The 140,911-nt window shown below is 53.9% G+C and overlaps 3 protein-coding genes across 5 annotated transcripts; 2 read left to right on the top strand and 1 right to left on the bottom strand.

Annotated features, from left to right (window-relative positions):
- Positions 1-13,007: 13,007 nt before the first annotated feature.
- Positions 13,008-24,436, top strand: LOC308341844 (neuroblastoma suppressor of tumorigenicity 1; the record flags this gene model as incomplete). 2 transcript variants are annotated; one of them, XM_080801883.1, is made up of 4 exons in its annotated part: positions 13,008-13,199; positions 21,174-21,368; positions 21,470-21,581; positions 22,956-24,436. In XM_080801883.1, the coding sequence occupies 3 exons, from the start codon at positions 21,202-21,204 to the stop codon at positions 23,202-23,204; spliced, it is 528 nt and encodes a 175-aa protein (XP_080658009.1). In that variant the 3' UTR covers positions 23,205-24,436. The 2 variants fall into 2 exon arrangements, with proteins under 2 accessions (XP_080658009.1, XP_080658008.1); XM_080801882.1 differs by lacking the exon at positions 13,008-13,199 and having other exon boundaries at positions 21,166-21,368.
- A 5,777-nt stretch (positions 24,437-30,213) lies between these two features.
- HTR6 (5-hydroxytryptamine receptor 6) lies at positions 30,214-43,375 on the top strand (the record flags this gene model as incomplete). The annotated part of the gene is given in 6 exon segments (XM_080801736.1): positions 30,214-30,927; positions 40,033-40,191; positions 40,392-40,730; positions 40,732-40,858; positions 41,778-41,905; positions 43,238-43,375. Coding segments are annotated over 6 exon segments (1,605 nt in total).
- On the bottom strand, positions 42,549-129,104 carry TMCO4 (transmembrane and coiled-coil domains 4). 2 transcript variants are annotated; one of them, XM_080802052.1, is made up of 16 exons: positions 129,031-129,104; positions 124,706-124,813; positions 121,814-121,962; positions 116,051-116,228; positions 110,840-111,014; positions 110,165-110,192; positions 96,455-96,587; positions 89,715-89,812; positions 89,283-89,426; positions 88,507-88,626; positions 84,295-84,459; positions 83,298-83,434; positions 80,463-80,547; positions 55,945-56,062; positions 49,638-49,755; positions 42,549-44,018 (listed from the first exon to the last, which is right to left on the bottom strand). In XM_080802052.1, the coding sequence occupies exons 4-16, from the start codon at positions 116,218-116,220 to the stop codon at positions 43,641-43,643; spliced, it is 1,869 nt and encodes a 622-aa protein (XP_080658178.1). In that variant the 5' UTR covers positions 116,221-116,228; positions 121,814-121,962; positions 124,706-124,813; positions 129,031-129,104; the 3' UTR covers positions 42,549-43,640. The 2 variants fall into 2 exon arrangements, with proteins under 2 accessions (XP_080658178.1, XP_080658179.1); XM_080802053.1 differs by lacking the exon at positions 121,814-121,962 and having other exon boundaries at positions 129,031-129,078.
- Between the last annotated feature and the right edge of the window lie 11,807 nt (positions 129,105-140,911).

The following is a 140,911-nucleotide window of genomic DNA, read 5'->3' as shown; positions in this document are numbered from 1 at the left end:
CGTTGGCAAAGGCACACGTTCTGTTCTACTTTAGGTTTCATTAGACATTCAAGTCCTCTGGGGCTCTTTTCCCTTGTGGGGCTGTGAAGCTTTGACTTTGCTTCTTGTCTGCCCTTCTGGAACCAAATACAAGGAAATTCATGGGTTCGGGGAGAGAGTGATGGGAACCCAACTGGGCACAGGATACTTGCATAAGGCTGTGGCGCCCTAAAAGTGGCCTGCTCTGCCAACATATATAAATTCATACAGTCTGAGCTTGACACTGTATAATTTGGCTCAGAACAACATGTATTTTGAACTCATTTAGGTGAATGACTTTGGCATTCCAAGTACCCACTGGGGGAAGCCTTTATCAGGCTGCTTTGGCCTTAGGCAGAAGTGGGCCTTTGTTCTGAGAAATGGCCTCAAACACACTGTTGCTTAGCTGTTTCCTTAAGGGGTGTCATCCCCTCTCATCCATTTCAAAAGATTCCAGGACTCCGTCTTGAAATCATGCCTATAGGAAACCCTGAGACTGGGAACGGAAGGAGAGATCTATATAGATTTGCTTTTAGCTTTCCCAAGCCTCACTGTTTACTTTTTTTTTTTTTATTGTAACCAAGCCATAATTACATTTTCCTTGTCATGGTTCAGTCTGATTGTATTGTTGAGGGACTATTTTTGAACATGTCCAAATAAAGTCTGCGAAGTATTTCCACAAGGATGCAGTCCGTGGGGCTGGGGCGGCCTTCCTCCGGAGCGGTCGGGAGACTCGAACACGCTCCCTGCTGCACGCTTTCTAATTACAGAAATGCGAAGCTGTGGAACGGAGAAAGTGGAAATTCTAAGTACCAAAAGGAATGTTAAGTTTAGAATAACAAGCTCATCTGGAAGCTATCACGACTTTTTTTTTATAAAGTGTGCTGCAAGCACCACTTCGCCTGGGACAGCAAAGGATGAGGTCGGGGGGAACACCGACCTGGGCAGGAGCAGGGCGGAGGCTCCGTGTTCACGGAGCAGCCTCCGAGTGGAGCCAGTGTGAGCGTCCGCGATCGCTGTTAGAGCCGGGAAGTGCCTTGAAGGGAAGAGGACAGGTGGGGGGGGGGAGGAAGTGGCGGGAGGACTATATGGGAAGGAGCATAGGATTTGGAGCCAAGGAGCTGGGTCCGAGTTCCCATTCCACCACTCACTCCCCGAGTGACTCCCTTCTCTGTAAAGGGAGCAGAAAATAATTCCTACGTTCCAGGCTCTGAGAGGTAAATAGGTGCTAACACAAGAACTAAAAAGAGGCGGTTGCTCTTTGAGTCAGAAGGGAGCACATGGTATTAAGGGTGGGAAGGGGACAGTTGCAGAACAGAAAGGGCATCATCTCTGGGCTCAAGGAGTCCAGTTCTTAGAGTCTAAATGAGCAAGATGTGAGAAAGAAGATGATGTCTCCAATGAGTTTCTCGTAATCAAATAAACTCAAAGTAGTTAGAAAACACTGCATCTTCATGAGTAAGTTTTAATGTCATGTGATTTCACTCTGCCCCACGACTGTGGCATCTCCCCTTCCGACACCAACCGAGCTAAAAGTTACTCGCTGTGAGCACCCAGTACGCAGCAGGGGCAGGGGGACAGGACACGGAGGAAGGAGAAGGGGAACTTGAGACCTCAAGGAGCTTCGGGGCTGGTAGGAAACAGCATGGGGACTGAGCATTCGTATTCAGGATAATTGGCTTCAATTGTGTGACCCTCACTTTGGAGCCCAGAGCCAGGAGATGTAAGTGGGGGAAGGCGGTGTCGAGAATTCTTGGAGGAATTCGGGAGTGGGCAGAAGAGGAGCCTTTAATAGGGAAGAAACGAGGACTAGAAAAAGGAGCTCATTATCAACTGTCAGCCAAGTCCTCTTTCCCTCTTCCTGGTCCAGCCAGTCTGAGCCAGACAGAACTTAATTTGATCACTTCGGGTGAATATATAATGGTATTTATGGGGCACGGGCTTGGTGCCGCTTACTGTTCTCAGGCTTTACATACGTCACGATGCTTCATTTTTATAACTCTATAAGAGGAGTACTCTTATCCTCATTTTATAGATGAAGAAACAGATTTGGAAAGGATAAATTAATGCCCAAGGACTAAGAGCTAAGAAGTGATACAGGCAGGGTTTTTATCTGATTCCAGAACCCAGGCTCTGAACTGCGCAGTAGAAGACTTGAAACTGGGAAGAGTCATTCAAAGGGGCTTGATCCAGTTTGAGTCCGATTTGAGACACTTGAACTGGTTGAAACCGGATCAGTTTCGTTGAGTTTAAACTGTTAAGTTGATTCAATTTCAAATCAGCTGTATTTATTTATAAAAATAATTCCTATGTTTATTAATCAGAAACATAATTGTCAATCAGAACTTCAGGTCGGTGTTACTGATGAGTTTTGCTAAATCCTTGCAAATGTGGTAAGTAAAGCATCATGACATTTTATTGACCTATGCATACCCTTTTCAATTAGGTTTTTTTTTAAAAGACATAATTTACAAATCGTAAAATGCACCCATCACCTGGTTCAAAAATGATAGAATGTACATCGTATACCTTTATTTTATAATGTATATCTTTGTATTTTACTTGTAAGAGGGTAAATATTTTTGTAACTTGATTTAATTTTACAGAAAAGTTGTGAAAAGAAGGGGCTCCTTCGTACCTTTACCCATGCCCACCAGTCATTCACACTTTTCCTCATCTACTGTACCACTCTTCGTGTGTGTATAGTATATTTTGAGCCATATGAGGGTAAGATGGAGACATCATGTCCACTGACACACAAATATTTCAGCATACGTTTTCTAAGAATAGGAACATTCTAGATAACCACAGCATGATTATCTAAATCAGAGAATGAATGGGTGCCTGGCTGGCTCTGTCAGTAGAGCCTGCGACTCGATGTCGGAGTTGTGAGTTGGAGCCCCATGTTGGTTGTAGAGATGATTTAAAAATAAAATCTTTAAAAACAAAAAGCCACCTGGGTGGCTCAGTCGGTTCAGCATCTGACTCTTGATTTCAGCTCAGGTTGTGATCTCAGAGTGTGAGATAGAGCCCTGTGTGGGGCTCCGTGCTGAGCATGGAGTCTGCTTAAGATTCTCTCCCTCTCAAAAAAAAAAAAGAAAAAGAAAAAGATTATCTCCCTTCTCTCCCTCTGCCCCTCTGCTTGAGCACTGTTCTCTCTCAAATAAATGAATACAATCTTAAATAACAACAATAAATCAGGTAATTGACATTGATACAATAGTATCCTGTAATCCACAGTACATGTTCAAATTCTATACATTGTTGCGACAGTACCCTGTCCTGCACTTTGCCCAGGCCAGGATCACGCATGCTCGGTATCTGGTTGTCAGGTTTCTTTCTTTAATCCAGAACCCTGCATCAGCCTTACTGCTTGCTGTGGACATCTTTGAAGAGTACAAGCCAATTATTTTGCAGAGCGTTTCTCACTTTGGGTTTGTCTGGTGTGTGCACTCAGAATAGAGCCAGGCTTTGCAGTTTGGGCAGATGTGTCTGCCAGTGCGTGGGATGTCCACGTGTCCTAACAGTAGTGGTGTGAACTTTGGTTACTTGGTGTAAGTGCTGCCTCCCTGGTTTCTCCAGTGTCCATTGACTATTTTTCTTTCTAATTAGTAAACAAATTGTGGGGAGATACTTTTGAGACCGTAAATATCCTTTTCCATATCAAGCCATGGTGAGTTTTAGCGTCCAGTGCGATTTTCAGAATCCATTATTCCTTACGACCTGGTGGTGCTATGAGGGAGAACTTTCCCTTCCTCCCACTTGATTTGTTCGTTTATTTCTATCATTATGGACTCATGCATTCTCATTAAATTGATTATAATCTGTGATTGTCAATATTCTAAGGATTTTATTTGACAGAGCAAGGAGAGAGAGATCACAAGTAGGGAGAGAAGCAGGCAGAGAGAGAGGGGAAAGCAGGCTCCCTGCTGAGCTGAGAGCCTGATGCGGGGCTCGAGCCCAGGACCCTGGGATCATGACCTCAGCTGAAGGCAGAGATTTTAACCCAGTGAGCCAGCCAGGCGCCCCTGATTGTCAATATTTATTACTCATTTTGTCCAGATGCCTGTTGGGAGCTCTTCCCAGCTGCCACCTGTTCCTTTAGATGACCCACTCCATTCTCAGGACAAGGTAGTCCAGACCCTTCCAGTATTTTCTTCACCCCAGCCTTGGAATCCTGCCATTTCTCCGGGGAGCCCTAGTTCCTTTTAGAAGGGAGCGGTAGTCTGAAACCAAGATCCACAGGTGCTCCCTTTGCTGTCTGTGTGCCATCGTTCAGCAGAGCTAGGAAATAGGTGTGTGCGTGCGTGTGCATGTGTGTGCGCGTGCATGCACACGTGTCTGTAACCTTGAGTTCGTCCTGATAAGCGAAGTCCAAAACCAAGGGTTTTGTCTGGCCTTAGTGCGTCCCAGTTTGTGACTCCCTTATCAGCGAGAATCCTGGCTTTGGGGGCGTAATTTCTAGAGAGCTGTAGCATCAGTGAGATCCACTTGGCTCCTGTGTGTAGGTGTAGAGACGAGTGGAAATACGCTGGGATTCTCTGGGAGGGAGTCAGGGTGTGAGTGCCCTCTGGGCTCTTGGCGTGTCTTCCATTTCTCTTTCCTTACCTTCTCCTCCTTCTGCTGTCTACCCCTTTGGAGGCCATCAAGGCCCAGGGCTCATTTTTCTTGGCGTGCTGTTTATGAAGCAGTTTTACCCTTACTGGCTTGCAGTTAGGTCGTAGAGTATAATGTTTCGTATATTTTCAGAACCCCTAAATTAACTTGCTTTTTAAGTGGGTGGCCCTGACTAATCATTTGTATGGGTCAGTGACTTTCAATGCGAAGAAAGGCTTCCCCAAATTCTCACTATAGGGCATCCTCTGTTCTCTTCCGAGCTGCTTCCCTGGGTCACTGTGTCATCATGAGAAAGTCACTCGATCTCTCTGGGCCTCATTGTAAGACGGTTGTGATGCTCCCTTCCTGCCACACTGAACGAATATGAGGTCGTGCGTCCTGTTATTTTGGAGAAAAGTCAAACAGCCAGCCGAAGATTATTTAATGATATAATCAACTGTGTAACCAATTATGATCAAATGACTCATTTTCACAGTTAAAATGGGGGTCTATCAATTGTGACGTCACACGACAGACTCTTAAAACGCAGAAAGGAAAGGCCCGCCCCTGTTGCAGACTTGACTTCCTCTTCTCTCTGTGGGGGACTCCATGCATAAAGCTCAAAGTTCCAGTTGGTTTACCAGGAAAAGTCCTCCTGTTGAGGACTATAAGGTAATTACCGGTTTTTCCTCAAACCCTTTAGATACCCTTCTTAAAGACCAGGAGATAGAGCCGTAGAAGGTGAACGTCACAACACGGTTGTCCGTAGCCACATCCCTCCAGGTTTCTTTCCTTCCTTTCTTTCTTTCTTTTTTAAAAATTTTATTTATTTATTTGAGAGAGATAATGAGAGAGAGAGCATGAGAGGGGAGAAGTCGGAGAAGCAGACTCCCCGCTGAGCAGGGAGCCCATGTGGGACTTGATCCTGGGACTCCAGGATCATGACCTGAGCCAAAGGCAGTTGCTGAACCGCCTGAGCCAACTAGGTGCCCTCCCTCCAGCTTTCTTGACTCCTCTCCTTGGGCCCCAGAAACCAGCCATAAAGCTGCTTTTTTGGCCCAAACCTGTTACCTGTAAAGCCTTGTTCAATCAAGGCAGGGGAGTCTTGGGGATTTCTTTTACCTCCCCAGAATCTCTGTAAGACTTCCCATGGCCTCTCAGCCTCCAGCCGTCCCCCTTCCCCCCAGGTCTTTAGTTTTTTGTTTGTTTGTTTGTTTAAGATTTTATTTTTAAGTAATCTCTACACCCAACATGGGGTTCAAACTTACAACCCCGAGGAGGTGCCTGGCTGGCTCAGTTGGAAGAGCATTGCCACTCTCGACCTCAGGGCTGTGAGTTCAAGCCCCACGTTGAGTGTAGAGATAACTTGAAAATAGAGTCTTGGGGTGCCTGGGTGGCTCTGTCGGTTGAGCAGCTGCTTCTCCTTCTCCCTCTGCCTGCTTCTCTGCCTACTTGTGATCTCTATCCCTCTGTCAAATAAGTAAATCTTAAAAAAAAAAAAAAAAAAAAGAAAGAAAGAAAGAAAATAGAGTCTTAGAACAACAAAAACTTACAACCCCAAGATCGAGAGTCACGTGCTCCGCTGATGAAGCCAGCCAGGCGCCCCCTCTCCATCAGTTTTAACACCGTTTTATATCCGTTTTTTCAGTTCATAAATTTTTAGTGGTTCCCCACTAACGCACAGAATATCGGTCCAAATCTCTTAGCTTAGCATTCAAGGCCGTCATCCACCAACCGGCTCCTACCTCGGCCTCCTACTCTGCCCACTGCTCTCTCCACAGAGGAAGTTACAGGCTAAGAGCAGGAGCCCTTAGTGGGGGTGGGGGGTTGGATTCCAGTGGAGTCCGGGAAGTTACTTATTCTGTCCATGCCTCGCTTTCCTTGTCTGTAAATGGGAATAAAGATGATTTCTTCAAAAGGTTTTTATGAGAAAAATGCGTCCACATATGTCTTCATTACTGTAAGAGAAGCCTTGATCTATAGTAACATTGGATTATATCATCACCCCCCCCCCTTTATTCTCCGCACAGCAGCCAGTGTTAAAGCATAAATTTGATTATGTCAGTCACCTGCCCCAAACCTTCCAGGGGCCTTTCATCCCATTTGGAGAAAAAGCCCAAGTCGATCCAGCGGACTCCAAAGACCTTGCAATTTCCGGCCCTCCCAGTGCCTGTCTGCCCTTGACTCTTCCCACCCTCTCCCCGGCTCCTCTGCTCCAGTCCTTCCGTTCTCGCTGTGCCTGAACTCACTGCCGCGCTCCCACCTTGGGGCCCGGAGACTGGCTGTACTCGGGCTGTGGTCTCTGACCTCTCCGCGCCCAGGTACCCCCAAAGCTCATGCCGTCTTCTCTTGCCAGTCTCTCCTTGATGTCTCATGCTCAGTGAGATCTCCCCTGACCACTTACTTCGGTCTTTCTAACCCTACACACACTCTAACCTCCCCGCTTTTTCTCCGGCCTTTCCCCCAGTCTCCCACGGTCTGTGTCTTTACCTACATTTATTGGTTGGTTGTCTGTCTCCTCTTACTAGAATGTAAGCTCCCTGAGGGCAGGGATTGGAACTTGTTTCTCAATAAATACTTGCTGAGTAAGTGAACAGTAGTCTATTAACTCTGTTTCGATCAAACTAGTTATTTATTCCTGAGACACAGTTTCCTGTGGGTGGTACATTCATTCAACCAAGCTTCATCTCACAAGCCAAATGTATCCATTTGGCGGTGACTTGTAGAGGAGCTGTGTTCAGGGCTCTGGGGCAGTGTCTGGGCCCATGCAGATGTGTTTTGTTACTTTTGTCCACTGCAGCGCTGTAGAGGCCCACGGGCCACGTGTTGGTTAAATACCCCTCTCCCTGGCTTTTTCTTTCTTAGTATGGACAGCTTTCCCGGCCTGCTCGAATCTTGCTCTTATCTCAAGCCCCTGTTCTAATCCCGCCACCTCTAGTGAGCCTTTCCTGGGCCCATCAGCCCCTTGGGACTTTGCTGCTTTTCGCTGTGTGTCTGCCCTTTTCCTGACGGGGCAGGCTTTCGGCTTTTTGCTGTCTCTAATACCTGCCGCTGTGCCAGACACTTAGGAGCTGGTCACAGAAAGACATTGTTTCAATCAGACTTTTGGGGGGGAGGTGAATGATAAACTGCAAATTAGCTTTACTCAGAGATTCCAAGGACAGGTGAATGTCAAGGATGTACAAGAACCAAGCCCTCGAGGGCTTCTTCAGGAACCCAGAGTTCTCTAGAATGCCCCCTGGCCCCGATTCAGCTGCCCAGCGCGGCTCCTGGGCCTTACAGTTCAGAATCTTTGGAGAGAATTCGATCGGCACAGCCTCACCCCACTGTCCACTCTGGTCCCACCGCTCTGGCCAGGAGGGCAGGTTCTAGGAGAACCACTGACCGCGAGAGAACCCTGTTTATTTTTTTTTTAAAGATTTTATTTATTTATTTGACAGAGAGGGAGCACAAGCAGGATGAGTGGTAGGCAGAGGGAGAAGCAGGCTCCCCGCTGAGCAGGGAGACCAATGTGGGACTCGATCCCAGGACCCTGGGATCATGACCCGAGCCAAAGGCAAACGCTTAACTGACTGAGCCACCAAGGCTCCCCAGGAACGCTGGTTATTTGTAGATACAGTCGGAGGCCGTCGCCCTAGTGGAGGGCTGGACAGGCACCCAGATGATACTCTCTTGTGCCTTCTTTTTCTCCCCCAATCCCCACATTCCTAAAAAGGGGATTTTTCAATGAATTTATCTGGAGCACAAAAACCTTAAGAAAAAAAAGCTGTTCTGTAGGATATTAAATACGCATCAACTGTTGAGGAGGGAGAGAAGCTCTGTTCTCTGTGGGTTTGTGTGGCCGCTGGGAACCGAGCAGTGGAAGAAACGCTGTAAGGGAACAATGGACAAATGACACAGTCGAGGAGAGGACGCGCCCTGTGTGGGCCCCGCCATGGCAACCTTGTTTAGTGCTTACCACGAGCAGCAGGGTGAGACGCTCGTGCCCGTTTCGGACAGCCCGGCTCTTTTGCTGCCACACGGAGGTGGCGGTTTGGAGAGAGGGTGAAGGGAGGGAGAAAGCAAACAAATGAGGGAAAGGGGGTGGTTGGGGATAGCCCCTGGCACCCCATCCCTGGCAATACCAGGGTGTTCACTGTTGCAGCGGAGTGAACAGCCACGACCACCGTGCCAGGCTGCCCCTCGAGTGGAAAGCGGCAACCACTGGGGTCAGAGGGACTTGGGCTGAAATTTCTACTCAAAAATTCCCAGAATTCAGTTCTTTTTTTTTTTTTTAAGATGTTATTTATTTGACAGACAGAGATCACAAGTCGGCAGAGAGGCAGGCAGAGAGAGAGAGAGAAGGAAGCAGGCTCCCTGCCAAGCAGAGAGCCCGATGCGGGACTCGATCCCAGGACCCTGGGATCATGACCCGAGCCGAAGGCAGAGGCTTTAACCCACTGAGCCACCCAGGCGCCCCAGCACTTGATCCCTCTTTTTGGTTCTTGTCCTCCCACCCCTTTCGAATTTGTCCACGGGGCTGAGGGCTCTCCCCCCGGGGCCTCATTCATACTCTCCCATCCAGCCAAGGACACACCTCTGCACCAGACTCTGCAGTGCATCGCCACCTTCTAGTCCTCCCGCCTTCTCTGACCGAAAGATGGGGCCCCCAGAGCCCTCCTGAGCCTCCAGAGACAGGGGAAGGAAGAGGCTAGGGGACACAGCCCAGGGGGCAAGCTCAGAGTCAGAATATCTGATTCTGCGCCTGCACCTGATCCTGACTCGCAGAGCAGACGTAGGCAAATCCTTTTCCTCCAGGGGAGGGGTGAATACACGAGCCACTCCCCCTTCCTGAGAGGGGAGCCCGTGCCAGGCTCTGGGCTTCGTGTGCGTGGCTCTCGGTAAGCCTGCAGCTGGGCACTGTTAAAATTCCTATTTCACAGATGAAGAAACTGAGGCTCAGGAAGTGTATCAGTTGAGTCAGAGGAGGAAGCTTTATGCTGCAGCCCGGCTGTGGCCCAGGGACACTGACCCCCGCCTCCCCTCTGCTCTACATGAGCCTTCCTAAGATAGCTTTCAGTTTCTGGAGCACACGCTGTTTTCCAGAAACGGTACCAAGCACTTTGCATCCATTCATCTCCTGGAGTCCTGGCTCCTTATCACAACCTCACCTTAAACGTCACCTCTGAGCCCCTCCTGCGGCTTCTCTCAGCCCATCACCCCCTCTGGCTTCCTTCCTCCCTTCAGAGCACTCGATGAGAAACCCATTCATCTGTTCCCTCGGACTCTGCTCCCTGTGCAGAACACATGCACCTCGAGGCTGGGACCTTATGGTCTAGTGCGCTGTCGTGTCTTCCACACGGTGTGCCACGTAGTAGTCACGCTATGTATCTGTTACATAATGAATGAGTGCTGACCAACGACCCTGTGGAGTACCATGACCAGCTGCACTTTGCAGGGAAGGAAACCGAGGCCCAGGCAGGAAACAGCTTGCACGGAGTCCCAGAGTCAGCGGGTGATGGAGCAAGGATTCCGACCCAAGCAGGAAGATTCCAGAACCTTCTGTGATGAGTCCTGGCGGCCCCTCCCAGCTGCGAACGTGGATGTGTGGAAATGCTTGGTCTTTATCTCATCGAAGAGGGAGGGACTGTGCTGCTCTCCGGGCGGAGGGGGGACCCATCACCCATCCTCTGACTGAGTGGGCCGCACTGGGAAGGAAGGCCTTCTGCTTGTTTTCACTCTCCAGGAGAGTGCAGAGGTTTGCACCCCTGTCCAGGCCAGGCTGACGGGATTAGAGGAAACAGCTGGCCCGAGCCCGTGCCCTGCGGGAGGGAGCTCACATTCCCGGGACTCAGGGAGGGAGCAGCTCCCCACAGCCCAGCCACATTCCAGGTCGGTCATTTTCTTGAGCCCAGATGTTTGCTAATGAGCTGGGGAGAGAGGCTTTCAGCCCTCTACCCCGGCTCTGGGCCCCACATTACTCGGCCCCCAGAGGCTGGCCGGGGGCCAGCAGGCTCTGGCTTCGGGCCCGTGCCCTGTGCCAGCCAGGCCTGTCGGGGCAACTGGCGGGCTGCTGACGACCAGGTGCAGCTCCGTGAGCTCGGGGACTCTGGCGTGACAGGTTCTGCCTTTCCTGCAGGGGCCCCGTCACCCCGGCTCCCGGGGGTATAGTCTCCTCACCGCAGCCTGATGGGGAAAGGCTCTGAGGCAGCCAAGAGGGTGTGGCGGGCGAAGGAGCACAGGCTTTGGACTTGTCGGGTCTGGGTTCAAGTTCGACTCTCACTAGTGGTGTGATCTTGGGCGGGTCACTCAACTTTCTGAGGACTTGACTTTTCTCACCTCTAAACCAGGGATAATGTGGAGACTGTGGTAAGGATTCGATACAATAAAGCGGGCAGAGTGTTTGGCATGATACCGGCCACGTAACGGTAGCTGTTGGTATTATCGACAAGTCACCTTCCAGACCGCCTGAGCACATTGTGGTCCTTCTGTGATGACCAGTCTTCCCCAGGCAGGGGTGACTCAACACCAAGCCCCGTGTCCTTGATTAGGTGGTTGGGATCGTTCTTGAACCTCCCTGGGTTTGGGAGAGTCATGTCTAAACTGTCAAGGACTATACTCCCTGCTCTCTGCGCCATCCGACAAGCTCATGAGGTGACACAATTATCTTCCTGCAGTGTTGGAGTGGCTTCCTTCAACACAGAGACCCACAGCCCACCCTACCCAGAGTCCGCACTGAGAACGGTGCCGGTAAGCACAACGGTAAATATTTCCTGGGTGCCTACTGAGCTCCAGGCAGCGAGGCTGGGCTGGGCAGGTCATGGTCATCCAACAGACAGTAGCTGGCCTCATCTCCTGCTGTGTGACTTTAGGTCAGTTACTTAACCTCTCTCTAGGTTTTGCTCCTTTCACTGATAAAATGGGGATAACGATAATGTTTAACTTACAGAGTTATTGTACGGGTGGCAAGTGCCTAGAATGGGAGCAGGCACCCACTCTGGGGCTCAGTATGTGTGAGCTCTTGTGATTATTATTATACATACAAATACCCATCATAAGTAAGATGCACATTCTGTATGGTAGGATTGTTATTCTTGTCATTCTCCTGGGAACAATCCTCAATGGCGGTTAATAATTACTTCCATTCAGCCAAATACATTGGGGACACGTCCTTAGGCACTGGGGACACTGAAATAAACCAGCCATCACTGCCCTCAAGGTGCCTGCAGTCTAATGGAGGAAAGAGATGTGCCCAGCCAGCTAGAAATTGCCAGTCTGGGAAATTGCCAGACTTCTATTCCATGCCGAGGATCACACCTGAGGAAGGAGAGGTTTAGGCTATCCGCGGGTCTTGGGAAGTCTTTCCAGTCTGGTGCTCAAAGAATGCCTTTGCCAGGAGAGGAAAGGAGAAAGGAACTGCAGGCAGAGGGAACAGCATAAGCGGGAGCTAGGAGGCACGGGGATGCGTCTGGGTTTGGAACCACCGGAGCACACCGTGGAGTTACCAGCAGGCCGCCGGGAGCCACCCGGGATGCTCGGTCACCCGTGACAACGATCGGTCTGGGGTAAAACAGAAGGACACGCACAACTCTGATAGTAAGGAAAATGTGCAGGTCCCCCGAGAGCACACGGAACAGAGGGGGCACAGCCGCCACCCACCCAAGTGCGGGTGATGAGTTGGACCGCCGAGGCGACGCTGGGCGCCGGGCCTGCGCCCTGCCCTTCCCGGGAGCCGGAGAAGCGAGTCCGTTGGTCGGCGCTCTCGTTCCGTAGAGTCCTTCCGGGGCTCTCACCCCCTTCTCCGGATGCCCACACCGGTGCCTGAGCTGAGAGGAGGCTGGGCGGAGGGCGAGGGGCAGCGGGGTCCCCAGAGGCGGACCTGACCTGCCCGAGAGCCGATAGGTGGGGCGACCCGCGGGGACTGCAGAGCCGGGACGGTCGCCCGGTGCCGCGACTCGGTGGACTGGAGCGCCACAGCCTCGGAGCAAGACCGCAACGCCCGGGTCCCCGCAAAAAGGAAGACCTCCATCTTTGTCACCCCGAGGCCTGGCCAGGGTCGGGAAAAGTTAGGCGGAGGGAAGTTGGGCGCGCAGAGAAAGCCGGCGCAGGGCGCTTGAGAAGGGGTCGTGGCGCCGGGCTCTCTGCCCGCTGCCCGGGGGCGCCGGCCGGGGCGGCCCCGAAGCTCCGCCGCGCCGTCGGATCGCCGCGCAGGCCGGCCCGAGGCTCGCAGGCGGGGAGAAGGGCCGGGCCGGGCGGCCGGGGCGCCCCCTCCCGCGAGCCCGGAGGGAGCGGCCGTGCGCGCCCGCCCGCTCTTTCTTTTCGCGTCCCTCCCTCCGCTGCCCCCGCCCTCGCTCCCTATTTGGAGCGGAGACACCCCTGACGTCGGAGCCGCTCCGCTCGCCGCTCCCCCGCACCGCGCGCCCGCCCGGGGCCGCAGACGGCGCGCAGCGCAGCCCAGCCGAGCCTCGCGGGGCCGCCGCCAGCCCTGCCGGCCGCCTCCCGAGCCTCCCGGGGGCGCCGGGCCTGCCGCCCCCCGCGGCCCGCAGACAACTCCGCGGGAACCGGCGGGCGCGCCGCGCTCCCCGCCGCCGCCGCCGCCGCACTTGGTAAGTCCCGCCCGGGCCGGCACGCGGGCGCCCGGCTTCCAGAGGCTCCGGCCGCAGGGGCAGCGCCGCGCCCCCGGCCCACCCGGCGGCCCCGGGACATGGTGCGGAGGCGCCTCCGGACGCCGGGGCTGGGGACGTGGGCGCGGCTCGGGGTGGCTGGGGCACCGCTGCGCTCCGAGCCCGTCCCCGGACTCGCCGGGGGTTTCCATCGCTTGGTGAGAGTTTCGGCGGCCGGGAGAGGAAGGAAGGGAGGTGCGTGGCGAGCGCACGCCGGGCGGGTCGAGGGCGGGTCGGGCCGCGCGGGCGCCGGGGCAGCGGCCGGAGCTCGGCCGCGGGGCTCGCGCGTCTCCCCGGCTCTGCCCGGGCCTCGCCGCGCCGCGAGCCGCTCCGCTCCGGTACGTTTCTGCCTCCTTTTTGTCTCGCTGCCTGTCTTTCTGTCTCCCCATCCGACTGCCCGCGTCTCTCGTCTCTCTGTTTCCGTCCCCCTCTCTGTTCGGTCCCTTTCTTTCTGTTTCTTCTCCCCTTCTGCCTCCGTGTTCAGCCTCCCTGGGTTTATGCCTGTATGTTCTGTCTCCGTTCTGCCCCTCTGGGAGGGGGTACCTTTGTGTCTGTGCATCCCCCTGACCCCCCACCCTCAAATTCAGACAGTCCCCCAGTGTCAGAGGCACCAGCCCCCCCAGTGGGGTTCATGAATAGTTTCCTAGACCCGGTAAAAGACGCGAAACCCTCCCCCTACCTTCCGCCTGCCCCCGGGGCCTGGCCTGGGTCATCCCCCTGGAATTGAGTCTGGGGCAGAGGGAGCCAGCCTTTCCGGGGGCTCAGGGGGCTCAGTTTTCTTAAGAATTCCACCCCCGCGAGGCGGCCCGGACAGCAGGGCCCCGCTGCCGGCCACCTGCCCGCCCCGCTCCCTGGGCGGGGCGATTCTGATCTTTTACAAGCCGCTGTAAAGGGGGCAGCTGCCCGCCTTGGCCTGGCCAGGGGGTTGGCAGACATCAGGGGAGAAGGGCACATTTTCAGGCTTTCTGAGGCCCTCGCCCAGCTGGAGGACACCAGCCTGTAACTGCGGGAACCCCAGGAAAACAGAGGTCAGGGCTGGAGGCCAAAGGCTGGGCGCTGGCTGGGGAGGGGAGTGGGGAAGCAATTTGTCAACAAGCAGCCCCTCACCCTTTGTTACAGTGGAAACCCCCAGCCTCCAGAAGCTCCCCCAGATGCTGGGGCTGCTTGGGTGTGGTTTGCCTTTAGATGGGGCCAAAGAAAAGGCAAGACTGGAGCATTTCCTTGGTGACCCTTGCCCCTCTCCCCCCCCCCCACCCCTGCAAGCTGTACCTCTTTCTCCTGGGCCTGCGCCGGGGAGGGGTGGCTGGGGGGAGTAGGTGGTCTGCATTAGCCACGGGTATATCCTCATTCTTTTCAAGTGAGATTTCAGACTGAGTTTGGCTCTTTCTCCCCACCCCCAGCCCCAAGGGTCGGAGGCTGCAGAGTGGGCAGGGATGCCGGTGAGGTCTGCAGTGGGACTTCTGCTGAGCAGATGTGCAGCGGGCCCTGCAGCAGCTCATTAGCATAGATTTGTTTTGGAGACAATTTTGGGTCTGTGGGCAGGAGGGTCTGCAGGTGGGAGAGCCGTGGCCTGGGGCGGGGGGGGCGCTGGGGAGGTGGTTTGCTGTGGCCTGGAAGCGGGACTTGCCTGGCAGAGGCCTTGGGGGCATGGGCCTGGCTCTGGGCGTGCACCCCCCCCCCCCCCGCCCCCGGACAGTTAGTTCATGCTCTGCCAGCGCCTAGGGCTGAGGGGAGGAAGGAAGCCACCCCGCGGTGAGACTGGGGTCACGGAATCACAGTGGCCTAAAGCAACATGCCGGAGCCAGACTGCACTTGAGGGAATCTGCTTAAATGGACCTTCCCAGGCCATGCTCGCTCTTCTGGAGGGGGACGATGTGGGGCTTGGGGAGGCAACGCAAATGTTCAGCGGCTCTGTCTGTAACGCTTAGACTTTACCGCACCCGGGGACACAGTGAGTCAATGGATGGGCTTGGGCCTGAACTTGCCCTTGGACCCCAGAGCAGGCCCAGTAGAGCCTACTGAGAGGAGCGGGGCTGGGGTCTGACGTCTCTTGGCCGGCGTCCCAGAGCGACCTTTCCAGCTGCACCATTCAAGGAAGTCCCTGCGCTCCTTCCAAGACCTGCAGGGACTGCCCCACCCTGGCTGAGCCCAAGCCTGGGGCTGCGGCCACAGAGGCCACGCCCTCCGCACCCGCTGTGGGGACAGCCTGGCAGCCAGGCCCAGCCTGTTTTCTCCAGGGTGGGTCCGAGGGGGCTGATCTCTCCAAGACCCTGTCCCTTCAGTCAGTGGCCCCAGAGTGAGAGTCGGAGGGGTTCTTCCTCTCGGCTCCCACCCGGGCCAGTCTGTGTGGGAGGCGGCACTCAACAGTTTATAAAACCCTTTCTGAGCCATCGTCTCCTATGGTTGAGTTTCCCCTAAATCCACTCTCATCAGGGCAGCTGCAGCCCCGGATTTGGTTATTTCAGGACCCGCCCAGGATCTGGTGGGAGGAGGTGAGGGAGAGGGGAGGGCGAAAGGCATCCTGTAGGAGGCGGGGAGAGGGTGGGAGCAAAGTTCGGGGACCCCAGGCTAGCCCTAGGGGTGACATTACTGAGGCTTTATCCTGTGGCCGCTGCCCTCTGCAGACCTTTCCGCGCACTCTGTGTGCCCACCTTACAGATGAGGAAATGGAGGCACAGAAAGTTTAAGTTGGTGGAGGTAGGATGTGAACCGGGGTCTGTGGCCGTCCGTGGCAGGGGACCCAGGGCGTGCCCTGTGCGTATGTGGACAGGGAAAGTGGGAGGGGGTGGGCTGGGGTCATCTGTTCTGATCACTTCGAGAGCAACACACCATACACACCACGGGCTTGCTGTGTCTATCACCGTGTCACCCGGATGCTGGGCCCACAGGCAGAAGCCTCCGTCCGACTCAGGTGGGTCTGTGGGTGGGAAGGGTGCCCAGGAGAGGTTATGGAAGCGGGAGTTGAAGTTGGGGAGATCCTTGCCACCAAGGATTTGCCAGCCCTGGCCTCACCTGCTTCCACACCAGGCTGGTTGCTGCGAATGGTGACACCAGGGGCCTGTGTGTGTATGTGACTGGTGGGGAGTGGACCTTTCTAGCAAGAAAATCCTGGCATATGTGGCCTGAATATTCAGATTTGCCCTAAAGAGGAAACGGGCAGCGACGTTCACTTCTGACACAATATAGGCTTTGCGAAGGGGTTCACGGTGGGTGTGGGTGGGCTGGAGGGCTCCATGGAAATCTGGGTCCCTCCAGTGACTTCAACACTTCGTTCCAGGCCCTGGAATCCAGGCAGCAGGGTGGGTTGGCTCCTGTCAGCAGTGCTGTTATGGGGGTCCCTGCCCTGGGTAGTTTGGGGGGCCATAGCTCCCGACCTGGCTGAGCCTCAGAATCATGTGGGAGTGTCGTCGATGATGCCCGGACCACAGCCTGGACCTGTGGGGTCAAAATACGCAGCGCTGGGGCCTGGGGAATGTGGGCTTTGGCAAGCATCTCTGAGAAGATGCTGGGTTCTGGGCCGTGCGGAAACAGAGAGGGAGGACCCTGAAGGCCCAACCACAGAACATGTTCTTGCTGCCCCACCCCCAGCCCCTCCCCGGGGACCTTTTGAATGAAGGATCCTGAGAAAGCCCCCCACCGGCTCTGCTGTTTTTGTCCACTGCCCTCTTCTCTGGAATGAGAAATCTGGACACTCACCTCCTTGGTCTGTGCCTCAGTTTCCATGGCACTGGCCGGGGTCAGCCAGTGACCCCTCCTCCCCCACCAGGGAATTTTCTGTGTTGTTGGCAGCCTGGGGATGTGTCTGGTGTTTGCATAAGGCCTCTGAGGATCTGGGGGGTTTGGATTTAGGTGTGGCAGGGGGGCTGGTGAGAAGGCACCCACCCCCCACTGAAATCTTGCCATGACTCGGAGGCGGGGCTGTATCAGACCTTTCCCGAGGCTCCAAGGACCCAGGGGTCGGCCCTGGCTGCACTGTTGTCAGTGGTGGTGTGTGGGGGTGGGGTGGGGTATGGGTGTGTGGGGGGCGGTCTCATGGGCTGTAGAGTCAGGAGTGGAACTTGAACTCTGCTCCCATAGTACGAATAAGGATAAGAGACACAGCCTGCTGGGGCAGGGAGCCCCAGGCCTCTTGCCAACTCCGGACCCTTCCCTGGATGCCTCGTCCTGTCTCTGGATTTATCCTCTGGGAGCCTTCCTGTCTGCAAAGGTAGCTGGTGCTTATCTTGCTACTGTCCATGTTCAAGTCTTGGTGTTGGTATCTTGTAAGCTTGAGCAAATCTCTTAACCTCTCCATGCCTCAGTTTCCTCCTCTATAGAACGGGGGAGCTAGTAGTAGCTATCTCATGGCTGGTTGTAAGGACTGCATAAATGCATACATGTTAAAAGCACCCAGAACAGTGTCTGGCCCAGTTATTACCAACTCTTGCTCTGAGACAGGGGGGGCATGGGCTGGGCTCTTAGCAATAAAGCCCCCTCTCATTGCTTTTGCGAGTGCGGTCCCCTCAGCTAGGAGCTCCCTCCTCTCCCCACCATTGGTAACTCACCACAAATCCTGAATTAAATCCAGAATTAGTGGGGTGCCTGGGTGGCTCAGTTGGTTAAGCATCTGCCTTTGGCTCCGGTCATGATCTCAGGGTCCTGGGATCAAGCCCTGCCTCGGGCTCCCTGCTCAGTGGGGAGTCTGCTTCTCCCTCTCCCTCTGCCTCTTCCCCCTGCTTGTGTTCTCTCACTCTCTCTCTCTCTCTCTCTCTCTCAAATAAATTCTTTAAAATAAATAAATCCAGAATTAAGAATCTCTCCTTCCCTGCACTCCAGCCATCTCTGACTTCCCATCTGAACAACTGCTTCCGTGAAACCCCATTTCCTTCAACCTCCCCCTCTAGGCTCTGAGCGGGCATAGGGTCTGGGCCCCCAGCTCCCCTGCCCTCCCCTTGGCCTCTGTCTCCCCCACCACCTAGGAAGTGCTCAGTGGACTGAGCGTTAAACTGTGGGGAACTTCATGCTTCACGGGAAGGGCACTGCTTGGCCCGACTTGCTGGGGGACCTTGGGGAATGACCCTTTTGCAAAGCAAGGGGGCGGGGGGTTGTTGGCCCGGGGGAATCCCTCTGCCCACCCTGGCATTCTAGGAGTCCCATGACCTGCGGCGTGACCTTCAGGAAGGGAGGAAGAGATGAGAATCTGTGGGTGGGGTTCTTGTCTGAGGAAGGAAGGTCCCACTGCTGTCTAGAAAAATGAGCTGAGCATAAACCAAAAATAAAGAAAACCTGCGAGCGGTGTGAGGCCTGCCCATCTTCCCTGCGCTCTCCCAGGGGATGGGGACCCGACTGAGCTGGGGGCCCACTGACTGCCTCCTCCTAGTCCTTCTCCCCAGCGGTGCTGTACTCCCATCTTAGGGTAGGGGCAAGTAGGTGCAGAGAGGTGAGCTTTATTTCTGCAAGTCACACAGCTCCTAGGTGGGAAGGCCAGACTTGAACCAGGGGACTCCGGGGGCCATGCTTGGGGTGGGAGCAGGGCTGCCAGTCTGGGTAAGCAGATGGTGGCTCCAGCTTGCTCTGAGGTCCTGGGTCCTGGCAGGTTGACTTACGGAACCCCGCACTCTTCCCCCCTGGGCCCTGCTGGATTAGCTCTGGGCTGTGTCCTGGAGAGCAAGATTCCCCTTTCGCTATAACCTGAACCTAATAACCAGTCCCCGTGCTCCAGGCCCGTGACTCCCCTAAAACCTCACCACTACCCTGTCTCTCAATAAGGCTTGTTATTAACCTCACCCCTGTCTCAGCTCTGCCCGCCTTTAGCCTGATCTGGGCCCATGGCTGCCATTCCAAAACCGCCCCCCCCCCAAATCACCTGCAAAGCAGATCCACGGGGCTCAGGGCTACTTCCACACCATCCCAGCCTCAACTCCCAGTCACCTCCTGCCCGGCCCAATCTTCCTGAGGAATCGTCACAGGGTCAGGGAGAGGACAAAGTGCCCAGACCTGCCTGAGGTCTTTGAGGGAGCCTCGGGGTGGGGGGTCCCTGCGGGGCTCCTTGTGGTGTGCTGTGGTCAGACCCCGACTCCAAGCCTGATTCCCCAGGCACAGAAGAGGACCCGGTGGAGTCAGGGAGCCTCCTGGATGCCCCGCTGGTTGAAAAATTAGTTGGGTTGCCAGTTAGGAACGAGTCTGTTCTATTTTGTTAGGATGTGGTTGTACTGAAAATACAGGTTCGCTGTCAGTCTTGTGAGTGAGACCGGAAATATGTGGGTGAGAGCCAGGGTCATGACACAAACGCAATTGGGACTGGGCAGGCTGTCCCGACTCACCTCCTACTGCTCTCCCTGCTTCACCCCTCCCTGCTGGCTGGAAGCAGGGGTCACCCAGGCGTTGGGGTCCAGTGAGATGGGACTCGGCTCTGCTTCTGGAGACCTCCTGCAGGGAGAAGGGGCTGAGCAGGAGTTTCTGGGTGGAGGGAACACGGGGCTGTGGAGGTGGTCCCAGCCCTGCAGGGGGCCCGGGCCCTCTCCTAGAGCCCAGCTGAGCCAGCACACCTAGGTCTTCCCTGGAGTAACAGGCAAGACCCCCAACTCCACCCCCTTTCTGGATGCTTCACCAAGGAGGCTGGCTGAGGGTAGGATGGTTCAGAAAGGGAATGTTCCCACTCTAGTGCTGGGCGTCTGTGGGACAGCACCTGGCCCCTGATCCCGACTCGGCCATGCCCGGACCCCACTTGGGACTGTCCCAAGGCATGGCATCCTGGACTGACTGAGCTGGACCAGTTCTCGAGCCTGGCTCCGTGTCAGAGGCACCTTGGAAGCTTGCTAGAAAATTCGCAGCCCCACTCGGCCCTAGAACTTCACTCCACAAGTCCCTAGGGAACTCGGGATTCTCGTGATCTGCCGACTTTGGAAACCAGTGTCCAGGGCATCTCACTCATTTTAGAGGTGGGGACACTGAGGCCTGGGTGTCCAGGGTCGTACAGCAGGTGCGGACTCCCGGATCCCCATTCAACACCCTTTCCCATGTCCTGTCCCCAGAGCACCCCCTTGCAGGCCTGGCCGTCATTTCCAAGTCGCTCTGAAGCCTCCCTCTTCCATACGTTTGGAGGTGGGGGAGAGGGCAAAGCCTAAGGAGGCTGAAATCGGGGAACACTGGGCGAGCCCCCTCTGAGAGCAGTCCTTCGGACACATGCTGCCTTGCAGCGCCATCTTCCGGCCATTTCTGGTATTACCGTCTCCTTCCATCCCGTCAGGCGCTGGTCTTGCCTTGGATTTTGGGACGGTACTGGGGATAAAGAAAGATGTATGTATAGATTCAGGGCTTATGGCTCTGGTGGGGGATCCGAAAAAGAAATAGCCTGGTCCGGGGTTAGCTTTTTTACCTGACGCCCAGCCAGCCAAGGTGGCCCAAGAACTCACAGTGCTGGACAGAGGAGGTTAGCTTTCCGGGTAGCTGACATGCAGGCGGTGTGCCCAGGAGATGCGCTGGGTGGCCAGTCCCTCAAGGGCAGGCACTGTGTTTCCTGGGCAAGCTTGTGTGTTTGCCAGAGGCCCTGAAGCATCACAGTCCTCTGCCATCCCGTCTCGCCATCCCCATTTCTTGGATGAAGAAACCGAGGCACAGACATAGAAAGGAACTTGCTCAAAGCTGCACAGTAGGGTAGCAGAGTAGCACCCGCAGAGCGGGCATCATGGGCTAATCTCACCGCTGGGGGCTCTCGTAACTTCCTCGGCGCCCATGGCACGTGCATATGTTAGTGGTTCCGCTGTCGAGGTTCAGAGAGGACAAATAACAGGTCCAAGGTTGTGCTTGGCTGGTAAGCGGTAGAGCTAGGGCTCGAACCCAGGCAGTCGGTGTCAGAGCCCGTGCTTGTCATGCTGCCGTTTCCTCTATCCATGGGGCCTCTGGGCCCCACCGGCCTCACCTGCAGTCTATGCTCAGTCCTAGGGCCCTAGAGGCCACGGGCACGATGCTTCGGGTCCTGGTGGGGGCCGTCCTCCCCGCAATGCTGCTGGCCGCTCCGCCGCCCATCAACAAGCTGGCACTGTTCCCGGACAAGAGCGCCTGGTGTGAGGCCAAGAACATCACCCAGATCGTGGGCCACAGCGGCTGCGAGGCCAAGTCCATCCAGAACAGGTGCGGGGCAGGGGCAGTGGGGGGAGGGGCAGAAGACGGGGCAGCCCATCCCCGCTGCCGCCGCCGCGGTGTCACGGGCACAGTGACCTCTCCTCTTGCAGGGCGTGCCTAGGACAGTGCTTCAGTTACAGCGTTCCCAACACCTTCCCGCAGTCTACGGAGTCCCTGGTTCACTGCGACTCCTGCATGCCAGCCCAGTCCATGTGGGAGATCGTGAGTACTGCTGCCTGCCCCTGTCTGTCTGGGCCTCAGCCTCAGGGCCTACCGGTCAGGCCCTGCCATGTGGAGGGGTCGAGAACTGTGCTCGGGCTCCAGACGTGGCCTTTGCCACGGGATGGCTTATGTGTCTGACACCAATATGTACTGGACAAGAGCTCTTCCTACAGCTCCATTCTGATGTCAGTCCCACGATGAAATTCTTTCAGTGGTTTCCTACTCTTTTAAGATGAGACCCAATCCTCGCCATGTCCCAGAGTGCCCAGCGTGGCCTGACTTCCCAGTCTCTGGAGCTTTGTCTCGCCTCGCTCATCTTTTTTACTTGCTTGACACTTGACATCAGTGTGCTTTCTTTCAATCTCTCATACCTGCTCTGCGTGGTACGACCACAGGGCCTTTGGACGTGCTCTTTCCCCTGTTTGGAATACCTCTCTTCTCCTTACTCAGTTAACATCTATTCATTCTCCTGCTCTTGGCTCGGCAGCATTTTTAGGGCCCTTTCTCGTCCCCCTGAGCACGGTGTGCGTCTGCTTTGACATCTGTCCCCTCACAGTTTTCCATCTGCATTTGGGTGATTGTGACAAGGCTGCTTCCCTCGTTAGACTCTGAATTCTTTGCAGGACCGTGCCTATCCTTGTGTCCCCAGCACTGGCAGGGAGTAGGTGCCTTGTGGAAGGAAGGAGGGAGAAGAGGAGAAGAAAGATGGAAAAAGGAAGAGCTGTTGGAAAAGTGTGAATTAGGAGAAAAGCAAGACCCTGCAGGGTGCAGTAGGGCAGACCTAGGCTGGGCTGCGGCTTTGAGATGGGGCTCTTTGAGGGTGTGATGTTGGAGCGCCACCCCAAAGGTTAAGTGGAAGTCGAGTGGGCGATTTGGGGGCAGGTGGTCTGGGGTGGGTTAGGTGAGGAACTTCCAGGCGGAGGGAACAGCATGTGCAAAGTCTCGGGCCGATCAGGCAGCTCAGACTTGGTGGGAGAGACACGAGGTCAGGGATGGAGAGGTCAGCCGGAGGCCGCCTAAAGGTCCTGGGGAGTGGCCTGGTGAGGAGTCTGGACTTTTCTTCAAGTGCAGTGGGGTGCACTGAGGTAGATTGTGGACAGGGTCAGGCCCCGTTGGATTTCTCCTCTCAGGCTGCCGTGAGGGATGGGTAGGGAGGTGGCAGGACTGGTCGTGAGGAGACAAGTCGGGGGGCTCCTGCGGCGGCTTGCCCTCCTCCCTGTAGAGGGACCCCTCCAGGCAGGGGTACCCCCTGGGGTACCCCCCCCAGGCAGGCTCAGGCATCCTGGGGTCTCTGGGACTGTCGGTCCCCTGCGGAGTGTTGTTGCCCGCGGGGCCTCTGGAAACATGTCTTCCCTTCTCCGCTGTCCTCTGCAGGTGACCTTGGAGTGCCCCGGCCACGAGGAGGTGCCCCGGGTGGACAAGCTGGTGGAGAAGATCGTGCACTGTAGCTGCCAAGCATGTGGCAAGGAGCCCAGCCACGGGCTGAGCGTCTACGTGCAGGGCGAGGACGCGCCGGGCTCCCAGCCGGGCACCCGTCCCCACCCCCACCCAGGCGGGCAGACCCCCGAGCCCGAGGATCCCCCCGGGGCCCCCCACGTGGAGGAAGAGGGGGCTGAGGACTGAGGCCCCAACTCCTCCTCCCTCTCGTCCCCTGTGGAATGTTGGGTCTCACCCTTGGGGGAGCAGTGGGGAGAAAGGCCGGAGCCCCCCTTTGGCACTGGATGGACTTGGATTCAGACTTGGACTTGGAACGCTTTCCGGTTGCCGTGGAGATCTGAAGGGAGGGGTTGGGGCCAAGCTGCACAATTTAATATATTCAAGAGTGAGGGGAGGTGGCGGAGGTCTTCAGGGTTCTTTTTTTTGGGGGGGGGGTGGTTCTCTTCCTTTCTGCCTCCTAGAGATATGCCTTTGGGAGCAGGAAGAGGTTGGCTAAGCTGCTGAGGTGGGTGTAAGGTCCTCACCACCCTGGTGGGGCCGGGCCCCTGGGGTACAGATGGTGGAGCGGGGACCCTGGACCGAGGGTCGGTGCCTTGCCAGCAGTAGCCTTGAGGAAGGGGCTGGGTCCAGGCTAGGAAGACCACTGGCAGAAGCTCGAGCCCCATAGGTTTCCCCAAAGGTCTCTCGTCCCCAGGAGAGCGTCTCCCCATTGGCACCAAAATGGCCCTCCCTCGATGGTGTGCTTGGGAGTCAGGTCTGGGCAGGACCCTGCTGACTCATGGCCCTGGAGCTGGGAGGCCTCTCTGGCTTCCTTGGCTTTCCAGGGGGTGGAGGAAGGCAAGGGAGGAGCCTACCTGGGCCAGGGGGAGGGGAGGACTCCCGGACCATCACTGGAGTGTCCCTCACCCTCCCTCTCCGAGACGGTAGGACCTCCCACTGCCCCCCCCCCAAGTTTTGGGCAGAAAACTGATGGAGCTAGCCTTCCCCTCCTGGGGAGCTCTTTCTAAATCTGACGGTGGCAGGCCGGGGGTGGGGGGGTGGGGGCTCCAAGGAGGGATCTGGGTGGGACGGACTCTGGCTGAGCCTCAAGAAGCCAGGAAGAGGAGGAGGGGAGGGCTCATGGCGGCCAGTGTCCCCACAGCTCTCCAGCACCCAGTTCTACCCATCACCTCCCTCCCAGCTGCACTTTAACCCAGAGGGCAGTGGGGTCCTGGGGACAGGGCAAGCGGGCGGGCAGTGAAGAACGTCTCTCGGTACCCACACCGGCCTGCGTCTGCCCTTCTGTCCCCAGGGCGGCGGTCAGCTCCCCCGGCCCCCCGGACCCCCCCCCCCCCGGCTGTTCCGACAAGGGCTTCTGGAGCTTGTAACCAGCAGATTGTTTCCCTGAGTTTCCTCATGAATAAATTTCCTTCAGTGCTTGTGTTCTCTTCCTCACTGGGTGCCTCTGCTGACCCAGGGTCCCCAAAGGGGCCCTCCGCAAGGCCTGGGGGAGGGGGTCAGGCTGCGCGGTGAGGAGCCCCTAGTGGCCCTCCCACTTTGCTGCCTTGTGGTGTGCCTGTGGCTGCTGCCTCCTTGGCTCCCACCTCTCTCCTTGGGCGCCCATGTCTGGCCTCGGATATACCTTGGGTGGGCCTCCAGACCAGGCGCTTTTCATCTTGACCCCTGGGCCCTTCGGGCTTAGCTCATGCCATCTGTTCCCCCTCCCAGGGACCCAGCATCAGCCCTTTCCTGGACCCCCGTCTAGTCTAGCCCGGTAGAAGGGGAAAGAGACAAAGCCAGTGGTTATAAAGGAATATACAAGTTGGGGTGCTGTGCTAAGTACTCTACACAAAGTCACTCGCTTAATCCTCAGCACCAGCCTGTGATGCAGATATTGGCCCGCACTGTACAGAGGAGGCGGCCAAAGTGGGGAGGGATTGCGTCATCTGTCGAGGGCAGCATGGTTGAAAGACGGCAGCCACAGGACTCGAGCCCAGGCCTGATCCTGCTCTCAGCGTAATCTCAGCGGTTGTTATTTGTACGTATCCTGCTGTGTGCCAGGTGGGTGCCTGACCTCCTCACAGGGACCCGGCGGATTTGGGATCATTACCCCCAGGCCATTCTGTCCTCCCAGTTCTCCATCATTGAGACACAGCAGGGCTGGCGGGGTGAGTGAGGGCCCAGACCCTTTGTTCCTCACCCATATTGCATACCAGGCAATTCACATATATTACTACTAATCCACAGAAAATCCACTTTTTGGAATCGAGTGCTCTTATGCCCTGGGAGTGCCGTGCACCGGCAGGTAAGCAGGGGCGCCCAGAGTCTGATCTTGCGCCCTCTAGCGACAACGGTGCTGTACCACACGCGCAATTTCCTCAGCGGACACTGCCTTCCCAGAGCACGGCTGCTCTGGGCTGTTGTGCAGGTTGTGTACTTCCCAGCTCCGGAATGGCGTTTCTTGCAGTTGTGCGGACGTAGCCATCCACCGGGGCCCCACGTCCCTGACGTGGAGTTGGATTGGAGAGAAGTAGACCTGCATGCAGACTCAGTGACTCCTAGTCTGGTAGGGACAAGCCCTGGTCATATTAACAGCCATTCTGTACGGCTGGAGGTGAGGCCTGGCCCAAGGAGAAGATGATGCGGGGCTTCCAAGGACTCAGAGACCAGGTCCAAACGCAGGGCTTCCTGGGACCTTGGACGCGGTGCTGGAGCTCAGAACCAAGCACCGTGCTGGCAGGCTGAATCTTGGTCAGGAGCTGCCTCCTGTGTATGGAACCAGGCAGGGTAGACATATAAAGAAATTAAGAGGCTCATTGGAAAGAAAGCAGGAAGGTGGGTTGGCGTGGCTGGTGGCAGGTCTGCAATGCTAGCCAGAGTTCAGACTTTATTCTCCTTGCAGTAAGAGCCCCGGAGGGCTCTGCACAGAGCTGGGTTTCCCAGAGAGTGGAGACGGACGGTGGTGACTGCAATGGTCCGGGCAGGAGACAGAGACCAGAGACCACAGAGACCAGAATTGGGTGGGGGCTTGAGGAGGAGGGCCAGGTTGGAGAGGAGCCGCTGATTGGATGTGGAAGCAGCAAATGGGAGGAGCCAGATTTGAATGCTGACGTCGCTTGTGCCAGCCTGCCATTGGGCATGGGATGGGAAGTAGTGACTTCGCTTTTCCTTGCCAACCTCAAGCTGAACCACCAAGAGAGCACAGAAAAAAACATTTCAGGTCCTCCTCTGCCCTTCGCTCCCTCCCTTGCTCTCCACCCCACAGCAATGGTGGAAAGATCTTAGAATCTCTACAAGGGATTAACACCGAAAGCACAGGCTCCTCTTGGCCAGGGCGGGGAAGTAATTAGCAGCAGCTTCCCCTCCTTGTGTGCCTACATGGAGCCTACAACTCCCAGCTCGTTTTCCTCCCGGGCTCCAAGCCTCTGGGAATATCCAGTCAGCCTGGGTTTAAATTCAGGCTGGGCTGCTTCCTAGCTGTGTAATCTTGAGCAGATCAAACTTCCCAGGCTCAGTTTGCCCATCTGCAAAATGGGGACTAATGATCACACCTCCTTTAACTCCCAGGGTCATGGTGAGCTTTACCTAAACGAATGTGCGAGTGGAGTTTGAAACAGTGCCAGTCCTAGTAAGGACGCATGGCTTGCTCAGTCCACAGGGCATGTGACTCTTGATCTCAGGGTCCTGAGTTCAAGCCCCATGCTGGGTGCAGAGCTTTCATTACAGAATAAAACCCACACACACACACACGAGCAAAATGCCGGCTGTTCCTCTAATTATTGGGAACGAAAGATTGGGTCCCAACTGCTGGTGGCTGGGCTGATAGTTTCGCTCATTCATTCATTGAACAGATGCTTATTGAGAGCCCATTATGTGCTGAGGACAGAGCAGTGAACAATCCCCGGCGTCACGGAGTTTAGCCAGTTAATCTGCGAGGGCAGCCTTGAGCAGGCTTCACGGTCTCCCGGGCTCTCGGTTTCTCCATCTCCCTAATGCGGAGCTCCGGTGGGCGTGGAGGTCCAGGCCAGAGGCCTTCTGATGAGTCAGCTGTTCCACTGTGACACCAGCCTTCTCCTCCACAGAGGGAACTCCCCGTGGCTAGAAGTAATCAAGCAAAGGCTGAGGATCCCTGGAGGCCCCACTCTACCCTGAAAGGTTAAGGAAGTCTGGGGCTTTATTATTCCACAACAGAAACAATAAACTTAGGAGTACACACACGGAACTTTTGAGAAGTTCTTCAAGATAATAGTGTGGCCACAAGGTGGCGCTACCACCCAGGCCCAATCGTGGAAACAAAAAAAAAAAATAAAAAAAGAAAATGATAAGTTAAGGGGCGCCTGTGTGGCCCAGTGGGTTAAGCATCTCATGCTTAGTGCTCTCAGGGTCATGAGATTGAGCCCCCGTTGGGGCTCCATGCTCAGCAGGGAGTCTGCTTGAGGCTCTCTCTCTGCCCCTCCCTCCCAAACCCGTGTGCACGCTCTCTCTCAAATAAATAAATGACTCTTTTAAAAAATTATAGTTAAGCACAGATCACAATATAACAAACGTCTGTGAACCTGTCACCCAGAATGAACAAATATTGACAAATTTGTTATGTTTTCTTTAGGGCTTTAAAAAAAATAAGTGCGGTCCCTGAGTCCACAGAGCTGGTAAGCAACAGCAGTGGGATCCCAAGTCTGGTCGTTATGATTCTCAGCCTGGTGCCTGGTATCCTGTCCTTCGGGGCATGGCAGAAATTGTCACAGGGGTGTCACATGGGAGGGAGGACAGGTCTCCCTTTCCTACTGCCTAGACCCATCTGTAGACCCCACGACTGGGACTCTGGGCCCCAAACAGTGGCTTGGGGGCGGGTGGGGCACTGCAGGGTCGTGAGGTTTTTGTCTTGGGTGTTGGGCAATCCTGAGTTTCAGTTCCACTTGGTCTCTTGCTCCTGGCGGACCTTGGGTGAGGCCCTTGGACTCTCTGAGCCCCTGTTTAACACCTACCTATCCGCACTATTGTAGTGGTAGGAATAAGAGAAAAAAGCCCTTGGAACATAGCAGGAATCTTATACATGGGGCTGTGACTTTTCTCTCTCTGTGGAGGGAAAAAGGCCCCCTTCCCCTTCAGATTCCCTTTATGTCGCTCTTCATTTTCTTTCTTTTTAAAAAGATTTTATTTATTTATTTGACAGAGAGAAACACAGCGAGAGAGGAAACACAGGCAGGGGGCAGAGGGAGAGTGAGAAGCAGGCTTCCTGCTGAACAGGGAGCCCCATGTGGGGCTCGATCCCAGGACCCTGGGATCATGACCTCCGCTGAGGGCAGACGCTTAATGACTGAGCCATCCAGGCGCCCCCCCCCTTTTTTTTCTATTGCTGTGATCCCTTTAGGATGACTTTACAAGTCCTGTTATGCTTATTGTTTATTGTCTGTCTCCTTCCACTAGAACGAAACTCCGTGAAGCGGATCTTAGTAGTAGTGCCCTGACTGGCCAGAACACGCCCAATATCTAATAGGTGCTCCATAAATGTTTGTTGAATGAATGAATGGAATCCACAGTACTGATCTGTGAAGCGTCTGGTAGAGACTTTTTTTTTTTTTTTTTAAAGATCTTATTTATTTATGACAGAGAGAGCGAGAGAAGGAACATAAGCAGGGGGAGTGGGAGAGGGAGAAGCAGGCTTCCTGCTGAGCAGGGAGCCGGATGCGGGGCTCCATCTCAGGACCCTGGGATCATGACCCCAGTGGAAGGCAGACGCTTAATGAGTGAGCCACCCAGGCGCCCCCGGTAGAGACTCGTCTTCGCTAGGGGGTAGAGAGCACGTTCAGGGGGTGCTCCACCTCTACCTGCAGTGCCTCTACCCCATCTGGCCTAGGGATTCCCAGATCTGTTCACACTCTGAGTTAGACTAGGAGGACCAACCCATCAGACTTCACCCTTTGGGCCTGGTGCTGTCGGGGAGTGCTAGGTTTCTGCTCAAAGGACCTCGAGGAGGAGGTAACCTGCTGTTTAAAGGTTTGAAGGAAGCTATATGGGTTGTTATATATTATGTATACTACGTACATATGTGTATGTATGTGTGTGTGTACACATCTGGGTGTCAAGCGAGCTCCCCGGTAGCTCCCGATGGGCTGCGGACGGGCAGCTCCCCCACTGGGGAGCAGTCCTAGATAAAGGCGACCACAGCCCCTCCTCTGAGTTCCTCCTGCGCCGCTGCCACGTCAGGTGGGAGAGGGGTGTGCGGGGGCGCAGGGGCGGTGGAGGCTGCGACCCGGAGGTGGGAGGACTCCGCGCGCGGCGGGGCGGGGGCTCGGTTCTCCCCGCCCACCGCGGGGCGGGGCGCAGGCTCCGCGGCTCGGGGACCGCGCGCTCCTGGAAGCGCCACCCGCTCCTCCGCGGCGCGGGCCCCTAGCGGTGCCTCCCGGGTTTCCTGGGCGCCTGCCCGGCCCGCGGCCGCCTCCTCCTTCCCCAGCCCTGCGGGGCCTGCCGCAGTCGCAGGCAGCGGAGCAGCGCCGAGCGCCCAGGTACCAAGCGCGGGCGGGAGCGGGGCCGGGGACCCGGCGGCCGCGCGGCCGCTGCTGCTGCTCCTGTCCCGGCGGGCCGGCCGGGCATCCTCCCGCACGCCGCAGGGGACCGTAGTCGCCCAAGTCCGGGCTGCCTCTGCGTCGGTTCGGAGACCTGCTTTCTCCACCGAGGGCTTCGCTGTGGCTGGCCGGCCCCCGCCCTGCCACCCCTAGTGACCGCGGCTCCCAACCTAGCGCCCCGGTACAGCCACCGGCCGCGGAGGGGGCTGCCTCCTGCTGAGCGCGCTCGTTCGTCCCGGCTCCCGGCTCCTCAGGTCCCCGCCCCAGGCACGCGTCCCCGCCCCTCCCATCCCGCCCTCCCCTCTAGGGGGCTCTGTCCCCTCCCGTTCAACCTCCCAGTCACCGGCCGTCCCTGACTTCCCGCCCGCTCCCTCTCGGGACTCTGCACCTCATCAGGTACCCGCTTCCAAACCCCTACCGTTTGCTCCGTGTCCCCTCCTCGCACCATATAACCCCTTTCCATCTTCCTTGGCTCGTTGCCCCTGTCCCTCTCTTCCCACCTGACCCCTGGTGGCGGTCCGTTCTCACCGACGACGCCCACCCAGCCTCTGCTCAGGCCCCTCCCTCAGGCCTCCCGCCCATCCCACCTCGTCCTCCGGACCCCCCTCGGGCCTGGCGTCCTCGCCCTCCGCCCCCCGCCCCCCGTCCCCATGGTCCCCGAGCCCGGCCCCGCCAACCACAGCACCCCGGACTGGGGGTCGGGGCCGCCGTCGCACCCCGCGGGCAGCGGCTGGGTGGCGGCCGCGCTGTGCGTGGTCATCGTGCTGACGGCGGCGGCCAACTCGCTGCTCATCGCGCTCATCTGCACGCAGCCGGCGCTGCGCAACACGTCCAACTTCTTCCTGGTGTCGCTCTTCACGTCGGACCTGATGGTGGGGCTGGTGGTGATGCCGCCCGCCATGCTGAACGCGCTGTACGGGCGCTGGGTGCTGGCGCGCGGCCTCTGCCTGCTCTGGGCCGCCTTCGACGTGATGTGCTGCAGCGCCTCCATCCTCAACCTCTGCCTCATCAGCCTGGACCGCTACCTGCTCATCCTCTCGCCGCTGAGCTACAAGCTGCGCATGACGCCGCCGCGCGCCCTGGGGCTCGTCCTGGGCGCCTGGAGCCTGGCCGCGCTCGCTTCCTTCCTGCCCCTGCTGCTGGGCTGGCACCAGCTGGGTCGCGCGCGGGCCCCTGCCCCGGGCCAGTGCCGCCTGCTGGCCAGCCTGCCCTTTGTCCTCGTGGCGTCGGGCCTCACCTTCTTCCTGCCCTCGGGCGCCATCTGCTACACCTACTGCAGGATCCTGCTGGCGGCGCGCAAGCAGGCGGTCCAGGTGGCCTCACTCACGACCGGTGCCGCCGGCCAGGCCTTGGAGACGCTGCAGGTACCTGGGACGCGCAGGGAGACCCGGGCTTGGGGGATGGAGAGCAATGAGCAGCCGCTGGGTGCCCACAGGGCATCCATCACTTAATATATACACTTGCTGGTGACCTCCAAGTGGCCATTTCCAACACACACGACTCTACTGCCCTCTAGACTCAGTGCTGACTGTCCCCAGGACAGCTCCGCCAGCATGCGGGGCTGGCTTCGAGAAGGTAACATGGGCCAAGGGAATTCTGGGTGTCCCCCCCCTCCCCACCTGCTCCTCCCCCTGTCTTTCCCATCATGGCAAATGGCACCATCAGGGCATCACCCCGCAGAAACTTAGGAATAATTTCTCGCCCTCATGCTCATGGGGTTCATTATCAAGGCCTGTTGGTGCTGTCCTCCCGAACACGCCCCACCTCCAAGGCCACCCCCCTCCAGCAGCCCACCATTGCTTCTTTCCTGGAAGCCGTCACTAGTCTCCTCCCGGCTTCCCCTGCTTCCACTCTAGACTCACTCCGGTCTGCTCTCTGCCCGGGAGCCAGCGCTTGACAAAACAGAAGTGGTCCTGTCTCTCTTAAGATAAAAGCGGAGACCCCTGTCGGCATCTGGCCTGGGAGTGTGCCCCTGCCAAACTTTCCAGCTTCACCTCCTCCCCTTGCCCTCTCTTCCTCTGCACCAGCCCTTCTGATGTTTCTGGAAGGCACCAGACTGCCGTCGGTGTCCAGGACTTGGCATCGCTGTTCCCTCTGCCTGGCCGGCTCTTCCCCCCGGGGGGTGTCCTGCCTGCCTCCTTTTCAGCTCACAGGTCCCCTCTTCCTAGCGTCTGTCCCTGACCACCCTGTCTGCAGACCGTCTAAGCTCCCTCACCCTGTTATTCTCTACTCCAACCGCAGGTTTGTGTGTTGACTTGGTCATTGTCTACCTCCCCCACGAGAGTGTAAGCCGGGTGCATCTGGGGTGGTTTTGATCCCCACTGTACATCCTGGCTGCTCACTAATGACTTGTGAATGCTAAGGCCCTGCGGTGTCTGGAGTGGGGTTGTCTGCTCTTGTCACTCGGGCCATATGGCACCCGAGTCTTACTGTCCATTGTTCTAAGCCCCCAAGGAATGGGGCTTTAGCTTGACCAGGCCTGAGGCGCAGAGAATTAGGCGGCAGGCCCCGAGGAACGTCCTGAGGGCCTCTCCGGTCCTGATGTAGTCCCAGGGGGAGGAGCCTCCTGCAGGATGGGGGTACCTGGGGTTTGCGTGGACGGGGGCTGAAAGGCAGGCCCTGGGAGCAGCTTGCCTGACCCCCCCAGGCCCTGCGGCCTGGAGTTGCACCTGCCCTATCAACCAGGGAGAAACGCCTTCAGTGGACTGGAGGTCATGGCTGCAGTCCTGCTCCCTCCCTCCGTCTGTGCGCACTGGAGAACATTCCTGAATCCCAGCAGGTGGCTGTGACTCTCACTTGGTTCTCAAGCAGTAGGAAGGCCGCGCTGGGCCGTGCACCCTCTCTCCCTGGGTTCTTGTAAAGGAGCGTTTCAAACTGGAGGCATCTGGAACCACGTGGGACTTTGTGCATTCTCTCCACCCACCCACGCGCCTCAGGCAGCTCCCTTCTTCTGTATTTTGCATATTTCTCTCCACGACCTCACTTATCTTTTTCCTTCCATGCCTTTGTTTAGAAAGGACCCTTCTTATCTCTTCCGGAAATGGAAACTCGGTACCTTGGCCATAAACAGAAGGTGGTCGTAAAGACAGCAGCCGCGTAGCGGTCAGGAACCCCAGCTGTGTTGCTGGAGTTCGGAGGGGAGGTCCGAGGGGCCCAGCCCCGTGCCCGCTTTCTCTTTGGTGCTAGCGGGTTGTTAAAGACTGAGCGGCGTCAACACCCACTTTCTCTTGACACAACCAGAAAAGGAGCTGGGAGAGTGCTGGAAAAGTCTCATGTTCTCGCTCTGTCACTGAGTTCTGTTACGGGTCATCTTATGCTCCCGTGCCTCGGGGAGCTCTGCGCGAGTAACCAAGGATGTGAGGAGGTAGCTGTTCTTGGTGAGGTTGGGGTGGGACGGGTCTGGATTCTCCGTGCCAGTGGTACCCGCGACACAATTTCTGTCCCTGAGGCTAACTGGCTGGTGCCAGGTTTGGACCTGAGACTGTGGCCCGGAGCCCCAGGGTGCTGACTGCCGCAGTCCCACAGTTTCTCTGTGCCTGCCGTGTGCTGACACCGGGCTAAGCTTGTCCCCCAAACACCCACCATCATCCCCATGGGGCAGATGGCGAGACTGGGGTTCCGAGAGAGGGGAGGGGTCTGACCCCACCACTTCCCAACCACTCAGCTTCTTAGCCAGCCTCCTGTACGCCTGCTTTCTTTATTGTCTGCTCAACTGCCTGCATTTTGGGATTTTGTTTCTGGAACATGGCCTCTACTCCATTTTCCTGGGTCACGACCCCTTTCCTCCCACCCAAGCTGGCCTGTCCCAGAGTCTAGGCTTCCAGCTGGGCAGTGGGAGGCTCCAGTGCCTGGACTAAAGGAACCGGTGAAAATGAACAAAACTTGGGGTGCATTGGACCCCTTTCCTCCAGTCCTCAGCCCTACTTAGCCCTGAGCTCCCTTCCCCAGTCCGGCTGCTAGCTTCTCCGCAGGGGAGGGGTGGGGGCACATGGGTTTCTGAAGCCCCAGCTCCTCTGGGTTTGAGGACATGGTAACTGAGCAGGCTCGAGTATTTTCATCTCTCCTCCCACCCCCCACATCGGCCTAGTTGTGTGAACCGGCTTTTCAGAAGCCACTGGTTAGCTCAGCGGTCTCAGCCAGGCCTTCCTGGCCCTGCGGCTGTGAGGTAGGGGTCTCACTGCCAGCTGAGCAGAGGCTGGGCTGGGATGAAAAGCAGGGCATGGGGAGAGTGGTTGCAGAGTGAGTGAGATGCTGCCAGTGTAGGGGGGAGAGGGAGAGAGAGACATGCAGAGATCTGTGCCGGGGCGGGACGCTGCTCGTCCTCGGGAGGGACCAGTGTGGGAGGTCAGCGATGGAGAGAGCAGCAGGGGAGAAGGAGGTCTGCCGGGTGTTTGCCTCCCCAGCCTCTTTGTCTCTGTGTCAGGACCTGTGCCTTTGGTCTGGAGCCCTTTACCCGCTGCCTTCCTCTGCACATCATCTTCCTCCCCTTCTCCCACCCTTCTCCCCTCCAGGGCCCCCTCGCCTTCTTCTCCGCCTTCTACGTCCTCCCATCTGCCTCTCCCCCTTCTCTCCATCAGTTTCTCCCCCTCTCCTCCTCCGCCAGCCTTTTCCACCCTCCCTCACCCAACTCCACATCACTTTGTCTTAGCGATCTGTCTTCCCTTCCATCGCTGTCCTTCCTCCTCCTCAGAGGAGGCTGTGATCACAGAAATATCTCAGAGGGGGAGGAGGGGGCTGAGCTGGGGAGAGGCCGACAGAGGAGCAAGGCTGAGCATGGCAGACTTGGCTGCTGATGGGAACAAGGGGGCCCGGGGCAGCCAGAGCTGGCTGTAGGAGCTTGGGCATCCGGCTGGTCAGGGGTTCAAATCCTGCTTCCAGCACTGCTGATGACTTTGGACAAGCCACTCAGCTCCCGCGACCCCAGGGGCAATGCCACTTATGACTTGGGGCTGTTTGAAGAACCGGTGAGATAACGTATGTCAGCCTGGCACACACTAGGTGCTTGGCATGTGTTTGTTCCTCCCCTTTCCTCTTGGTGGTGAGATATGTGGTTCTGGAGAAATCATCCCTCTGAGTCTCTTTAGGGAAAAAAAAAAAAAAAAAAACCTCCGTTGCTGCCAATAACAGCATCATCACCAGAATCAAAGAGCTGAGCTGGACTCTAACAACAGAAATGCTGGCTGACACTTCCAAGGGGCTTACTGTGTGCCAGGCTCCAATCAGCTGACTCTGTGCATGCTACTTTCGCTAGTCCTTACTACAACCCTGTGGGGCGGATGCCCCTGTGATGGCCATTTTACAGATGAGAAAGCTGAGGCACAGAGAGGTGAAACTCCTTACCTGGGGTCACACAGCCAGTTAGTAACAGAGCCAGGATTTGAAACCAGACCGTCTGGCTCCAGAGTCTGTCTTAGAACCCTCACACTACAAGTAGGTGATTATAAAAATTTTGAACTATACAGGGGAATACATAAATACACTTTAAAATAAAAATTCACAGGGTGCCTGGCTGGCTCAGTTGATAGACCATGTGGCTCTTGATCTTGGGGTCGTGGGTTCAAGCCCCATGTTGAGTGTAGAACCTACTTAAAAAAATAGATAAAAAATTTTAAAAATATCCAGCTATAGAGATAAAGTGAAAGACCCTCCCAAGTCCCACCCAGTCACCTTCGATTCCTAGGGACATTCTTACTGATTTAGATTAAAAAAAATTGTTTTTTTAAATTTATTTATTTGTTAGAGAGAGAGAGAGCGAGCGAGCACAGGCAGACAGAGTGGTAGGCAGAGGCAGAGGGAGAAGCAGGCTCCCCGCCGAGCAAGAAGCCCGATGGGGGACTCGATCCCAGGACGCTGGGATCATGACCTGAGCCGAAGGCTGCCACTTAACCAACTGAGCCACCCAGGCGTCCCTCTTACTGATTTAGGATGTGTCTTTCCACTCCTTTGTGTGTGTGTGTTTTTCCATGTTTGTTTATGCTTAGTGCTTTGTGTATTTTTTTTTATTTTTTTACTTAAAAATATTTTTTAAAGATTTTATTTATTTATTTATTTGAGAGAGAGCGAGCGAGAGCTTGCAGGCGTACAAGCTGGGGAGAGGGAGAAGCAGGCTCCCCGCTGAGCACGGACCCTGACACGGGGCTTGATCCCATGATTCTGGGATCATGACCCGAGCTGAAGGCAGATGCTTAACCGACTGAGCCACCCAGGCGCCCCTGTTTTGGGTATTTTTAAAGTAAATGGAGCCCTGTTGTACCTGTTATTTTGCAACTTGCCATTACCACTTAATATTGATATTGTGTCTTGGAGGTCTTGTCATTTGACTGATTATGTTCTTGGAAACATCTGTGTGTCATCTATAATGGGAAGGTACCATGGTTTATTTAACCGCCATCTTTCTGTGCACATTTTGGCTGTTTCCAGTTTTTTCCAGGAATAGTGTTGCCATACACATGTCCGTGTATGCTGAGCGTACAGATGTACTTGGGTATTTATTGCATGGGGAACCTGTCTGTGGGACTGCCTCCTGGGGAGGCACTGCCAGCCTGTCACCCAGGCGGCTGCCCTCAGCAGTGGTAGGGGTGTGCAAACAACAGCACATGGCCGCGAGGGCAGAGAGAAGTGGGCAGTTGCAGCTGGCATGAGCTAGACCTCAGGGTGAGGCCAGCGGCTGCCACTGGCCTCTGCTCCATGAGGGCCTCTGTGACCGTGCTGGAGTTTCTGTAACCCTCCGTGTGCAAGCAATTTCTGGAGCTAGGAATGCAATTTCTGGAGCTAGGAATGACTTTGAATCCCAACTCAACCCTTATCTGCTGTGTGGCTGCTGGAAGTTCTTTTGCCTCTCTGAACCTTATCGGCAAAATGGGGATACTAATACCTACCTCATGTCAAGGCTGAATGGCATGATGGAGATCCGATGCTGACACACAGTAGTGCTCCCTAAATGCAGACAAAGTGCTGATTGGGGTCACTTGGGGTGCTTTGCTTTGAGACCTTGTGCTGGGACAGTGTGACCTGGGGAAGGTCCCCTATCCTCTCTGAGCCTTGGTTTCCTTCTCTCTTCCCTTCTGCCTGTGTTCTTGGGTCAAGTCTTTGGGGAGAAGAGAAAGAAAAACCCAGGTTTTTCCCAGGAAGATTCCTAGAGAGGGAACGTGAGGCCATCTTTAATTCCTTCTCTGGAGCTCCCTTCCCAGTGATTGCCTCCCACCCAGATATCTCTCCAGTGTCTCAGTTCCCCAGTGCCCTAGAGCTCTGACAAGATCAGGGCTGTCTCTTGCCCCAACCAGGTTGCCAGAGGTCAGGGTGTACCGGCATGAGTGGCTGCTCTGGAGATGGTGGCTCCTTCTTTTCCTATCATCTGTCCCCATCGATGGCAGCAATGTGAGAGCATGGCAGATCTTTGGGGGAAGCAGGAAGCTCTCCAGGCTGACCATGGTGGGGCCACAGGAGCCATACAGAGTCTACCCTGGGAGGGAGAAAAGGAGACAATGAAAGAGAAGAGCAGAGCCTTTTCCCCTCCCTAGTTACAGCATGGTGAGTCAGAGCGTTTGTCCTGACATCTGTGCTGCTTTGGGGAGCCTGAACTGCTAGCAGAAGGATGGGGCTCCTGAGGGTGCTCAAAATTCCCCCAGCTTCCAACACACAGCACTGAACCGACCTCAGGGCTGCTGTGTATGTAGCACTTAACTCTGTGTCAGGCACTGTGCATGCATTTATTATCCAAAGCCTCGCAACGACTCCACAAGCTGAGTATTGTTTTTCCCATTTTACAGATGTGGAAACAGAGACTGTCTCAAGATCACAGAGCGAGTAAGTGGTAGAGGCATGACTTGAAGCCAGATCACTTGTCTTACAAGTCCAGCTCTTGCCTCCGCACAAGGCGGCCCCACCAAGACGGAGGGGAGAAATCAAAGGCTTCTCTTAGGCTGTGCTTTGTGAATTTGTCCTCGGTATTCATATAACCAGATTTCACCTGGATAAACATACTGAGAGGTGGGAGTTGCAATGTGCTTCATCTCCCCCCTCCTGCCCACCGCCCTTCTAGACTCCTTGATCTTAAAGATAGATAGCATCTACCTGGGCTTTCAGCACCATGGACAGGACACCAAAGTCTGGACGCCCTGGGGAGGCAGGGAGAGATGGGCAGAGCTGAAAGGGGGCCTCTCTGCGCCAGAGCCGGGTGGGGGTTTGGCTTTGGTGCTCCCAGGACTAACACATCTTCTTGGCTTTGCCTCCTCCACCCCCTTTGCATCTGCGAGGGTTGCCTGGAAATCTGGTTCCCTTCCTGCCTCCTTCTGACTTTTTCAATTACTCTGTACTCAGCCCACCTCTGGCTCCCTCAAGAGCTAAGCTGGGCTCTCCTACAGTTTAGGAAATGTTGGAGGAGGGACACCTGGCTGGCTCAGTTGGAGGAGCTTGCAACTGTGAGTTTGGGGCTGTGAGTTTGAGTTCCACGTTGGGTGTAGAGATTACTTAAAAATCTTTTTTGTTTAAGATTTTACTTATTTATTTGACAGAGAGAGAGAGAGAGAGAGAGAGAGAGAGATCATAAGTAGGCAGAGAGGCAGGCAGAGAGAGAGGGGTAAAGCAGGCTCCCTGCTGAGCAGAGAGCTTGATGTGGGGCTCGATCCCAGGACCCTGAGATCATGACCTGAGCCAAAGGCAGAGGCTTAACCCACTGAGCCACCCAGATGCCCCAAGATTACTTAAAAATCTTAGAAAGAAAGAAAGAGAAAAGAAAAGAAAGAAGGAAGGGTAAGAAAGAAAGGAAAAGAAAGGAAAGGAAGGAAGGAAGGAGAAAGAAAGAAAAAGAGTAGAGGAATCCCTTGCTTCTGAAGGCCAGGCATGGTCCCAGGCTACACACACGACCTTTACATAGTTCAATGAACTGTGCATACCTTGGCATACTGGTATTTACTTAAATTATAAATGTAAGTTGGTCTCACTTTGTATAAAACTGGTTTATGAAAATCCAAATTGATTACAACATGCACTTTAGAGGGGGGCTTCTATGTCCCAGCTTTCATGGGCATTGGGGGTTTCGTGGCTGGGCCTCAAGGTGGTCTCTGAGCCCACTGGAATTATGGGATGTTTCTTCCTTCTCTGTGTGTGCATGTGTAACAATTTATATGTTTTTGTTTTCTGGGGAAATGTTTTGTAGATTGCATTGGATTCTCAGTGAGCTCAGGAGGTCGAAAAATTTGAGGCAAGAGCTGGTGAGAAGGATCGTCTAGTTCAGAGCTTTTTAGTGTTTTGGGATTGCTGGTCACCAGTCTGAAAACTCAAATTCTTTTTTTCTTTTATAAGTGTCTTTTTTTTTAAAAAAGATTTTATTTATTTATTTGACAGACAGAGATCACAAGTAGGCAGAGAGGCAGGCAGAGAGAGAGAGGAGAAATCAGGCTCCCTGCCGAGCAGAGAGCCCGATGTGGGGCTCCATCCCAGGACCCCGGGATCATGACCTGAGCCGAAGGCAGAGGCTTTAACCCACGGAGCCACCCAGGCGCCCCAGCAAACTCAAATTCTAACCTCCTCATGCCTGCGTCCCCTTCGACGGCTGCTGGGGGAAGCTCCTTTCTCCTTCTTTTCTTCCCCGTGCTCTAGCTCTTGAGGTCAACGTTTGGGAATGAAGATGTCTGTCAGTTCACAGTGTAATTTGAGTTGTACAATGCCAAGGTCACTAGCACCCCTAGGAGTCTAAAATGGATTTATTGCAAACATTTACTCTGTGCATGTGTTTTCAGAAAAGAACCGTATTCTGTGTCATGTAAGGGTAATGGTGCAGGCAAAATCGTTACTCCCGTATATGAGGGCAATCTATGAAGAGATTGCCATGCCCTGGGCAGTGGCATGGCCTCTTTTGTCAAGTACGGTTTAATTGCAACTAGTTGTTGAAGGGTCAAATGCTTTGTGTGGTGCTGGGGCTCGTGGCCACATGTGTTGACTTGTACTGAGTGTTGTCCTTGGCGTGGTGGGCAGGGGCTCCCCTGAACTGATAGTGTTGGCTTTGTCCTACTATCCTTCCTAAAGCTCCTCCTGTCAGGGTTAGGGCTCAGTGCACGGCCAGGGTCAGGGCTCAGTCTTTTGCTGAACTCAAGCCACAGTCTGGGCTAAGGTTGGGATCAGTGCTCTCTAGGGTCGTGGCTCCGTTTGAGACCTTGGTTACATAGGTCTCAATCTATGGCAACTATCCGGGCCCAGTCTGGGACCCTGAGCAGGGCTTGGTTTCTTGCTGATGTCGGTGTGTGGTTTAGAGCCAGGATCAAGGTTTGCTCTGGAGTCAAGTTCAGTTCTGCTGTTGGGGAGCCTAGGGCTATATAGCTGGGCCTCCGTCAAGGATCAGAAGGGCTCAGTTTATTGCTGGCACTAAGGCTCAGTCTAGAATTAGGATTGAGGCTTAGTCTGTGGCTGGGATCAAGATCAGACTGGGGCTCTTCCTCAGGTAACTTATGGATGTGGCCTTCCTTCCACAGGTACCCAGGACCCCACGCCCGGGGATGGAGTCAGCTGATAGCAGACGTCTGGCCACCAAGCACAGCAGGAAGGCCTTGAAGGCCAGCCTGACACTGGGCATCCTGTTGGGCATGTTCTTTGTGACCTGGCTGCCCTTCTTTGTGGCCAACATAGCCCAGGTAATGCCACCACAGGGGGCAGGTGGGCCCAGGCCTCGCTGGGGAGGCCCCAACCTGCACCCCAGCCCAGACATGGGGATAATAGGAGGGTGGGCTGCCTCTCAGGGCATATGTGTTTGTGGTGCCTCTCCCATCCATGCTGGCTGGGGTGGTCTGTGACCCTGTTCCGGGACCAAGCATGACGTACACCATCTCTCCAGGCTGTGTGCGACTGCATCTCCCCAGAACTCTTCGATGTTCTCACGTGGCTGGGTTACTGTAACAGCACCATGAACCCCATCATCTACCCACTCTTCATGCGGGACTTCAAGCGGGCCCTGGGCAGGTTCCTGCCATGTTCCCGCTGCCTTGGGGAGCGCCACGCCAGCCTCGCCTCGCCCTCTATGCGAACCTCTCACAGCGGCCCCCGGCCGGGCCTGAGCCTGCAGCACGTGCTGCCCCTGCCCCAGCCACCTGACTCCAATTCTGACTCGGGCTCAGCTTCTGGTGGCTCCTCTGGCCTGCAAAGCACGGCCCAGCCCCTGCTGCCTAGAGAGGCCCCGCCGGGAGCCCCCAGCCTTGGCCAGGGCTGCCGCGGTGGTCAGTTTCTTCAACATCGATCCCGTGGAGTCCCAGCTGCAGCTCCGTCCACTTGGGGCTCCCACGAACCGACCTGGGCTTGGAGCTGGTCGGTGGGGAGCTGTACTGGATAGAACTAAGTCCCCAAGGCCTTGGACCAGCTCTTGGCTAAGGCTGGGAGGCTGCAGGTATCCTGGGAGCCCTCAGAGGGTCAGTGGGGGCACTAAGCCAGCCCCCACTCCCCCCCGGGGGGAGAACAGCTGGTTCAGACGGTTTTCTCCAGGATGCCCCACTGCTGAGTAAAACCTGTGCGTGTGTGTGGAGGTGTCTGGGGGACTCTGGCAGAGGGGAAAAGGACTTCTCGGTTCAACTTAGGGTGAAGACAATCATCTTTGACATTTCATGAGAGTGCAGGGGAGGGATGCCTCTGTCTGCAGAGGTGGATGAGGGCTGGGCTGGCTCCCCCATTCCTCAAAGTGTAGTCCTCGGGCCACCAGCATTTGTGTCACCTCCCTGGAGTTTGTAACAAATGCACACCCTTGCCCCCCAAGAGCTGCTGCGTCAGAACTTTTATGTTAGCCGGAGCCCCCCGTGAACTGTGTGCACAGTGTAGTTTGAGACGTGCAGGCTTGGATGATCTTTAACTGTGAGGATGATCTGTGTTTAGTCGGGACAGTGTCTCGGGGCGGGGTGGGTGGGTTGTGCGTGGTGCCGCACAGAACCTGACCTGGAAGTCAGGAAAACAGAAATTTGAATCTCCGCTCCAGTACTCACCAGCTCTTGCACAGGTCCCTTAACCTTTCTGAGCCTGGTGTTCCATGTACAAAGTGGGGGTAACAATGCCTGATCATAGGGTGTCACGAGAATTAGGAGAGCACGTACAGACTACCCAGCTCCCACAAGTAGTGCTGTAGGTGGTACCTGCCATTGTCACAACTCCCGGACATCCAGCCCCCGTGGCCTCTCGCTGTGGGCCAGAATGGGCTGTTTGTTCCCACTGTTTTTCCCATTTCCCTCCTCCTCTTCAGGCCTGGCCCAGATCCCACCACCTGACTGCCTGTGGCTCCCCAGCTTCTTGCTCTGGATGCTGGGCGGGACTCCCATCCCCACTCCCAGGCTGCTGCACCGTCTCTCCTGGAGGGCAAAGCGGGAGCTGGTAGTTTCTTGCTCAGCACCAGGAATAGGTCTCCCTCCATCCTGGACTTCCTTGGGCCCGGAAGGGAACCAGCTGATGGGGATACATCAGTCCAGGGCCCCACCTCCTCCTGGCATTGCCTGGGTCAGTCAGGGAAACAGGACTGGAGCCTGCTCAGGAACGCAGAGTGGAGTGCAAGAAGTTGGTGTGGGTTGCTGCCCTCAGGCACGTTGGTGAACCCTAGCATAGGGACCTGGGTCGCTTTTGAGGGGGACTCTTGGTTCCCACAGTTTACCTGCCATAAGGTCCTTTTCAGTCTGAGGCCCCCCAGATCCATCACCCCAAACTCCCAGGGAGCCCTCCACCGTGGCCTGGTGCTCTCCTTGGTGCTGATTAGATTCAACTCTGGCCCCAGTCACTGGCCACAGAGGGGCCGTGGTGCTTGTTGGGGCTTCCCCTCTGCCCCAGGCCTGCCTGTGTGGACTCTTAATAAACACTAGCTGAGGCAGTGACCGTGGTGTGGACTGGATTTGCCTGAGGGGCCCCGGGGTTGGAGAAGCAGCTGGTGAAATGGGATGAGACCCTGGGCAACATGAGCTGTCTGGACTGGCAGAAGCAGTTCTATAAATATTTGTTGAATGAACAAGCAAACACACACACACGTGGGGACCCATTCAGCTCTAATATTCTAGTTCCTTCTGCAGTCCTCCACCAAGCTGCCTCCCCCGCCCTGCTCGGAGCTTGTCAATACTTCCTCTGCCTGGGCCCTGGCTTCCCCGTCTGCACAATGGAAGAGGACCATCTCTGGCCTCTCATTCAAGGACAGTGGAAGGAACCCAGGAAGAGGCTCCCGGGGATACAGATACAGTGGCTGAGAGCCGGGCTCTGGAGTCTGAGACTGACCAGCTGTGTGACCTTGAGCAGGTTAACTAACGTCTCTGGGTCTTAAGAACCTTCAGTAACACGAAGATAATAGCAGCGCCTCATCAGGTTATTGGTAGGGTCAGCTGAGACAGTCCATATAAGCACTCTGTCCTAAATTCTCAATTATTATTTATTATAAGCATTATCTCCCCTTCCTGCTTCAGAAAATCCTTCCCCTGTGTAATTTATCCTTGTCACTGGGCCCACTTCCCACCCATAGTGCATGCTGACTCAGCATATATTCACCATGCTGTGACACTTACATCCAGGGTGCCACATAGCACAACTGGGAAGACCCTTCACATCACATCCATGTGGTCCATGCTCCTGGGGTTCTGCAGTGCACAGCCTGCACGACTGTACAGGCCATCTGATTGCACATCCTTAGAGCAGTCAGCTGCTGGCTCCCCACCTGCACCTGCTCTGTAGGTGTATCAGTGGTGCTTGTGGGCTGGCGGGCAGCCCTGGCATGTGGATGGAGGAACAGGCATCTACCTGGATTTACTGGGGCTGGGGGAGCCCCCTGGGCCCCCAGATGGCTGGCCAGCCCCCACAGCTGTGGCCTGAAATACAGGAAGCCCAAGGCTGATAGAGTCCTAGGGCTCTAAACTGTGCTGGTTGTCTCTGCAGGGCTCTGGCCTTGCTTCCTTGGGGAGGGAAAGCTGTCTATTTTTAACTCCCCTCCTTCCAGTTCCTTTCTTTTAGGTCCCAGAGCCTTCAGCTTGGGAAAGGCACTGGTGGGAATTCCAAGCCCACGTGGGGCAGCTGGTGGAGGGGTAAGGGAGTGCTACATGGAGGAACCTGGGAAGGCAGCTCAAGTCCCCTTCCATGGTCAGTCCAGCCCTGAGCAAGGCCCCTGGGTCTCGCTGGCACAATCGGGGCAGCCCAGTGGGTTGGGGCCCATGCCGTGGTTGCACATCTTGGGGCTCTCAGCCGGGCTGGCAGCGGCAGGAAGGGAGGTTCCTTCACACTGGTCCAGCCCCGTTGGTGCCTGGGCTTGGCTAGGGTCGGTAGATATGGCCAGTTTGGGGTTGTCTCCGGGTGTGGTCTTGTCTGATGAGGCGGCGGCTGCTGCCTGGTGATGCTGCCCTTGGGGCAGATTGCTGGGAGCCAGCAGGAGCCCTGTTTCATCCCAGCCTGGCTTGGTGGGGATGCCCACAGTCTTCAGGATGACGTCCATCTGCTTGGCATAGTCCAAGTGGCCGCTGACCTGCAGGAGGACAGTGAGTGAGGGCCTGTGGGGTGGTGGTCAGAGCCCTGCCCTCCCCAGAGACCCCAGCTGAGTTCTCGGGCCTCACGCTCTCCCTCAGCAGCCTCAGCCACCCGGTCACCAACGCCAGGACTCCAGCTCTCAGCGACTCTCAAATCGAGTGGGGTGGGAAGCCTCTGGGCTCTGGGCCACTCCAGAGTTCATTAAATAAAGGTGAAGGATGTTTCTCTATAAAATCTGGGTCCTTTGGGGGCAGGAATCATCATTAAGACAAAGTTGAGAACTCAGAAAGGCCTACCTTCTTCCTCAAAGAATAGAGATACCCCATTTTGTGCTGGGATGTGTCAGTGGGTGAAAAGTAGGGGAGACTGAGAACGTCCGATGCCTCATGGTGATCATGGACAATGCCCCACGCGTAGTATGTCCTTAATACCTTGTAGATGAATTTATTGGATACAGTCTGTTGACAGGTATTAGCTGCTGACTAGAGCTGAAGGAATCGAGCCTTGGAGAGGTTAAGGTCATATAGCTAGGTTGCCTGAGGTCAAATAGCTAGGACGCGTCAGAGTTGGGTTTTAAATCTGGGCCTGTTCTCTTCGCAGAAATGAGCTGGGGAGGGGAGCTTTGAAAACCACTGCCAGTTTACCAAAGAGGAAAGCCATGTCCAGAGAGGGACGGTGGTTTGCTTAATGACACGACACGTGAAGAGCAAAGCCACATGGGGCTCGGGCGTGAGATGACGCCTGGACGGTCTGCTCAGCTCAGATCTGCTCCCTAAATGCAGCCAAGAGCTCCCGCCACCAACGCGCCCCCCCCCCCAACACTCAGTCCACAGGGTCTGCTTTAGTGCCAGAGGCAAGTGCAAGACAGAACATTCCTTTTTGTTTAGAAAGAAGGGTGGGGGGGAAACACTGGGGACACTTAGGGAACCACACAAAGGCTCAGTTGATAACATCTGCATTTCCATTTGAATCACAAATCACACTGAGCTATTCAAATGAGTTTTCAAGAACGCAAAAAGACAATTCCCTGTACGGTTTTGTTACTTTCTCATAACCAGAGCCTGCTGACTTCTCCTTTCTTCCTTTTTTTTTTTTTTTAAGATTTATTTATTTGAGAGAGAGAGAAAGAGACAACCCAAGCAGGAGGGGCAGAGGAGGAAGAGGGAGAGAGAACCTCAAGCAGACTCCATGCCGAGTGCAAAGCCTGACACGGGGCGCAATCTCACGACCCTGAGATCTTGACCTGAGCCGAAACCAAGAGTCGGACACTCAACCGCCAGTGCCAGCCAGGCGCCCCACGTTCTTTTCTTCACAAATGCTCTTAAACAGTGTTCAGTGAACACAGACACGTACACACGCATGTGAGGGACTTTTTAGATCCTTGGGTTCAGGGTGGAGGTCAAGGGGGGCAGTGTCTTCCCACAGAGGGTGGACATTACTGGCTGCAAGGCACTAGAAAGAACTTAAGCTTGGCATCAGAGAAACAGGGGCTCCAGCCTCAGCTTTCTCTTACTAGTAACTGGATGAGTCCTTACAATGTCCTGAACTCCAGCTTCTCCATCTGTAAAATGAATCAGGACACCTACCTTGAAAGTCTACTACAAGAGTTCAAGGGCCCAGCACTTTGAGGGATCAGCATATGTGACTTCTAACTATTATGTTCTATATATGGCCCAAAACACTTTCATAGGCAAGTTACCCAATTAGAATTAGTCATACTTACCTCATGGGGTGGGTGGGAAGAAATAATACATACAAACCATGAGGCATAGCACCTGGTACATTGCCAGTGCTGCATAAACATGAGCTCCCTTGCCTCAGTGTCCTTGAAAGGGGCGACGGGGGACAAAGGGCAGGGCCTCAGCAGGGCTGATCCATTTGGGAACCCAAAATGGCTGCTGAAGCTCTAGTCATCACATCTCAATTCCTGCCAGCAGAAACCTAGACCCACAGGGACAGACAAGAACTCTTGAAGGGCTGGTGCTGGGCTGGGTGGAGGCAGACAGGCGGAAGGGAGATATTCTCGGGCACCGGCTGTAAACCTGATTCTAGGTAGAAATCCCACGAGGCAGCTCTTCTAGAATGCACAGGTCTGGCCTTCCTTGGCTCCACGTTGGCCCAGGTCTCAGCCAACCCTAGGCTCTGACCTGCCACTCTGCGAAGACGCAGGGGAACCACTCGTTGGCAGAGTTCCAGTTTTACAGTTAGCCAAAGGGATGGGAGAGCCCAGGTGAGGCCAACTCATGAGTGGGAACAGAATCTCTTCTCGGTGGCGGGAAGGTCCGCTGTGGCTTATGTAGGACCATCTCCCCGGCTGTGTGGATGGAAATGGGCCACCCATCTGGATTCACACTGGGTGTCACTGGTGCTGAGAAGCCCTCCCTGACCTTCCCACGCTGGCTAGGGACTGTCCCTGGGGCTCCCCGGTGAAAGTGTTTGCCGTACCCCATCGTCGTCTTCTGCTCATGCAAACGAGGGAGCGCAGGGGCCACTTCTGACTCCCTTAGTGCCCACGACTGGCCCTGAGCAGCGCCACCTGTTGGCTGCCTTGCAAGGCACCGCAGGACTTGCCCAAACTGGGGCTGCTGTCCCCGCCTCCGCCTGCCACCAATGCCTTCCAAGCCTATCAGGCCCCTTCGGGGTTCTTTCCCTTCTGGGCCTCTGTGTCCCCATCTGTAAAACGGGGCCAGTGAAGGCACCTGCACTGCATGTGCGGGGGTGAGGAGTCAGGGAGCTGACACATGGGGCAGACTCCGTGACCCAGAGCTGGAGGTCACTGACGGCACACGTGAGCACTATAGCAACGAGCTCAGGCTCTGGTAGGCTCCCTGGGATCCAGGACTCACAGGCCGCCTCGGTTTGCACACCTCTACCGCAGAGCCGCTGTCCCTCCTTCACCGGATGCCGTGCGGGCAGACATGAGATCTCTAATGCAGGGGTGCAGTACCTGACACGTGCTGGCTTTGTTATCATGAGTCCCTGCCCCACCTTGGGCTAAGTTCTAGAAGTCAGATGACATTTCCTTTGGGATATGAGGAGTCTGGAGACCCCCGTGCTGGCTCTCCAGCCCTCCAGAAACCTCATGAGTTGGCCCCGAGGGTGGCGGCATCCCCCACCCGCTGCACCCCTGTCCCCGCCAGGGGGGAGGCCGAAAGGCAGGTGGGTCTGCTCCTTTCACCCCCTCAGGAGATGGCCCCCCGCCTGGCCACAACAGGGCCAGCCCCTCAATCCCTGCCGGCTCAGGCTTGTCTGAAGCCAGGAGCCACTGCAGATCACCTCTGTGACCACATCCGACCACGTCTGGGTCGGTGGCTGATGCGGGGCTGGTTCACGAAGGCTCGGCCCGTGTCGGTCCAGCAGGGAGAAGGCGACTGTGCAGGCCTCGGCTCTGAGCTCCGGGCAGCTGGTGTGCACCCCACAGCAGTAACTAAGGGCAACTCTCTTGCCAGGGGCCCCTCCTCCAGGAAGACTTCTCAAGAAAAACAGGAGGGCAGCACAAAGGCAATGCTAATTACCTCCAATTACCCAGAAGAGCAAGGCACTGCTTTTTGTGCTGTGCGCTCCTGATGTGTGATAAAGGGCTATGATCAGGTAAGAGCCCGGAAGCCGCCTCAACACAGTCTGAGGGGTCTCGGGGCAAAAGGGGGTGGCAGGGGCAGGAGAGGAGGGAACTAGTGTTGAAATGAAGGCCTCTTAGGGGCCATGCATCTTATAGGCGCTGCTCTGGAAGGTGATTCCCTCCATTTCATAGATGAGAGAACTGAGGCACAGAGAGGTTAAGTCAGCGGCCTGAGGTCACCCAGCCAGCACGCCAGCAGCAGAGCCTGACTTCTCTGGGGCCAAAGCCTGTGCTCTTGCCACCGCAGCCCACTCAGGGGCTTCCCGGGGCAGAATATGGGTCTTGTCCAGGGCTCTGTGGTGTTTAAAGGGAATTTCATTTATGAGCGTTTCTTCTGATCCTTTTCACTTTTGATTCAGTAGGACAGCGACCCCGGGACACAGGTCGGGAGGCCTTGCTCTGGTCCTGTGGTGTCGCGGTCTGGTCACTCATCTTACGTCACCCCACAGGGAAGTGGACAGCCCTGGGCCTGGTGGCAGGCTGTGCTGGGGGCGGGGTCCAGGTGCATGGCTCCACCCACCATCAAGGTGTGGGGCTTGGGCCAGGGGTGGGGGTCACTGGCGCAGGCTGCTTAGGAGCCTGGGGGATGGGGGGGTGAAGCCTGAGTCCTCCAGAGTGCCCCTCTTGGGGGGTTTCAGATGCCCATGGAGGGGTCTGGTCTGTCTGCTCTCAGGCAGGGGGGTGCCTTGTGTGGAACCTGGGGGAACGGGGATGGGCTGGGAAGGGCTTGGCACCTGAGTGCTGGCTGGCAGCCAACAATGTAGTAACTAGAAGCCCACCGTTTCTCGCTCTCATGGGCCGCTCACATTGCAAGCATTTGCAGTGGCCCAAGTCTGCCTGGGGATGCGACTACAGCTGAGTGCCCTCACCCTCCGGGTGGCTCACCGCTCTCCCACTGCCGGCCATATCTCCCCGAGCAGGAGCGATGCCCACTGGCCTCAGGCCTGGGCTTGGGTCCTGCTTGGCTATGTGCCCACTGTGTGACCCTGGGCAAGTCCCTTTGCATCTCTGAGCCTCAGTGTCCTCATCTGTACAATGGGGACGCTGGTGCCTGCAAAGGCTCAGGGCAGAGCTGGACATGGAGACCGTCCCACATGAAGCTCTCAGCTCCCTGGGACAGGCGAGTGCAGGAGGACGAGGGTCCGCTGAGCCCAAGAGATGGCTCTAGAACCTCAAGTTCAGTGCATCCCACCCCATCCCCAGCAAGAATTCTTTTGAACCCTCTATACTCCCCGACCTAAGCCTAGTGTTCAATGTCTAGGACTGCTGGGGGGTAGTGGGGGCCGGTTCGATAGCAGGTGGCAGGCTCTGCTCCCAGAGACCAATCTAAAGGTCTGTGCGTGGGGCCCTGGGGTCTGCATTTTATTCATTTATATATTTACATTATTATTTTTTCCCGATGTCCCTGGGAAGAGGGGGCATCCTGCATTTCAGTTAAACCCCCAAATGACTCCAAGATGGGGGTTCCTGGAACACCCTCCCTGCTCTGCATTCCACAGTGTCACAGCCCGGCCGTCAGGGGCTTCCGGGGTCCAGCCCCAGTCCTTCCACCTGTGTCCTCTGGGGGCTCTTGGGACTTCTGGGGGAACTGGACCATCCTGACGAGTAACAGGGTGGGGAGGGCACCCTGTAGGTCCAGAGCAGCGGCTCTGGAGGTGCACATTCGGGCTGCTGATGGCCACGTGTGTGACAGGAATGTTCCTAAACCTCAGTTTCCTAGTCTGTGAAATGGGCACAATCACGGCCACCCCAGGGGCTGGGTGCGGAATGGAGACAATGTGTGTGATGGATGTGGTGACAAAGCGCCGGCAAAGAGACATAGACAGGAGTTACCTCCTCTCTCCCGCCCTCACCCCCCTGCCCCCAGCAAATTCTCACAACCTCCCTCCTCCGGGGTGAAATGGGCCAGTGTCCCTGGGGCCAGGGTTGGCTGGACTGGAGTCACGAAGCAGGCCCGCTGGCCAGTGCAGAGCCTGAGAGGGGACAGGCGGTACTCACGACAGATGACAGATCCACGTTCTCCACCCTCCTGTCCCGCAGCTGCACGGGCTGCAGGCCGGCCACGCGGAGCTGCACAGAGGACGTGCGGTACACGAAGCTCAGCAGCCAGTCCCCCCTGCAGGCAGAGAGGGGAGTGGTGTCAGCCCCGGGAACCCAAACTGGCCCTGGGAAGCCCCGTTGGCCCCGTGCACCTGCAGGCAGCCAGGGCCCTGGCTGCTCCATGGAGCAGGACAGTGGAAAGTGGCTGCCTCTTTCGGGGTGCTGCCTGGGCCACGGCAGCCCCAGAAGGCTGTCCGTTTCGTCCCTGTTGGGCCGCCAGAGCTGAGAACAGTGCCCGGTACGCAACGGGAGAGCGCCTGGTGGATGCAGGCATGGGGACCCTGGACCACGTCCTCACGAGTCAGCACGTGGCTTTGGAGGGGTTTCCAGTCCCCAGGGTGACGGGTGACTGCTCTAGGGCTCCGTGGGAAGGGCAAGGCGGCAGAGGTCCTCCGGGGGGAAGCGGACCGTGGCGGCTGGGAGCTGCCGTGCTCTGGGGGACAGAACCCAGGGCTTTGGGTTCCTGTCTGTGAGCTGGGGGGCCCAGCTCGCCCTCGGAGTCAGGTCCCGCCCAGCCATCTTGGAGGCGGAGAGGCTGGCCGCCCGGGCAGGTCGTGGCCTGGGAACACCCTTCAGGTGTATGCAGGTGTGGTGAAGCCCGTTCCGGAACCCTCCCCAGCCAGCCACACCCCTACAGCATCGAGAGAAAATAACCCTGGATCCCATGCTCCCTGATTCTTCGGGTACCGTGAGCACTATCCACAGACGACACGGTCGGCGGGGCCCACGAGACAGCCTTCCCCCTCGAACCCTTGACGTTGTCTGGCTGAAGCCAACCCAGCCGAGAGCCGTGCACTTGGCCTCACTGCCCAGCAGGTCTGTGCAAGGGGACACACCTCGTCTCCTCTCTGCAGCTGGGACTATCCCACTTAGCACATCTGGTTGTCTTACTGAGACCGATTCCAACTCTGGTTTGCATGGCCACATGAGACCATGACTTCAGGACGCGCGTGTGGAAGAATGTGAGCCAAGAAGGGGCTCAGAGTCAGGGGCCCTGGCCTGTCTCTGTGACTGCTCTCCGGGGCCCGGGGTGTGGGGTCGCTCTCCAGGCCCCCCTGCAGGTGGTCTCTGACCACAAGGGTGCTCCTGTGCTTACACCCCAGAAACCCCCGGAAGGGCTGGGGCGCAGAGTTGAGGGGCCTCTGTAGACCCTCCTGTGTGTCCCACACTGAGCTGGCCAGCCCTTACTCCCTCTCCACTGTCACCTGCCCAGTCCCCCGGGCAGACACTGGTGGGGCGATGTCAGGCCCCCTTTTCCCCAACGGCCAGCCCACCCCAGTGGTGATTATCACCAGCACGCATACAGGTCCCTTTGGCCCCAGCCCTGAGATCAGACCATCCAGCCCCACAGACCAGTGCAACGGCCTCCTGCCTGCTCTCCCTGCTCCTGGCTTCACCTCCCACACGCCACCATTGCTTTCCCGAAACACCCAGCTGACCACAGCCCTTCTCTCTTAGAAGCTGACCGTGCCTCCCCATTGCCTGTAGGCGTTCTCTTCTAGAAAATTCCTTTACTCTCTCCAGAGAGCGATGCTTGCAAGTCCCAGGGATTATCTTAGCATTGAGGGCCCAAGAAGCACCATCTCTAAGCACGGATGGCTGAGGGGAGAGGAAGGATTCGCTCGTGTTGTTTTACTGCGCTAACCGTGACCTCTGTGCGTCACACACTGGGTATGAGGGTGGTCCGTCCACATTTCTGACACAGACAGTTAGAAATGAGCCAAGTCAGCCTCATCCCTTCCACATTGTTTCTGTCTTCATCATGACAACACTCTACTTAAAATGTTAATTGCTTCTGGCCTGCAATGTTTTCTGCTAAAAAAAAAAAAGTTAATTGCACTTCCTTGTGTACATTTAGGGACAGAACAGGAACATATGTTAGAAGGTTCCATATCCTCTAAACTGTGCTGAGCAAACCACAGGGTCTTCCCTGGCACTCGAGACCCCTCTCCATCTGGCATCTGTCTCTCTCGCCCGAGGTGGGCCACCATCCCACGCGTGGGACCACACAGAGCCAGGCTCAAGTCCTGCCTTGTCAGTTACTAGCTGTGTGAGCTTGGGCGAGTTGCTTGGCCCCTCTGGGCCTCAGTCTCCTCACTGCATCTTGCCGGCCGGGGTAGGCAGGTGGCACACCATGGACACAGTGCTCACGCACGTGAATATTCAAGAAGCATCAGGTCCGATTATGCCTCTCACTCTCAGAACCCCTTGCTTGGCCTAGTCTTCCTGTGTCTGATGGGCTCTTACCCATCCTTTCAAAATTCAGCTTGGACACCACCTCCCCCAGTGAGTGTCCCTGAGCCCCTCAACCTGATACTATTAATCCTTTGTCCCTCATGTGCCTGGAGTATATGCTCCTTTGGGGACATGAGTCCAATGTCCTCTGTGTGTCCATTCTTTTTCTTCTTCTTCTTTTTTTTTTTTTTTTAAGATTTTATTTATTTGAGAGAGAGAGTGAGAGAGAGCATGAGAGGGGAGAGGTCAGAGGGAGAAGCAGACTCCCCGCAGAGCCGGGAGCCCGATGCGGGACTCGATCCCAGGACTCCGGGATCATGACCTGAGCAGAAGGCAGTTGCTTAACCCACTGAGCTACCCAGGCGCCCTGTGTGTCCATTCTTGAGTCTTTCTCCTTCTCTAGGCAGAGAACTTCCTGAAGGCAGGGCTGTGCCTTAGTCCCGTGTCCCGTATCCCGAGCTGAAACAGCGCTCCCTGGTGGGGACCCAGCAAGCCAGGCTCCCATAGCCCTCAGGCTTTAGGGATGCACCGGCCACAAGGGATCTCTTGATTTGCCACCACGTGGCCTGTGGAAAGGCTGCCTTGGTTACTCATAGGCCTGGAGAGGACGTGCAAGCAGGAGTCATCCCCTCCCCACAGGGTACTTGGAGCAGTGATCGCAGGAGTGCCCCAGGAGGCTCCCAATGACAAGCTCTCCCCATGGAGGGAGATGGGCCTGCCTCCGTTCCCATCCTGGCTGTGCTGTGTGACCCTGGCAAGGCCCCTGACCCTCTCTGAGTATGACAGAGAGCAGTACCACTTGCCCTGGCTAACTTCCAGGGGCTTCATGGAAACCCAAGTAAGGAGATGGATTTGCAAAGAGCTTTATTAATGTATATTATACATTTATAAATGTGTAATTTGGGGAAGTTTTGGGCTGAAGCTCCCCCATCCCCCACCCCCCCATGTTTAAGGAGTTTTGAAGCAAGTAAAACACCTTGGGGGCCCAGACGATGAAATCCTGCTTGGTGCTTAGTTTGACCAAGAAACTAGAGTTATTGTTGGTCTGTGTTCCTTCCCCTACTCTTCCTGCTTCCCCCTCCTCTCTCTCTCTCTCGAGATGGCTCAGGATCTCACAAAATCATTGAAAACGAAGCTTATTAGCCTCAGGTTTGCAGCAGAACAGATGGGTTTAATAAGTTTTTGCTGCTTTCATATTGCACCCATGCAATTTTAATTCTTTCCCTTTGCTGTTTATGAAAAGCACCAGAAAATCATGCACTATGCGAACGGGCCCAGTTATCAAAACTGCTGGAGTTTAATGGGCACCTACTAAGTGTCTGCCCTTTTCCTAAATAAGATCATTTACTCTCCCCAGAAGCCCTGTGCAAGAGGAACTATTATTCAGTAAGTGACAGGCAGAGCCAAGATTTTAACTGAAGACTTTTTTTTTTTTTTTTTGAGAGAGAGTAAGAGCATGAGGGGAGGTTGGGAGGATGGGGAGGGGCAGAGGGAGAGGAAGAAAGAGAATCTCAAGCAGATCCCCCACTAAGTGCGGAGCCTGACCCCGGGGCTCGCCCTCACGACCCTGAGATCATGACCTGAGCTGAAACCAAGAGTCGGAGGCTTCGCGGACTGAGCCCCCCAGGCGCCCCAACTGAGGACTGTTTCACATTAAAGCTGCAGTGACTCCCTTTGAGCACGTGTGTATCTAGTCCAGCAGGGTCGCAGAAATCAGAAGGTGCGGCATCAGAAAACTGGCATACTAACAATTTTGGTGGATATGGCCACTTGTTCTGCAGAAAGCAGTTACTAAATTCAGCTTCACCAACAGTGTATGGCCATGCCCAATTCTCCACATCTTCACCAACACTGAGTGTTATTCCCATTTCAGATGTTTGATAATCTGATGGGCAATAAATATTATCTTACTGATTTTAATCTGCATTTATTTCACTCGTGATGAGGTTGGGCATCTTTTAAAAAAATTATTGACTGTGGGGCACCTGGGTGGCTCAGTTGGATAAGCATCTGACTTGATTTTGGCTCAGGTCATGATATTGGGGCCGAGAGACTGAGCCTGCACTGGCCTTCAAGCTCAGTGGGCAGTCTCCCTCTCCCTGTCTTCCCCCATCCTCTAAAAAAACCAAACAAATCTTTAAAAAAGCTGATTGACTGTATTTATTCGGTGAGTTTATGTGTAAATATCCTTTGAACATTTTCTTACTAGATTTTTAAAATTGATTTTCATGGGCTCTTTATATATTATGGCTCTTTGTTTCTTTGTTCTTCCTACCATATCCTAATTCAGAACTCAGCTTAGAGTGTAAGTGAGAGAGCCAAACCGATGGTCAGAACTCCTGTGTCCTGGATAATGTCCTCTGTCTGTGGCTAAAAATCATCTTTCTCTTTAGCTCTGAACTGTACAGCTGTTGCTGTGGGCTAAAGCATCAAATGATAAAGACTTTCCAAATCTGTTCCATTTAATTTTGGGTCCTACTTAGGGTGGTTTGGCTTAGGTAAAAATTAAATTTAACTGGCCTCAGTTTTCTCATTTGTATATAGGGATTAAAGTACTAAGACCACAAGGTTTAGGGGAGGTTAAGGGAGATCATAATCACAAAGACAGGGGCAGGCCATAAGAGCCTAATACTCCTCATGTCCCTCCCCTCACATTGGGGCCCAGTTGCGTCTTTAGTTTTGACTTTTTAATGATTGTCTATTTCCGTATGTGTCCTTTCCACTAGCCTTGAGCCGCTCTCATTGTGCCCATCTTCGCATTCGTGTGCCCAGCTATGGTACTGGGCACAGAATGCTGGATGAACCCGTGTCACACCCAACCTTGGCTTGGAACCTCTTCCTCTCTGCAAACCCCAAACATATTCTCTAGACTTGGGAGGCCAGCACTTTGCTCTTTCTCTCTGCTTTGCCTTTCCAGTGCTCTCCCCTGCTCCTTGGTTGCAGCGGAAGCTGGGGACCCCACTGGCCCTCACTCCAGCTCCGGCTTCTCGGAGCTCTAGTGCCGCGCGTCCAGCCGGTTGGGGGAAGCATCATGTTGGTGACCCAGGGGATCAGCTGCTTCCCCGAGTCCTACCTCCTCGTTTTCTAAGTTGTCATATTTTAAGTTGTGTTCTTGGCGCCCACAACGAGTCAGCCAACCCTCCCGTTTTCTAAACTCCAAACAACCTGTTCCTTGGATCTGGGCTTAGAATGTCACCTTCTCGTCCATACCCTGTGCTTTGTGTCACAACCATAAAACGTGGGTCCCTTATCTAAAATCTGGGAGGCTGACTGTGTTTCAGAATTCAGACCCAGGCTGTGCGATTCTAAATCACTGCTCTCAACATGGTCACGCCACTGTGGCCTCCTGTGCGAGCTGAGGGGTCGAGCCCCTTCCAAGGCTGCCCTCTTGTGGTCTCAGTGGCAGGCTTCCTCTTTTCTTCCCCAAAGTCTGGGGCATGGCCTTGGCCAAAGCTCCTGAGTCCCCCTTCTCCGAGTCCAAACAAAGGGTGCCTCCCTTCTAGCCTCACAGGCCCCCCACATCTGGCCAAGGGGCAGTGCCGGGTGTGGGTCCTGGCTCCTCCATCGTTGGCTGACTGTTCTGTCACCCCGTCTGAAAGGGTGCTCTGAGAGCTCAGCCCGCACACCCACCCACCCCTCCCCGCACTGCCAGGTGGCACCCCCAGGAGCTCCGCAGCCGGCGTTCACAGAACTCCCCCTGGGACCCACATCCCCTTCCCCAGCCATAGTGACCAGCCCGGCCTCTCCTGTCACCCGGTAGGCTGGCCTCCGACCTGACCCAGGAGCCCCTTTTCCTTCATCCTATGGGGACAGAGGCCTCTCCAGTCAGAACATGTTGCCCCTAATAGGCCAGAGCCCCACTGGTCCCTGGGGTCCTCCAAGACCGGGGCTAGGCCTTGGACATCTGCCTGCTAAGTGCTCAGTGAGCACCGCCCCCCCCTCCCCCCCCCCGCACAAGGCTGGGACAGACCTGCTGTAGCCGTTAACAATCCTCCCAGACACCACCTTCCGGAAAGGCTCCCAGTGCTTGGCTTCTCCTTCCACGGGCGCGCCCAGCAGGACGACATCCTCAATGATCCCCTGGCAATCTGGGAAAAGAACCCAGAAAAGGCGGTCAGTGTCGCTGGCCACAGCGGGTCCTGGAAGGGACGCTCCAACAGTGGGGGAGGAGATGGCTGTCACACGCCTATGTGCTTACACACACACACACATACACACACGTGCTCACACGCACACGTGCTCATGCAGTAGTGGGGGCTTCCACACACTGAGTCGCAGACCAGGGGACTGATCTCTTCCTGCAAAGCACCATCATCCCTAATTCAGAATTAAGGAAAACCACTGACATGGTCAAGGTCACATGGCTCGGAAGTGACACAGCCTGAGATGGGACCCGGATCGATTCTCAGAATCCGTGAAGCTCACAATCAGCCATGGGCTCGGAGGGAACATCTTTAGAAGGGACCAATGCACACCGGGAGGGAGATGCCCAGCCCAGGAGCTCCCTGGAGCCCCGGCGGTGTGGTGGGAAGGTGGGAGGGCAGGGAAGGTGGGGGCGCCCAGGTTCCAGGGCAGGGGTACACTCATCAGCTGCAGAGACCAAATGGTTCAGATATATTTTAGGCAGGGTTACTCAAAGTACGATTCGACAGACCAGGGCGGGCCCACAGATGGTTCGTCCTGTGAAGACAGAAAGAGGGCAGCTACATTTCTTCTCCCTCGTGGCAGACTAGAATGCAAGAGTTGTTAGACGGGGGTGAGCACATCTTGAGAAGCCCTGCTCCTGACCGAGGAGGGGGCACACACGTCCCTCCTCCCTCCCCATCACTCTCTGTCCTCTCCTCTGCTGTGTTTTCTTCTTGTCCTGACCGCTTGTTTCTGTCTGTCCAGGTGCAGGGAGGGCGGTGCTCTGGCTGTCTCCATCCCAGCTCTATGGCCAGGTCTAGAACAGTGCCTGGCCTGTGCCGGGAGCTCAGGAAAGATCTGAATGAATGAACGAAGAGGAAGCCAAGTGCCGTCCCTCAGGGAAGCCAGTATATGGACTTTGCAAAGCCTTTGTAAAGCCGTGGCTTCAAATAACTTCTGAGTCGGGGACTGAACTTCTCTGAGTCCACAAGGGGGTGATGACACTGGCCTCGAGGGTCTGTATGAGAATCAAGTCACAGCGTGGGAACCACCCAGCACAGGGGAAGCACAGCCGAAGTGAGTGTGGCCTCCCTCTGCTCTGCGCCCCCGCCTCCCCAAAGGTGGCCCTTTCTTATGCTTCTGAGTGTCTGCATGTCCCAGGAAGTGGCATGCTCAGGGTCACTCCTGGGGGATGTGCCCAAGAGGGACCACTCTGCCCTGTCTGCCACTCTTCTCTTGTTGAGGGTCGCAGGCCTGGTGGCTTCCTCTCTCTGGGCTCCCGTTTCCCACCAGAGTGCTTCTAACTGTTCTCCGTCTGGGATTCCAGCTCAGCGCTGGTCTGAGTAAAGGGCTCCAGGCTAACGGGTGTCCAGGAACCCCTACCGTATCACATGTTCTAAATGCTCCCCCGTCTCTGATCTCGAGAGATGCCCTGGCACAGAATTCTGATTTCACTCTTTTTGCTTCCGGGGAGACGATAACCCGGCAGAAGGACTTGAAACTTTAGGAAGCCGGCGGTGTGTGCTGAACAGCAAGGACGACTCAGGGGACCCTTGAGAGAAGGGCTATTTCCGGTGCTTCTGCGGCTGCCAAGGCTGTCGAGAATGGGATTTTATCCTAACCCTGTCTCTTGGCAGGTGAGGAAACTGGTTCTTAGAGGGTGATGGGAGAAGTCCCAGGTCACCCAGGTAGTGGGAATGAAGCTGAGCCCAGAGCCCAGACTGCTTGGACAGAAGTGGCTGGGTCCTTGGGTCCATGCTCTCTGCTGTTTGCACTAACAACACGAAGCACCGGGGTCACGTGTGGGTCATCACTGTTCCCAGAGTGCCAAATGGTGGTTGACCCCGTGAGTCAGCTGAGCTCATCAGCTCTCCCTGGGGGCCGGCGGCTCAAGGCACCTGCTCAAGGCCCCACAGAGTCTCGCCTTCTCTGGAGGGCGAGGACCCCTTGTGGCCAGCGGTGGTAACGCAGCATTCTGGATGGGTTGGATCCTGGCTGTTAGGAAAAGCCAAAGAAGGTAGTTGCCGGTGACCCTGAGCTGACACCAGCAGCTGAACCTCACAAAACAGTCCAGAACGCAGCCAAATCGAGTGAGGGTGGGCAGTGAGCTGGAAACACACGTACCCATCAACAACGCCTGGCTGGCCCTGGGTCCTCAGGCCAAGGTCTACCACGCTCAGACACGTGCCTTAAAGAGGGTTTGCTGTCTGCGAGGGTGCAAACCCGGACACAAGCCACGTGCCAGGCTTTCAGGAACGCACAGGCGTTAGCTGAGGGAAGTCGGCGAGAATTACTTTAGACCCACCCAAGGTAGACTCCTCTACCGTAGGTCATGGCCACCTGCCCAGGCCTGGGAATAGGATGGTCCAGGAGGGAAATCTGGGGTCAGGAGAAAGAGGACGCTGGCTGCCGTAGTAGACGCCGGAAAGGAACAAATGTCAAATTTTACTGTTTGTTCCCAAACCTCATAATACCCGAAGATTTCATTCTTCTGGGTAAAAGAGAGAAAACTATCACTCCGGTCCTGCTTTAGTGTCAAACGGTGTCCCCGCTGCCTTTTTGCTTCAGGGACAATGCATGTTTGCTGAAACACGCTTGGATTTGGATTTATTCCTGTTGCTACCATCAACTTTTCTTCTTGTGAATTCTTCTTCTTCTTCTTCTTTTTTTTTTTTTAGATTTTACTTATTTACTCAACAGACAAAGATCACAAGTAGGCAGAGAGGCAGGCAGAGAGAGAAGGGAGGAAGCAGGCTCCCTGCTGAGCAGAGAGCCCGATGTGGGCTCGATCCCAGGACCCTGAGATCATGACCTGAGCCGAAGGCAGCGGCTTTAACCCACTGAGCCACCCAGGCGCCCCTCTTTTTTTTTTTTTTTAAAGAGAGAGAATGTGCGCATCTGTGGGGCAGGGGAGGGGCAAAGGGAGAGGGAGAGAATCTTAAGCAGAGCCCGACACGGGGCTTGATTTCACGACCCTGAGATCGTGACCTGAGCGAAAATTAAGAGTCAGATGCTTAAAAGACTGAGCCACTCAGGTGCCCCTCTTTTTATGAATTTTTAAGGTATGAAGATAGTTCTGTAGCTTTACAAATAGACTTCTGATGTAAAGGGAGGCAGGGATCCAACATAGGTTCGGTCGCCTTCAAGTCAGGAGACATGGCCTTTGAGGCTTGGATGTCTTATTTAAAAAAAAAAAAAAAAGAATTTGTTTATTTACTTTAGAGAGAACGAATGAGCGAGGGGAGGGGCAGAGGGAGCGGGGGAGAGAGAGTCCTAAGCAGACTCCGTGCAAAGCATGGAGACTGACACGGGGCTCGATCTCACAACCGCGAGATGAGGACCTGAGCCGTCAAGTGCTGGACACTCAGCTGACCGAGCCACCCAGGCGCCCCAGATTCCTCACTTTTTGAAACAATTCTCTGTATGTTATTAATATCCTACTTTGCGGGGCACCTGGGTGGCTCCGTCAGCTAAGCGACTGACTCCTGGTTTCAGCTCAGGTCATGGTCTCAGGGCTGTGAGATTGAGCCCCACACTGGGCTCTGTGCTGAGTGCGGAGTCTGCTTGGGACTCTCTCTTTCTCTCCTTCTGCCCTCCTCCCCCCTGCTCTCTCTCTAATAAAAATAAATGGTTTTTTTTTTTTAATGAAAGGTTTTTATTTATTTATTTGTCAGACAGAGATAGCACAAGTGGCGGGTGGGAACGGGTGGAGGCAGAAGCAGACTCCCCGCTGAGCAGGGAGCCCGATTAGGGAATCGATCCCAGGATCCCAGGGTGGACGGATGCACCCCACCACGTGCCTCACCTCCCTTCCCTGATTTTTCTCCATTGCCCTTAAGACTACCTGACTTCCTGTCTGCTTTTAAAAGCCTCAGTTATAGTCTGTCTCCTACTAGCATGCAGGCTCCCCAGGGGCTGCTCTCCAGTGCCTGGAACAGCGCCTGGCACAGACGCTGCACTCCCCAGCTACGTGGAATGAATGAATGAATGAAATGGTTGCAGCATGAATGAAAGCGAGCAACGCAACTGAGCGGTAGGAACCCTTCATGGTGAGGATACATGAAAAGAGGTTCTTTCTTTTCTTTTCTTTTTTTCCCTCCTGGCCCATCTTCTTCCCAGCAGCTACAGCCGGGGATCTCCGAAGACTGGCTTAAAGTAGAAGAAAAGCGCTACCCCAGCTGAGAGTAAGCGGACGCATCTTTCACCGCGGTTCTCAGCTCTCCAGGTGCTCGTTTCCAGAGCTCTGTTCCGGGGGGATGGACGCTACTGCACAGGACGGTGCTCTGCAGTGGGCGGAAGAGTGAGTGGTCCCTCTGAGGCTACCACTGGCCTCGTCTCCTCCCCTGGCCTCAGAGAATGTGATCCAAAGGCTCAGGCTAACTCTCCCGAGAAGCATCTGACGTCGGCTGTATTTTTAGACTCCCTTGCGTCCAGCCTACCTAAGGAGACTCAGGGTTGCCAGCCCCTTCCGGAGATCCACAGTGCCACTCCGGGGTGCCCTGTCTCTGGGGAGCAAAGATCCAGAGCGACTCTGGGAGCTTAAGAAACTGCACAAGCACCAGTTGCTGTCGGTCCACCCAATGCCTCCAAGGACTCACACATCAGGTGTCAGGATTTCAAGACCATGGGGGTGCCGTGGTGACTAACACGATTCTGGGTCAAGGTCGCTTTGGGTCATTACGTATCTTCTCAACCAGGAGACTCTGCAAATGGGACTGCTGCCCGGGGCAGGTCTGCGAAGACATTTGCCATTAGAAAGGGCCCACGTGCTCGAGAAGGCTGGGAATCAGGGGTCCGGGGAAAGCGGCCTGGCCTGCCGCATAAGAGACACCTGGGTTCGAATCCCGACGTTGCCGTGTTCTGAACGGAGGTCAGTTATTCAATAATGTGGATTCTCAGCTCTAAACTGGGGTTCAACACTTCCCCACTTACTTTTCTTTAAACAGAATTTTAAATTGTGGTAAAAGGTACATAATGTAAAATTTACCATCGAACCATCTTTAAGTGTGCAGTTCAGTCGAATTAAGAATGCTCCCATCGTCGAGTCACGGACCCTCACGTCTATCAAGCGGAATCTAGATAAACCGGGGTATGTCTTGTCTCGCATACTTCTTACACTTCCTGGAGTTCCCACCGTATGCCTGACAGGACATTTTTACCACTGGACCCTCTGAAGATGGTCTTAGCTTTACAAGAAAAAATCAAGAGCTGGGGACACCTGGGTGGCTCAGTCGGTGATGTGTCTGACTCTTTTTTTATTTTTTAAAGATTTAATTTATTTGTTTGACAGACAGACACAGCAAGAGAGGGAACACAAGCAGGGGGAGTAAGAGAGGGAGAAGCAGGCTTCCCTCTGAGCAGGGAGCCTGATCCCTGGGATCCGGGACTTGATCCCAGGACCCTGGGATCATGACCTGAACTGAAGGCAGATGCTAAATGACTGAGCCACCCAGGTGCCCCCGAAGTGTCTGACTCTTGATTTTGGCTCAGGTCATGGTCTCAGGGTCATGAGATCAAGCCCCACTTTGGGATCCACACTGGGTGAGGAGTCTGCTTGAGATTGTCTCTTTCCCACTCCCTCTGCCCCTCCCTCCCCCTGTTTGTAATGAAATTCAAGAGCTGAGAACAGACAGCTTCTGTATGACAGCAAACTTCTGTTTACACTGTAACGCTGGTCTTGAAAATTGTATACAAATTAAGTTTTTGTGAAACTAACCATTCTTACAACATACCGAGTAGGGTCTGTTCTTCCAGAGAGCCCCGTGGAGAATCTTTATGTATAGTGAGGGGTCCCTGTGTCACTGGGAAGGACCCTCCTAGCTTTCCCTTTGTCATTTTGTCTTGTCCGTACAGTGGGCTTCCTTCCAGTGAGGCAGGCCTGGGCAGCGCTTTCCAGGTATTTCCAAACAAACCCCTCTAGGAGTTCACAGAAATCTCATCAAACGGCTGGAATGGTGACATGACAGCCTCCCACACGCCTGTCACATTGTCCGTAATGAGATTCTCCTGGCTTGCAAAGAAACCTTGCAAAGGACCTCAAACTTGAGAAGCAAAAAAAAGCAGCATTTTTCTCCTGCCTGGCAGGGGGTCATGTGTGCGCGGAGTGATAAGGCGGGAAATGACGGAGGAAATTACTGCCTGACTGAAAACAAACCTTGAAGGAAATGATATGAACCGCATCTAAAACAAACAAAATCCATGCCAAAGGTACATGCGTGTGCACACACACATACACACACATGCACATGCTAAACACACGGACAGAAGTGGCCAGAGAAGGAAGGAGGCTAGTGGCCGGGCAGGAGAAACGGAGGCTCTGACTGTCTGCCTGTCCCCCACCCTCCAGGAAATGATGTTCACATTGGAAAGAATCCCCTTGGGGAGCCTGTCTGGACAGACTCTAAGAATCTGGGATGAATTCTTTAGGGAACGAGGAAGGCTTTATCCGCTTCCCGCCCCCAACCCCCGGCTCGGTTCCCGTCTCTTTGATTTGGTCGTGCACAGTGGTTAAGGCTGTCACCAGCATCCTGGGACCCTGGAAGTCTATCTGCAAGCCTGACTTCTCCTCGCTCTTATGGGGCAGGGTGGGGGGGAAGCCTGGTCTGTCTGAGGACAAGGGAACTGGTGAGCGCGGTGCCACGTGAGGGAAATAAATCACATCAAATATGAGGTCTGCTATCATGGACATGAAAGGGCCAGATGACCACCCGGCTGTCTGGCCTACATGTCAGCTGGTATCTTGTGACAGCTCAGAAATTGTTTTCAGCCAAGCGGGAGCTTAGCGATTCAAGGGCCAGGAGGCTGAAATGATTCTGTATGAGCCTACTCACGAGCTCTTTTGCCTTGGTGTATCTTGCAGACATCAGGGGCAGTAATGTGGGTCCAACGTCTTAGGGGCTGGGAATGAAACTGGAGAGAGAGATCTCGTGGCAAAGGTTCTTTCTTTTTTTCTCATAAACAAAATTCTAGAATTTGATTTTATAATCCCCCTTCTTCATTTCTTTATCGTCAGAATTGTCATCACAGCTTACTTTGGGCGAAATAACATTCACGCACGTTATTTCATTCCCCTCCATCAGGATCCCAGGAGGTTAGCAGGACTACTCCCATTCTAGGATGGGAAAAGCTTGCCTCAGAGACACTGAGCAGTTTGTCCCAGCTCACACAGTACGTGGCATCATGGCATCTTTCCTACACGTTCTCTCCTACTCTCCGTCCCTTTTCCCTTGGCTATCAAATATAACCTTGAACCCAAACCCATGTTTATGGATAACCACGACATCTTCCAAAATTGTGTATTAAATATAGAATGCATGCAACCTACTAAGACGAACATTTCCAATGTGACTGATTCAGGAGACACATTAGTGTGTTAAAGTTTGTTAAAAGATTAATTTCCTGATGGGTGCACCAGGCTAAGGGTATGTGACCTTTTGTTTTGGGAATCTCTGGTACATCTGCCAAACCAAGTGGGTGAACAGATACTGCTAAGAGAGAGAAAGCACAGTCCTGGGTTCTGGGCATGCCCTAGATGTTCTCTTTGTACTGAGGACCTATTTCCTCCAGACCAGTCTGGTGCCGATTATTTGACTTGGGGATTCCTGGATCCGACAGGTGGATATGTCTGAACCCTAGATCCAAGTGAAGCATGGTCCTGTGTCTCTGGATTCCCCCAATTCAGTCAAAGAGACATTTTCCCCCTCCCTCCAGCCAAGGAACATGCTCACAGCTCTCATTTTCTGCTTTCTCCTTGTTTCTCATCTTGGAACTATTTCCTTTAATTTGGGGAGTGCTGCTTTACAACCCTTTATTCCACTCGAAACAGACGGCGCAGAGATCCCTGGCGAGGGACGGCCAGGGCAGAGAGCACGGACCAACCTGCTGCTGGTAATAAGTCTGTAGGACAAACTCTGCCATCTCTTTGCATGAGCCGCCCCGCCAAACGGTAGACCCTGAGATTGTGAGACGGCCGAGATCCAGCCGCAGCCAGCATCTCTGAGTGTCCCTGTGAGCATGAGTGTGCCTCTGTGGACCTCGGAGCCTACGCCCAGGTCACCGGTGACACATCATGAACTTGGCCATTGCTCTTCCATCTCTCTGCCAATGACTTTGTCCACCTGGGTCCCTCACCACGGCAGGCGCCTCCCGGTGTCCTCTGGGATGCTGTGGAATTCTCAAAGACAACCTCACCTGAGATCCCCTTCATTTTTAAAACGTGCCACACCATCCTGCTTTCGTCAAGTTTTGGTCATTTTCAAAAAAAGGTGGCTTGTCACCGATGGGATCCAATTTTTCTTCGTATTTTCTTATAAGAAATTCTTTATCAGACCATTTCCTCCTGATTTTCATCTGCAAAAATGTGCGGTCCCTGAAATGGCAGCAAACTTTGGGCAGTCGTGCTTGGATGGGCAGCACTTTGGCTCAGAGAACGTGTATGCGGGGGTCTGAGACCGGCCCTGCGCCGCCTCGCTGGGGGAGCCGGGACCAGAGGGAACCTCTCCGTGTCCTCGTCTGGAAAGTGGACCAAGAATCCCTAACTCGAGGGGCTGTTGGGAAGGTTCCACAGGATGAGGTCTGGAAACCCCTGTTACAGCGGTGGGGGGGGGGGGAGTATCAGTTCCTTCCCCTCTCTGTATCTTTGGTGCCTAATAAATTCAAACAAGGAGGCCACAGCTGGGTGCCTGGGAACTTCTCAGGAAGCAGGAGCAGCTGCTGGGCTCCTCGGTGAGGACAGTCTGTAGACCCTCCCCAGTCAGCCCTTGCTGGAAACCTGATGCGCTGGGCTTGGAGGAACGCTTTCCCACCACAAGGTGGTGCTGTGGCGACCACAAACGCTCCAGCTGTCTCCAGCACCGGACGGTGGTGGTGGTGGGGGGGGGGTCCCACCGGAGGGGCTTCCTGGAATGCCATTCAGGTTAGACAGGGTGGGGGCACCCCGCCAGGGGGTGGGCTGACCACATTGCTGAACACCTGTTTCCCCCGGGATCCCTGAGAGGAGCCATAAGAAGAGGGGTCTGGCCCTGGGCCCTCGGGGCCTGTTGGGTAAACACTCAGCTAAAAAATTAAAGGGAGGGGCGCTTGGGTGGCTCCTGGTTTGGGCTCGGATCATGATCCATGGGTTGTGACATGGAGCCCCCAATCGGGTTCCGCGCTTGAAGATTCTCTCTCTCTGCCCCTGCCCCCATTCACGCTTCCTCTCTCTCAATAAATAGATCTTTAACAATGAGAGGGACAAGTCGAGGGTCCCTGTGGGCGGTACGGAGAGGCCGGCTGTGGGAGTCTTCGCTTGCATCTGTGTCACTGTGGACAAGCTCCCTGGGCTCTCTGAGCCTGTTCTCTTGAGCAGCAGGGATGGCCTGGCCCTCCCTCCCCCGCTGGCTGTGACTGCTGATGACATGAGCATGACATGAGCGGGAAGGGCAGTTGTCCTCGTGTGCTGTGTGGCTTATCCAGCCTCAGCCCTGGGGAAGCGGAGTGAGAAAAGAGGCCTCCAGGTCACCCTGATGGGCGGGTGGGCGCAGCTGCAGGGGGTTGCGAAAGGACGTGGAGGGAGTGTGGCTGGTAGGGAGGTCCCATCCCAGCTGAGATGCCCCTAGGTGGGGCTGGAGTCTGGTCGACCTCTGTGCCCTGAGCCCTGAGCAGTTACTGCCACAGGGGCGGTCTTCTCAGCAGGACTCTGCTGACCGATGGATAAAGAAACACAGTAGGGAAAGAGCTGCTAAGATCAAAGACTCGAGGCTGTGCCTGCATCCGGGTCTCTGCGTTCCATCTGGTAGGTCAGGCTCCTGAGTTCTGGGCGCTGCTCACCTCTCCAGCCTGACTTCTCCCAGCTTCCCAGAGAAACCTGGACTCTGGCTGCCTGCCCTCCCTAGACCGTCCACCTTCCTCCCTCTGGATCTTTGCTATTGCCAGTCCTGGGCTCGGAGGCATCCTGTCTTCCTCCCAGCTTGTCAAGGCTCACCTTTTCTTCCAGGCCTGCCTCCTCCCTGAAGCCATCCCTGCCTTCTGGAAGGAAAGCCTCTCTCCTTTGAACTGCTTAACGTCTAGGTCCATGCGATGTAGTATTTGGTACTTCTTTTTTTTTTTTAATGGTATCTATTCTCGTCCCTAGATTATAGGCATCTTGAGGGCAGCAAGCTTGTCATGAGATGCAGCATAAGAAGGGTTCACAGGAAATGGTTTGGAGTCAGACGCACCAGCGTTAGTATCCCAGGTGGGGCTGTGTGTCATCCCAGATTACTAGCTGTGTGTCCTTGGGCAAGTTGCTAACCTCTCTGGGCTTCTGGCCCATCAGTAAAAATGGAAATTCAACACCTGCTTCCAGGTGTAATAATGCCCACACCTTCCAAGATCGAGAGTGGTCCTGTTCTGGCCAGCACACGGGGCAGGTGCTCCGCAAAGATCAGCTCCCATCCCCACGCTCCACCTTGGAAAGAGGGTTTCTTGTTTTGGAGGTGAGCAGTTGTTCTCTGTCAAACTTCAGGAGAGCGTGGGAGGGCGAACTAAAAACCATGCTTTCCACGGTTGTCTGAGCCTGGGATCCAGGCTCAACCACCGTCCCCGAAGCCTCAATCTCCAGCAACCGCTAAACGACAAAATGTAAAATCACCCAAATGGAAATGCAACTGGAGACTTGTCACCTAATTAGCAGTCTCCCAAACACCTGGCTGCTCGTGACAGCTCGAGAGATCATCGTCTCCCTCTGAGTTTCCAAAGAAGCCCCTGCGCAGGCCTCCCTGATAACAGCGAGGCACCCTGGGAAGATCATTCCCAACCACAACAACGTCCTCGTAGCCATTCCAGACCTTTCCAGAGCGCTCAGCTCCTAAAAAGCGAGGGCGCGCTTGGACAGAGTACGTCAGGGGGAAACGGAGCGTCTGGCTCCTCGTGGAGCAGGCGTCTCCACGCCCCCTCCTGGAAGTAAGAAACCCGCAGTCGTGGCTGGCCCCGACTTTGCTGGGAAGCTAATAGCGAAAATTCCCAGCTCAGTTATAGCAACTGGGTAATAACAGGAGGACAGAGAGTAAGAGGGACAGCGACAAGCCTCGTGGGTGCCGAATGCCGACTACGTGCCAGCCGTTCTGCTGAGTGCTTACGTATATTATCCCCCTTGCCCAGCCTCTGAAGAAAGACCCATTTCACAGGCGAGGAGACTGAGGCACAGGGACTAAGGGCCTGTGCCTGTTTGTGGAGCGAGTGAGCGGCAGAGCTGGAATTCGGATCCAGGCCAGGCTGCGGGGTCCGAGCTCCTTCTGCCCCAGGCCCTGCTCCCCTGTGTCTGAGTTTCCCGACCAGCTCAGGCCTCTACTCACACGAACATCCTTTCCACTCCGGATGTTTACATTTATCCGTAAGTTGTTGGATAAATGCTGCACACAGCACTGGAGGCTATCTGCCCTGAGAAGCCCTGCAAGTCCTTTGAGGAAGGAGATGGGGCTTTGCAAAGTTTAGTAGATGGGCATTCGAGAAAATGAGCGAACAAAAGATGGAAGAAGTAAACAATAATGAAGACTATTCTAGAGACCGGAAAGGTCAGAGTTCACGAGGGGACATCCTGTGCTGGGACGGCAGGGACAGGGGCTCCAAATCTCAGACCCTTCATTAAAATGTCAAGGACGGGACACACTGACTCACAGGGGAGAACGTTTTTCTCTTCTGCTGTAAAACAGGCCAGGCCAGGTTCTACAAGAAGGCAGCTTGCCAGTGCTGGCTAAGTAGGCCTGATGATCATGGGCGTCTTAGCTACAAGGAAAAACCCCAACAGTTTCCGTTCCAGAATGCTGTGAACTGAGATGGTTAATTAATATGTAAATCAGTGGGACTTGAGGTGTTTTCTTCCCTGGTTGGAATCCACCTAATCCCCATGGGAGCGTGTCTGCTTTCACTGCAGAACGTCTGGGTTCTTCCACGCCTATCAACCGGGGCTCACACAGAGCACCTACTTACACAAAATTCTGAGTGAGGGGAGGCCCGGGAGGGAAGGAAACTGACAACGGCCATGAGAGGTGGGATCTGTCCATGAGACTGGGGGTGGGGGGCATTTACCAGCGCTGACCATGGCCAGGAAAAGGAACACTCTTTGAGACCATCCCCTCCCTAGCTCTGTGCTTACCACGGAAATTCTGGCAGATAATCTGTTTCCCCAGGAGCCTGGGCAGTGAGCACGGACATCTGCTCCATTTGCTGTCATCAGAGGGTGACAATTATTGGTGACCTAATGAATCAGCATTCAGTTCCCAGTACTGTGTCTTGTGAGTTTGTTTGATGGGACTCTGATCAGCTCTGGGTGCAAAAGAGATAGAATCAGGTTTCTGAAAATCCCAGAAGCAGACCTGGGGATGTGCGGGCCGCCCAGGTGCTGTAGGGCTTGGGGCGCTCTGTTGCTGTGCCAGTGGTCCCCCTGGACAGCATTTGAATGTGAGCAGCCTCAGCAGATACCCTGGACAGAGCCTGCCATCCCCCAGGCCACAAGCCATTGATGCTCAGATGAAACAGACCCGTTCCTGAATTCCTAACCATGCTGAGTAGTAAGCCTCCTGTCACTGGAAGCAATTAAGCAGAGGCTGGTAGACACCTCTGACGGATGAGGCCAAAGGGGTCCTGTATGCATGGAGGTCTGAACCAGAGGATTCCGAGTAACCCCTCGGAACCCGGATAGAGGAGTCTGTACTTCCCGGGGTTCACGGGATGGGAGGAGGCACTGAGGCCCTTGCTGACCGACCCCAAGGATATCGTAAAATTCTCCTGGATCACCAAACTGATTAGACTGAGTGGTGAGTGGCCGTTCCAATGTTGTAATACTTTCAACACGCAAACCACCTCCTGTATCATAGCCAGTGATCAAGCATTTCCTACGTGTCAGGCTGGTGCAAGGCACCTACTATGTGCTGTTTTCTTTATCCTCATGGTATCTCCACGAGGTGGGTATCATTAGGCCTATTTTACTCGAGAGGAAGGCTTGAAGAAATTCTGTAGCCTGCACAGGGTCACAAGGTTAGTAGTGGAACCAGGATTTGAGCCCAGAGTTCTCTGACCCTGAGCCCATGATTTTAACCCTGGTGCATTAAGAACTGTGACCTCTGGGTAGTTATTGGAAGATTCTTCTACAACTTCTCATAGAGCTAACCCCCTTTTTTCTTCAAAGATTTTATTTATTTATTTGACAGAGAGAGACAGCAGGAGCGGGAACACAAGCTGGGGGAGTAGGAGAGGGAGAAGCAGGCTTCCCTCCGAACAGGGAGCCCGATGTGGGCCTCAATCCAGGACCCTGGGATCATGACCTGACCCGAAAGCAGACGCCTAACAACTGAGCCACCCAGGCATCCTAGAGTTAACCCTCTAACATTATGGTTAGGAGGAAGAAGCACGTCTACAAATGGCTAGACGGGGTGGTAGGAAAGACACCAGGGAGAGAGGCTGATTTCTAGAGGTAGGTGGGCTCATCTAGTAGGTGCTGGGGGCTGGGGGCGTGGGCTGACGGTGGAGCAGAGAGGCCAGCCCCAGAGGCCAGGCAAGACAAGCCCACCAATCCTTCCCTTCTTCCTACAACCGTGACAACTCAGGTACCCCGTGTGAGTAAATGTGTTTCAGCCGGTGGCAACGGCCAAAGTCAAGGGTGTCTGCACCCCCAAGAGAATGCAAGCACCTTTCCAAGGGAGTCAGCGGCCTAATCTGCAGCCAAGCCTGGCCGAAAGACCCCGTTAGTTTAGACGAAAACAGCAAATGGATCCCATGTTCTGATGAATCATTCCTGTTCTGGGAGCCGCCATCGGAAGATGATCCTGTCTTACGGCAAGCTCAGACCAGTGTGTGTTACAGCCTTGGAGAGAGCCACCTGGATGAGCAAACGGAGAAGGGACAAAGGCATTCTTGTGTACTGAGGTCCTCTGCGTGGGAAGCACTGTGTTGTCACATCTGCTACATGGAAAGGCCAGCAGAGCGCTAGAGTTGAAGCCCACGCCCACCATATGTACATGATCGCACCTCTGCCCTGGCCCAGGTCCCGTCCCAGGGGCTGGTGACACAGGGGAGAAGGGAATGCTGGAGTCCCTGCCTTCAACCTCTTCACAGACAGAACAGGAGTGTCAATACCTAGACCTTAGCACTGTCTGTACATTAAGCAAAGTGCTTAGCTCCGTGCCTGGTCCGTGGTAAGTGTTCGATAAACAGAAGTTACCAAAGCCCAGAACCAGCCCGAGAGGCGTCAGTATCCCTATTTACCAACTAGGCCGAAGCTCAGAGGTGGGGTGACTTGCTTGCGGAGCCCCCAGAGAGTTAACAGAGTAGCGGAGCCTGGATTTGAACTCTGGTTTCTACACTCCAGATCCTGGATTTGAACTCGGTTTCCACACTCCAGATCCCGGATTTGAACTCGGTTTCTACACTCCAGATCCCGGATTTGAACTCGGTTTCTACACTCCAGATCCTGGATTTGAACTCGGTTTCTACACTCCAGATCCAGTGTTCCTTGATGTCATCTGGCTTGGCGGCCACAGTCCCTTGCATCTTGAAGATACAGGAAAAGCAATCCAGTGGCACCAGCTTACAGATGGAGCAGGGACTGGGGGGCGGCCAGGACCCACTTAATGAATGCACCCCAGGGCCCGGAGTGCAGCACGCCCGGCCGCCTTTTATCTGTGGAATGAATACGCCAACAGGAGGGCTGGCGCATCTCAGATGTCTTGCTGACTATGTGGACAGGGCCACGGGGCAGGGACAATATGTAATGTCTCTAATTAATTCCCCTCAAATCCTTTTGGAACGAAGAGAATAAATGCGTCAATGAACTGAAACGGAACCGATTTTTTGGTTCACGCGGCCATTTCCCGGCTCAGCCTGCTACCATGAGTCAGCCTGAGCTGGGCTCGCTTTCCAACTACTTAATTCTTGAAAGCTTTTAGAGCAAACACATAGAGAAATGAGCAATCCGTTACGATCGGGGGCCCAGAGCCTCTCAGCAAGTGCTTGGATGGTGGCTCTTCCTGGCACCAGGTGCTGCTCCCCCACCCCTGCCACCTGCTGACGCCAGAAATACCCTTGGTTGGCGGGTCTGTCACTCCCCGAGCCCATTCATCCCGTCGGCTGGCAGACGGGCCATTGGAAGGCGCCGTTCGTCTCTGGGAATTCTGGCTCTATGCATTTCCTGCCCAAGGGCACAAACGTTTGTTGGCAGGTGCACATTCTGTCTCAGTTGGGAGTGGGTAGGATCATGGCGTGGGGTGTGCACCTGCTGGGTGGTCTGGAAGCAGAGGGGCCCGGGTGCCCTGGGTCACTGGGAGGCGGGGCCAGGTTGCGCGGGGCTGTGTGCTGTCCTCTGCAGGCAGCGCTCATGGTGAATGTCATGGCTGCATTCCTGGGCTTCCATGAATCAACTACTAACCCATACCGGCACCTGCTATAGGCCAAGTCCTGGGAAAGAGCTGAACCCAACAGGCAGGTCCTCCGTGAGGCTGACCACCCTCCTGCGGGTCGGGGAGGGAGACCTGCAGGCTGTCCAAGCAGAATGGCCCCCACGGAGGGCCTGGGTACTGGGCAGGAACCCCAGCTCGGCCACCTCCCCGGCTCTGCCTTTGGGCAAATCCCTTCAGCTCTCTGGGTCTCTGCCTCCTTCTCCGCCATTCTGGAAAACGGGACAAGGACTGCCCGTCTCGTGATGCTGTCGTGAGGCTCGGTGAATAACACTGCTCCACGAGGGCCTAAGCACCACGTCCCACCCTGTCACGGCCAACACCCCACATGGAAGCAAGCCCATGCTGTGTCCGTGTCCTCTGAGAGAAAGCAACAACAAGAGGGTCACCACGTCAGTGCTTGTTCCTAAAGCGTGTGTGTGTGCGTGTGTGTGTGCATGTGTGTGGACGTGTGTGTGTGTTCGGCATGGCCTTTTCAAGTTTGACTACTTTACACCTTTCTGCAAGAAACACCCATTTTCTTTCTTTTTTCTTTTTCTTTTTTTTTTTTTTTTAAGATTTGTTTACTTATTTGAGAGAGAGAGAGAGTGCATGGGTGGGGAGGGGCAGAGGGAGAATCCCAAGGAGACTCCCACTGTGTGTGGAACCCAATGCGGGGCTCGATCCCATAACCCCGAAATCACAACCTGAGCCGAAATCAAGAGTCGGATGCTTAACCGACTGAGCCACCCAGGCGCCCCCCAAAATACGTTTTCCTTTCTAATTGCTCCAGAGACTTCCTTCCACGAGGATATTGTGTGCACAATCTTGAAATGATGCTGTTTTTTATCCATGCTCCAAGCAACATCTTCTTTTCCTTAGAATATAAGTGTTTTATCTTATGTGGATAAGACTACTAAAAGCCGTTTGTTGAACTCCTCAGAACAACACAGTGTTTAAACCACTTGTCAAGGGGGGTTTGAGAGCTGCCACATCTTCAAAAGGTTGTGTCTGAGCTCGTGTGGGGTTGGGGGCCTTGGGGTTGGGAGAAGGCCGAGAACCTTCTGGGCGACAAGACAGGGACCCAGCCCAGGAGGCTCTGACCAAGCAGATAGGAGTTACCCTGAACTTGCAGTTTTCTTTCTCGGGCACGGGGCAGCTCTGCGGGAAGGACAGCTGATGGGGGTCTAAGGCCAAAACATCCTAATGGACGCACCTGGAAATATCACTTGGCCTCACACGGAACCTTTGCTGCAAAAGGGAGATAATTATCCTGACCTTAGGTTGTTGTAAGGATCGGTGGCCAAAGTCATGAGTCAGAGCATGGGCCAGCCGCGGTGGACGCGAGTTCCCGCTGTATCATTACCAGCCCTGTAGCCTAGGCTAGGTGCTTTATCTCTGTAAGCCTCCATTCCTTCATCTGTAAAATGGGGATAGGTAGACTCTCACAGGATTATCGTGTGGATCGAATAAAATATGGTGTGCACTGTATTTAGCTGTGCCTGGCGCATCGTAGTGCCCATTGTCAGCTGGTGAGAGGACCAGGAGGAGGAGGACAGGTCTGGGGGTGGGAGAGGGGGCTGGATTCTTGTGTTTCCTTCTGTTTCCTAAGCCCAGTGCTAATGGGAGCCCGTGGTCTCCCCTAAGGGCAGGACACTCAGGTTAAGGATGTCAGCCCCCACCAGGTGGCTGCCCTAGAAGCTGGTAGCACAGGACAGTAAGAACACCCCATACCGAGCTGTGTGCTCGTATGTGCTCGTATGTGTGCTAGGTGCTTTCCAGATGACTGACGCACGTCATTGCCGACCCTGCAAGACCCCAGCTCATGTCTCAGACAGCGGGTTATTTCCGAAGATCGGAATCTAAGCTCCTTGCCGGGAGGGGCTGTCTTGGCTTACTCACTGCGGCCTCCCCAGGGCCCTGCACAGTGCCCAGCACACACCAGGTGCTGAATGCGTAGGAGCTGATGGGGTGAATTTTATTTAGAGGACTGCCGCATGGCAGGTGTGAGCTGAGCTGTGAAAGGGGCAGAGAGAGTCTGATGCAGACTCCGTGCTGAGTGCGGAGCCCGATGTGGGGTTCCATCTCACGACCCTGAGATCACGGCCTGCGCCAAAATCACAAGTCAAAGGCTTCACTGACTGCGTGCCCAGAGACACTCCCATTTCCCCCCGTGTTTCATATACATCAGGGCAATGGAGACGGCTCAGGTGACGGGCAGAGTGCTGGGTCAGGGACTCCAAGCGGACACTCTAACTCCAGAGCCCACCGCTCACAGCTCCTAACCAGGCAGCTTCGCGGTGGGGAAGGGCTGAGCCGCCCGTCACCGGGTGGCTGCCCAGCCCTGTGTCTTGTCCCCTCCTTCCTGCTGTGCCCTGTCTGCTGGGTGGGGGGACCGGATGGCCGGCTGTGGAGTCCCGGGGGCCAGTGGCTTGCCGCATTGCTAGTAAGCGGGTGCGTGCAGCTGGGCTCTGCAGGCTTCCCTGGAGGGCGTCCATGTAAACATACACGGGTGTGAGCAGGTGTGCATTTTTGTGAGCACGTGTGTGTCCGTGTTTCTATTTGTTTTACTGTCTGGTGTGGGTTAAACAAGTGTGGCCACAAGGCGCTGCTCGAGTCCCGCCTGCGCCCTCGGCCTGCCCCGCCCCCCAACCCCAAATGTCGGGGAGTCACAGTCCTGGGATTCAGGACCTCTCGGCTCCCCTCCGCAGGTGGGTGTTTCGTTTTCCGCTTCCCATTTCTGGGCACCATCAGGAGTTCCCTCACTTACTCTCCGAAAGAGAAAGGGAAATGGGGGATGGGAGTGCTTAGAAACGGCTCTGAGGCCCAGCTTTGGAGAGGTCGCCCCCCCCACCATGGAGTCTCTGAGAAGGCCAAGGGCGTGAAGCGGCTACACACCCTGGGCCTGGGAGGGGCCATCTGGCCTAGACTGCCAGGCCACTGAGGTGTGCACAGCTGCTGCTCCGCTGGGAATAAGCCGGGGCTAACTAAGGGACAGACCCCTGGAGTATCCACGACCAAGGTCAAGGAAGAGGGTTACCAGAGCCCTCTTGCCTCCTGTCCAGATACAGGGTGGGATGGGACATTACTAACAGGGGGGACAAGATCAGAACAATCAAGAATAAAGACTTTCTCAGGGGTGCCTGGGTGGCTCAGTCAGTTAAGCCTCTGCCTTTGGTTCAGGTCACGATGCAGGGGTGCTGGGATGGAGCCCAGCGTGTCTCGGGCTCCCTGCTCAGCAGGGAGTCTGCTTCTCCTTCTTCCTCTGTCCCTATTAAATGTAAATGAGCTATGCTACCAACATAAAAAGGCCTCCCCTTTTCCTGCAAAAACTTACAAGCGTCTGTGCTCGGCACGAAGCTGAGCAGGACATGGTTCCTCCCTGCAAGGAGCTTTGAGAGTGGGGGAGGCTGACAGGCGGACCCCCGCCCCTGATGCGCAGTGGGGCTCATTCCTCCACTTGGTTCACTCTCACGGGTCCATCGAGTACCTAGTACATGCGGGCAGGTGACAGGCTCAGGGAGCAGGGATGAGAAAGAGAAGCAGCACCCCGGCGCCCGTCTGTGTTGCGGTTCCTGGCTGGGGCGCATGCCACAGCTGCCCAGCGGTGATAGACCCCTTCGGCGGGGAGCCCCGGCATATCGGTTTTGGGAAAAGAATTGCTAAGGAAGTTCTGCTGTGCACTCCAAGGTTACAGTTAGTGGGCCGGCGGTTCTTGACAGTGACGCCAGTGCTGGAAAAGATGCTCAGGCAAGAGCGGAACGGTGGCTTGGAGAGACGGTCTGGCACTGGGGTAGAGATCACACAGCTCCTAGCCGGACTGCCTGCTCTGCTACCTGCCAGCCGTGTGATTTGGGCAAGTTACCTACCGGCCATACTTCAGTTTGCTCATCTGTACAATGGGCACGACACCAGCATCAACCCGATGGGGCTGCTGGAGAGGGTTATGGGAGATGACGGGGTGAAGAGGGTCAGACTGCACGTGCGACACACAGGCTCCTCGGCACAGACCCTTCACGGTACCTGCTCAGCTACTCATTTCTTCCGTGATTCAGAGGCTGAGCATCTAACCAGTCAGGTCCAGCTGCTTAGCCCAGCATTCAAGACCTTATACCAGGCTCCTGTCCTAACCATCTCCTGCTGTCCCACCTCAGTCTCCTTTCAAGGCTAAAAAAATGCCTTGAAAGGAATCCCTCCTTTGCTGTGCCAACCTGACTCTCTGCAATGCCCTTCCTTCTAGCCCCACTGGATGACCCCTGTCCACCGTTCAAGGTCAAGTTCCTCTGCAAAGTACAGCAGAGGGGTTGAGAGTGAGGCTTCTGGAGCCAGGTGCCCTGGGGTCGAAGCTTGTCTCCAGCACTTGGGATTTGTGTAGCTTACCCTGGAGGCCTATGTTTTCTTGTTCCCGAAGCATGGAGTATGGCTACCTCCCAGGGTCGCTATTGGACTGAATGAGATCCTGCACGTAAGTGCTTTCTGTGTGGCGGGGCGCACAGTGGGTCTGCACGCAGCGCATGCGCCCATCACGTGCTTGAGTCCCTGCCCCAAATCAAGTTCCTCCATCTTCCTGAGCACTCAGTGTGTGTCAGGCACAGACGGGGATGGGGGGTTGGGAGGTGGGGGGGGTGGAGGGAGGCTCAGACAGACCCTATCCACCTGGAGTTCCTGGTCTCATGTAGGGGTGGGGAAATGGACACAGAATGACAAGCTCCTTTATCTACACCGCACTCACTAACGTTCCCTGTGCAGAATAGATCTTTTGATCAGAGTTCAGAAGCAGAAACACTCCGAGTGTCCCCAGATCACAGCATCTCCTCCACATACATCATCTCATTGTCTCCCGAGTAGCCTTCAAGGTAACGGGTATCGAGCTCCATATTCAGATGAGCACTCTGGGGTTCAGAGAGGTTAAGTGATTTGTCCAAGGTCCCACAGCTGGTCAGCAAAGAAGCTGGGACCCAAATCTAGGTCTGCCTAATACAGAAGCCCCAGTTCTTATGGGCAGGCCATGAAGACGCGGGGGACGGAGCAGCGAGCAGGAAGGAAGTGGCCTTGGGAACCAGCCCCCAAAAGGCTGAGGTGCAGGGACATCTCAGTGTCTCAGCCCCTCCTGCCACCGAGGGGCCAATTGCCTCCCTCCAGGCAGTTCCCTGCCTCACACGCAGCTGATGGGTGACCTCACTTCTGACTATCACAGCCAAATGGACGATAGTAATTAATTCAATCTGTTCAGCAAGGAAATTGAAGACTTGGCTTATATTACTGATCTGACATTAACATGTAACTTATGCTAATTGGGGCCACAGACATGCCTTTCTCCTCTGAACTGAGAATGCGTCCTAAAGAAGACCATGTCCCTCCAGCTAATGAGGAGCCTGGCAGGTGGTAAGCTGCTTGGGTTGAGGGAGAGATGGCAAGGGACGAGCAAGATGATGTCAGCACAGAGGATGACAATTCTTCCAGAACTCCCAGGGAGAAGCAGATTCAGAGAAGTTGGGGGTAGTCTGCAGCCAGCCCTGGACCGGTAGGGGCCCCCGCAGCCTGAGTGAGATGCTAGAGGACATGTTCACCAGGACCCAGCGTGGGGCTGGGTGCCTGACCTCCATGTTCTCCAGCCTTTGCCACTGCCCGCAGGCGACATTAGCCTCTTGCTGCAGATGTATGGACGTCCAAGGAGGCTGTGTCCTTCCCCAGCCCCAGCGACCCAGCCGAGCAGAGTCAGGACTCAGATTCACGTCTCCGTGGGCTGCAAAGCCAAGTTTTCCTCTACCCTGGCACAGAGTCTGGATTGCCCTTTGGCAATTTGCTCCTCTCCCCACCATGGTGGGTAGAACATGCTGCCCCACCCCGACTATCCAGGGCTTGGCCATCGCTTTCTTTGGCCAACAGAATGTGCAGAAGATTAAAAATTGCCAAAAACACTGCCACTCCTCGCATCCGGGGAAAGCATTTCCCCTCTGGCCCCTTGAATCTGGTCTGGCCTGTGACTTGTTCTGACCCACAGCATGTGGCGGAAGTGATACGTTCTGGAACCTGGCCTTCCGAGGTCTTGCCCCGTTCACTCCTGCCTTCTTGAAACGCTGTCCAGAGAGAACCCATGAGGACATCACGTGAGCCTGCTGGAGGATTCACGGTCTGCCGGGAAGGACTGAGGCATTCTGGGGACCCCCAGCCAGCGGCCAGGCAGTGAAGGAGGCCGGCTCCCATGTTCCAAGCATTCCAGCTCTGGCTGCAACCATGCCAGCGAGCCTAGGCGCGAGGAGGAGAGGAACTTCCTAGTCAACCCACAGGACTATAAGAAATACCCAGTTATTTGTGTTTTAAGCCACTAAGTTTGGAGAGGTTGTCTGCAGCAATGAACAGCTGATGCAGAATGGTGGTAAAGACGGCAACGACCAGAGGTCTAGAATGTGCACGTGCGGTTTGCCTTGGCTCTGGCCCTCGAGTGCTCTGCCCTGAGAGGAACATGCCCTGGGGGGCTGCTGCCCCTTCCGCTCCACCGTGACAGACGCACATGGGGCAGATGTGAGCGCAGCCTGCAGCCTGGGGCCAAGCCTGTCCCCACGGCCAGAAAGAGAGCCTGTTCTAGAACAAGCAAACCACAGCAGATCCTGGAACATGGCAAGGGTGTGGTGTAACCCTGTGAGTTTGGGGGTTAGCTTGTTACCCAGCATCACCCCGGCAGAAGCTGACCAGTACACCCATCCTGCCTCTCTCTAACCCACACATTTTTAGCAAGTGTCCTGTGTCCTGCATGAGAAATGGCAGCCCCCTAATTTTCCCAAGAGATTCTGACAGCCCCGTTATTATTTGCACAAAGTTGTAGGAGCAGAACATGACATGATGTTGGGGACGTCAGTGGTGCGGCTGTGGTTCCAACAAAGGCCTTTCCTGCAGGGGGTCAAAGAGCTGAAGGCGGGGAGACACGTGGGCCTCCAGGGGGTTCCTCCCAGCTGGCCAGAAGGTCCCAGGCGGATTATCTGTACTAGGAAGAGCTGCAAAGGCAGGGAATTGATGACTTTTTGACTTGCTCTGCTCTGGTGATGTCTAGTTAGGGGAAGAAGTTACAGAGAATGTATGATGTTCTCTATGCTGGAAGTGGAAAGTCACCGGTACCAGAGCCCCAGATTCAGCCCTGCTTCCTCGGTGGTTTCTGCCTGACCTCTGACCCCAGCCTGAATTTTCCTGGTGCAGACAGCTCCAAGTTGACTCCCCAAGCCCTTCTGGATGGTGGTCCGAGGTTACCCAAAGCTACTGGAAATAGGACAGAGGCGTCTCCCCATTGCTTAGTGATGCAGACAAAACCAAGTGACAAGGGGGCTGTTGAAAGCTACGAGGGAGTGGGGTGCGGTGCGGGGGGTCCTCCAAAATGACAGAAGATGAAGCCTCTTCTGCAGGGCTCACCCACAGGGGCTTGGCCCTTCCATGGTCAATGCCAAGGACAGCACACCTGCCTTACTTGTGTGACCAGGAAAATAGCTCTGGTCTCCAGTCCAAGGTGGGGAGACATTTTAGCAAAACAGAAAGAACAGGAATGAAGCAGGCCCCTTAGCCCCAGGGTCTGTCTCATGCCCTCTGGGGATGCCAAGGCTGAAGATAACACCAGTCAGGCCGGTCTGGCTCCCTCAGATCCAGCCAACTGCGAACATTCCCGCCCCTCCTCACTTGCTGGCAATGGGTCAGCAGTTGGGTCACACGCTCAGGGGGAGTGGCCTGGGGCCATCTTCAGGGCTGCCCTCAGGCTGGCAGCGGCTCTGAGAGCAAAAGCTGCAAACAGACATTCCGGAGCGCAGTTTGGTCAACAAGGGAGGGCTTTATAAGGTGTGAAAATGCTCTGTGTGGGGTCCCTGGAAGCAAGCACGCAGGCCGGGTATTATAACTCCATTTTATGAGTGGGGAAGCCAAGGCCCAGAGAGGCGTTCCCAGAAAATCCCCAGGGAGACCGCCGGGTGAACCCCTCTCTGCCGCCCACACTCTGCTCCCAGGCCGGGGTCATTACCAGCTCCTTCTCTTGCCTCAGGGGCCTGCTGCTGCTGTGCTCCACCAGGAGAGGGATGAGTCTGGGTTCCCGCAGACTGTGGGCCATTCCAAGAGCCCCGAGCTCTACACCTCCCTCCCCCAGCTGTCCCCCGCTGACAGACCTGCCTGAAACTCGTGCTTCATCCTGGGACCCCTCCCACCCAAGGTCCAGAGCAACGGCACTCAAGCTTCCCACTGTCCCAGCACTCAAAGTGTGTCATTGGACAGCATGAACACACACCCAGAGGTGGTCTAGTGGCTGGAATGATGGCTTCCCCAGAAGGCACATCCACCCGGAACCTGTGGATGAGAACTTCTTAGGAAACTGTATCTTCAGATGTAACTGAATTATGCAAATGTTAAAAGGTAAGGACCCTGAGATGAGATCATGCTGGCTTTGGTGGGGCGGGGGGAGAGTGGGGGTGGCTAAACCCAACGACACTGTCCTTACAAGAGAAGAGAAAACAGGAAGGAGAAGATGACAGGAGGACAGAGGCAGAGAACAGAGGGAGGCTTCTACAAGCCAAGGAGGGCCAGGGACTGCCAGCCACACCCAGGAGCTGGAAGAGACAAGGAAGGATCGTCCCCTAGAACCATCAGAGGGAATGTGGTCTTGCCGACACCTCTCCGTTTCAGACTTCTCATCTAACTCTCTTCCCTCCCACTCAAGCACGCACGTGACAACACCAAGGCCAACGTCATTATTATAGGACCATAAAATCATTACTCTAAGACCATTATTACAGGACCAGCCCCTCAAATTTACGTACAGAAAAAAATAAAACCAATTGCCAAATGATTTAACAGTTTTGCCTATTTTCAAACTACTTTTAACTTCTTCCTAGTATCACCAAGAACTGGGAACACCTTCACAAGGCTCGTGATCCCTAGCCTGGAACCTTCTGCCTGGGGATGAACTCGGGAGGGGTTTTCATCTGCGACAATAAGCCAGACTTACCCTTCTCCTGAGCCATCTCTTGCAGACAGAAGTAGATGACCCTGGCTCCCAGGCTGAAGCCAATCAAGGTGACAGGTCTCCGGCCCTGTGGGAGACAGGACACAGGTGTCGGGGGGGGGGGGAGAACACTTGCCAGTTCACGTGAGGATGTCTTGTACCCTCCTCAGTGCTTGCCTCACGATTAATGAATCACGCCTCTGCTACCCCCAACCCCGATGGTCCCGGAGCTCTGATGTCTTAATCGGGACAGACAGGGCCCTCATTCCTGCAAGAATCCACCTGCTGCTGGAACCGCCCCCTCCTGGGCTAACAGGCAGCCTCTGGCTGGGTTAATTCCCTTTCATCTCGAACCATTACCCAGCCACTGTCCGTCTCTTCCTCCCCAGGGGACAGGACGCATCTATCGGGTGGCAGACGACGACCGTGAAGTGGGACGCCAGGGAGAGGAGGCGGAAGGTTCCCCAGGCTGTGACGATGGGTACATGGGCAGGGACAAGTGGGGGAAAACTGGTCTGTTTCCAGAGGGGAACACGGGACTGAAATATTGGCTTTACATAAGAGAAGGTAGTAAGATAGACACAGAGAGGGATTTTCTAGCTAAAGAGCTTGTAGGAAAGGCGACTGCTAAGAGGAAGAAAGTTATGGGGGATATCGGTGCCAGTTCTACATGGAAGGAGGGGACAGGAGCAGAGGAGCTCCAGAGGTCTGGTCTGGTCCCACCAGTCTCTTCCTTTTCTTTGGTTTTGTGCCAATACGTGTATATCAACCTTCCCCCTGCGCCACCGCCCCACCCCCCGCCGCCATCTACGAGGACAGGAAACCCTTGATCAAAGAGTAGCCAATTCTGCCAGAACCGTGGCAATGGCTGCTCATCACCCCCCAACACCTGCTCACCCCTCAAAGTCCCTGCTAACAGAACTCCTGAGTTTTGCTGGTGCATAGCCCTCCAGCTGGGGACAAAGTCCCTCCGACTCCCTTATAGCTAGGGAGGCCCAAGGATGAGAAGCGAAGCAACAGTGTGACTTCCATGCCCCTCACTCCACTTTCCTGCCTCTGACTCTCTGGGATGGGGAGGTCGTGCCAGCAGATCTGTCTCGGACCAAAAGAGAGATTGAATGCAGAGGACACGTGGCCCTGACATTGAAGGAGTCGGGGCTCCTGTACTGCAAGGCCGTCCACGTGGGAGGCAGAGTCACAGCCCGCCGAGGATGGCCCCATCCGCATCCCGGGGCCCCGTGAGTGCTGTCTTAGAGGACAGAGAGGGAGGCAGGAGGGTCAGAGTGAGAGAGGTGACTTGCTGGCAGAAGCAAGAGACAGAGAAGCAGATTTGCAGATGCTGCACTGCGGGCTCGGAGCTGGAGGAAGGGCGCAACTGGCCAAAGAAGGTCGGTGGCCTTTGGCAGCTGGAAAAGGCCGGGCTGTGGGTGCTCCCTGGAGCCGCTGTCAGGGACCCGACGCTGCAGACCCACCGGAGACTCCTGAGCTCAGAGCTGTAAGATAATACACGTGGGTTGTTCTAAGCCCGTGGTCATGCGTCATGGCAGCGAGAAGAAAGGAAGACACACGCGTCGTCCTGCAGGCTGACAGCCGGCTGTTCCACGGGAGACAAACGCCCGCCTTGTTGAAGCCAATACCACTCTGGTCTTTGCCTTACAGCCAAACCTGGCGCAGGACCGCTCCGTTTCTTCTCGCAAAGACACAGCAACCGGAGGGAGGGTCTATTCCTCAGTTTACCCACCGCGGCAGAAGCTGCTCGTTGTCCCTCAGTGTCCATCCTCCTCTTTTCCTGTAGCTGGACGTCAGCTAGGTTCACGGACACACAGAAGACAGACGACCTTTCCCTGCTTGTGCACCTGTAGGGGTGGTCCTAGGACCAGGGTCTGGCCGATGAGACGTCAGTGGAAATGCTACCAACCAGGCCTTTGCCCTTTCTTCTTGGGCCCTTCCTTTCCCCTGCTGGCTGGGGCTGAGGCTGACATCTGGGACCACGAGGTTAAGACTACGGATAGCAGAGCAACACGCCAGAAGGCAAGTGGGTCTCTTCACCACGGCAAGCGCTCCCGTGTAAGACGGCCTCCGTCAGCTTTTCCTTGAGAAATGGACTTCCGCCTGCTGGAAGCCACTGTTGCGGTTCCAATAATCCTAACCTCACAGTCATCTCTGAAATGCTTCTCCGAACTTTGGTCTCCATTTACTCAAGTTCATCTCGAAGGGGACAGTTTCATTTCCCTGGTAAGTACTGGATTCAGATTTGGATGTTTTCTAATTTAAGATTTATTTATTTATTTTAGAGAGAGAGAGCGAGCGAGCATTAGAGCACCAGGGGGTGTGGAGCCGAGGAAGAGGGAGAGAGAGTCCTCAAGTAGATGCCCAGCTGAGTGCACAGCCTGACGGGCTGACCCTGGGACCCTGAGATCATGACATGAGCTGAGACGAAGAGCCGGACGCTTAAGTGACTGAGCCACCCAGGTGCCCCTAAATTTAAAAGTCTGATAATTATTTATCTTCCTGACCATCGTACATGGTATTTGACTGAAGATCCGCTCAGATGCCCGCAGGAAGGAGCACCGGGCCTTGTCCATGCCCGCAGATGTCCGCTTTTCAGTGCTTACCTAACCACCTGCTAGAAATGCACAATCTCAGATTCTCCTCTCACTGGTTCTTCCTGGGATACTTCTGGGACTTGAACTAAGGGGCAGTGAAGACCGTCCACCCCCGCAAAGCCACTAGACTATCTCCAAGTGGCTTTTCTCTAGGGCTGACGTCTGTGCACAGGTCAGCTCGCTCACTTCCCTTCTTGCCCCTGCCCCATGCCCCATAGCCAGTCCCAGGTACCTGCTGCCGGGAGAGTAGGATGTGGGCCAGGTGCTTGCCAACCTCTGCTGACCGGTGGAGACATACACCCCAGGGGTTGTCGATGACGTTGGCCACAGCGAGGAGTGAGGCTGGCCAGGTCAGGGCAGCCACGATGCCTGGGGAGGTGGGATATCAGTGAAGAAAGCAGTGAGGGGAGGCCTTTCCAGGGAAGTGATGGGCTGGTTAATGGAGGCCCAAGTGAACGCATGCAGAACCTTGAACTTGGAACCTGTAAGTTTCCTAAGGGCTGCCAAACTGCTAAGTAGCAACGAAGCAAATTGCAGCTTGTGCGGGATTCCTGGACTAGATTCCCTCTGTTCAAGCCTCTGTCATGATTGGGATTCCAAAGATGGCCTGGATTTGTCACTCCACCCTGTGTCCTCCCACTTTGTGCTACGCTCTGCAGTGCCCAGCCCCTGCCGTGCCAGCCACACAAGGCTCCGCCGTGGGACCTGCTTTGGCCAGCGAGACCTCAGTCGATGTGAGACTTGAGATGGTTTTGGGCAGCCTCTTGTGTGCTTCTACAGCCGGTGTGGGCTAGCCGGCTGACCCCAGGGGAGGGTGACAGACGTGTGGCGCAGAGCCGAGTTGCCCTTGTTGCCCCCGACAAGGCCAGCCTAGATCACTGGCTGGTCGGCTGATCCACAGCCGCATAAGCAGGTCCTGCTAAGATCAGTCAAATGAAGCCTCACGACTTCTCTGCTGTTGTGAGAAATGACTGCTATCGTAAGCTACCGGGTTTGGGGGTTGCTTGTTATGCAGCAATAGCTACCTGCTTCGCTGTGTGATGATGTGGTTGGCTGTTTGCCTGCCCCCTCCCCACAGAGACCACAAACTTCACAGACAGGAATGCAGCCTCGACTTCTCTGTATTCCTAAAGCCCGGCACAGTGCCCGGCTCACTGGGAGCCTCGGGTGTGCACAGATTCGGCAGCAGTGGGCACGCTGCTGGCAGTGGGGCAGGGTGGGGGGCTTACCGGACAACACCGTGTACTTCAGGGCCTCCTGGGCCACCATGTTGGCAAGACCGCTGAGGATGGTCTCCAGGGCATTGCCGAGCTCCATCAGGTATTTGGCCTCCCAGGCCAGGCAGTACTGTTCGCGGCTGCGGGCCAGGGCCGCCCACGGGGCGCTGAAGGTGCCTAGGGGAGAACACAGGTAGGTGGGGGTCTCTCCTGTCTGCGGCAGAGGGTGCCCCAGTCCAGCTTCCCAGACAGCCAGTGACAGCGGACCACGTGCCCTGGTGGGGAGACAGAGGCCCACCCCTGCTGAGGAGTGGCAGCTGTTTGTGAAGCAGATGGAGCACTGGGCGGAGCAGAGCGCCACGCCGGGAGTCAGCAGGCTGGGGTTCGGGTCCCAGCTCTGCGTTCATTAGTAGCGGGGTGACCCTGCACACCACTGTCCCACCCTGAGCCTTGCTGTGCTTATCTGCGCAGTGGGGAGATGAACATGGAGCTCCCTTGACAGCAGTCGTCGGAATGAAGTGTTGGAAGTTGTGTGTGTGAAGTGCTACTGCTTCTCACCCTGCAGTCCTTCTGGCATCAGGTGCTGAGGGTGGATGATAGGAATGCGCACTGCACCAAACAGCTGGCTCTGGGAATCAGCGGGAAGTCATTCTACAAACTCAGGCTGGGAGATGGTCTGGAAGTTTGGGGCAGAGGCACCCAAGCCCAGCTCTGCCAAGACCTCACTGGGTCACCCAATGCCCCCGAGCTTCAGCGTTCTCACTTAGGGACTAGAAATGGGGGATGAGGACAGCATCACTACAGTGACTAACGTCAGACAGAAGTCCAACCCCGACTGTGTCACCTCCCCGGCATGATACCGAGGCCCTTGGTGAGCTGGCCCCTGCCTCCTCCTTCCCAGCCCCATCGCTCCCCAATTTCTCACTTATACTCTGCCCCCCAGAAACACACTGCATCTTCTCATAGCCTCTGAAACAGGGTGCCACTACTGGCCCCGCTTTGTAGCTGAGGAAACTGAGCCACGTAGCCCCCCGTCGGCAGGGGCAGGGACGTACACACATCACAGTCACTCTATTCTGTGAGCACAACAAGGGGGCACAGCAGGACGCCGAATCTGGACCTCCCCTGCCACGTGCCTTCCTGCCTGTTGGCATCACAGCGTGCAATCACATGGTCTGTTTGCCACGGACCAGGCTCCCGAAGCCCAGGGATGGGACATGTAATAAACACTCATCAAAATATGATCACGAGTGAACACCTGGCACCCCCTTCCCGAGGCTTCGGGTTCTGGACATTAGCTCCCTGCCCGACTCAAAGGCCCCATCCGTACCGGAGGGTGCCGGGCCAACACAAGCACCACCCTGGGGCCGCCCCCCACTCCCCGCAGGGACCCAGCCACGGCTCTGCAACAACTCAGGGTGGAAAGCAGGGGCTGGGGTGTCGGGGGAGAGTAAGGGTGAGGGTGTGTCCTGGCCCGGCAGCTCCCTGGTTACTTGGCTCTCGGCCAGGCATGCCCCCTCAGGTCCTCATCTGTAAGAATGGAACGATAACATCTGACTTCGGAGTATCGTGGGGATCACATGAGAGGTTGCATGCACTGCGTTGTATAAACTGTAGAGCACTGTATCGCCCGAGGCCCCGAACAGGGGCCATCGAGCCAGACAGAGTGGTGGTGAGTCCTGCCCCAGTCCCTGGCTAAGTCCTTATGAACCTCAGTTTCCTTATCTGTAAAACGGGGGCAACCAGGATGCCCACCTCCCCGGCCCGGAGCAAGGGACTCAGTGAGCAAGGCTCCTGAGATGCTTGGAGTAGTGCCTGGTTAACGCAAAGCTGTTGTCATTATTGTGCACAATCCTGTTTAACCGGGGAGTGGGCTGCCGAGAATCCAACTGTTCCTATCACGCAGAGCAAGTGTGTGATGTCACGGTGGCTTCTCTCTCAGCAGAGAGGGGAAAAGGTGCCGTATCTCCCTCCTGAACTTAATCTAGTTTGCTCTGGTTTTTACCGCCCCCCCCACACACCCCCCCCCCCCCCCCCGGCCTCCACTTGCCCAGAAGGCAGGCCCCACCAGCCTGCCGGAGGAAAACGTCGAAGTCAGTTTCCTCCCGCGCGACACTGAATCTGGGCTTTGACCTGGGGCCAAGGGAGCAAATGAGGGGGGTAAAACAAGGAGAAGGACTTTGCTTTCCAGATTGGTCAGAATCGCAAATCCCTCAGCTTAGATGCTTGCTCTTGCTCCTTCCCTCCTGTGTCAGTCCTGCCTGCAGCGTGGTGGCGCGGAAAGGAGTGAAGATAGACACCCATGAACTTTGGGTCGGAGTCATGGGTTCGAATCCTCCATCTCCCTGACCTCCCGCAACCCCACTGGGCTTCCTCTTCTGCTAGATCAGGACAGAAACAGCCCCCATCTTGGTGGGGGGTGCGGTGGATGTGAGGATTGGGTGATACGACACATATTGAGTCCCCATTGCGTGGGTGAGATGCCTGACTCGCGGTAGGCACGGACTAGGTGCTCAGTCCACATTAGAGGCCTACTGTGTGGGGACGGGGACTGGCGGTCCCATGCCAATAAGGCTTTGGCACCTGGTCATGCCTCTATACAAAGCCTGGACATTTTCTTGCTTGCTTTCTTCTGTGTTGTTTAGAAGAGCTGTGGCTTCTACCCTTAGATCCCAGAGATCCGGAAATTCAGGAGGCTGTTAGCATGTGTCTGGCTGGGGTGTTCTGGATTCCCTGGCCCACCCTGCTTGCTCTCTCTCTCTCTCTCAGTGATGAACTGTTTGCTGAGCCTCACACTGGGCACTTGCAACAGGGAGCCAGGCAGTGGGTGGACCGCGGTCTTATTCCTTGATGCCACCCCGGTGAGAACTGCCTCGAAACGCACATTCAAATGAGAGGCGCAAAGGGGACGCGTGTTAGTGGAATGTCCACGAGAAACCGGGTGCCTTTCATGTGTTAGCTTGTTTAATTTAAACGGTGCAAGCATCTCGAGAGGCAAGGATCATTTGTTCTACTTTACAAATGAAGCACCTGAGGCACAGAGAGGTTAAGTAATTTGTTTGAGATCACACGGTCAAGATGTACTGATCTCTCACCTACTTCAAGTCCTTTCAACTTTAAGCAACATGCTGAAAGTCCTTTGGTCTCTCCCACTTTCTCTGAGGATAAATTCAAGCTCCTTGTCACACCTTACATGCTCCAGCATGATCTGACCCTGTCAACACCCCTGCCTTCTAGCCCCCCATTATGGCCATCCTGTGCTTCTTTTGCACCCCTGGGCCTTGGTACACGCTGCTTCTTTGCTTGGTTTATACTTCTTGCTCCTTCTTTACCCAGTTAACTCCCGGTCGTTAGCCTAAATGTTACTTTCTCCAGGTACCTCATTCCCTCATTCCCCAGAAACACTCTGTTGGTTCCTGTACTGTGCCATCCATAAACCTTCCATGGAATTATTGCTCCATTTTCTGTCTTCTGTCTTGGACCACGTGTCCCAGGGGAGCCGAGGCCATGACGGTGCTCTCATCACTGAATCCCTAGGCTCAATGTCTGGCATGTGCTGTGTATGATATTCTAGAAACACTGCTCGGTGGCTAAATTAATAGGTAAGTGGGTGGGTGAATGAATGGTGAATGGAGGGATGGGTAGATGGATGGTTGGGTGGAGATGTAGAGATGGATGCATGCATCAACGAGTGAATGAGTGGGTGGATGGGTGGCTGAATGGACAGGTAGTTGGATGATAGGTAATGGATGGATGGGTGCACAGATGGATGGATATGCAGACGAGTGGGTGGATAGATGAATGAGTGGATAGGTGAGTGGGTGGATGGTGATGGATGGGTAGATGGAAGGGTGGATTGATGGTTGGGTGGGTGGATGGATAGTTGGATGGATGATGGATGACAGGTATGGGGATGGACTGGTGGACAGGTGGATGGGTAGGTGGATGGATGGCTGATGGGTGGGTGTGTGGATGATGGATGGATGGATGGATGAGTGGATGCGTGGACAGACTGATGGAGAGGTGAAAGGTGGATGGGTATGGGATGAAGTCATCTCACCTTGAGCCTCAGTTTCCTCCTCTGCAAAACTGGGTCCCTCTCCCACCCCTCCAGAGGTATACATAGGCAAGAGCCTAGGCCAGGGTTTGGCCCATAACAGCAGTCCCAGCTCGGTCAACACTTCCCCTACCATCCCCCCACCTCTGCTCTGCCCCGGTCCTCACGGTATTTGCCGGACGCCAGCCATCCTGTGATGGCAATGGTGATATGCAGCTGCCTGCCTTCCGTTAGAGGCAGAAACGTGAACTCTTCAATGGCCCCGACACGCTTCTTCATCTTGTATCCTAAAGACCCAGACACAAGAATGAGGGTGGAGATGACCAGGGACAACAGGAGTGTTAGTCAGAGTGACTCTCCGTGCTCACACACTCACAGTGAGTGCCAACTGTGTGCCTTCTCCCTCGACAAAATGTCTCATTTTTAAAGTCATTTAAGTTAGGTGCCTTTATTGTCCCCAGTTACAGCCAAGGCTAAGAGGCTTCCGAAGGCCGGCTGGCTCCTGGCGGCAGAGCTGGGGTTGGAACTCACTGCTCCATCCTGACTCCATTGGTTCTAGATCTTTTCTTCCCACGAACATCATGGGAGTAACACATTCCTCTCAAAAAAGTGGGTCAAAGTGACCATGATTCTCCATGTGGGGAGGGATGGACCCCACCTGGGGAGTGGAACAGGGATCTGTGTGTGGGACTGGGAGGCTGCTGGTCTATGATTTAGACCCCCCCATTTACCAGTATCGCCCCCTGTGCCCCCCCCCCCAATAATACTGGTAAATGCAGGAAGCCTGCAGCCAGTTCCCGCAGGGCTGGGACCCAGCATGAAAAGAGCTGTGTTTTCCTCTGTCCCCTGGGGAGCCATGATGGGTGAGAATCTGGGCCTGTCTGTGAGAGTCTCCCCCACCCCCCCCACCCCCCGCTGGCCCAACACTCCTCTGCAACCTTACCTGTCAGGCCAGCTCCAGCCGCCCCGAACAGCGAGGTCATGACGGCGATGCCCGCCACCGAGCCCAGAGCCGCTGCCCCAGCACTGCCAATGATGGTGGCAGCGCCAGCGGCCACGAGGGGGGCAGCCAGACCCCCGGTCACGCCTGCGAGGAGAGCAGTCCATGGTAGGTAAAGGGGGGAAGATGCGGCCTACCCGGTTCTCCCCTCATTGGCCGCCCACCGCCTTCCATGGATGCTTCTACGAACGTGAATGAACGCACTTCTGCTGACGGAGCACCTGGTGAGCGCCTCGGCCACCTCCCAGCTGACCCCCCTACCCTCTCCTCGCTAGCTTCGAGCCTGGCGTGTATTCTGCACCGAGCCTGGCGTGTATTCTGCACCGCCCCGGCGCATGCGCCCCCCACACCCCGGCCAACCTGGGCGGTCCTTACCGATCACGGTCCCGCCCCCGACCGTTGCCAGGCCAATCAGGAGATAGTGCTTCCATTTCCTCCGGTTTTCTTTCTTCTTCCGGGATGCCTCAGCCGTTCTGGGGGGAAAGAGATCGGTCTTTAGAGTTGGCGGTGCCTGGCACCCCCTGAGACCACCCCGCCTCACCGAGCCCCCAAACTAGGATCAAGGCCGGGGACGCTGCCATGCAGAGCGGGGTACCAGAGTCACCCTGGGCCCATCGATGGTTTAAAAGGCTGGAAAGTTTCTAAAACCCAGCTGGGAAAACCCAGTGTGTGGGATGTGCTACTTACCTAATGGGTCCGTCCTAACAGGGTTGCAATTTGAATAATAAAAAGACAAAAATAACAGTAATAATAGCAAAAGCAGCACAAAAAATATCTTGGAACAGATGGACCCAGACCAAGTACAAATATGATCACAGACTCCATTGCCCCTGTCTGCCCTTCCCTTCCCTGCTCCCTACCCTCTGATCCCGTCTCCCGCTGTAAATGTCCGCCATTGGAGACCTTGGCCTCGGGGCACTAGCTAGAACCGGCCAGATTTGACCTTTAAAAGCTATAAAATCGAGCAGAAGGGAAGCATTTGGGGTGAACAGGGACAGGTGAGGCAGAGGATGGCGGCCGCGAGCGCGTAGAGAGTCACCAAGCCCAGCCCCGGTGTCAGGTGGGCAGCCCCCTCACTGTGGGGCAATCAGGAGCACGATGGGGGACCCAGGGCAGGTCGGTGCCGTCCTCACGAGAGCGAACTCTGAGCTGAAGTTGGAGTTTGGACAACTCAGTGTGTAGCATGACAGTGTGACGATCAAGAGGGAAAATGGTTAATATTTAGTGAGGAATACCTTCTCGCTGGCCGCCCTGCTTTGCACTTCACATGGCTTCTCTTACCCAGGAAGCAGTTTTATTATTGTGCTCAAATGACAGACCAGTTAAGGGACAGCAGCAGCCACCTCCTGAGGGGTTGTGGGTGTGGAGGAAGAGAATGTCCGTCAAGCGTTTAACACGACGGCACTCGGCAAGGGGTGACCAAAACGGCGGGTGTTATTATCATGCAACTACGTGGGTTTCCCTGAGCCTCAACTTCCTCTTCTGTAAAATGGGACTAACAACAGGTAGCAAGTCAGGTGGCAGGTTGTGAAGATGAAACCCGTTCTTTCTTCATCCATCCAGCCAACAGCCTGTCACGGAGGGCGGGCTTCGTGCTGGTCATTCTGCATGTCATGTATCTGGGAGCAGAACCACACGGCCCTTGACCAAGACTTGTTTCTTGCCCATCTCGTTCCTCCTGAACTGCACGTTGTATGGAGAAGTAGCTCATCCATCGAAGAGGAGTGGGAGTTGAGTTGAGCATTCAGGAGCTGCGATGCCGTTTGGTTCTCTGCCGGCTTACTTCTACGAATTCTCTTCCTACGCACCCCCTCCCGGGCGTGGAGTACGGCCCTTCGCAGCTCCTTCACTGAAGGGAAGGGGAAACTCAACATAAACATCCCCACGCACGCCACAATTCATGCTATCGGATATGGGATGAGGCTGAACTGTGTGCATCGAGCCTAGAAGGCAGGATGGTGACAGGGCATGGGTTCTGACGTCAGGACTGACCCTGTGAACTTGACCTTGACCCCTGCTGTGTGGTACTGGAACACCATCCACCTGGTTTGGCTATCCCTCCCTGTACTAGTCCTCCCTGCATAAGCCTTACACACCTCTGCCCTTGGAAATGAGGGGCCCTATGACCCACTGTCACCAAAGGTCGCTGGAAGGGGTGTGTGTCATTTCTGGAGCAATCTCGAAGCGTCACTGCAGGGTTCTGATGAGCCTCCTGCTCTGCCAGGAACCAGCAACATTTCAGATAGGGATCACTCTGTCCCCCTGGGACCCGGGACCAAGACAGTGCAGTGGGGACTAAGGCCACCGCCAGTCTGCAACGGACACATACTGTGAACAAGAAATGCTCCTTCGTCGCGTAAACCGCTGAGATTCGGAGGTCACCTGTCACTGCCGCAAAAGCCAGTCTATCCCATTGCTTGAGCTCCTTGCTGTGACCAAGCAGCGATGATCTGACCCATCTGACCTGCCTCACCCTCCAAGTTGGGATAATAATAGCACTTCCTCCCGGGGGGCACTGTGAGGGCACACGAGATAATCCACGCGCGGCGAGCGGCATACTGTGATCAGCCAGTATGTTTGCGGCTATATCGGCCCTCTCGTTACTACGGTAACTCCCCCCTCCACTCGGGCTGCAGATAAACTCTGGCCCTTGATCCCTAGCATCATTCTGGGTAAACAGGAAGGCTGGAAATGAGTTTCTCTGGGCAGAGTTCAAGGTCTGAGGAAAAGACTCGCGCCACTGAGGACGTGTAACAGGATCGTGCACGGCGGCGAGCGGCAGCCTCTGAATCAGCGGCGTCCCATTTCACAGACTCAGGCTGGGAGACAGTGTGGGAATTTGGGGCAGAGGCATCCGAGCCCGGCTCTGCTGTGATCTCCTGCATCACCCAGTGCTCCTAAGTATCATTTTCTCATGTAGGGACTGGAAATGGGGGGATGAGGTCAGCTCCCACCATAGTGATAGATAGTATAACCCTGATCATCTGCTTCCCTCCCTCCCAGCCTTTGTGTCCCCTCCCTCTGCCCTGAGTGACGATAGTGTCCCCTCTCCAGCATGACACTGAGGCCCCCGGTGGCCTGGCCCCTGCCTCCTTTCCAGCCATTATTTCCTCACTCACAGTCCGCCCTTCAGAAACACTGCGCTGCCCCGAGGCACACTGCCTGGGCCTCGGTCCCTGTGCTCCCACTGGACCTCAGCTGTCAAGGACCTTCTGACCTTCCTCTGGGCTGGCTACACATTCGTCATCATTCAAGAGTCACCTCCTCCAGGAAGCCTGTGTGAGCCCCAGGGATGCCTGAATGCGGGACTCTGGGGCCCTTCACCCTCTGTCCTCAGCATGGAATTCTGGACCACTGGTTTTCAAATGAGGGGACTTTGTATTAATTGCATTACAAGCTCCCAGGGTAGCTGTTAAAATCACAGCTTCCTGGACCAGAAGCTCTGGGCACGAGGGTCAGGGAGCTGTGCCTGTGGCAAGCCCTCCAGGGCCCCGCTGTTTCTTAAGTTGAACAACTGCCCAGACAGGACCTTTCCTGCTCTCTACCCTCAGCAGCTTGTCCTGGGCTTGGGACCTGGACGGTGCTCAGAAAACGTTCTTTGAGCAGAACCTAATCATTCCAACAAGGACTGGCCATGCACATGTTTCTACAGTATTTACTCTCCCATGCACTGCCCAGATCTGTAAAGCCAGCGGGGCATTTTGGCTAAATAAAATATTTAGCCACAGAACGGGCCAATCACCACCAAGAGTAAAACTTCTGAGATACTAGGACCCGTCTGGGATCTTGTAAAATTTTATAAATTTCTGCTTCTAGATTCTTCCTGCAGCGACATCTGTGCAACCATGATAGGAGATAATCTTCCCTTTTAGCGGAGTTTATGCAGAGTGGGGGGGAGCTCATACCCTTAAGGGAATAAAATACGTAATCAGGAAATACGGTCCTTGAAGCTGTTTTACTTCAATGTATGAATCCTAGTGTATCGAATCCATGTAACAAAGATTAGATGGGCGATATACTCTAATCACTCGTTATTATTTAAATGTTTATAAAAATTTGCTGAACCAAAGAGAATACAATATTCCCCTCCCCGCCAAGTTATTTAGATAAGGACCTCTCTCTCAGTGTTAACCCAAACTGATTGCCTTACTTTTATTTAAGTACCCGAACGTTCTTAATAACCGTTTTGTACATGAAACGAAGGGCTTTGCCAACCGTCATTAACACACACAGCATTTTACTCCTGCGATTAATTCCATTGTCTGGCTGAATTTCAACATCTGAAGCACCGCAGGAGAGGCTGGCTGGGAGACAGGGCTATAATGCTTCCCATATTTGGAAGTGGGAATTCAGAGCACGATGCTATAACCAAATGGAGCCCCATTCCCATCACTGACTGCGCACCGGTCGGATACCACGGCAATCTCTGCCATCATCCAGTCCTGGCCACACTCATGCTCTGGGATGCCAGAAATGACCTTGAGTTGGCGTTACATGTCAGCCTTCCAAGGACAGAGGCCGAAGCCACGGATACATAGTGAAGAGAAAGACACCTACGTTGCCCGTGTCACGGATCCACAAATAAACGTCACCCCTGCCACCTCATCTCCCATGAGAGGGTGTTTCTTATCCTCATCACCAAGGGAGAGTATATTTCTGGGAGTTCTAGAGACACTTCCTAAATAAAAGTGCAGAAAGCCCCATTAAGAATGATCTTTACTGGAGCACCGGGGTGGCTCAGTCGGTGAAGCTTCTGACTCTTGATTTCGGCTCAGGTCTTGATCTCAGGGTTGTGAGTTCAAGCCCCCTGCTGGGCTCAACACTGGGCGTGGTGGTTGCTTAAAAAAAAAGAAGTATCTTTACTGCTTTCTTCAGAATTAAGGAAGGAACCAGGGCATGTCCACTGTGCCCTGAGGGAGGCACTGAGTGCCGTGATCAGATGGGTGCGTTGGTTGAAACTGGTGGTGCCACTGGCCAGCGGTGTGACCTTGGCTGAGGTATGTCACCCCTCTGACCTTCTGTTTCTTCCTCTGCAGAACCGTCAAGGGACTGTCTGAGAAGGCATCTCCCGAGCACTCAGGGACAGCTATGTGTTGACCATGTCATTCTGATGTCATCAGTGTCAAGCGCCAGTAGGACATTCGCTAACATTTATGGGCACCTACTATGTGCTAGGTGCTGGTCCAAGCTTCTGACCGGCATCCATTCATTTAATCCTCCCAATAGCCCTGTGACGGAGATATTACCATCATCCCACTGTTGGACGTTTAGGAGTGGAGGCACAGGGAAGTGAAGTCACTGAACACGCGGGAGAAGCTCGCAAGGCCTCCGGGCTCAGGGGTGGGGGTCGGGGTGGGGGATCCAAGAACAGAAATGTCCTACATCATCCTCTGAACCCCAGCTGTAAAGGATCGCCTCAGGGTGTTGAGTGATCAGCTCATCTTGCAGAAACACAAACCGTGGAACTAAAAGAAATTCAATCCTCTACTTGTCTGGGTGAAAAAAACGGGTGCGGTTGCCCAGAGAGGGAAAGCAACGTGTCCAGGGCCACACAGACATTCAGTAGCAGAATCACACTGAGAACTAGGTCTCCTGGCCCAATAGTCTCTAGGCCTCCCCTGGGTCTCAGATCCTTCCAGAGGCCACGGGAAGAACCTGAGAGGTCTCCAGAGTCCCTAAAGCGGAATCTAAAAATTACACATGTGGAGTATTTTTCTGAGGAAAGGGCCCGTACGTAGGCATGTCAACAATGATGATCGTACTACAGCAAATGATGGTATTTTTCAGCCAGTGACTCTGCAAGGCCTGCTCGAAGCACTTCACATGTATGAACTCATCTGGGCCCTCCCAGGGACCCTAGGAGGAGGGTGCTGTTTTTGTCCCATTTTGCAGATGAGGAAAACGGAAGCCCAGGGGGGTTAAATAACTTCCCCAAGATCACACGCTGAGCCGGGCTGTCCTAGAACTTTCTTTTGCATCGTCCCTGATTTGGCATTACGAGTATCAGCAGAACATGTTTTTTCTTCTGATACTAAGATTTCCAAACAAACAGCTAGGATTGTCCTTCATTTCCAAGCACACACACATGTGTGTGTGTGGCTGTGTGCCACAGGGCTTGGGGCCGAGCTCCTGAGTATGGTCATGGGCCTGGATCCAGGGGTGTCTGCGCTGACACAGCTCTGGGAATCAACACAAGCCTGTTTTCGGGTTATTTCAACTGATCAAGGTGCTTCCTTTCTCCAGGAAACAGCCCATTCCTTTGCCCGGCTAACCGGGGCCGGAGGGTAGCTCCCGTTTGAAGCCGGCTTCAAAGCTACATTCCCAGCCGGGTGGAACTGGCACAAACCGGCTGCTCCGAGAGAGCCGTCAGGCGGGACCAAGAGGAGGCCGGGAGACGTGCCTGGTGCGGAGAGCCTGCGATTAGGCTGTGACCGGGACTGATTGATTGCTCTGGTATCAGATCTCATGTAAGGTGTTTCCGGGCTCTAGCCACGTGACCAGGATAATTTCTCTCTATACACACTTGACCCTGCAGAGAGAGCAAAGCCGCTCTGGGGGCTCTGGGGGCCTGCCGGAGAAGGGAGGGACTCCTATCTTCTGCGTACCTGGGCCCCGGGCCAAGCCCTCTACCCCACTGCATTCGTTTTTCACAGTGCCCCTGGGAAGACTATCCTTATTCCCATTTAACAGATAAGAATATTGTGGTTTAGGGAAGGGGGGGCCCTGTCCAAGGTCAACAAGTAGATGGTTGTCACAGATAGGATTTTGATCCAGGCCACTCTGGCCCACAGACAAAGGGTCACAAGAGTGGAGCCGGGTGTCAGGGTCACGGACTGTTCAAGTCACAGACTCATGCCCCCCAGCCATAATCCATTCAATTCCCACTTTGTACAACCGAGGACTGGGGCCTAGAGAGGGGAAGTGACTTGCTAAGACCAGGCCACACAGTGAGGCAGGGCTGCACTGGGACTCTCGGGCCGGTGCTCCTTCCATCTCCCTGCATCAGCTGTTAACGGCGGGGAGGGAAGAGGGGAGCACGTGTTAGCGGAACAGGGCACTCAAGTGGAAATCCTCAATTCCTGGCAGGCAGGGCTGGGGTCACAGGGTTCCCTTACTCAGACTCCTCCTCTTTGGTTTCCTTCAGGCTCTCAAGGAACGTCTCTTCAAGGAGATCCAGCTCCCCCAAGGGCACTCGGAAGACGGAGGTCATGTGGCAAATGAGGACACGGGCCCGCGCATCATAGCGCCCTGGAAAGAGAGAAACAAGGGCAGAGAATCAGTTTAGCTTTTAAAGAGCAGTGTAAGGGGGGTGCCTGGGTGGCTCAGTGGGTTAAAGCCTCTGCCTTCGGCTCAGGTCATGATCTCAGGGTCCTGGGATCGAGCCCCACATCGGGCTCTCTGCTCAGAAGGGAGCCTGCTTCCCCCTCCCCATCTGCCTGCCTCTCTGCCTGCTTGTGATCTCTGTCTGTCAAATAAATAAAAATTAAAAAAAAAAAAAAGAGCAGCATAAGGGATACAGCCCCAGGCCTGGAAACGGCCTCCATGCACCACCCCACAGAGGCGGTCAGCTAACCCGTGGGTCAGCCTCCTGGATGGGATATCGTGCAGCACTGAAGACCACTGATCAGAGACAAGGTGGTATTTTCATGAGATTAGCAAAGGTCAATTTTTTTTAACCCCAAAGCTGTTAAGGAGGTGTTGAAAACAGGTGTGTGCTTGAGGACCTCACTGGTGGGAGTGCGTATTGATTTAAATCACCCGGAGGGCCATTTGATAGTATGGACCAAAACCTGAGAATAGTGTGTATCCCCCAAATCATAGAGTCACAAAGCAGAACAGTGACTGAGGGCTGGGGAAGGGGTAAGGAGGGAGTCAGTTTTAGGGGGACAGAGTTTCAGTTTTGCAGGATGAAAAGAGCTCTGCAGGGGTGCCTGGGGGGGCTCAGTTGGTGGAGGGGCTGACTCTGGGTTTCTGCTCAGGTCAGGTCTTGGGGTTGTGGGGTCGAGCCCTGTGTGGGGTTCTGCACTCAGCAGGAAGTCGGCTTGAGATTCCCTCTCTCCCCTCCGCCCCTCCCCCAACTCATGCTCGCTCTTTCTCTAAAATAAATAAATAAATCTTAAAAAAAAAAAAAGAAAACAAAAGAGCTCTGGAGATGGACAGTGGTGGTGGCAGACACAGTGAATGTGCTTAATGCCGCTGAACGGTACACGTAAAAATGCCTAAAGTGCCATATTTTGTTATGTGTATTTTACCCCAATGAAAAAAAAAGAGGGGAAAGATGTGCATCCCCCGCTGGCCCAGGAACTCCATCTCTGAAATGCTAATCTCGAGAAAACAATCCTGAAGGTGGGAACTAGGAAGTAAAGACCTTGTGGATATGAGAGCATTCTGGAGATTTCTAACACCAGGGATCTGTTACGTAAACGACAGCACATCCGCCCCGCAGAGAAGCAGCCATAAAAAAAAAAAAAGAGAGAGAGAGATTCTTAAGAAGTTTGTAAATCTGAAAAAGATGCTTAGGTAATGGAACAAAATTTTTAAAATGGATGGATTTCCTTGGGAATAGGGTCCTGACTAAGGGAAAAAAACCTCCACTGCTGAGGAAAAAGGGAGAGAAAGACGTCAAACTGGATTTTCTTTTCTCCGCCCATCCTCCTCCTTCACCCCTCAAAGTCCCGGAGACCATTAGTTTATTTAAAAACATCTCTACTGGGGGAGGGCAGGAATTTCCCTTGCATCCCTGTCCCTGCTCCCCACCCCCCTGCTGGGAGGGCAGCCTCTCTGACTGGGACGGCGGGGTGGGGGGTGAACCCATGCGCCCCGCCATCTGGTGGGCACAGCTGGGTGGCGAGGCCCCTCGGGGTGCAGCATGTCAGCACCTCAAGCCCCCAAACCTCCACCAGTCTCCAGCCACCCGCTGACACTGGGGCTCCCCTCTGCCTCACTCACGTGGCTCCAAACTCCGGTGGCACAGGACGGGTGTTATTCGGACCCTGAGTGCCTGCCCCCAAACATTCTGGTCCCATAGTGTGGGACGGGCCCTGGAAGTCTGTCTCTGCAAGTGACAGCCAGGTTTGAAGACCACTGGTCTGAGGGCTGAGTGTAGGAGGAAGAGAGCTGCTGTCACTCCTGACCCGGCTCTCGGTTTCCCTCCTTGGTTTCCGCGCAGCCCAGAAACATCTCCAGGCCTGGGCTCCTGGCACTCTGCTTTCTTCTTTCTTTGGCAATAATGTAGAAACGTCACGATTAGAACCACATCCAACCCCTACCATGACCTACGAGGCCCCTGGTCAAAGTCCCTGACCTCGACTTCTAGAACATTCCTGCTTCAGGGGCCTTTGCACTTGTTGGTCCACCACCTAAAAGGCTCATTCCTGAGATCTTCATGTGGGCCTTCTCCTCCTCATTCAGGTCTCTGTTCAAAGCCTCCTGCCCAGAGAGGCCTTCCTGACCGGCCGCCCATCACTCTTTATCCCTTTTCCCTGGCTTTTTCCTCCGCACAGAGCTCACTATCTCTGATATACTCATTCACTTTTGTTTGTCTCTCCTCCTGAAGTATAAACTTTGTAAAACCAACCTTATAAGGGTAATCTTTGCTCTATCTTTAGTTCTCAGAACAGCGCTTGCCACAAAGAATAAATGTTCAATGAATAATTTGACGGACCTGGGAGGGATCCTGTTTGTGTGTCTAACCCTCAGCAAACAGCTCATCCTTGCTTGGGTGGAAAACGGAAATGGTGAGCCACCTCACAAAGGTTTGAGGAGAGGACTCCCAGTCCACGAGAGGCCCCTAATGAGCATTATGGAATTAGACTCCTCCACTGGGCGCCCGCGATGTGGGTAAGTATATTATACTAAAGTATTACTAAATTATACTACAGTAGTAGTGACTAGCTTCACCATGTGTGGCCCTCTGAAGTCCTGGAGTCTGAGGTTTCAGCTTCTGCAGAATAAACCAGTCCCTTCCCAGCGCTAGGGCACTCTGCGAGCTGCGAACTGGCAGCGTTTGCCCCGCTGTCCTTGACCACAATGGCCTACGTGCTGGGGAATAGGCATCTCATGTCCTGGGGTTCCTGGGTCACTTACAGCTTCACAAGGAGCTCCCTGCTCTCACAGACTGTTGCATCCAGGTGATAGTTGAGCTGTGGAAAGTAAGCCAGCCTCCGCCATGGTGATTCACTGGTGGCAACGATAATTAGCTGTGAATTCATACTACACTGCTTAAGGCTGCAGTGATTGAGTTAGCTTCTGGAATATGGGTTGCCAGCGGGACAGGTGATTAGCTCCCTGAGTATACTCGGGCATGGGGCTCAGGAATGTCAGCCCTGTGTAAAGGTCACTGGCAGCCAGGTTGGTGGACGTGGAGCTGAGGTCCCATGTAAGGCAAACAGTAGCTGGTGGGGGAGGGGCACGAGTCCGAGGCGACCCTGACATAGGGGTTTTCTGGTCCCGGCTCTACTGCCAACTTGCCATGTTGGCCAACTCGCTCCTCAAACACCCGACTCTCCTGTTGTGGAGCTCAGGTCAAAAGCCTGGGCATCATCCCTGGTTTTTCTGGTTGCCCTACCCTGACATCCCATCCACCAGCTAATGCTGTCAGCTCCACCTTCAAAATACATCCTGAGTCGGACCCTGGCACTCCACTACCACTGGCCACCATGGCCACTGGGACCACCTTCCCTCTTCAGCCACTGGCCATTACTCTGGTTCTCATCTTTCATGCTTGCCAGCACTCTATCTGCCGCAGAGCAGCCAGAGGGGCTAAGTCACACGGCTGATTGTGCTCTCTCCCCAACTAAAAACTCTCCCAAGGCACTCAGAATAAAATCCACATTTCTTCCCAGGGTCCACAAGGCTGGACATTACCTGGCCTCTTCCCACCACCCTCTCCCACATCACTTTCCACTGATCCCTGTTTCACGCACCAGTATCTGGCCCACCAAGAAGCCAAGCTCTTTTTCCCACCCCAGGGCCTTTGCACTTGCTATTCTAATGGGAAGGCTCCTCTCTCAGAGCTCTGGCTGGCTGGTCCCTTCTCATCAGTCAGGTCAAAAATATTCTCTCCTTATAGAAGCCAGCAGCCTCTAAAGTAAAGCAGCCCACCGCTGGTCACACCTTCCCCATCCCCTGTTCCTACCACTGTTGCATCTGTGGATAACTTGACTGTCTGGTTCTCCCCACCAGACTGTCAGTCTCACGGGGGCAGAAACTTTTGCTTTGTTCCTTGTTGTCACCCAGTGCCCCGGGCAATGCCCAGCAATTCGTAAGATGTGTTGGCTCTTTAACTAACTGAAGCTTTCCCTTGTCTGCCAGGGTTCTCTGAAGTGCCCAGCTGTTTCTGCGTGCCGCCTCCAGCTGAGACTTTTTCTCTCTTTCCAGTGCCCTCCGAGCCCTGCATCCCCAGGGGACAATGGAGACAGTGGGTTTGCTGGGTAAGGCCTCTCTCCTCCTCTCGGTAGGGTCATCTCTTATAGTGACGAGTTACTCTTAAATGTCAAAGTCTTGACAATGCCTCAAATACTCTCTCGGAGCTGCTCATCACTCAGTTCCTTTCTCAGATGTCACCTCCTCTGAGAAGTCTTCCCTGACTCCACTCCACTGCTTTCTATTCCCTTATCAAAAGGCATTTTCTTATCACCTTTTAAAGCTTGATTTTTACATTGGCCGACTTGTTTATGATATTTCCCCCTCTCGAATAGAAGCTCCAAATTCACCATACATTCCTAGCATCCAGGCCTGTGCCCAAAGCAAAGCAGATGTGTAATTATCATTGTAAGAGCAAAGAATAGGCAATTTGTAGGAATGAATGAATGAACGGATCTCTGTTGGGAGAGGTCCAAAATAGGGGAGAATAATTATGCTGGATAAGATTTGTATCTCCTTCCAGCAGAAACACCCTATGATTAATACTCATGAATACTGGAAGCTTCCTTTATGCACTGCTTCCTCGAAACCAGACTTGGGGCTACCCTCCGCACATACTGATTCCCTGAATTCTCACAGCCACCCAAGCAGGCGGCTGCGGTAGTATCTCCATTTGATCCAAAGAGGCACGGAGACAGAGACAGCCGGGTCCCTTGTCCTGGGTCACCCAGCTGGTGGGTGGGAAAGCGGAGGGTCTGACCGCGAGGCTGTGCCCTTGGCCCCGCCCAGGACACAGGAACCATGGCTGAGGCAGCAAAACACTGTCTTTACACATTTCCCAGGCCCATATATTGCTTTTGGCTTCTGCTCCTCCCTTCTGGCCTCCCCGTGAGTCTGGATCAGGCCTTGACCTTGCCTGGCAGTGGGCAGTGGGCAGGTAAGATCGCCCCCGCTGCTCCTGAGGGCTGCTCAGGTCCCAGTCCAGCTGGAAACCCACCCAAAGGACCAAGGCCAGGGAAACTGGTCTCCCGAGGCCCCTTCCAACTCAGGGATCTAAGGGTCAGTCTCAGGGTGTCTGTTCGCCATCCCACCTCCCAGGAGGCAACTTCAAAAGTCCAAGGTCAGCTGGACTTGAAACAGCTCCAAAGCAGCCTCTGCCCTATCTTTCATCGGCCTCAGGAGACCAGAGTCTGCAAGTCACTGAGCACGTGAATCCAGATAATGCCATGTGGGGTCGAGACCCACGACGGAGGTCACAGGGCGGCTCGTGAAAATTCAGATTCCCTGGCCCCACACTCGAGTCCGGCACGGGGCTCGGGAATGTGTACTTTTCACAAGCTCTCCACGTGATTCTGAAGCAGGGGGTCCCTACTCTGAGCAACACAGTGGTGGGCAAGCAGGTTAGCGCTTCCTGGTCTGAGAAGGTCTGAGCGCCCTCATGCCTGGAGGCAGGGGTGTGATCGAGATCCCCTGTGCTACCTGGCCCATGGCGTGGTCCAAACCGTGGTCCATGGCGCTTCTACTAAGTGCCAAACACCCCATGAGGACCTGGCCTGTGTGATTGATTGCTCATCCTCCCCACGGTCTTGGGAGCTTAGTATGATAATGCTCAGCTTTGTGCAAGAGGCAGAACAGGTGCAGAGAGACCTTCTAAGTCACTGAGCTGAGAGAGTGGCAGAGCTCAGATAACAAGCCAGGATTACTGGGTGCCAATGCCTCTGTCCAGTCCAGTGTGGCTGTCTCTCAAAGGCAAATCGTATCCTCTCAAGTGAGTTTGGGGGCTCCAGGATGATCCCATGTGGTCAGCGGTGCATCTTTTCCGTGTTCAGGGATATGTGGTGTTTCACACACAATCCCAGGCCCAGCCTCAGCCCAAATAACAGGTCACCCTGTTCTTTGGAAAATCTTTGTGGTGGTGGTGGGGCGGGGGGAACCGAGGGAGCTCCTCTGCTCAGCCACCAGGGGGCAGGAGTGCACCAGACCTGCACAACTAGTGAGCGGCCGGGGTGCTCACCCCAGACCTACAACCACACATTGCAGAAGCCCTTGGAGTCCAACCCGTCCCTCTGGCTTAGGAAGAGTAAGGGCATGTCCGAAGTCACCCAGTATGTTCACGACAAAGCTGGGGCCAGAACCCACACTTCTGGGCCCTCCTCCCCACCAGTATCTCCCAACAGAGAAGCTATGGCTCCCAGTACTTCACTGTCCAGGGCTGTCCTGCGCATCGAAGGATGCACAGTCCCTCAGGTGTTGTGATAACAACTCCACTCTCCCCACATTTTCAAACGCGCACTCCGTCCCCGGAAGGGAGTGGTATGACCTTCACTGCAAGGCGCTGAACAAGCCTCTGGGCTCAGTATGGCTCCATCTCCAAGTACAGCACCGGCAAGGCAGGCCCAGGGCTGACCTTGTACTTTCTGCAGAGCAGCAGGATCCCAAAAGAGCTCATGGTCACTGCCTGCCCTTTGGGGGCTGCCCCCCAGGCCAAAGAAAGGGAGCCCAGAGGCAGAAGCCTCACCTTTGTTGTCACACAGATTGGGTCTGAATTCTCAGCTGCCTAGCTGAAAACTTCAGGCAAGTTTCTTGACCTCTCTGAGCCTCAGTTTCTTTGTCTGTACAATGGAGACAAGAATACCTTTTTAATCTGGCTTTTGTCGAGATGAAATAGGGGGATGCCCATGAAGAGCCTGGCCAACCCGCAGGATGCACTCGCCGTTCAGTAAAGGGTGGCTCGTCCTGCTCCTTTCCTGGATTCTGACACCTCCTTGATCCTTACGCTAAGACCCTGGCTAAGAAGCTGGCCGCTGGCACCGCCCTGCTGGTATCCCGCAGGCCAGGGATTTTACTTCTCCCCCTAGGGTGTGAGAACACCCTTCTCGGGTTGTAGTCACACAACTGTCACCCAGCCTGCTCTACCACCACCCCTCAGTTGACCCACTTCCAGAAAATTTTAAAAACCTCTCCCCGTTTTCACTCTCAGTGAACCTTTTTGCATACAACGAATCTATGCCTTACTCTGATCCCATCCACTCCGACCAGCGCTCGGCACTGGCTTTAAGCTTTTACTTCTGCCTAGCGTCCTCACTTTGCGAGGCGGAACATAACTCGGGGAACAGGGCTCTGAGGATGGACCCCCTCATGGCAGGATCTGAATTCAGATTGTTTCTTCCCATGGCTTATTAGAGGGGGACGGTTAAGGGCATGAGGCTGGTGACAAGGTTCCTTGAGGACTAGTGGTCACAGGAGTAGAGGGTCACTTCGGGGCACCCTCCTTCAGCTCCACCTTCTCACTCCTCTGCTCCTGCCACCTGGGGCCCCCCACTCTTTGTTCTGACCTTGTCAAGTCTCCTTAAAGTCAGCTGTAAGGAGGAGGTCTTTTATTACTTTCTACCTGCTTGAGAAGCATAGGGGTAGTTAAGAGAAGATTCTGGAACCACGCCTGTGTTTGCATCCTGGGCCCATCACTTTGTAGCTATGTGACCTTGGGCATGTCATTTCCCTCTCTGCGCTACAGTTTCTTCTTTTGTAAAATGGAAACAGTAATGGCATCTGCGTACTAGAGTCACAGAGGGGTTTAAATGAATGAGCATAAAGTGCTTGGCTCAGGGCCTGCCCATAGTGGGCCTTCCGTGAGTATCAGCTGTGATGAGAATTACTCCCGGGGCCTCAGACAAGATCTGGTGCACAGAGTGGGTGCTTGGTTCTTGCTGATGGATGAACCAGTCAGTTCTGATACTGGTAACAGATTGTATGAGTCTCAGCGATGCTGACAGAAAACCCAGTGTATGCAATTTCACCATATCGAAACACCAATATCTCCAACTTTTCTGATTCACCAGGGAGGTAGGGTTTGCAATTCAGTAATAAAGACCAGGTCACAAAGCAGAGTCAAGTTTGCGGTAAGACAGCTGTCCCAGGTGGCAGGTACCTCCTTCGTGTCCGTGGCCTGGAGTCAATGTTATCTTTGGATTCAGAGTCCAGAGGGCGAACCCCGTGATTCGGGGCACCTGGGAACCTGTGCAGAGCTCACAGTGACATTCACTTTGCCTTAAATGGAATTTTGAAACCTACTTTGAAAGGAAACCCTGGGCTACTTATTTAACCTCCTGAGCCTGACTTCCTCCCCTGTCCGTGGGGGTAAAATTACCTTCCTTCGCAGTTGACCTGAGGATGATACACCAAACAGCAATTCACAATCTACATGTGGGACATAAGAAGGCAAATAGAATATCTTACAAAGTTTACCAACTACAAATAAACTGGCCCCACATGACATGGACAGATGCTGGATCCTAGAGCAGTGGTCCTCGGCCAGGGACATTCTTGCTCCCCAGATGACATTTATGGAGGCATTGTTGGCTGTCACAGCTCAGGAAGCGGTACTGGTAGCTGGTGAGTACAGATCAGGATACCACTAGACATCCTACCACACACAGATGGCCCCACCACACCACACAGAAAGATCCAAGTCCAAATGCCAAGAGTGACGAGCTCAAGGAACCTGGTTTAGAGTTACCGGCTTAGATTCCGTTTAACCTTCAGTGAGTAAGTGAATTACTTTTTTTGGTTGTATGGGAAAAGAGTTTGGTGGTTGTTACTGGATGAGACCGTGGTTATCACCCACAAAAGTCCACCCAGCTGCCAAGATGGCACCATCTGGTGACCGAGATCCCAACAGTGTTGGTAAAGTTCAGCCTTCCAGGAAGTTCTGAGAAATCCAGCCTTTCGTATTGATTTCCTGGGCTGATTCCATGACTAATCACCCTATCTCACACTCACAGAGAAACCTAGCTGCCTGGAAGGCCTCCTCCTACCCTATCAGTCTCTGTAGAAGATGGTTTAACCCTCAAGTACCTAACCCTTCTAGTACCTAAGCTCATTCTCTAAAAAACAGCCATCCATCTATCTTTCCATCCATTGATCCATTCTTCCATCCATCCATCCATCCGTCATCCATCCTTCTATCTCTTCATTGATCTATCCATCCTTCTATCTCTTCATTGATCTATCCATCCTTCCATTCATCCATCATCCTTCTACCTGTCTATTCTTCTATCTAACCATCCATCCATCCATCCATCTTTCCATCCATCCATCCATCCATCCATCCATCCATCCATCCACCCATCCTTCTTTCTATCCATTGATCCATCCAGTCTTCTATCCTTCCTTCCATCCATCCATCCATCCATCCACCCATCCTTCTTTCTATCCATTGATCCATCCAGTCTTCTATCCTTCCTTCCATCCATCCATCCATCCATCCTTCCTTCCTTCAACCCATCTATTCACCCACCCGTCCATCCATCCATCCTTCTATCTATCTATCTATCCATTCTCCCATCTATCCACCCAATAATTACTAAATGCCCACCATGTGCCTATCATGTGGTAGATGTTGGGGTGCATTGGTGAATAGGCCAGACCAGGGCCCTGCCCTCATGGAGTTTATGGGGGAAACACCTGAACAAATGGGCCAACTATGACACTGACCTTCTCCTTATAAAATTCTTAACCATGCTCTTAGAACCAAAGTCAGGTTTTTTGTTTGTTTGTTTGTTTTTTTAAGGAGTATCTGTCTGGTGCCCTTATTTGCATTTGATGCTGTAGTTCAGAGAGGTTAAGTGACTTGATCAAGGTCACACAACGAGAGAGTCTCAGAGATAGGATGAGTACCCAGGTTTCCTGACTCCCAGGGCTTTGTTACTTTACCTCTAACCATCAACCCCTGTGAGCAGCACTCACGGCCAGCTCTGTTTGGGGCACTCTGCATGGTATACCTCATTTAATCCCCACCGCTGCCCTCTAAGGTAAAGATTACTGTTATTCCCTTTTGACATGTGAGGAACTGAGGCACAGAACCATTCAAAATTTGCCAAAGTGGAGCTTGAATTTTGACACCCAGGAAGCCTAACTCCCCAAATGCCCCCACTTCTTGGTCCCTGGTTCTTCATGAATGTGGATAAAGAGTTGGACACGACAATGACTGGCCAGCCAGGCCCACCTCTGGGCCTCATTTTCCCATCTACGCGCTGAGAGGGTGGGCTAGATGGTTTGAGGATCCACCCACAGCTGACCTCTGTAGACCTTTGGAGCCCTAGTCCCTGCCCCTTTGGGGTCCCCATGTGCCGTGTGCAGCCAAAGCCGCAGGGAGGGCACAAAGTACCAGGTGGTGACATGAGACACACATTTTAAACCCGCTCCAAATATTCTGCGAGACCCAGGCCAAAGTCATCTACAGCAGAGGGGGCTATATTGTGTCCTAGTTGCTCAAGGGGGCTCAGGAGGATTTGTGGTTTGCGGGTCGGGGGCAGGAAGAGGGGTAAGATGAATATGGGTCTCTAGGTAAGGAAAGGGAGAAACTGAGGCAGAGGCAGGAGCACTGGGACGCCTGCTCCTCCTACCCGGTGATAAGGCAATGGGGGCAAAGTGCTGGCCCCAGAGGCCAGAGACCCAGTTCTAACTCCCAGTCTGCTTCTAGCGCTGTGTGTCTCAGGGAAATCCCCTTCCCCTCTCTGGGCCTTCATCTCTCCACCTGGAAAATTGACAGGCTCATCCAGGATGCCCTTGAGACCAAGCGCTCAGGCCTATAGCCTCAACTGCCCCTGGGGGGCTCAGTGGGCTCCATGCCTGCACAGCCCTCAGCCACGGGCAAGGCCCGCAGCGAGCGCTCGGCGGCGGGTGGCTTCGTTGTTACAGGGATTATAACACGAGCGTGTCTGTTCTCTCTAGCTACTGGCGTCTCAGACCTCTGTGTGGACTCAACTTCTGACTCTACGAGGGTCCAGGAGCATCAGACATGATGCTTCCTCCCTTACTTCTGTTTAAAAAAAGAAAAAAGTGATACAATTGGGCCATGTTCTCAGACCATCTCTGCCATGTCCTGGGGCAAGCCTCATCAGCCAACGGGAGTATTACTAAATGCCGTGCCTGCCTGAGTGCAGGGGCTCAGCGAATCATCCTTGCGGTCCCATGCAGCTGTGAGACGGGCAGTGAAAATTGTTTGTTTGGCTAGAGCAGGGCCAGAAATACGCAGTGGGCTTGGAGCCTGAAGCCGCACTTCTCCGACTAGCAAGGAGCCACCTGGGATCTGGTCAGTGAGCAGAGTCTGAGTCAGGAGGTGTGGGTGGGGCCCGGCAGTCCGGATTTCTAACAAACGCCCGCATGCCGATGCTGCTGGTCCACGGGGACCGTACTGTGATGAGCAAGGACTTAAGGTTCTTTCTTTTTAAAAAATAAAAAAGAAAATGCATTAGCCTCATAAGAAGGAGCCCCAAGGTTCAGTGCCCTGTGCCCCCTCCCGCCCTCATGGACATTGACCGTGCTGAGCACAGCTGTATGAAGCAGGCACGCGTGAGGGGACAGGTCCCATGACCTCTTGTGTGGGGCTGGAGGAGGTCCCAGCACCCTTCTCTCAGGGTCCCTGAACCACCACTTTGCATGAAAGGGGCACTCAAGACCAACCAGGGTTCCCCAGCTGGGTCCTAACACCCTGGCAACTGGCATCAGGAACTAGACTTTCAGAGCAGAGACATCACTCCCGCTTCCTCTCCCGTGTTCCCTCTATCTGGTCTGTCAGGGATCCTGCTGTCTCTTCTGACAGAACGACCCCTGGGTCAGGCTTTCACCCCCAGGATCTCTGCTGCCCTCGTGGAGGCCAGGTTTCCTCACATCGGGCCGATGGGGATGCCTCCTAGAGTCTGCCCAGGTCAAGTGCATCCTGCTCCCTTCCCTGGCTCAGCTGCCCAAGGCCGCCACGGTGGCCCAAAGCCTGGCGGCTTTCCTGCCTGTGTTTCTGCACCTGCTCTTCTTGTTCTCCTAATCCTGTTCCTCCTCCCCCTCCCGACCCTCCACTCCCCCAGGAGCCGGGGTTCCAGCAGGGCAGGGGTGGGGTGGCTGGTGTTACTTTCCCTACGTAAACTTTCTTAAAGGTGTAACGTACTTCCCACATGATGGTTTGCAGGCTGCTGGGAGTTCACTTGCAGTTCGGTGCTTCTCCTCCCTGCTCGCCATCAGAGTAAACATTGGGGGTCTTTGCGCCCAAATCTCTCATTAACGCAGGGAACAGAAGAAGCCACGCACACAATGATGGGGGGCCCGGGCAGAGAGGAGGTGGGGAGAAATGGATGCGGAGCGACGGGGGCTGGGGAGCCCTGTAGTGGTCTGGTACGGGACACTCTGGGCGCTGCAGTGGGTTGCATGTGGACCCCCAAAATGACACAGCCACGTCCTAGAACCTGGGAAGGTGATCTTATTTGGAAAGAGGGTCTTTGCTGGTATAATTAAAGAGCTCTGGTTGAGGCTGCCCTGTCCAAGGTCCTTGCAGGAGGCACAGAGAGGAGAGGAAAGGGAGGAGCAGGCCCTGGACTGATGAAGACAGAGAAGGGATAGACACGGCTGTAGGCTGGGGTAATGCCTGGAGGTAGCAGAAGCTACGAGAGGCAAGACACATTCTCCCCTACAGCCTTCGGAGGAAGCGAGATGTTGCTGACACCTTGCTTTCTGGATCTGGGCCTCCTGCGCTGTGACAGAATACATTTCTGCAGCTTCAAGCCTCCCCAAGTTCAGTAATTTGTCCTGACAGCCCAAGGAGAGAACGTGGGTCGAATCCCACACTGCCACTTACTGCGCAGCCTCGGGTACATCGCTTAACCTCTCTGAGCCAACTTCTTCATCCATAAAATGGGGCAGTAAGATCTGTCTCCTTAGTTCATTCACCAGGTATCTACTGAGTATGTGCTAGGTTCCAGGTGCTGGGTTAGGGATTAGAAACACGTGGTGAAGGAAGCCAGATGTGGCCCTGCCCTCCTGGAGCTCCGGTCTGGAGGAGAAGCCCACAAAGAATCCCGTAACTGTTCAACCACAGCCTTGGCCACATGGTGCTGGGAGGAACAGCCCAGATGGGAGCCCAGGGGCCTCCCCAGGGAAGTGCTCCCTGGGCAGTGGGAGGAGGGCAAGAGGAGCAGGACGCTCTCTGGGCAGGGGAAGGGCACCCACGAAGTCCACGGTGCCGGAAGCACAGGCCCTTGGGAGGGAGGCTGGCGAAGAGAGCAGGAAGGGGTGTGCTGAGAGATGAGGCAGGGCTGGACCCCACCTCCCTAGCAAGACCAGTGAGGACACCCCTACTGTCGACCAGGAGGGGGTGATGGTGGCTCAGACCGGAGTGGTGGGTGACTTAGCAGGTAAAACCGTGGGGCCTTGTGAGGAGACATGAAGTAATGGCCCCCCATTATTCCCCTCATTGGTGCCAAGCCCCCACAGTGTTTGGCACCAATGAGGGGCTCACTGGCTGGCTCCCCAGCCACATAGGGTTCCCTTTCCTTCCCCGCACCAAAAAGGCCATGGGGGATGGGCCCACAGGTGACACCACCACCTGTGGCTTTGATGGCCAAGTATGAAGAGGAGTACCCCAAATTTACTGAACTTTAAAAAAACATATAGAACTAAGAAAATCAACTCACCATCCTTGAGTGAGAAGCTGAGAAGGTCCTGGGGAAAAAAAATAACAGGAATTAGCAATATGTTGGCAGGTCATTAGCCTGCTCCTAGCTGAGCCACTTGTCAGCTACATGACCCTAAACATGTCACTTAGCCTCTCTGTGGCTCATTTTCCTTACTTATAATGAGGGGAGGACCATACTACCTACTTTATAAAGTTGCTTGGAGAATTAAATGAGTTAGTATTTGTCAGGTACATAATAAACACTATGTAAATATGAAATTAAATCAATGGTAAATCTTCAATAATAATTTACTGTTAGCTGTGATCATCATTCTGTGATATTATGATGAAATATTTTCTTTTTTATTTATTTAAAAATTTTATTTATTTGAGAGAGAGAGAGACAGAGATCATGAGTGGGGGAGGGGTTGGAGGAGCATAGTGGGAGGGAGAGGGACAAGCAGACACTGCACTGAGCGCAGAGCATGACGCAGGGCCTGATCCCAGGACCCCGAGATCATGACCCGAGCCAAAACCAAGAGTCAGATGCTCACCCGACTGAGCCACCCAGGCATCCCAAAATATTTAATCTTTCAACTACACCACCCCACTAGAAGTGATTTTCAGACTGACTTTGGACGGAAATACTTGGTTCTCCTTTCCCCAGCAGCTGCCCCCTGGCGGTGGGGCGTACCTGAACGATCACCAGTGGGTCGTCCTTCAAGATGGGGTCCTTCAATAAAATCGGAGCAAACACGTCTGTGCCTTCGCCTCCCAGGCCATTGGCGAAAGCAGTCATGGTTGGCAAGACGGCTTCGGGCAACTCCAGCCACTTCACGAGGCCCGCCATGAACTCTGCGCAGAAGGAGCTGAAAGACAGACGTGACTTAGATCCCCCCAAGGCTTCCAGAACAGATCTCACAAGGCCACTGGGAAGTTTAGGTCATACACGGTCACACGGGTGCAAATCCACGTATGGAATCCATGGTGACTGTGGTCCATGGAAGACGACGGGGTCCCCAACACCTGAGAGACGAGGAGCTAGTGGTGCAAGATGCCACGTCTGGAAAGAGGCTCATGGCAGGGTGGGGACAGGCACAGGACTCACACACACACCCTTGTGCCATGCGACACGCCAGGATGGAGGCAGGGATGGAGGCATGATGAGTCCAGAGAGGCAGAGCCCACACCCACCTGCAGAGGGGAGGGGCCGCTGTTGGAAAAAGCATCCTATGGAAGGTGATCTGTGGCCGTTGGAAATCAGAGAGGACACCGGCTTTTCCAGGGAAACAAGTGGGCCGCTGCCGAAGTGGCTAAGTGCACAGGAAGGGTCTGTCCTCCCACAGTGCCCAAGGATGCTGTTCACTTCAGCAAACACAGGAGTCCCCGGACAGGGGATGGTCGGGTGCTCATGGGGAGAAGGAATCCGGGAACCGAACCCGTGAACTGCGGGAAGCACGTGGCATTTGGGCAACAGGGGCAAAGACTACATCAGGCTGTGCTTCAAAGCCGCCATTCTTGGCAGTGACCGTGGTAAACCCACGAGGTGGGGGGGCGGGGATGTAGAGCACGGGGGTCAGTTAGGAGGTGATGACACCAGTCCAGAAAAAAGGCTGAGGCCTAGAGGCCAAGTCTATTTGCAAACCATCATCCCAGCCTGCCTCGACCGTGCTGTCCTGGCGCTCCCTGCACTGGCTTCTGCACCCGGGTGGAATCAGGGCCTCCCAGAAACAACCAGAGCTCCCTGATGGTGCGGGCAACCTTGGGAGGCCCCCGTGGACACCAGGCAGCCCGCCCACTCCCTCCCTAGAGCCTCCAGTGCCGAGGCCCAGTGGAGAGGTCACTGCAGGCCGCCTACAATCCTGCCCCACCACTGTCATGGGTTCAGGTCCCCAGGAAGCAGCTCTGAAATGGAGATTATTAGGGGTCCCTGTGAGGGGGGGTAAGGAAGAAGCAGGACTGGGCAGGGGGTACAGTCGAGTTGCAATGCAGCCTCAAGAGGAGGCTCAGCCAGCTCTGCAGGGAGTTCTGTAGATGCGAGAGGCTGATGGGCCCTTTATATCCCTCCTCGCTCAGGTAATCATCCAGCAAAGGCTGCTGGGGGAGGAGGGCGGAGGCGTGGGCAAGGTGGTTCTCTTCAGTCGAGGCAGCCCTCTCCGCAGTAGTGGGAGGAGGCCATTGCCAAGAGGACATCTGAGCAACACAGCACGGTGCCAAGTAAACTGACCTCCTTATGCCTCAGTTTTCCTATCTGCAAATGAGTTTAAGAGATCAACCTCATTAGGTTGTTTGAGGACTCAATGAGCTGGCAGAGCCTGGTGCATAGGAGATGCCCAAGGAATGTCAGCTGGCCTCACGACTTTTACTTCTTTTTTTTTTTTTTTATTAACATATAATGTATTTGCCCCAGGGGACGACTTTTATTTCTAAGGTGACCAAGGGAGGCAGTGGAGAAGGGGTTTCAGAGTTGGGCTCTGACGTCCAGGGCACGAGGGGAGTCCTGGCTCCCTCGGTGACTGGCTTCATGCCCGTACTTCTCTTCTCTTAGCCTGGTTTTCCTGTGCTATAAAATGCGGATGATAACAGGATATGCCTCGGAGATTGGACAGAAAGATTAAGTGACATCTTAATAGGGCCTGGCACCTGATAACCCTCAATAAATGTTGGCTACTGCTCGTACGGTTATTGTCATTTGCACCATTGCAATCTACTGGGATAATCCCGGGGCGGTTGCGTGGGTGTGCATGGAAGCACGGAGTGACTGAGTGAGCTGAACATGACTTACAGGTCAATGAAGCATGGCCTGGCCCTGTGTCCAAGAAGGAAGTCTTGGATGTTAAGAAGCATCTCATCATAAGAGAGGACGGGTCAAGAGCACAGACTCTGGTTCCAATCTCAGCACTGCCACTCGCTGTGCGATCTTGGACAAGTTACTCAACCTCTCTGTGCCTCAGTTTCTTTATCTATAAAATGATGGTGATAATGAAGAAACCCATTTCACAGGGTCACTGAAAGTTAACATTTCTCCTTGGGCTTAGAACAAAATCTGGCCCATATAAAGCATTATATATGTTTCTTTCAATAAAGAAATGAGGGGCGCCTGGGTGGCTTAGTTGGTTAAGCGTCTGCCTTCGGCTCAGGTCAAGATCTCAGGGTCCTGGGACTGAGCTCTGCATCGGGCTCCCTGCTCAGTGGGGCGGTCTGCGTCTCCTTCTCCCTCTGCAGCTCCCCCTACTTGTGTGCGCTCGCTCGCACTCTGTCTCTCTCTCACTGTCAAATTAATAAATAAAATCTTAAAAAAAATAAATGAATTAATGAGTACGTACATAAAGTAGCAATACAGCAACAGATTACAAAACAAAGAGCGTTCCAGATTGGCAGGGCTTTGAGAATGGCTTCTAATGAGCTTGTCGGCTTGGCCAGAATGGGTCAGAATCAGCAGCAACGATGATACCAGATCACAACCACAGAGCAACCGGTCTGTCAGCCCGTGGGCCACAGAAGTGCTTTATTCACACTGACTCCGTTACTTCTCACCACACCACCCCCGGGGCGGGAGGTGTTCTTCTTACCCCAAGTCTAGAGATAAGGAAATGCAGCCCCAGAGAGGTGAAGGGATAACTCCAGGGTTCAAACCCCTATCTTCACGACACCAGACACTTGCTTACCCACCGGGACACTGCCCCTCCCCAGTGACTAGGTGCCTCGGTGCTCACCCAGGAGCACCAAACATTCCCCTGCGTCCCGGCCCCTCCTTGCTGATGGAGCCCCTGGCTTCAGAGGTTAAATCAAGGGTCTCACCGCTGGGAAGGGGCAAAACCTCACCCCAAATCCAGGGTTTCTCATCCTGAGTCCAAAGCTCCTCCGACTCACCAGGGGCTGGCAAACTACCCAAGTGGGCCGGAGCAGGCCTGCAGCCTGCTTTTGTAAATAAAGTTTTGTTGGAACACAGCCTCGCACATCCTCTGCGTACTGCCTCCTGCTGCTTTCAGGCTAGGACGGCAACGTCGAGTGAGGACCACAGAAGCTCCACGGCCTGCGAGCTGGAGAGCCCGGGCCCTTCACAGAACACGTGTGCCATCCCCTGCTCCACCCCATAATTCCTCCATGGTGAATAAACAGAGTTGATTCTAGGGAGTGGCGTCTGTGACGTTTACAGCTCAGATACAAGATACATTAAAAAAAGGCTTGCTTTTATGTCCCGTGTGGACAGCACACATCCCCAGGGTGCCCTGTAAAGATTACTGAAACCAACGGTGTATCTGGGTTGTAACATGATCGAAATTACTTTCAAAATGTGTTTTGGGCCTAAAGAACATGGAGCTTATGGACGGAACTGGCCTCCTGAAAGGGAAACTTAGAGGAAGGAAACATCCCAGGGCACGTGCTTCTGGCCAGGCAGAAGCAGCTACGTTTACAGGGGTACCCGGATGTGTGTGTGTTTGTGGGGCGGGAGGCGCACGGGACAATAACTCGCTCCTCTATGTGCCCTCCCAGGAGGTGCCCAGCACAGGCTTGGCACACAGAGCAGGCTCATGAACATCTGTTTATGGGAACAAAGTACACAGAGATCATCCCCCACCTGCTCCCCATGTACTGGCTTGTCGGGTACACCCAGCTGTGGGGGAGGCTCTGGGGCTCACAGGTGGACGAGGCAGCTCCTGCCCTCTGGGAGCCCCAACTGGAGGGGGTGCCGGTGTGGGAAGAGCCGCAGGGCAGCACGGTGGCTGCAGGGCTGGGCTGCTGAACATATGGCTGGAGAAACACCCTGGTCTGGGGTTTGGGGAGGTCTGGGAAGGCTTCCTGGAGGTGACACCCAAGGAGATGAATATGCTCGAGTATTCAGTCCAGCAGGAGAGATGAAGATAAAAGACCAAAAAAAAAAAAAATCCAAAAAACACCAAACAAACAAATACCCAGCTAAGACCTAAGGCATGGGGAAGTTTACTCACGGGGGACATTTTGGGGGTAAGTCTTGAAAATGCCACAGACCCCAAAACTTCCTGTCATTTCCTGCCCCCATCTGTTGTTTCCTGTCTCAGTAACGGTATTTCTGTCCTTCCAGCTCCACCCACCACCTGGAGATTCGGGGCCACAGTGAGCTCCTCCCTCTGCTCCATCCATAGCAACAGACCTGTCTCCCCGAGGAATGTCTGTCTCACCTGTGCACCCCTCCACCTCCTGGTGTCGTTCAACGTCCACCTTTTGTTCAATGACACCTGGTTGAAACCCATCCAGGCACTTACCCCATCTGTCTAGTATAATGGCAGTCAGTTATTCAGGTGCCCTACTCAGAGCCCCGAGAGGACAGGAGCCAGGCCTCATTTTTCTCCTAGCACTACACGTAGCATAGAGTAGGTGCTCAATAAATGCATGTTGTATGCGTGAATAAATATCTTTCCTCCCATCAGACTGTGTCCTGTTTGAGGGCAGTGATTCATCTCTTTCACGTGTACCTTCCATGTCCTCTAGATCACGCCTGGCACACAGGAGGTGCTCAGAAAATGCTTGGTGTGGGTAAATGAGCAAGTACTGAATGAGGTATGTCTTATGCCCAAGATTGTGAACTCCTTAAAGGTAAGGACAATGACTTTCTCCTCTTTGCCAGTAACATCTGGTAGAGAACCTGACTGTCAATAATCGGTTCCCTAGGGTGCCTGGGGTGACTCAGTGGGTTGAGCCTCTGCCTTCGGCTCAGGTCATGATCTCAGGGTCCCAGGATGGAGGCCTGCATTGGGCTCTCTGCTCAGCAGGGAGCCTGCTCCCCCCATCCCCGCCTCTCTGCCTGCCTTTCTGCTGTCTGTGATCTCTCTCTCTGTCAAATAAATAAATAAAATCTTAAAAAAAAAAAAAATTGGTTCCCTGAGGAAGCATGACATTCTCTCTGTGAGACAACAGCACTCACCTTTGCTCAGGTTCTGGAAAGAGCTGGGACAGGGAGATGCCACAGAGAGCGGCATAGGCAAAGCGGTTGGCCTCGGCCAGCTCGCGGCCCGTGGGCAGAGGCGACTCCCCCTCCACAGCCGGCTCGGCTACTGGAGTCAGCCTCTGGCTCGATCTGTCCTGTGTGGCCATTTCCAACACTGCAGGAAAAAAAAATCTCAGTGAAAAATGCAACCAGGGTTAGGTAAAATTACGTAAATGGGACACAATGACTACCAATCATGAAAGAAAAGGCTGATAACTTGAACCTTCACTCAAGATAAGAAGTGCTATTCATCATCTTCCAGAGACTGAAAACACACACCAGGGACTGGGGACAGATATTTTCAATGTGTATCAACAAAGAATTTGTACCCATAGTATATAAACAACCCCTATAAAATCATGAAGAAAAAGAAATAAGGCAAATTTAAAAATAGGCAAAACACCTGAACAGGCACTTCATAAAAGGTACCCAATGACCAATGAACACACAAAGTTCCATGTTGTTAGTCATCAGAGAAATAAAGCAAAGTTCCAATGAGACACTGCTACCTATTCGTCAGAATGGCTAAAATTGAAAGTCTGACAATACTAAGTGTTGGTGAGGAAAGGGATACGTAAGACTTCCACACACTGCTGGGGGAGTCTTTGTGGTACAACCTTTTGGAAAATGGTTGGACATTTTCCACCAAAGCTAAATGTATGTCTTTTCTATGCCCCAGAAATTCTACTCCTGAGAAACGAGGACTAATGTTCCCCAGAGGGCAGGCACAAGAATGCTCACAGAAGCTTCATTCACAATAGTCCCAAACCAGAAGCAAGCTCCATGTTCGTCCGCAGTGGAATGGAAAAACTACACCATATTCAGACCGCAGAATATCACAAAGCAATGAAAAAGGGTAAGTCTGGTTAACCACAACAACATGAGTGAACCTCACAGGCACAATGATAAGCAGACACTTATCTGCGGAATCGTGTTCGTATGAACTTGAAAAACAGGTCAAACCAATCTCGGGTGAAAGAAGATGGAGGAGAGGCTGCCCATGGCAGGCGGTGAGTACTGGCCCGGAAGGGGCACAGTGAGGCTTCTGGATGATGGAAAGGTTCTGTATCTATATCACCCACTGTGATTATGTGGGTGTAAATATATTTAAAAATTCATCGAGCTGTAGGCTTACGATTTGTTTTCTCTACGTAGGTTATACTTCCGTGAAAGGAAGAAAGAAGAGAAGGAAGCAGGGGATGGTCTCCTTTTTCCACTCCCTTTTTTTTTTTTAAATTTTTAAATTTTTTTTTAAATTTATTTATTTGTTAGAGAGAGAGCGAGCGAGCACAGGCAGACAGAGTGGTAGGCAGAGGCAGAGGGAGAAGCAGGCTCCCCGCGGAGCAAGGAGCCCGATGTGGGACTCGATCCCAGGACGCTGGGATCATGACCTGAGCCGAAGGTAGCTGCTCAACCAACTGAGCCACCCAGGCGTCCCTCCACTCCCTTTTTTCTAACCTTCCATCTCAGGGGCAGAAGGGAAGGCAGGGGAGGGGACAGACCAAGCCAAGTCATGCATCCAAGGGGCAGGAAGTGGTCGTGGGAGTGAGTACCAGGAAGGGAACCTTCCTTGACCACATGGCATTGTGAATATGAGTGCGGCTTCAGGACCAGACAGACCTGGGCATGAATCTAAGCACCTCTATTTGACAGATACGTAGCCTTGGGCAACTCAGCCTCTCTGCACATACACTTCTTCACCTGACAATGGGACTATGACAGTATCTGCCTGGAGGAGCCGGGCTGGCAGCAACTGACATAGCTGTGTGGGTTAGCACTTAGAATAAAGTCTGGCATCAGACTCATGCCACACAAATGTTTGTTAAAGAAATAAATGCATTAAAAAAATCAACAAACAGGCACCCGGGTGGCTCAGTCGGTTAAGCACCCGACTCTTGGTTTTAGCTCATGTCATGATCTCAGGGTCGTGGGATCAAGCCCTGAGTTGGGCTCCATGCACGGCAGGAGTCTGCTTGGGAGTCTCTCTCTCTCTTTCTCCCTCTGCCCCCCTCCTTACTCATGCTTGCTCATGTGCATGCACTCCCTCTCCCTCTCTGAGATAAATTATCTTTAAAAATATCAACAAATAAATCAATGACAAGCTCAGCACAGTGCCCGGCACATGGCAGAGGTCCATGTGATGGCAAGTGCTAACATTATGTGCCAGTTGCCGGGGGCCAGGCCCTGGGGGCTGCGGTGTTAACAAGCCCAGTCTCAGCTAACTCCATGAGCCAGGCACTACCACAATGTCCAGTCTGCAAACAGAGGAGAAGTAGCTGGGCCCGAGTCACACAGCCAGGAAATGGACGGCAGATGGGAGCTCCAAGCCAGAGCCCTTGGCCACCACCTCCACTGAAACGCTCACCACATGACCAAAAGATTTCAAGTCTATTACCCACTTGGCCCTGGCTTTTGTCCATAAATTCAATCTCATCCAGCAATAAAAACTTTTGTCCTCAAACTATGACTTCTACAGAAGTCTGCGCACAGTGAATATTTCATTAACTTTTCTGAGTAACCCTGAAGTAGTTAAAGGCAACAAACCAAGGCTGTATAGTACGGAACCGTTTACAAAGCACTTTCCCACGCAGTTAGTCCTCACAACTCTCATGTAAGGTCAAGTACGATGCGAGCCCTTACGATTCCCTCCTAGAGCTGAGAAATGAGCTCAGAGAGGCTAAGTGCCTTTCCCAAAGTTACACAGTAAGCAAGTGATGAAAGTCAAACCAGGCTTTTGGCCCTGAACCCTGGGCTCTTCCCTCTACATTTGCACGGGGATCCTCCTTCCCTTGTTTCAGATGGAGAAACTGAGGCTCAGAGAGGTTAAGACTTTGGCCAGTGTCACCCAGCAAGACTGGCCTCCAGTGGTTGCTTCCGGAGCTCAAGTTAGAGACCCGATTTCCCTGCCCCGCAGGATCAGCCCAGACCGTGGTGGTGGACAAAGGGGACAGCAACAAGTCACAAATGAAGGACAGCACCCAGGGCAGCACCCAGTCCCAATGTTGGCAGGCTTAGCGATTTCTATATTTAATCCAACGCACATGCCATTTGGAGGCTGGAGTGATTGTGCCCACCGCCCAGAGGAGCCTCAGATGGTGTTTTACTGGGCTGGTACTGGGAGAGCCCCATTTTGGTTCCTAGTTCAAGAATAAGCAGACTCTTAATCAGAGAAGCACGAGCTGGCCTGGCTCTATCCACAGGGCAGAGGGGATTTGTTCAGCGCACAGAAAACTCAGATCAGGCCAAACTGATTCGTTTGTTCAACAAAATACACTCTTGATGTCCTCTCATCCATTCTCTACACAGCAGCTGGAGTGCCCTTTTTGTCATAGACACTAGTCATGTCACTTGCCTGCTTAAGAACCTCCAAGGCTTCCTCTCACACCAGGATGAACGCTGATCCCCTAATGATGGCCCCCACCAGCCCCAAACTCCATCTCATGCCCTCAAACCCGGCTTGCTCACTACGCTATAGCCACACAAGCTGTCACTGCGCTTTCGAATACACAAGCTGGTCCGTCTTCTAGGCCTTCATCCCTGCTGTTTCCCCTGCCTGGGATACTCCTCCTCTGACCTTTACATCATTCTGCCTCAGCCTAAATGTCACCTCCTCTGAGAAGCCCTCCCTAACCTCCCAGGCTATAAAGTACTTCTACTCTTCTATCCCAACACTCTGCTCTATTTTCATAATATTTATTTTTATCTTAAATAATATTTAGATAGATAGATAGATATAGATATATTTTAAAGACTTTATTTATTTATTTGTCAGACAGAGAGAGTGCACATGAGCACAAGTAGGGGGAGTGGCAGACAGAGGGAGAGGGAGAAGCAGGCTCCCCACTGAGCAGGGAGCCTGATGTGGGATTTGATCCCAGAACCCTGGGATCATGACCTGAGCCGAAGGCAGACGCTTAACCAACTGTGCCACCCAGGCGCCCTTTAAATAATATGTATTTAAAGTATTTGTTTACCTGTGTATACCAATAGAATATAAGGTATATATTTTGAGGGCGGCCCCTCATTGTTTTGTTTACTTCTATGCCCCTTGCTCTCTGAACAGGCCTTGGAATACTGCAGGCATTCAATAAGTGTGTGCTGGATGAATGAAGAAGGGAAAATGATATGTGACGCCCTGGTCTGGGTCTTAGGGTAGAGCAGGTGACAAAATGACAAATTCTCTGCTTGCCTTTTGTGGGGAGACAGGGGGCACTGGGGTGGGGGGGCTTGGTCAGTGAAGCATCCAACTCTTGATTTTGGCTCAGGTCAAGATCTCAGGGTCGTGAGATTGAACTCCACCTTGGGCTACGTGCTTAGCGGAGTCTGCTGGAGGTTCCCTGTCTCTCCCCCTCTGCCCCTCCCCCCACTCACACTCTCTTTCTCTAAAATCAATAATTAAGCAAAATCTTTAAAAAAAAAAAAAAGAATGCAGCTATACATGAAAATAGTCTAAGTACCTTGCCCAAGATTGTATAGCTAGTCAGTGGTGGAACCAAGATTCACACTCAGGTCCGACTATAGGATCCATGCCCTTGACGACTGGGTCAGGAAGTGATCATCTGGGAAGAACAACTAGGGGGCTATGAAGTGTTGGGGTATGAGAGGGTGACGATGGTAGGCGATTGAAAGGTGCTGTCCCAGCAGAGGCCTGCAGGAAGCGAAGGGGACAGCCCTGCGGGCAGATGGCCCAGGATATTACGAAGAAGAAACTGCACTGTGATAGGGACAGTGGTTGGGGGTAGGGGTGTGGGTTGGGGGAAGAGCCCAGATGGAGGAACATGAACAGGGGCCTGCAGCCCAGAAATGGCTTCCAAGAGAAGGTGGCCCCGGACAGGGGTGGGGTGGTAGGAAGCAGTCTGTTCTGGGCACAGGGGACGGCACGTGTCAAGGCCCAGAGGTAGAAGAGAGCAGATGCTTTTGAAGAACCGAAAAGATGCTCAGTGCAGCCAGGCCTTGGACGGTGGGTAGGCACGGAGGGGCGGGAGGGAAGAAACGAGTGGGCGGGGGAGCTGCTGGGAGCCACACCGTGTGGGACCACATCCTCCCAGCTCACGAGTCAGACTACATCATGAAGGCAGTGGCCACGGGGATGCTGAGTAAGGGTTTGTGGGACCCTCAGGACTAATTTTGCAAGTGCCTACGAGGCCATAATTATTTTCTGACAGAAAGCTTTTTAAAAAGCAGCAGGATGAGGAGAAGGGAGTTGAGGGAAATTGGAAGGGGAGATGAACCATGAGAGACTATGGACTCTGAAAAACAATCTGAGGGTTTTGAAGAGGTGGGGGGTGGGAGGTTGGGGGAGCCAGGTGGTGGGTATTATGGAGGGCACGTATTGCACGGAGCACTGGGTGTGGTGCATAAACAATGAATTCTGTTATGCTGAAAAGAAAAAAAAAGCAGCAGGATGTCTCTACAGATTTTTAAAGACCTTTTCTTAAGTTCTAAGTAAATGAAAAATAAAAGTCCACCTCACCCCAAATGAACTAGTTCATTTAATAAATATATACATGCACCCATAGGCACCAGGTGTCACCCCACGTGCCGTGGCACAGCAGAGACGCAGACAGACAGCAGCGCTCCAACCTGGAGGGATGTTCCGGCGAAGGAGACAGACGATACGCAAACTCGCAATATTTAAGATGAGACAGCCTTAAATAATGGCGAGGATGTGAGGAACAAGAAACCTTAAAGAACACTCACCCAGATTTCAGGAAACAGTTGTGGACCTCCCTTCTCTAAGTCTGAAAACAGGCTGTTCAGCTTCTTGAAGGTTCTTGGAGAAATATGCAAATTGCCCTGGGGGGGAGCAAACCGGAAAAACCAGCCTGTGGGTCCATAGGGTGTGGGATCTGGAGGAGGAGAGACTGGTTAGCCCTGGGGTTCAGGGGAGCCTCGATGCTACATATATTCTCCTCTGGGCCTTGGCCCCAGCACGCTCCTCTCCCCGGGATGCTTTTCTCAGGAGGCTGGCAGTCACAGCCGCTCACTGAGCACAGCCTGGGCCCCTGGTATGGGTCGTCTCATTTAATACCCCTGTTCTAGCTGCTCATAACCTGAGACGTGGTTATAGCGCCCGGCAGCCGCAGGAAGACCCGCACGGGGTCTCCTTCCTATCTGTCGCTGGAGCCCCAAGCAGTTCCCTGCCAGAGTGGGTTGGGGGTGGGGAGGAAGGGGCAGGTAAGGAGAGGGAGAAGCAGACTCCCTGCTGAGCAGGGAGCCCCATATGGGGCTCGAGCCCAGGACCCCGGGATTATGACCTGAGCCGAAGGCAGATGCTTAACCAACTGAGTCACCCAGGCGCCCCAATTTTCTGTATTTTTAACATTTTCCACCCTGAGTGAATTGGTACTTTTATAATGAAAAAAATTTTTTTTAAATTAAAAACGATTTTGCTCTTGATCCCCATAAGAGGAGTGCTTTATCTCAGAGAGCCTTGGCCCCGGGTGGCCCACTGGCCTGAGGTCACAGTTAGGTCCCACTTCCACTGACCAACAACCAGGTCTTGTAACCAACAGAAAGGATGAGGGGCAGCGTGACAGGCTGAGGCAAACCCCATGCTGGTGTGAAGGAGGAGCCCCTGTTTCCAACCCTGTGGATTGTTCGCCTAGATGGGCTGGGACCCCAAACTCTCCCAGCTGACAGAGTGTGCTGGCAGCTGTGGGGCGGGGAGATCTGTCACCTGAACGGTCTGATTTGGGAACAGGGTCTGGTCCAAGAGGAACTGAGATTCTCAAGTATGTCTGAGAAGCTAAAGCAGTTCTAAGAGGGAGTGCTGGATTCCCGAAGCAAGAAGAAGACCAGTGGTCAGGGCTCATGGTGACTCCTGGGGCCACCTAGAGTGCAGGGAGCTGGTCCAACAGCATCCAGGGCCTAGGATGTCAAAGATGGATGGAGTAACTTCCGGACATCAAGGGTCTCCTGGGGATCTGTCCCTGCCCAGGTGCTGTGAAGACACCAAGGGACTCGGAGAAAGCTGTGCACTTGACCCAGAAGAGCACCCGCTGGCAGGGAGAGGACATACACACAGTGAGAACCAGCAGGGCGAACGGTCACCCATGGCTGGACTGCAAAGGCCAGGCCCAGGATGGACGGGTATTACGCCGGCGTGGGCCGTGGCCTGATGGTCTATGATTACGAGCTTTATCTAGCCTGCGACATTACCTATGCCAGAAAATGCTGGCTGAGCTCTTATGGTCAGTAGTGAGGGTAGAGAGCCATTCCACACAGCTGTCCTCAGCTCTGCAAGCACCCACAGTAGGTGCCCCACTCATATTTGCTGAGGAACGCCGCATAAACCCAGCAGGATTTCTTCCTGGCGGGGGGGGGGGAGGGGGGGGAGATCAAAAACCCCCGAGTCAGCGCCGCAGAGAAAACAAATATGATCAGTATTGTCCTGAAACATCCTTTAAATCATCCTTAAAACTTCATGACCTGAGCCTTTAGGAGATCACATGCAAGAATGAATTTCTTTTGTGCTTCTTATTTTTTTTAATGCAGATTTTCTTTATTTATGTGAGAGAAAGAGAGAGTGCACATGAGCAGTGGGGAGGGGCAGACAGAGAGGGAGAAGCAGAGCCCCCGCTGAACAGGGAGCCCAATGCAGGGCTTGATCCCACGACTCTGAGATCATGACCTGAGCCAAAGGCAGAGGCTTAACTGACTGAGCCACCCAGGCGCCTCTGAACTTCTTTTGTGTTTCCTATATGGCAGCCCATTATGGCCTTTTTAACCCCTTAGAGCAGTCAGTGAAGGCCAAGGTCAAATTTGACGTGAACGTGTGTGTATGGGGCGGGTGGGGAGAGGTGTTCTTTTTCTCTTTCCTTCTTTTTCTGGTGAACTGGTTATAACGGAGGTCTTTCTTTCTTTCTTTCTTTCTTTCTTTCTTCTTTTTAGAGAGGGGGATGGAGGGAGGGGAAGAAGGAGAGGGAGAATCAAGCGGACTCCACACCCTGTGCAGAGCCTGATGGTGGGGCTCGATCTCACAACCCTGAGATCATGACCTGAGCAGAAATCAAGTCGGACACTTAGCTGACTGAGCCACCCAGGCGCCCCTACGGTTGAGGTTTTTTTTTTCTTTAAAGATTTTATTTATTTATTTGACAGACAGAGATCACAAGTAGGCAGAGAGAGAGAGAGGAGGAAGCAGGCTCCCCGCCAGGCAGAGAGCCTGATGTGGGGCTCCATCCCAGGACCCTGGAATCACCACCTGAGCCGAAGGCAGAGGCTTTAACCCACTGAGCCACCCAGGTGCCCCTACAGTTGAGTTTTTAAGTGAGCTTGTAGTACAGTACAGAAGCATCACTAGTGGGATAACAACAATATTATGAGAGGGCCGGGGACTAAGTGTTCTGGAGCCAAAGAGACAGAAAAGGACGTGGTTGAAGAAACCCTTCACAACAAATAGAGCTACAGCATCGTTCTTAGGCCAGAAACTCTGAAGACGGTAGTTCAAAGTTCATACACACACATACCCATACCCACACACACAACCTTGAGATGGTCCTAGAAGGGAGGATTCGAGGCAGTCCCCATTCACTCCCCTACCTCGCCCCCGCTCCAGCATTTTAGAAGAGAAACCCATTCATTCTATACCTCTCTCTGGAAGTTAAATTGGAAGCCACTGGTCCAGGTAGCATTTCAGGAGGTCTCCATGGCAACAGTTCCGACACAGAAGAATCCAGAGGGTTTCGGACAATCCCGCTACAGACCAGAAGAAGAGAGGGATGTTGGCATGGAGGGAAGTTCCTATCCCATGTCCCTTCAGCAGCCTAGAGGATGGGCAGGTGGTGGAGTTGGAGGACAGCGTGCCATTGGGATGGACACTCAGGTTGTATGACATTCTGTCCACATCACCGTTGCTCCATTCCTTGCCCGCTAGCACCCTGGTACAAGCCAACATCATCTCAGGTGGATCCTGGCAGGAGCTGCCCACCAGTCTCCTGCTCCGTCTGTTCTCCCCACTAGCTGTCCACCACGCTGCGGCCGGGGACCTCCATCTCCACCTGAAGTCAGATCATGTCCTTCTCTGCTCCAAACCTCTGCTAACCCCTTTCCAGAGTCACAGCTCTTCCAGCGGCGCCTGCGCCATATGCAACCTGGCCCCTGGTCTCTCCACGTTCCTCCCCATCTCCCCTCCACTAGCTCCGCTCCAGCTGTACATCCCAACCCCCTCACTGCTTCCAGGGCCCACCAGCTATGCTCTCACCTCAAGGCCTTTGCATGGTCTATTCCATCCGCCCGGAATGCTCTTCCCGCCGACAAACACATGGCCGACTCCCTTCACCTCTCTGTCTTTGTTCAAATCTCACAGCTCAGTGAGACTACCCTGCCCCTGCTTTCCATCCCAATCCCTTTTCTCTGGCTCCCCTGCTTGGTCCCCAGCACGAATCTCTGTCTGCCATACTGGATCATTCACCTGTTTACCCGTTTACCCGTTGCTTATTGTCTGTTCCTTTCTACCCTTATGCAAGCACAGCAGGCACTTACAGACATCTGCTGAATGAACGGTGGTTTCTACTCGGGAATAACTAAAACATAATGGGAGGCACATCTGCTGAGGAAGGAGGTGGGGCGGGGAATGGCAAAATGTGTGATGTTCACTTGATCTGCTGGTTTTCAAACCACCCCACAGGGCCCCAGGGCCTTACTCTGGTGGGCAAGAGGAGATACGGTGGGGACCCTTAATGCCTCATCTTCAAATTATAGCAGTAAACAATCCAGCAATACCACTTTTGGGTATTATCCCTCCAAAAGAAATGAATATATACACACACACACACACACACGTGTGTATATATGTGTGTGTATATATGTGTGTATATATACACATACATATATGTATATGTGTATATACATATGTATATACATATATATGTATGTGTATACATATACGTGTGTGTGTGTATATATATATAATTTATGTATTTATTTATTTATTTGAGAGAGAGCACACGCACGTGCATGTGTCAGTGGGGGGGGGCACAGGGGGAGAGGGAGAAGCAGACTCCCTGCTGAGCTCAGAGCCCCACACAGGGCTCAATTCCAGGACCCTGAGATCATGACCTAAGCCGAAGGCAGATGCTTAACCCACTGAGCCACCCAGGTGCCTCTCAGTCTGACATTTTTAAAGAAGGACGATACAGTTTTATATAAAGTGAGGTTCCCATATTTGCTCAAATGGTACTCCTGAATGTAGATTTCATCCCCGAGCACCTCTCAGCAAACCCAGTCCAGTCCTGGAAGTCAGGAGGGGACAGTCGGGTGGTGTACAGAAGATAGGTGGAAATTACCCCCCAGATGAGTATGCAACTCCCTCCTGGACTAAACCTCCCACACTCCTGGGGACGTCTTGTGGCCTGGGGTTGGGCTCAGATCGAAAAGATAAGGTGATGTTAACCCGGGGAAGGGGAACGGTGGTCTAGAGGAGCATGTGCAAAGGCCCCGAGGAGGGAGGAGGCAGCATGCCGCAAACACAGAGGGCTACTGATGAAGTGGCCTGAGATGGGGCTGGAGGTATAGGCTAGATGGTGCAGAGCCTTATGGCCCACATTAATGGTCTTGTTCTTTGCCCTAAAATGAACAGGAAGCCACAGCAGAATTTTAAGCAGAGGGTGGTGCAACTGAATTGGCCCGAATGCCCAAGTGGAGGGCAGCTAAGTAGAAAGTGGCCTAGGGTCCCCCCTTCGATCCCCTTCTGCCCACTAGTGCACATTCAAGGCAGCAAGCCCCCCCCATTCTCATCTGCAGCCCCAGTTTAACATGTACAGCAGTGTTTACAACACACACAGGCCATAAAGGACTGGGTGACATTTCTCAGGTCTCCCCTGTGCGGGCCCAGGTAGCTGGTCCTGCCTTTGCAGCCCAGAGCACCAGCCTAGGGCACCTGCGCAGGCTCAGGAGAAATTCTCTAGGCTTCAACCTTCACGAGCTTTCCACACTAAGCTATGGCAACCTACCTGGCCAACCTACTCGGCGCCCATCCAATTGCTCCTGGGCCTTCGGCAGAAAAAGCAAAAAGGCTCCCAGAGCACCAGCCCCAGGCCCTTTTGTGGTTTCAGCTACTTTCCTCCTCATGACAACCTTAGAGGCAGTATTTTACAAATGAGGAAACCGAGGCACAGGGTGGTCACGTGGCTTGATCAAGATGACTCAGGAGGCTACTAAGCCCCTAGGGACTTGAGCCCACATCTGTCCACTACCACGCCACGACAGCAAGTGCTGTTAGAAGCTGAAATGCTGTGGGGCAAACAGTCCATTTCTGGACCTTGACAGGGAGTCTCAGCCTCCTTGCCTGGAACTCAGCCACCTACCCCCACCTCTGCCTCTTACATCTCTCTGCCAAGAGCGGTAACAGATTACCGACAGGGTCACTGGAGCCTCTAAATAAATATGCTCTAAGTAAATACACTCTTGCTCACTCCTGATGCAGCAGGGCCTCGGCCAGAGGCCACATTTTAGACCGTGCTTTACCATTCAAGAAGCATTCTGACATGGTACCATCAATGCCAGGCACTTTTACCACCCCTGCTGGATGATAATGAAACAGAGGCCCACAGAGTTCCTTTGGACCACCCTCTACCCACCTAGCTCCTCCCCACCAAATCCCTGGGGAGTCCGGAGAAAGCTCAGGCTGGCTGGGCATCTCGAACGAGGCCCACAAGACAGGAGGTTCAATTGGCACTAGGAGGTTCAATCTTTCTCTGCCCTCGTCACATACTTCACAGTTGGTAACATTCCAGAGGTCTGTCCTCTCTGCCCTGCCCTTCCCACCCCTCCACCCCCCAAATGGACAACAGTGTTTTATTCCACTCTTCCTCGGGTAGTCCCCAAGGGCAACACTTCTCTTGTTCACTGCTGTATTTTCAGTGCCTAAACAGTGCACACACCGGGGCACACAGTAGGTGCTCAATATGTGTCTAATAAATGAATGGATGCCCCTAAAATGTAAAGGGGTTTCAAGTTTTCTGCAGTGAAATGAACACTGAGTCAGGGAATAGAGAACTAACATGTTAACTCCTACTTTGTGTCAGGCAGCGGTCTCTAGGCCAAGACCCAGAGTCTAGGCCCGCTGCGCTCTTAACACTCACTCTGGAGCAGAGCAGACAAAGGACACGGGGAAAGCCTACTTTGTCTCTGTGCCAGGCACTGACTGGGTCTGGCTCTGGAGTCAGGTAACCCAGGTTGTTAACATGTTCTCCTTCCTGGGGTGCTGTCTCGGGGAATTCATCTCTCTGAGCTTGTTTACCTCTCGGTATGGCCCCCCCAGAAGTGAGTAGCAGTTCCTCTTTCCTGCTACACCAACAGGTGGCAGGGTGAGAAATACAGCCCATCTGTAATTGGGGGCCTGGGCTTTTTACCAGCCCCCACCTGGAATTCTCAGTCTGAATGTGTGCTATGAAATCATAGGGCTGTAAGGGCAAGGAGAGAGGGGGTGAGGGGATGCCGGAGGCCTTCCCACTGGTCCGTGGAGGGGACTCTGGGACAAGGGAAAGCCCAGTGACCCTGTGTAACCTTGGGCAAGTTCCTTCCTCTCCCTGGACCTCACTTATCAAGGGAGGTACTGGGCAGCCTTTACGGGCTCAGAGCCCCGAGCTGGGAGGCAGAAGATGCCTGGGTGCACCCCCCGGCCTCAGTTTCCCCATCCGCTGCTCTGTGTAATTCCTAAAGGCGCTTTCGGCTCTAAAAGCGACCAAGCAACCACCACGCAGCCTGGACTCCAGGCAGGCAGCGCCTGGAGCAGCTCGTGGCCACTCCTCGGGAGGCCTGGCGCCCACGAGGGGCAGAGGGCGGGGTGGGGGGCAAAGGCCCGCAGGGCCTGGTCGGGCCTTGTGGGAGTAACCCTCGTGAGGCCAGAGGTGGGGAGTGGCCCTGGCGTGGGCGAACTCCGCCCGCGGCCCGACTCAACCCGTGTTTCTTACCTGGCGGCGGCGGCAGCGGCGGCGGCAAAGGCAAGGACTCCTCCCGCCCCGCTCGCCCCCTCGGCCTCGGCCCCGCCCCGGCCCGCCCCCTCGGTCCCTCCCAGCCGATTCCGCAGCCTGCACCGCCCGGAGCTCCCGGCCACCCCGCCCCTCCTGCCCGGCAGGCCCCGCCCCTCCTGCCCGGCTGGTCCCGCCTCTTGCGCGTACAGTCCCGGGCTCGTGGGCCGGCCTTCCGGGCCTGGTCTCACGCACTGCGTGTCCCAACACGGCTCTGCTCATCGCCACCCCGCGACAGGGGTGCCGGCATCAGGAAGTGACGGGCCAACTGGGGCGCGAGACGCGGTGTGTGGGTCTGGTTGCCTTCCAGGAAGCAGCAGGACCTCAGAGCCAGAGAGGGCCCTGCAAGGCTCACTGGGGGACACTGCTAGCCTGGGGGTTGGTCCCAGAGTGGAGGGCCTGCAAGCGACTTAGATGGAAACTTCCAAAAGTAAAGGGTGTAAAATCAAGGAGCCAGCAACAGAAACAACCCTCCTGCCTGTACATACAGGACAGAGGGAGACACAGCGAGAGAAGGAACACACGCAGGGGGAGTGGGAGAGGGAGAGGCAGGCTGCCCGCTGAGCAGGGAGCCCAATGCGGGCCTCGATCTCAAGACCCTGGGATCATGACCTAAGCTGAAGGCAGACGCTCAACGATTGAGCCACCCAGGCACCCCCGTGCTCTGATTCTTGTTTTAGTTTGTCTAGCGCTAAGTCTGGACCAATCTGGGGGCCTTCGTGTTTGAGGTTCCCTTGCCTGGCACTCTGCCCAGAGACCTTCCTTTTCCTGCATCTGTTTCCAGCTTTCCATTACCATCTCCACTCAGGGTGTCATCTGTATCTTCAAGGCTTAAATGTTTCCTGTTTGCAGTTTATCGGCTGCCATCCCCACTAGAATTTTAAAACTCGGAGTGTAGGGATCTCAGCTGCCTTGTCCTCTGCTGTGTGCCCAGCCCCAGCGACTCATTCAAATTATGTGTATCTGAAATTCAAACAGAACTCGGTGTCCCATATATTTACCTGGCAATCCTACTGAAGCCCCAACCCCAGAGCTTCTGATTCTGTTGGTCTGGGGTCTGGCCAGGCATAGCATTGTCCGCAACCTCACCAGGTATTTCTAATGGGTGCATAGCTTCAGGAACCACTGTTGTCCGGCCTTGTCTATGGATTTTATTCTGCATGTGCTGGAGAGTTGTAGAAGGTCCTGGGCAGTGGTGTGATGTGATCTGACCTTTTAAAAGGATCCCACTGGCTCCTTGCAAGGACAGAGGGACAAAAACAGACACAGACAACCCATTAGGAAGCTGGTGCAATATTCAGCCCAGGGAAGGGACTTATATCTGTTGCGTGGCTGCTACAGGCTAGGCACGAGGAAAGTATATAATGGAGGGCATAGAATCTGGAGCCCAGCCCCAGACCTACCCAGGGTTGAGTTTTTCAGGGGTGTGGAAGCCTAAAACTTTATATTTTTGACAAGTTGCCCTGGTGATCTGATGATCAGTCAGGTTTGGAACAACTAAATGGTTGGATTCGATTCTCCCAGAAATTATAGAAGTGACCATGAATACTGTTTCGGGGCTATTACCCTGTGGCTGGCTCTACATGCTTTCCGTATTTACTTTATGTCATTTGATCCTATGCAGTGGATACTATGATTAGCCCCATTTCGAAAAAGAAGGAACTGAGACTCAGAGCGGTTAAATACCTCGGCCAATGTCACTAGATGGCGGAGCCGGGATTTGATCAAAGACCAAATTCGATTTGGACGATTCTGCCGTCCTGCCCTTCCACAGGCTTCAGTATCAACACAGGTTCAGAGATGTTTAGATAATCCCCAGTGGGAAAGGCTTCTTTGTTATGTCCCGTAGATGTCTGTCCTTCCAGGATGTAGGTGGGGCTGGCCTGGCCTTGGTGTTCGTTGAGTGGAACTGAATTATGGGGGTGATGTCACGGGAGGCAGCCCCCCATTCCTTCCTGTAGAGTATCCTTATGATGCCCTCATGGTGTCTTTGAGACTGAAGGACCCAGGAGATTGTTTATGGTCCCTACTTTCCTAGCTGCCATGGGGAAGGACAGGACACACCTTCAGAGGAGGCCCAGGGTAGAGGGCACAGCAGACGGTTTGTGGTTACCATGGATATTGTGATATTGCTGAGAAATCTCTTGTTTGTGTTTCCAAGGCATCTTTGACCTGGAGAACTGAACATCTTTCTGTTAATTGGACCATCGACTGGCCCAATTAATTGGAATTGGAGAAGCTAAGCAGCTGGGGTTTGGGGTCAAAGCCACGTGGGTTAATATTTTCCCCCAACTCTACTTGTGCATTAGGTGATCATTTCGTAGTCTCTGCCTTATGTCTTACACAGAGGCTTGGGTGACGATGACCTCTGTCTGCATCTCCTCTAGGAATGCTTTGCGCTTGCCCCTGCCTTCATATTTTCTAGTGGATGAGACCCACAGCATTAGTGATGTGTGAGATCATTTAGCTGGCACGTGACCTTGCGTTAACTCTCCCCAGATCATACACGGGAAAGTTATTACCTTCGAGCCTTATCCATTGAGAACACAGTTTAATGCCATTGAATCTTTTTTTTTTTTTAGGTACAGTTTTTGTTTCCTGTAAACTATTAATCAAGGCCATTAATTAAACTCCTATTTAAACCACTTTTCTTTGTGACTTACAGGTTCACACACAGAAAGGATATCTATACATATATATGTATACTTTTCTTTCTTTTTAGAAATGTATTGATATATCTTTGGTGTGTAAAATTATATGTATTTAAGGAGTACAATTTGATATTTTGATGTATATATACCTTGCGAAAAGTTCACCTCTATAACTTAACTTTTACATAGTTACCATTGATGGTGTGTGTGTGTGTGTGTGTGTGTGTGTTGAGAAAATTTGCTTTAAGGTCTTTCCTCTAAACCAGTATAGAAGTTCCTCAAAAAGCTGAGGAAGAGTAGGGTAGAGCTACCTTAGGACCCAGCAATTGCACTACTGGGTATTTACCCCAAAGATACAAATGTATTGATCTCAAGGGGCACCTGTACGCCAATGTTGGTAGCAGCAATATCCACAATAGCCAAACTGTGGAAAGAGCCCAGATGTCCATCAACCGATGAGTGGATAAAGAAGATGTGGTATATATGCACAATGGAATACTATGCAGCCATCAAAAGAAATGAATTTTTCCATTTGCAATGACCTGGATGGAACAAGAGAGTATTATGCCAAGCAAAATAAGTCAATCAGAGAAAGACAATTATCAAACGATCTCACTCATCTGTGGAATTTAAGAACAAAACAGGATCATGGGGGAAAGGAGGGAAGAATAAAACATGATGAAATCAGAGAGGGAGATAAATCATTAAGAGACTCTTAACCATAGGAAACAAACTGAGGGTTGCTCAGGGGAAGGGGGTTGGGGGATGGGGTAACTGGGGATGGACGTTAAAGAAGGCACGTAATGTGATGAGTACTGCGTATTATATAAGACTGATGAATCACTGAACTCTACCCTCTGAAACTAATAACACAATATACGCTAATTAATTGAACTTAAATTAAAAAACAAGATCTATCCTCTTAGGAAATTTCAAGTCTCCAATACAGTATTGTTACCTGTGGTTGCCATGCTGTACATGGGATCTCCAGAGCTCATTCAGGCTTAACTAAAACTTTAACCTTTGATCAACATCTCATCTCTCCCTTCCCCCTGCCTCCAGGCCCTGACAACCACCAGTCTGTTCTCTGCTTCCACCCGTCTGACTCTTTAAGATTCCACACATGAGTGAGATCAGGCACTGTTTGTTTTTCTGCGTCCGGCTTGTTTCACTTACGACAATGTCCTTCAAGTGCATCCACGTGGTTGCAAATTGGAGGATTTCCTTCTTTTCTACGTCTGAGCAATATTCACTGTCCTCTAACATTTGCTAATCTTCCTTTTTAACAAAGGGGGAATAGGCCTCTGCTCAGAGCCTTTGGCTCTCCAAAATACTGAGTTAGGATTTGATTCTTCTGTTATTTTTTTATTTAATAAACTTTGTATTTGGAATGAGCTCAGATCGACAGAAAAGTTACCCAAGTAGTACAGAATTCTTACCTAAGAACCGTGTATCCTTCACCCGGTTTCCCCAAGGTTCGTATCTTACATAATCATGTTCCATTTGTCACAACTAAGACACCAATATAGGTAAATTACTATTAACAAAAGTATGGACTTGATTTGCTGGTTTTTCTCCTTATGTCCTTTCACCATTCTAGAATCTGGTCCAGGATACCCCAGGTGCTCAGTGTTATTTATTTCTTATTTTCAGTCTTTTTTGTTTACTGAAGTGTAATTAACATAGAGTACCATATTAGTTTCAAGTGTATAGGGTGGGGATTCAGCCATTCTATACATTTCTCAGTGCTCACTACAGTAAGTGTACGGTAAGTGTATCAATGTCCATCTGTCCCCCACTTACCTTCCCTCTAGCAACCATCAGTTTGTTCTCTGTATTTGACAGTCTGTTTTTTGGTTTGTCTCTTTTTCAGTCTTGATTTCATTTTTAAGTCGTTTTTTTTTTATTACTTTTTATGATACAAAGAGGTTTTTTTTCATGGATGACAGTGATCTATTTCCTTTTAAAACATTCAGCAAAGAAAAATGGAATTATTAAAAAGAACTATAATGGTAAAAGTGATATGCAGACGTGGAGAAAAAAAATCTCCATTTCCTCTGGGCTAACTGCACTGTGGGCTGGGATGATGGTCACCGGCCTGATGGGTGGTCTTCCAGCCAGACTGGTTTCTCTCACTTGTCTTGAGAACATATGTTTCCTGTAGGAATGGTCGGCCCCCGATGTGAATATCAGACACCGACTGGCTTGGTGGCCCGAATCACGACAGTGATGACTCATGGAATGTAAAATCCAGAGGGAGGTGGTTTCAGAGTTGGCTCAGTAGCTCAGTGATGTCAGCAAGGACTTACACTCTTTCCACCATACGTCATCCTCAGCATGTCAGACCTCTCTGCCCTGAGGTCCAAACACAGCTCTCTCCCCTGCACTTATCCTTCAGCAGTTATGTCCAGAAGCAGAAAAGAGGCAAAAGGGAACTCTCCCCATGAGCCTTTGCTCATGGGCTTCTCCCCCATGGTCAGGGTGTAAATGATTTCCCGGAAGCCCCCTTGCTGGGATCACATGTCTGTTTTGCATGACCATCCCTGACTGCAAGGGAGTCCGGGGAGGCAAGGCTCTGGCAAGGAGACTGGCTCAGATCCCCGGAGGTGAGAACAAGCCAGTCCTAACATTTGTGGTGCTCAGGGCAAGAACATGAAATGAGAACTAAAATATGTCCCGACCTTCCAGCCCTGCAGATATACCATGAGAACCACATGGAAGACCAGGTGTAAAGTTAGACTCCTTCAGCTTATCAGAGTTCCATGCCAGGATGTGGCTCCTGGCATGCTGGCTGGGCTACTTTTTTCTCTCCCATCCCCGTCCCATCCCATACCACGTGAGGTCTCGCACATAGGTGTGTGGACACTCCAGCCCACACATCTGAGCTGTCTGCCCCTCCCACAGACAACCATTCATTGGCCACTCCTCAAACCTAGGAATGTGGGCACTTGGCCGCACCCTTGGGAGAATGGGTCAGGAAAGAGGCTCACTCCTGCAGGTTGGAAGTGGGCTTGGCGCTGCTCGGACAGGGAATATTGGGGAACTGGGTGCCCAGGGGGTGTGCACTTAGGTGGGCTTATCCTCTTGGTTTTGTAGACTCCTCTCTCCATGGGGATGGGCATGGCTGGAGGAGGGTCAGAGTGCGGCTCTCTACTAGATGGGGCCCAGAGCAGAGATTACTTGTGCCAGTGTGGATTGGGCACCTTGCTGTCCAGAAAAATAATCAGGTTCCTCTTAAGGCAGGAAGTGGATGCGTTGTTGAGCGGGCAGCCCTCTCCACGTCCGCCCTAGGGTAAGCTCAGTGTTCGTAACTCTTACTGACCCCCGCCTCTCCAGGCGGTGCATGGTATATTGTAGGCGCTTGGTGATGGAGTGCGTGAATGAGCAGGTGGGTATCACTAGCGATGCTGTGTGAAACCACAGGGAGGGAAGCAGTTGGAGGCCAGTGTTTAGAAGGGAAACCCCGAAGGGTGCTGAACCCCCGCTCCTCACCACGCTCTCACCTCCAGTGCACACATCTTGTTCATGCTCACGGCCGTGGCCTTCCACCCAGGGTCTCCCAGCAAGGGTCCACCGTTGCCATTTCAGAGTCTCAGGGCTGCTAGGAGCTCCTCTGAGCGTTCCCACCCCAAGCCCCTGCCCCAAGGCTGCCCCGTCCAGGTGTGGAGCTCCACCTCTGGCATACAGGACCCCTCACCATCAGGCCCGCCTCCCTTCCCCTGACACATCCCCAGCTCAGATAGGTCTGCTCTCTGCCCTTGGCTATGTTGTGCACTGACCGGCTTCCTGCTGCCTGCAGTGCGCTCGTTCAGCCCGTTTTCTCTAGCGGTTCAAATCAAATTCTTCCTTCAAGGCCCAGCCAGTTCCCACAGGCTTCCTGAGGCTTGCCTTGGCTGCCCCAACCCCTTTCCTCAGGTCTACCCTGGGAATTCACGTATGCCATGTCCTGCCCCAGACACTCCTCCATTTCACAGACGTCTCAGGCCTCACCAGGCACCAGATCTTCTGTTGGGGGAGGGAGGCGGTATCAGAATTCTCTGGGCAGCAATCTTACTTAAAGAGAGATACGAAAGTAGAGGACAGGGCCTCGTGGACAGGCAGGAGAGGAATGGCAAACAGCGACGACCCACCAAGACGGGTGATCGTGGAAGTCAAGACAGGAGGCTTCTCTCTCTGCCTCTCAGAGGCCATAAGGCCTCACTCTTGTCTGGCTCTCTGTGAGTTTCAGCTCCATTAGTCATTTGCATTCAGCTTCCTACCTTCGACATGATCCTGGCTCCGTATCAGCTCCTGAACTTTCACTGCACGTGACCTTGTAACTCAAGCATGTGTGAATGAGTCAGGGCTCCTTTAGATTACAAGAGAAACAGCCCGGTCAAAATGGTGTAAGCAAAGAAAGGGCATTTATTGACTTATGTGACTATTGAAAACTCCAGAGGAACATCAGGTTTCAGGCATGCCAGGTCCAGGTACTCAAATAATATGATTAGGAACTTCTATTAGAGAGAAAGCTGGGCTCAGCTTCCCTCTGGGTTGGCTTTACCAGTAGAAGAATCTTTCCCCTGCGGGTGCCAAGACTGCCACCAGAAAGTGCCCCCAAACATTCTACCAGCTTAGCAGCTCTGGTGGAGAAAACTCTCCCTCCGGAGTGTTACCCAGATTCCCGGGTAAAGCCATCCCTGGCTTAGCCTGGAACCAGACCCTGTGGTCAGGGCACACGGTGCTTTGATTGGCAGGTCTGGGACACAAACTCTCCCCTCAAAAGACATACATGGTATTATTACCATGAGAACCCACCTGGACAGAGATTGGGTGAGGAGGAGGCCAGCCCCTCAAAGAGAGCTCCCATCAGGGTGGAAGGTCTCCTCTCATTAGCTGGGGGCAGGGTGGGGGAATGGTGCAAACACCTAGGTTCTCTACAGGGCCTTCCGCTACCAGCCATCTGCTCAGTGCCCCCCATTCTTCGGCAAACAGCAGAATGTTCCAAGTCCTTCTCCTCTCCATCACAAGATTCTATTGGGGTTGCTGATCACAGACCAGCTGGTCATGGAGGAGGACATGTGACCCAAGAGGACCAATCAGAGTCCTTCCTTGGGATTTGTTACCATTTACCAACGAAGAAACTTAGTCTCTTTCTTTCTGGAGGTGAAGCGAGGAATACGTCAGCAGGAGATGGTCAAGTTTCCAAGCTATCGGAAAAAGCTAGTCGGAGAGAACAAAACCCAGATGCAGAGGGGAAAAGGAGGCAGAAATGGGGAGAAACAGTCTGAATGGAGAAGGCCTGGCCCCAGCGTCATCCTTACCAAGGCCTGCCAGGAAACTACCTTTGCCACCACTCGGTTAAACCAGCCAGTACATCCAACCTTTTGCCTAACTAACGCAGTTAATGTTTGGGTAATTGGCATAGCGTCTGTGCCAATATACTGCACTAAGCTGTCTCTACCGATGCCCACAATTGGTGATTGTGATGATTTTTCCTTCCTACAGATGTGAGAACGGAGGTTCAGAGAGTTTGAGATTAGGAGCCATTCATACAGCCAGCAAGTAGCAGAGTGGGGACTCAAACCAGACTGTCTCCAGAGCCACCCCAAAGTTCTGTGACCCTGGGGCACACAGCTCAGCACGGGATTAGCCCTGGGCAACTGTTTCCCCCTGAGTCTTTGTTCGTCAGCTGCTTAGCATTGTTATGTGGGGCTTAAATTGTTTTTAAACTATGAAATATGTACAGAAATGCACATGCAGGATATAGGCACCGACACTCTGGGTTGTAAGTCTTTAATCTGTGAAACGAGGATAATAACTCAGTAATTCTTACACGGTTGTCGCAAAGACTAAGGGTATTTAGGAAATGTGGGTGATGAATCTAACTCCATCTCTGACATGTTGGGCACTTTTTTGGGGGGGGGGAGGAGGAGTCCGTGGACTTCTCTGAGCCTCATTTTCCCATCCATAAATGGGAGAGGTAGGACGTAGTCTTAGGAGCCCATCAGACGTGACTTGAGCCGATGTTGCCACTTACGTGCGACAAGACCCTAGGGAAGTCAGAGGCTGAACTTGAAGAAGTCCAGCTGAGTTCATGAAGAAGTCCACGCAAGCACGGGCCCAGGATAGGGGTGGTAGGGTTTCCCAGGGCTATGTGAACAAGGTGCCCCCAACTGAGCGACTTAAACAACAGAAATTGTCCCTCACATTCTGGAGGCTCGGTGTCCAAGAACCTGGTGTTGGTGGGGTTGGTTCCTGCTGAGAGATCTGGGGGAGGAGAATTCCTTCCAAGCCTTCCTCCCAGCTTTGGGTAGTTTGATGGCCGTCTTTGGCGTCCCTTGGCTTGTAGAAACATCACCTCAGCCCGCCTTCATCCCCACATGGTGTTCTCCCTGTGAGTCTTCACCTTGTCTTCCCTCACGCGTGTCTGTCTCCACGTCCACACTTCCCCTTTCTAGAAGGACATCAGACATATTGGATTGGGTCCATCCCAATGACCTCATTTTGCATTGATTATCTCTATAAAAACCCTATTTCCAAAGAAGGTCACATTCTGAGGTAGTGAGGGTTAGGGCTCCAACATATTTTCTTTCTGAGCGGAGACACAATTCAACCCCTACCGGGTGCTCAGTGCATAGTAGTTTTCTTTCCTCAGCAAACTTCCTTGTGGAATAAGGTTAGATACCTGGCGTAGAGCAGGTCTTCAATAAATGTTTGTTGAATAAATGCATGGATGGATCCTAAGTTCCAGAGTGTTCTGAATTCTTCAGAGAGTTCTCTACTGACCCAGGAAATAGCTCCCTCCCCCCTTTAAAAAGGTGATTTCAGTATATTCAGTTCAAAGTATAAAGTTCCTAAGAACAGCTCCAGGCAGATTAAAAAAACTTTTAAAAATTTCTCTTTGAATGTGTTCTATGCTGTTCCTACAGCCCAAGAAATGGCAGGCAGGTCCTTCGTTCCTGAAAATGCTTTCCTCTGCCACTAAGAATTCATTGCTTTAGGAAGGGCTGAAAAACTTCCTCCAGGCATTTGAAAAGCGGTTCCAACAGCGAACAGGGTCTTATCAGATGAGAGGAGAAAGTGCCTGCGGGTAATGGGTTCCCACAACCCTGTGTCCCAAGCACCCTCTAAGCCAGGAAGCTATAACCAAGTAGAGGAAACCCAGCTCTTCTTAATTCTTTGCCCTTCAGGCCGGGGCACCCCCATGGCATGAACACTCATGATACGCCGGGAATGTTCCATCAGGTACAGCTAAGTGACTCAAAGTCCAGACTCTGGAGCTGGACTTCGGTGGTGCACTCTTGGCTCCAGCATGGCCTCACTGTGTGACCGTGAGCCAGTTACTTATCCTCTCTGGGCCTGAGCAGCCCTGTTGGTAATTTGGGGGCTAAGAATAGTATCTATCTTATGGCCTATGTGATAACATATGTAATACGCTTTGCACAGTGCATTCAGGTCACCTTAGCGATTATTTTATTAACTGTTGTTGAGACGCTGCTGATGCTGAGGGTGAAAACAGACGAGATGAATTCTAGTGCCCAGGCTTTAGTAGACGTCCTTATCCATACGACGGAATAGAATAAGACGAGCCTGTCCTCGTCATTCCTGTTAGTGCTTTCTAGAACTCAACCCGTCTCTTTCTCTTTGTCTTCTCCCTCCCTTCTTTAACTCCTTGTGCTCCCAAGGGCTCAGCCATGGGCTATTTCACTATTCCCCGCAACCCTATGAGACATGTACTACACGCGTAAGGAACCTGAGCCTCAGACAGGTGATGAGGCTTGTGGATGGTGACGCTGGGATCCAGTCAGCCACGTCTGACTCCAAGGCCCCAGAATGGGGAGATGATCTGATAAGGACTAAATATGGCTTCTGCCTGCAATTTCTCTTCATCCTTAGGACCTCAACACCAAGCTGTCTACCAGATTGGCTTGGATAATGCTCCCATTCTGGGCTGACTTCACCCACTATCAAGGCCCGTCCCCTGCCTGTTGTCACGCTGAACAGGCCCCAAGAGGCTCATTCACCCACAGAGGTCACTGATTGATGATAAAGGCAGACCATTAGGATCTGGTATTCTCATCCAGTAGCACTGAATCCTCGTGGGGCCCTGGGAGGAGTGTGGCACCGTCTTCCACTTTATAGGTGAGCAAAGTGAGGCCCAGAGAAGTTCTGTAACGTCTACTGGTCACACACTGGGTCAGAGCTCAGCTCTGGGCTTAGGCCTGCCTCTCTGGTTTCTTCCACAGGCATCCTTTCACAGCGCTGCCTGTGTCCTCTGTTCTCCCCCAGCCCTTCAGGACAGCCAGCACCAATGCCAGCCTCTAGTACCCTCCAGGCGCAGACAGCCAGGGGCCAGAATGTGCTTGGGACCAGCTGGCTTCCAAGGGGGTGAGGACAGCAGTGTCAAGACATCTTCTGCCAGGGGAATGGAGGGCCCCCTGGCTGGGGACCATGTGCCAACACAGCTTCCTGCAGGGGAGGTTGGGGCTGGGTAGTCGAAGTCTATAGGAAACCCATTCCACTTCATCATTCTCTTTTCTTTTTCTTTCTTCTTCTTTTAAAAAAAAAAAAAGTTTATTTATTTATTTTGAGAGATTGAGAGTGTGTGTGTATGCATGGGAGGAGGGACCAAGGAAGAGGGAAAGAGAGAATCTCAAGCAGACTCCATGCTTACTGTGGAGCCTGGCACAGGGCTCGATCTCATGACCCTGAGATCATGACTTGAGCTGAAGTCAAGTTGGATGCTTAACTGACTGAGCCACCCAGGAGCCCCTTTTCTTTCTCTTTAGTGTAGACCAGAGATTCCAGAATTCTGTGGCCCCTCTGGGCACCTGACCACGGGAATTCAGAGCCTCACTGAGGTTTTCTCTGTTATCCCTTGCAAGCCCACAGGCAGCAACCAGCTTCCTGGTCATTCTGGAACAGCGAGTAAGGGAGACAGCTTGATGGAACAGAAAGAGCTCTGGATTAATTCCTTGGGGGAGCTCTGGAAGTGATTGGCTGTGTGACCTTAGGCAGAGGAATTTACCTCTCTGACCATTAGTCTCTTCACTGGCAAGATGATTTCAACTTCATTAGGTTGTTATGAAGACTCAGCTAGAAAATGCGTGTGAAGCAGTTAGTGTGGTGCTTGTCACATTGTAAAGACTCAGTAAATATGTGCCCATCATTGTGATGGTAGAAATGGGGGT

The sequence above is a fragment of the Martes martes genome (assembly GCF_963455335.1).
Source record: "Martes martes genome assembly, chromosome: 4".
Lineage (NCBI taxonomy): Eukaryota > Metazoa > Chordata > Mammalia > Carnivora > Mustelidae > Martes > Martes martes.
This window is presented reverse-complemented; position numbering and strand designations above follow the sequence as displayed.

Bases quoted from the DNA above. Each gene is read 5' to 3' on its own strand.
- TMCO4 (XM_080802052.1), bottom strand. From the start codon at position 116,220: ATGGCCACACAGGACAGATCGAGCCAGAGGCTGACTCCAGTAGCCGAG. The intron at 96,588-110,164 runs GTGAGTTGATTT...CTCTCTTTCCAG, and splicing joins CAGCTTCTCACTCAAGGATG to GGCGCTATGATGCGCGGGCC. The intron at 80,548-83,297 runs GTACCTGGGACT...TGTCTCCCACAG, and splicing joins TCCTACTCTCCCGGCAGCAG to GGCCGGAGACCTGTCACCTT.